Source organism: Odocoileus virginianus, chromosome 3 (assembly GCF_023699985.2).
Source record: "Odocoileus virginianus isolate 20LAN1187 ecotype Illinois chromosome 3, Ovbor_1.2, whole genome shotgun sequence".
Classification (NCBI taxonomy): Eukaryota; Metazoa; Chordata; class Mammalia; order Artiodactyla; family Cervidae; genus Odocoileus; species Odocoileus virginianus.
The window spans coordinates 82,358,841-82,503,019 of record NC_069676.1 but is presented as its reverse complement, the minus strand read 5'-3'; the positions used below and the strand labels follow the sequence as shown (position 1 = coordinate 82,503,019).

At 37.2% G+C, this 144,179-nt stretch overlaps 1 protein-coding gene and 1 pseudogene across 7 annotated transcripts; both read left to right on the top strand.

Moving 5' to 3' along the window:
- Window positions 1-51,123: 51,123 nt before the first annotated feature.
- Window positions 51,124-122,959, top strand: TMEM161B (transmembrane protein 161B). 7 transcript variants are annotated; one of them, XM_070465783.1, is made up of 12 exons: window positions 51,125-51,268; window positions 74,847-74,950; window positions 88,270-88,353; window positions 90,473-90,570; window positions 93,998-94,127; window positions 111,652-111,803; window positions 112,230-112,290; window positions 112,795-112,935; window positions 115,611-115,724; window positions 119,010-119,184; window positions 120,417-120,513; window positions 121,674-122,959. In XM_070465783.1, the coding sequence occupies exons 1-12, from the start codon at window positions 51,266-51,268 to the stop codon at window positions 121,949-121,951; spliced, it is 1,437 nt and encodes a 478-aa protein (XP_070321884.1). In that variant the 5' UTR covers window positions 51,125-51,265; the 3' UTR covers window positions 121,952-122,959. The 7 variants fall into 7 exon arrangements, with proteins under 7 accessions (XP_070321889.1, XP_070321887.1, XP_070321884.1 ...); XM_070465782.1 differs by having other exon boundaries at window positions 93,998-94,154; XM_070465784.1 differs by lacking the exon at window positions 51,125-51,268 and adding an exon at window positions 62,823-62,986 and having other exon boundaries at window positions 93,998-94,154.
- Window positions 122,960-123,044: 85 nt separating this feature from the next.
- On the top strand, window positions 123,045-132,813 carry LOC139034462 (something about silencing protein 10-like; annotated as a pseudogene).
- The last annotated feature ends 11,366 nt before the right edge of the window (window positions 132,814-144,179 follow it).

The window sequence follows — 144,179 nt, the reverse complement described above, 5'->3', positions numbered from 1 at the left end:
AGGAGCCTGAATTCCTGCATTGCTGCTGCAAAAAGAACTGCCTAAGCAGAAATATCCATCTTGGACTCTTGCTTGGGTGAGAAATAATTTTTTATTGTTTTAAGCCATTTAAATTTGTCATTGTTTCTTGTTAGGCAATCTTGAGTAAATATAAGATGCTGAAAGTGAAAAGTGAAAAAGTCGTTCAGTCATGTCTGACTCTTTGTGACCCCATGGTCTATACAGTCCGTGGAATGCTCCAGGCCAGAATACTGGAGTGGGTAGCCTTTCCCTTCTCCAAGGGGATCTTCCCAACCCAGGCATCGAACTCAGGTCTCCCGCATTGCAGGTAGATTCTTTACCAGCTGAGTCACAAGGGAAACCCAATATAAGATGTTATTAGTAGTATTACCACCTGAGTTCTCTTCTGTCTTTAGCTCATTTTTTTCCCTCTTGTATCAAACCAAACCCTTCAGTCAGTTCAGTCTTGTCTGACTCTTTGTGACCCCATGGACTGCAGCACTCCAGGTTCCCTGCCCATCACCAACTCCTGGAGCTAGCTCAAACTCATATCCATCGAGTCGGTGGTGCCATCCAACCATCTCATCCTCTGTCATCCCCTTCTCCTCCTGCCTTCAATCTTTCCCAGCAGGGTCTTTTCCAGTGAGTCAGTTCTTCGCATCTGGTGGCCAAAGTATTAGAGTTTCAGCTTCAGCATCATTCCTTCCAATGAATATTCAAGATTGATTTCCTTTAGGATTGACTGGTTTGATCTCTTTGCAGTCCAAGGGACTCTCAAGAGTCTTCTCCAACACCACAGTTCAAAAGTATCAATGCTTCTGGGCTCAGCTTTCTTTGTCGACCAACTCTCACATCCATACATGACTACTGGAAAAACCATAGCTTTGAATAGACAGACCTTTGTCGGCAAAGTAATGTCTCTGCTTTTTAATATGCTGTCTAGGTTGGTCATAGCTTTTCTTCCAAGGAGCAACCAAACCCTTATTTCCCCCAAATTCTGTTCTCAGCCTTCTTGACTTTAGCCTCCATTTCCTCAGTCACGTGCCCAGCGATTTTGTGCTTCAATGGTTAGTTCCACATGAGTCCCAAGTGTCTCTCTTCTCCCATTCCTCTCTCCTAGAGGGTATCTTTTGGTCCATCTATCTAGACGTCCTCCTTCTAGCCCTTCACAATTGTGATGCCTAAAACCTACCTTGTCTCCTTCACTAATTTGGATATTACCATAACTGAGCAGGACCCTATGGGGCCTTCCCAGAACAAGTCCTCCCCACCGTATCCTCCACCTGCCTCTTGGCTGTAGAACAACTTTAGCCTCAGTAGGCCTTCCCCAAGTTCCAAAACTCAGATTTAATCAGAGAAGTAAGAAAATGCAGAAAAAAGAAAAACAGTCAAGCAAGACAAAAAATAAGAGTTTAGACAGTAAACAAAGTCAAGGACATTTAGTTACTCCTCAAGGGCTAATGATAATATTCTGAGTCATATCTTGCAATTACCGAAACCCCCGGCAGGTGGAAAGAGTTAATTATATGCTGCCTACAAGCACTAGACCCCAGACCAGTGAGTCGATGATGTTAATTCCCGATACCTCACCAGCAACCATTCAGAGGGATACGTGTATAAGCTGATCACACATCCCACAACACCCCTCTACCATCTGTCTTTAAAGACCTTTCTCTGAAAGCCTTTGGGGAGTCTGAGCCCTTTAAATACTAACTGCCTGGACTCCTTGCTTGGTGCCCTGCAATAAACACTGACTATCCTTCACCACATCCCACTTGTCTTGGCTTTACTGTATGCAGGCAAACAGACCCAAGTGTGGTTTGGTAAGACTACCAATCTGACTTCTGTGCACCCAGACTGGAAACAAAATCTTAAATTTATCTTTGACTTTCTCTGTCCTCTAGCTCTCTCATCACAATTCAATCAACTGTCCTAATAGTGTCCCTCTATAGTTCTTCTCTTTTGGACTTTCTATTCCAGGTCTTCTGTCACTATTCTTTTCTGGATTGCATAACCTCTCCTGAACTTTGTAATATCCTTCTAAACTGGAATTTGGATTCAAATCTGCTTCACTCCAGTCTCTTTATTTCCCTCATAGTCAAAACTTTTAATCAAATCATGGTGAAGTCACCAATGGTTATTAACTGCGATAATAATTTTAAATGTCACAATTTAATATTCAAAGTCATTAAGACAATAATAAAAATAATTCTCAGCTTTATATCATTCTTCCATACCCCAGTATACACCGTATGCTTTAGCTAAGCAGTATAACATGAATTTAATCAGCCCAGGGTTTTTCCAACTACATGTCAGGATTTTGCTATTTCTACCCACACTTCTTGGTTTATGGAATAGTGCCCTTTTGTCAAAGTCTATCTCAAATACCACATTATTCATGAAGCCTTTTTAAGAATAATTTCTTATTCTGAAAAAGATAAATGGACGAAATAATGTAATGAAGCCCCATGTGCCCATTAGATAGCTCAATAATTGTCAATTCATGCCTAGTCTTTTTTCACCTAAACCCTTTACCCAAATTCTTATCAGGTCCCAAGCTGAACAAAATCATTCCATCCTCTCTGAATCTGTCTTGCAGCACTCACATTGCATGTGAGCACTTAATGACTATTGGCATACTGTTTATACTCTCTGCTAGATTTAAAGTCCCTTGAAGGTAAAGTCTGCATGTTGCTACCCTTTAGCACCAGCACAACACAGTACCCTGAGTCTGAAAGGAGAAACAATAAAAATTTTAATTTGAATTGGAATACCTAATGCTATTTAAAGGAAACTATTTTCCCCATAGTTAATAACTGTATCTTTTGACAAAATTATCTCCAGACAAAGCCAACATGAGCACCAATCCTATTTTTAAAATTTTCTGAGGAGGAGATCCTTGTGCTTCTTTAGTAATCCAATGCCCTGTTTGGATTATCTCAGTAATCACTCAATTCTATGCTGAGCCTCAGCTCAGGGTGACATTGGATAAATCATGTGGAATTAGCATAGCGAATATATTCTCTTCACCTATTTCCTTATTAGCAAATTGCATCTTCTCATTCCAGCTCACAAGAGAATTATGAGATTAAACAGGGTAGTCACCTATTGATTATACAAGTTATGAACCATTCAGAATTTCTTTTTTGCCCTTCTTAGATTTGTCATCCAATCTTGTGTTTTTATTATTCACTAGCTCTCCCCTCCAAGAATGATGCAAAGGGATAAAGGGCATATTAAGCTTAAATTATTTAGCAGTGGGGTCAGTAAAAAATTTGGTAGGGTGGAAAATTACAGCCATTAACTAAAATGAAGATCATCTGCCCTTCATTAACATGAATGATATATAAGAATCGTCTGTGAAGCACTTTGAATTCCTTAGAGAAGTCTTTATGTTTGTTTTTTGCCTCTGAGTATATGTGTTTTTTTTTTTATCATGGACAACCTTAATTTCTTCAATTTTGATACTTCATTCATTCAAAAATTTCATCATACCTTAAAAGTACATGTCGAATTGAAACATGGACTTCACAAAATCATTCACTATGTCTCCATGATTTTTAATGTTGAGAATGAAATCGTGGGAGGTATTTAGCATCTGTTATGCTTGTGCACACTGTGAAGTAAAACACGAGACCCGTCATTAAATCAAAACTTGGATTATAGGAAAAATTATGCAAAAAACTTCCTGTACAGTTACATGATGCTAAGTTGACATGAGGGAACAAGTCACGTAGGTAACAAGGAGCCTAGGGAATTATCCAGCGCTGTCCTTTCAGGATGTTTCTGTAGTTTTCTGCTTATTTTATGTGCAGTTATTCTGATAAAATCATGCCCTACGGGGTGAGGGGGGCGTGTGATCAGGCCGCCCAAGATGGGTGCTCTCAAGCTGCCTCTGTACATCCTGTGTTCTATCAGTGCTTGCTTCACCTCAACCCTACTCCCGTGACCGACCTTCCCAGCTGGTGATTTTTCTCATCTTTAGATCAGAACATCTCCACCCTGAGAGCTTATCAAAGGGATAGAGAGCGTTGTTTCCTTCCACTGGTTTCCCTTTGAACCAACGAGCCAAACTGATATCATATGCCCCTGGAACTGGTAACCTCCCGCTCCCACTGGGGAGTAAAGGTGTTGCTCCAGGACCTTGTTTCAGATGTGTAAGATCCCCTCCCATCCATTCAACCACTGATGGATTTATTGCTGAGTCCAGGCTTTTCCTTTTGTCTGCAATGGGCAAGTACAGGGCTTGAATGTCTGTTTTGAGTGCAGCCCAAAAGGGAGTTAGAATAATTATGCATTTCAGTGGTACTGGTTAATTTGGAGATTGGCAAAAATCTAAGGACACATTTTTATAAAGGCCAGGGTGCTTTATCTTTGATGAGGACGTAGAGAGGATGTTGGAGAAGTCATCTAGTCTTCTTTACTTGTGTTGGGCACTGCCCTAAAATTGTTCAGGGAAGCTTGGGGGCCACACTGAGACCTGTTGGGTGGCCCATCCCCATCCCCGTGTCAACCAAAGCGGTTCTTTCATTGGTCTCCATGAAATATTGTGTATGGTTGCTTCTTTTTTATTTTTAAATTTATTAAAAAGAATTCATTTGAATCAGTTCTAATGAGATGGATGAAACTGGAGCCCATTATACAGAGTGAAGTAAGCCAGAAAGAGAAAGACCATTACAGTATACTAACACATATATATGCAATTTAAAAAGATGGTAATGATAACCCTATATGCAAAACAGAAAAAGAGACACAGATGTACAGAACAGACTTTAGGATCTGTGGGAGAAGGCGAGGGTGGGATGTTTCGAGAGAACAGCATCAAAACATGTATATTATCTAGGGTGAAACAGATCACCAGCCCGGGTTGGATGCATGAGACAAGTGCTCGGGCCTGATGCACTGGGAAGACCCAGAGGGATCGGGTAGAGAGGGAGGTGGGAGGGGGGATCAGGATGGGGAATACATGTAGATCCATGGCTGATTCATGTCAATGTATGACAAAAACCACTACAATATTGTAAAGTAATTAGCCTCCAACTAATAAAAATAAATGAAAAAAAAAATTTAAGTGCTCACTACTAAAATTTTCTGAAAACTACTTACTAGTTTTACCCACCACTCCCACTCACTGTTAAGTAAGATATCACTTGAACTTAAAGGCTCTCTGATCTATCAATTAAAATCCTATTTTGAAGTCCAATTATGGATTATATGATTATTCGTATCAATTACTGGTTCATGCCTGAGTTAGATACTGTCTCTCCAAATCTTCATTCCAAACACTTTCATTTACCAGTTCTTCACACTAGGTAAATTATTGAGTTCCTTTCCTTAGAATTTATTTTTTTAAATATATCCCTTCCCATCCTTTCCTCTTAATCTTCAGTTGTTCTCTACTCTTGACCAATTATGGGCAATCTCTGTATTCTGACATTTAAAGTCCTCCATCACATGGCCCTTGAGCTATCACCACCATGCACTTTGGAATACAGTGAGTTAAAGGGCCAGGGCAAGGTCTCATATATGCTGGGTTGAATGAACTCTCGTAGCAATAATATCAGGCAACTATATCTCAGCTGTTGTCCCTGTTTTGCTTCCCATTATTAGCCCCATGTAACTAATCTTTTTTAAAAAAACTGTAATTGAAGTAGAGAAAAATGTTTTTATTTTTCTTCCAAAAAAAAAAATACTTCTTAAGTTTATTATGGTAAATGAACATGCCTATTTCCTAGTTCTATATTTCTTCTGTCTTTTAAGAAACAGCCTATCTCCTCCCCATTTAAAAGTATTTTTCAGAATACATAGCAATATATTTAACATTAAATCTGATGTATAGTTATAAGGTTAATAATTGCTTAATAAAACAACCAGTGTGTTTACTTTCTGAAATCACATAAGAAAATTAAGATACAATTACTTTTTTATGCTTGTAAATTTAGTACTTCTGAAAGATGCCAAATGAAGGATTGAAATCTTTCATTTATGACCTAGATAAATAAAATAAAGGAATAAAACACAGAACTCTATCACAGTTATCTAAGCTATTAAGTATTTATGCTGTTAAGTTTTATTTTAGGAATAAGTTAGAGGAGGCATTTTTCACATTTACAACCCAGGAGATTTTAAATCAAAAGTTTAAAAGGCATGTGGTACTTTTAATATCAAGTACAATCATGCAAACATTAGACTTCCTTGTTTTCTTTTTACTTCTATTCCTAGAATACTTCTAATATAGTCTTAGTGACCAATCTTCTAGACATAGCTTGCAGTTTATCTGTTTGCTTTTATTCAGTAATCATTAGAGCATTCAAATACATTAAATAGAAATATGATAAATGACAGATTTTGATAATATAATTTACCTTCAATATATGTGATGATTGCCTAGTGACTATATTTATGCATAGTATATCTGTATTTATATGTATTATATATAAATACAAATACATGCTTAATATATGCTTAATCTATTTTAGAAGCTATAGTATAGAATGAGCGAATGTTATGTGTCTTCTATTATAGTATAAGTTTTTCTTTTTCCTTGAATGATTCTTTTCAGTTTATTGTATGAATCAGCTGCTAATCACAGGTGAAAGCTGGCATTGCTTTCACATTGCTGGTGAATGGGTGAAGTGGGAGAAGGGAGGGAGTTTGCAGAGGTTCTGGAAGCACAGAGACTGGTGAGGAATCTCAGTGCTTGGGTCCAGTTTCTTTAAAACTATAATCCAATCCAATTGTTCTAGGCCTTGTATTTACAATGATTGGAGATCAGTAAATGCTGTCATTTGTTTAACATAGTAACTTGTTTTTCCCATGTTCATGTCCTCCTCTGAATGTATCATCATAAAAAGAAATAAATAATTTGCTATTGCTGCTTTCTCTGGAGCACATACCCAAAGTTGCCCTTGTTGGAAGCAGTCGATTGCAAATCATCTAGCACTTGGAATCCCTGTCTCTTAGAAACCTTTGCTTACTTACTCCCTTCTGTCTGCATCTTGCTGCCTGTGGCTTGTTTCTACCAGTGAGTGAGTAACCCCCAGGGCCCCCTTATCATGCATCAGTTTCAGCTTTCCTGAGGGATGTTCATATTTTCAAATCTTTAGTTTTAGTCAAATCTTGCCAAACATAATCACAAATCTGGTGAAAATCAGTTCTTAAATGCTGTGTTATTTGTCACAAAATGAACATGATTTGTTTACGTTACATCATTTTATTCACCTTACATTATTTATTCCTTAGTATAACCCTATCAAGAAGGTATTCATATTATTCCCATTTTCATATGAAGAAACTGAACCATAGAGAGGTTAATAATTTGCTGATAAAGTGAAGTCGCTCAGTCGTGTCCAACTCTTTGTGACCTCATGGACTGTACCCTACCAGGCTTCTCCATCCATGGGATTTTCCAGGCAAGGGTACTGGAATGAGTTGCCATTTCCTTCTCGAGGGGATCTTCCCAACCCAGGGATCAAACTCATGTCTACCCAAATTGCAGGCAGATGCTTTACCACTTGAGCCACTAAGGAAGCCAGCTTGCTAAAGGCCACACAAATAAGAGAAGCTTAGGAACCGCACCTGCTCTATCAACCTTCAGTAGGCCAAGCCTTTAAGCAATGCATGATATTTATCCAGCCCTGGAGGTACTGAAAATCTAATTAAGACAGAAAGGAAAAATGAGAGAACATGGAACAATAAGTAAACAGTTATGCCCCATTGCATAAAACTGTCACGTGGTAAGAGCACTAGCTTTTCTAGTTCATAGTTTGGATTATGAATTTAAAAAATTATATATGCTGAGGAACATGTACACATGTAAGTGAATAAAAATAACTGTAACTTCTAAATGCGAGTTTCCTTTGTAAATGAATAGCTGAAATTTACCTAAGTGTCAATTAATTAATAATTAAGTGCTTTCATGAGTTTGTTCTCTTATATCCACAGATCCTTATTCTCTGTCTTCTCAAGGAATTCCTTTCTCCTCCTAGCCTCACCACTTTAGGTACCATCTATCACTCAGACTTTAGCCCTGGACCTTCTTTTGTTCTTCAGAGATCCGATCCATTCAATTCTAATTACTATGCAGATCATCTGCTGTTAGAATCATTGTGACTGTCTTTAAGAGAGAACAAGAGTTGAAGTTACTACCCCTTCTTTGGTTGTTTTTTTTTTTTTTCTTCTTCCTTCTCATTCTTTTTATCTTAAGATGAGCCCTGGTAAACTCTATCTCATAGACCTTTGAAAGAATCCACCTGCCAGTGCAGGAGACATGGATTTGCTCCCTGGGTGGGGAAGATCCCCTGGAGTAGGAAGGGGCAACCCACTCCAGTATTCTTGCCTGGAAAATTCCATAGCCAGAGGAGCCTGGGCAGGCTACTGTTCATGGGGGCTGCAAAGAGTCGGACACAGCTGAGCGACTGAGCACACACACACATTCTACACCCTAGAGAAGGCTTTTCTGGAGAGAAAATCTAGGCTCAATATAAGAGCCCATACCCTTATGTCTTCGGATATCATCTGGCAACTGTGTAGCCACTTTCCTAACTTCCTTTCTGCCAGTTCCTAAACTTGACTTGGAGTGCCTTTTCCTCGACCGTTACTTGCAGGTTCTCACTTCAGACTGCTGTTAGGCCATAATATCCTCTGTGATCTGTTTTTCCCATCTCTCAGTTCAGTTTTCCTGTGCACTCCTGTACTCTTGGCCTAGTTACCTTTAAAGTCAATTGAAAAAGAACCTTGTCCCACTTCTGTTCACATGCTGCATTGGGTTTCAAATGGTTGAACATGGATTCTAGCTAATGAGACTCTCTGGGGGAATCAAGGCTTTAAAGAAAAGTGCTTCTTAATTTTGGTATTAGTTTCATAGTTTTGCATAGGTTTAACCACTGGAGGAAAATGAGATATTTTGAACCAATGATCCCATTTTTACAAGAGAATTTATTTTAAAATTTCCTAGGTAGACAAAATTACTTAAATAAAGTTAAGAATGAAGACTATACACTGAGCATCCTACTTCTCTTCTACTTTAAGTCAACTATCCCAATTGCTGGATTCATCTTGATATCACATCTGTAGAATAAGTGCTGCACACACTGAACATGAAGTAGTGCGTATGCTTCAAACAGGCTTTTATACCTCAGATTGTAAAATTTGCAGCAAAAATAATGATAAAGAAAACAGTGACAGGCATTAGTATCAAGCTTTGCTATTTTAAACGTGTATCTACTTAAATTTACTATCCTAAGGAAGACCAATTAAAGTAAGATACGATCAAAAGTGAAAAGATAGTGGCACCTCTCCTTAAATTGGAAAAAAAAAAATTCCCTTGGTCCAACTAGGAAGTGCTGACTTGGAAAAACTGGTAGTTTGACACTGTAAAAGAAATAAAATTGTCATGAACAAAGGTGAAAAGGGATTGTATTTGTCAAGAAGAGGCTCCTACTGGATGAACTGTCTGAGGGCCGTGGCATGTCACATCTTGTCTTGGAGAGTTAATGACTGGTAATGTTGAAGGAATAGGTCTTTTGTCAGATCATTACAGCAGTTCTAGTTACAACTGCCTCAAGATGTAATGACTGGTTCAGATAAGGGGCCAAAATGCCTCATGTGAAACATGACTCAATCCAGTCACCTCCTCTCGATTAGGAGAGGGAATCCAAGGCAGTTTTACCTAGAAAGCACAGAGGGCAGGCCCTCGGGCAAGAACACAGAAGCTGCTCCTGGTCCTCAGGAAATGAGTGCTGAAGTTTGCTTGGCCTCTGACTCTGTGCATGTAGTAGACCATGCACTGCTCAACCTTGCTCTGTTATCACTGTTCTCTTCTTACTTAAGCACTCTGAAACAGTGAGAAGAAAAAATTAAACTGGTAAACTGAATGAGATTGGATGAAAGGTGTTGTTGAAACATTTTATTGCTGTTTAGAAGAAAAGACAAGATCCCCACACAGTTTAGGTAACTGAAGAATATCAGGAAGACACAAGGAAATTATGCATTTCCAAGATTACCAGAAGTTAAATTTAATGCCTCAGTATATTGAAGGAGCATTGATTTTTTTTCACCCACACTGCATACCAGATATATGAGTATCTAGAATTCATTTACTAATGTTAACCTAGGGAGGACACAGAAAGCTCTAATTGGGGGGGGGGGTACACAAGAGGCATCATTATGAAAAAAAAGAAAAAAACGTACTTTTAAACTACACTTTAACAGTTAATTTAAAAAGTATTTTCTTCCAGTTTAAAAAATAAAAAAAATTTTTAAAAGAGACAGTACCTAGTGCACTACTCAGCTCGTGGTGGGTGCTCAGCAGCTTTTAGTGTTCTTTCATTCTTTTTTGTCAAAAATAAATGATATCTTCATTTCAATTACAAAGCAGTTCAATCACAGAAATTTGGAAAACTCGAAAAAACTTCAGAAAACAAACCATCTTATAATTCTACTATTTAAAAGTAAACACTTAAAATATTGGTTATTCATTTTCTTACTAATATTCATAATACTTCACAGATACAAAATATACCTAGCACGCTTTTCTTTATGATTCCAACAATAACAGAGCCAGCAGTGATCCATTCATATGCCTCTACTAGTTCATTATTGCAGAAAGCCATTGCTATAAACTGGTGGGTGTCACTTGAACATCTAGATTCATCAGAAACTGTAAAAGTGAGGGGCATTGTGACACTGATGTTATAAGCTTTAAAGATTACACTCCATCTCTGGCAAAGGGAGAGCAGCTCCTATTGAGCAACTGTTCCACGGGTAACGGAGATGAAATGTGGACAAAATATCAGAACAACTATCCAAGACATGGGAATATGACCAAAAGTAATAAAAAAATGGGAGGGAATCGGAAAAACTAATTGATAAAGTTAATAAGTGAACGTCCCATTTTTATGGGGTTTTTTTGCCATCTAGTTCCATGATAGATGACTAAGAACTAGATAAAAACTTGCAGTCTTATAGGCCTAAAGAACTAATGTTCAATTAGCTTAAAAACTATGGATAAATAGACCAAGATAAACAAAAAGCTAATGGGCAAACAGAAAGCAAATAGTAAAGTGGTAAGAATAAATACAGAATAATAGTTCATTAAATATAAATTTATTAAAACTCTAGCTATAAGGTAGAAAATTTCAGAATGGATAATAAAAAAAGCAAGACCCAATTATATATTCTGTAAAAAAAAAAAAATTACTTTAAATACATGGCTAGGTTAAAAGTAAAAAGATGGAACATTATATAAACCATGCAAACAATCAAAGAAGTCTGAAATGTATATGTTAATATCACATGAAACAGACTTCAAGACAAAGGAAATTAACAAAGATAGGGATAATTCATAATAATAAAAAGATCAATTAATTAGGAAGCCATAGTAGATATTCAAAGCACATGAAGTAAAGGTTGAGAATTAAATGAAGAAATAGACAAATCTACAATCATGGAATATTTAAAACCCCTCTCCCAACAATTTACAGAACAGCCAGAAAAAATCAGTGAAGATGTAGATCTGAGCACCACCAGTTTCCTTGACCTGACATTTATAGAATACCCAACAACTGCTGGAATACTTATTCTTTTCATGCACACAAGGTATACTGAAATAGATTATATGCTGAGCTGTAAAACAAATCTTAATAAATTTTAAAAGACTGAAGTCTTGAAAAGTATCTTCTCTGATCACAATCAACAATAATAAGATATATTTACAAAAATGCAAATATTTGAAATTCACATTTCGTGTTTAATAAGTCCAGTGGGTTAAAAAAGGAAACCACAACAGAAATTAGAAAATATTTCAAGTATTTCCTGGGTGGTCCAGTAAATCTGCCTATCAATACAGGGGACATGAGTTCAACATCTGGTCCCGGAAGATTCCACATGCCACGGGCAACTAAGCCTTCATGCTCTAAAGCACACATGCTGCAGCTTCTTGAACCAGCACTCTCCCTAAAGCCTGTGCTTTGCGGGAAGAGAAGCCACCACAATGAGAATCCCAGGACCACAACGAGAGAACAGCCCCCGCTCGCCCCCGCTCGCCCCAACTAGAGAAAACCTGCATCCAACAAAGGAGACCAAGTGCAGCCAAACATAATTAAATAAAAAACAAAGTATTTCAAACTGAATGATAATGGATATACAACATATCAAAATGTATGCGATGCAGCTAAAACAGTGCTTGAAGAAAAAGTTACAGTTCTAAATTCACGTTAGAAAAGAAATTATAAAAATAGTAACTTAAGTTTCCAATTTAAAAAGTTAAAAGAAAAGCAAAGTAAACTCAGAATAAGTGGGAAAGAGAAATAATAATAATAATAGGAAACAATGAAATAGGAAACAACAGAAAAAAATAACAAAGCCCAAAACACAGCTCTTTGGAAAGCTTAACAAAAGTGATAAATTCCTAGCTAGACTGATAAAAACAAAGAGAAAGAGAGAGAACAGAAGTTATCAGTGTGAAGAATAAAAAAGGTGTACAAGCTGGGTTTTGAAGAGGCAGAGGAACCAGAGTCAAATTGCCAACATTCATTGGATCATGGAGAAAGCAAGGGCGTTCCAGAAAAACTTCTGCTTCATTGACTATGCTAAAGCCTTTGATTGTATGGATCACAACAAACTGTGGAACATTCTTAAGGAGATGGGAGTACCAGATCACCTTACCTGTCTCCTGAGAAACCTGTGTGCAGGTCAAGAAGCAACAGTTAGAACCAGACATGGAAAAACTGACTAGTTCAAAATTGTAAAAAGAATACAACAAGGCTTATAATGTCATCCTGCTTATTTAGCTCCTATGCAGAGTACATCATGTGAAATGCCAGGCTGGATACATCACAAGCTGGAATCAAGATTGCTGGGAGAAATATCAACAACCTCAGATATGCAGGTGATACTACTCTAATGACAGAAAGTGAAGAGGAACTGAAGAGCCTTTTGATGAAGGTGAAAGATGAGAGTAAAAAATCTGCCTTGAAACTCACCATTCAAAAACTAAGATCATGGCATCTGGTCTCATCACTTCATGGCAAATAGATGGGGGAAATAGTGGAAGTGGTGACAGATTTTATTTTCTTGGGCTCCAAAATCACTGCAGATAGGTCTGCAACCATGAAATTAAAAGATGCTTGCTCCTTGGAAGAAAGGCTATGACAAACCTAGGCAGCATATTGTGTGTGTTAATGGCACAGGGGTGTCTGACTCTTTACGACCCCATAGAGTAGTCTGCAAGACTCCTCTGTCCATGTAATTGTCCAGGCAAGAATACTGGAGTGGGTTGCCATTCCCTTCTCTGGGGGATCTTCCCGACCCAGGGACTGAACCCTGATCTTCTGCATGGCAGGCAGATTCTTTCTGAGCTACCAGGGAAGGGACAGTGTATTAAAAAGCAGAAGCATCACTTTGCCAACAAGGTCTGTATAGTCAAAACTATGGTTTTTCCAGTAGTCATGTATGAAGGTGAGATGTGGACCATAAAGAAGGCTGAGCACTGAAGAACTGATGCTCTTGAATTTTGGTGCTGGAGAAGACTCTTGAGAGTTCCTTGGACTGCAAGATCAAATAAGTCAATCCTAAAAGAAATCAACCCTGAATACTCATTGGAAGGACTGATGCTGAAGCTAAAGCTCCAATACTTTCACCACCTGCTACAAAGAACTGACTCATTGGAAAAGACCCTCATGCTGGGAAAGATTAAAGGCAAAAGGAGAAGGGAGTGGCAGGGGATGAGAAGGTTAGCGTCATTGACTCAATGGACATGAATTTGAGTAAACTCTGGGAGATAGTGGAAGACCGAAGAGCCTGATGTGCTACAGTCCATGGGGTTGCAAAGAGTTGGACTTAGCAACTGAACAACAACATTCAGTGTAGATCTTAAATAATTAAATGGATAGATAATTAGGAAATATTATGAGTATCTTTATACCAATAAATTCATCAATGTATATGACAGACAAATTCTTTGAAAAATATAACTTATTCTACTGATAAAAAAATGAAACAGAAAATCTGAATAACTCTTTACTTGAAGAAATTGAATTTTTTTAATGAAAAACCTCCCAGCAGAGAAAGCTCTAGGCCCAGATGATTTAGGGTGAATCATCATCATTTTTTGGTGAATCCTATCAAACATTTAAAGAAATAATCCTTGTCAGATACAAACTCTTTTAGGAAATGTGGCAGGAGGGAACACTTCCTAAAAAATAAAATAAGTGGTAGCCATTTTTAAAGTAGATCAATGTAATTCTAAACTAAGAAAGCATTAAACATTTGAGCCTAAAACAAAGAAAATCTCTCTCTTGGTCAATTTGAGCTGCTGCAACAAAATATCACAGGTGGGAAGCTTATAAACAACACAAATTTATTTCTCACACTTCTGGGGGCTGGGAAATCCAAGATCAAGGTGCCATGATGGTCACATTCTGGTGAAGGCCTTTTTTAGCCTGTAGCTGGTGACATCTCTCTGTGTTCTTACAGAAGAGGGTAAGCAGACCTGTGGGGTCTTTTTTATGAAAACATTCATCCTTTTCATGAGGATTCCACCCTCATAACCTAAGCAACCTACCCAAAGCCCCATCTCCTGATGCCATAATCTCTCAAGTCTAGAATTTCAAACATTCAAACCACAGCAGTATCTTTTTCAATTTAGAGGTAAAGGGCAGGAAAATGTGCAAGGAGCATTAGCTGCATGGCTTAGTGTTTAATGCTCTATCTCCATCCATGTTGTTGTAAATGACAAGATTTCATTTTTCATATGGCTGAGTAATGTTCCATTATATAAATGTACCACATCTTCTTCATCCATTCATCTAGTGATGGGCACTTAGGTTCCTACAATATCTTGGCTGTTGTAAATAATGCTGCAAAGAACATTGGGGTGCATGTATATTTTCTAACTAATGTTTTTTGTTTGTTTTCAGAAAAATACCTATAATTGGAATTGCTAGATTATATGAATCCCATGGACAGAGGAGCCTGGTGGGCTACAGTCCATTGGGTTGCAAAGAATCAGACACAAATAAGCATGTTGAGCACGATGGTAGTTCTATTTTTAATTTTTTGAGGGATCTCCATAATATATTCTATAGTGGCTGTACCAATTTGGACATTCCAAATGTGAGGGTTTCCTTTTACCCACATCCTTGCCAGCACTTATAATTTGCTGTCTTTTTGATGATAGTTATTCTCACAAGTATGATGTGATAATTCATTGTGGTTTTGATTTGCAGTTCCCTGATAACTAGGATGTTGAGCATCTTTTCATGTGTCTCTAGTGCCAGGAGCTGGAGCAGCAGCTGTGCAGCACTGGAGCGACTTTGAGGAGATACCCCACATCCAAGGGCAAAGGAGAAGCCCCAGCAAGATGGTAGGAAGGGCAAAATCAAGTTTAGGATCAAACCTCTTACACGCCAGAGACGCTCTAACCCTAACCCTAACCAAACCTTGTGTGCACCAGGACCCAGAGACCCCACAGAGACTAAGACAGAACTGTGTTTGAGTCTCCTGTGGAGGTACGGGCCAGCAGTGGACTCTCCAGGGGTAGGGGCTCTGGGTGCAGTAGACCTGGGTATGGCATAAACCCTCTTGGAGGAGGTCACCATTAACCCCACCATAGAGCCACTAGAACTTACATAGGACTGGAGAAACAGACTCTTGGAGGGCACAAAAAATCTTGTGCACACCAGGACCCAAGAGAAAGGAGCAGTGACCCCACAAGAGACTGACCCAGACTTGCCTGTGAGTGTCTAGGAGTCTCTGGTGGAAGCGTGGGTTGGTGGTGACCTGCTGCGGGATTGGGGGCATTGAGTACAGCAGTGCATGCATGGGCCCTTTTGAAGGAGGTTGCCATTATCTTCATTACCTCCAACATAGTTTGGCCTCAAGTCAAATAAGAGGGAGAGAACACAGCCCCGCCCATCAACAGAAAATTGGATTAAAGATTTACTGAGCATGGCCCTGCCCATCAGAATAAGACCCAACTTCCCCCTCAGTCAGTCTCTCCTATCAGGAAGCTTCCATAAGCCTCTTATCCTTCTCCATCAGAGGGCAGACAGACTGAAAACCACAATCACAGAAAACTAACCAAACTGATCACATGAACCACAGCCTTGTCTAACTCAATGATACTATGAGCCTATGAAACCTATGAAACTCATAGGCTCATAGGCCAATGAAACTATGCTGTGTAGGGCCACCCAAGATGGATGGGTCATAGTGGAGAGTTCTGACAAAACGTGGGCCGCTGGAGAAAGGAATGGCAAACCACTTCAGTATCCTTGCCTTGAGAACCCCATGAACGTACAAAAGGCAGAAAGATATGACACTGAAAGATGAACTCCCCAGGTCAGTAGGTGCCCAATATGCTACTGGAGAAGAGTAGAGAAATAACTCCAGAAAGAATGAAAAGACAGAACCAAAGCAAAAACAAAACCCGGTTGTGGATGTGACTGGTGATGGAAGTAAAGTCCAATGCTGTAAGAGCAATATTGCATAGGAACCTGGAATGTTAGGTCCATGAATCAAGGCAAACTGGAAGTGGTCAAACAAGAGATGACAAGAGTGAACATTGACATTTTAGGAATCAGTGAACTAAAATGAACTGGAATGGGCAAATTTAACTCAGATGACCTTTATATCTACTACTGTGGGTAAGAATCCCTTAGAAGAAATGGAGTAGCCATCAGAGTCAACAGGAGAGTCCGAAATGCAGTCATTAGATGCAATCTCAAAAACGACGGGATGATCTTGGTTCATTTCCAAGGCAAACCATTCAATATCATAGTAATCCAAGTCTATGCCCTGACCAGTAATGCTGAAGAGGTTGAGGTTGAATGATTCTATGAAGATCTACAAGACCTTCTAGAATTAACACCCCAAAAAGATGTCCTTTTCATTATAGGGGGCTGGAATGCAAAATTAGGAAGTCAAGAGATATCTGAAGTAACAGGCAGATTTGGCCTTGGAGTACAAAAGGAAGTAGGGCAAAGGCTAATAGAGTTTTGCCAAGAGAACGCACTGGTCATAGCAAACACCCTCTTCCAACAACACAAGAAAAGACTCTAAACATGGACATCACCAGATGGTCAATACCGAAATCAGATTGATATATTCTTTGCAGCCAAAGATGGAGAAGCTCTATACAGCCAACAAAGGTCCATCTAGTCAAGGCTATGGTTTTTCCAGTAGTCATGTATGGGTGTAAGAGTTGGACTATAAAGAAAGCTGAGCACCGAAGAATTGATGCTTTTGAACTGTCGTGTTGGAGAAGACTTTTGAGGGCCCCTTGGACTGCAAGGAGATCCAACCAGTCCATCCTAAAGGAAATTAGTCCTGAATATTCATTGGAAGGACTGATGTTGAAGCTGAAACTCCAATACTTTGGCCACCTGATGTGAAGAACTGACTCATTTGAAAAGACCCGGATGCTGGGAAAGACTGAAGGTGGGAGGAAAAAGGGACGACAGAGGATGAGATGGTTGGATGGCATCACCAACTCAGTGGACGTGAATTTGAGTAAGCTCTGGGAGTTTGTGATGGGCAAGGAAGCCTGGCCTGCTGCAGTCCATGGGGTCTCAGAGAGTATGACACGACTGAGTGACTGAACTGCATGTCTTTCTTTGGAAAAAATGTCTACTCAGGTCCTTTGCCCATTTTTGAATTGGATTGTTTGGATTTTGATGTTGAGCTACATAAGCTCTTTGTACATTTTGGATATCAACCCCTTATCATATATATTTCTTGCAAATATCTTCTCCCATTCAGTAGGGTTCCTTTTTGTTTTGTTGATAGTTTCTTTCTCTGTGCAAAAGTCTTTTAGTCTGTTGTAGTTCCATTTGTCTATATTTGCTTATATTTCTCTTGAGAAAGAAATATTCCAAAGCCTGATGTCAAAGAGCACTCTGCTGATGTTTTTTTTTCTTTTAGAATTTTTATGGTTTCAGGTCTTACATTTAAGCCTTTAATCCATTTGAGTTTATTTTTGTATATGGTGTGAGAAACTAGTCTTGTTTGATTATTCTGCATGCAGCTGTCCAATTTTCCCAACACCATTTATTAAAGAGCTGTCTTTTCCTGTTGTATGTTTGTGCCTTCTTTGTCATAGATTAGCTGACTATAAAAGCATGGGTTTTTTTCTAGGCTCTCTAATTTATTCCATTGATCTATATGTCTGTTTTATGCTAGTACTATACTGCTTTGGTTACTGTAGCTTTTCAGTATAGCTTGAAATTAGGAAGGATGATCTCTCTAACTTTCTTCTCCTTTCTCAGGATTGTTTGGCTATTCCCGTCTTTTGTGTGTTTCCATACAAATTTTAGAATTACTTGTTCTAGTTCTATGAAAAATGCCTTTGGTATTTTGATAGAGATTGTATTGAATCTGTAGATTTCTGGGGAGTATGTTCATTTTAACAATATTAATTCTTCCAATCTATGATACATATTTCCATTTGTTTGTATCATTTTCAGTTTCTTTCATCTATGTCTTGCAGTTTCCAAGTACATGTCTTTTATATCCTTGGTTAGATTTAGCCTAGGTATTTTGTTCTTTTTGATGCAGTTGTAAGTTAGATTGTTTTCTTAATCTCTCTTTCTAAACATTGTTATTGTATAGACATGCAACAGGTTTTTTGTATATTAGTTTTGTATCCTGCAACTTTACTGAATTCATTAATCAGTTCTAATAGTTTTTTGGTGTTGTCTTTAGGATTTTCCACAAATAACATCTTGTCATCTTCAAGCAATGACAGTTTTACTTCCTCTTCTCCTATTTGGATTCCTTTTGTTTCTTGTCTGTGACTAGGACTTCCAACGTTATACTGGATAATATGATGAGAATGGGTATCCTTGTCTTCTTCCTGATCTTAAAGGAAATACTTTCAGCTTTTCACTTTTGAGTATGATGTTAGTCATGGGCTTATCACATATTACTATAAACTTTATCATGTTTAAGTATGCTCCCTCTATATGCACTTTGTTGAGAATTTTTATCATATATTGATGTTGCTGCTGCTGCTGCTACATAGCTTCAGTCGTGTCCGACTCTGTGCGACCCCATAGATGGCAGCCCACCAGGCTCCTCCATCCCTGGGATTCTCTAGGCAAGAACACTGGAGTGGGCTGCCATTTCCTTCTCCAATGCATGAAAGTGAAAAGTGAAAGTGAAGTCGCTCAGTCGTGTCTGACTCTTAGCGACCCCATGGACTGCAGCCCACCAGGCTCCTCTGCCCATGGGATTTTCCAGGCAAGAGCACTGGAGTGGCCTCCACTCCAGTGGCAAAGAAGGCCATTGCCATGTCCAGTATCGATGTTAGACTTTGTCAAAAGCTTTTTATGCATCTATTGAGATGATCATATGATTTATATGCCTATCCTTTCTTTAAAAAGTCCTTAAAATGTAAAATAGTTGAAAATATTAAATTATATTTATTTGCTAAAATAATCACTTGATCATTTCTTGTTTCTTCTCTGAATTCCTCTCTGCTACACTTCTTAAAACAGATGGTATTGCATAGCTATGGATGTTTTGGGAATTGGACTGAGAAAATAATTTAATTTAAATTTATGGGAATATATTGAGGTGGTCATGGTCAACTTATGAATAGTTAACTTTTTTCCATAGTGCCCTCAATGTAGAAAAGGTCTAAGGAACCCTGCTTCCAACTCTGCTGACTCACCTGCTGAAGCTATAGAACTGAGGCATGTATTGTGATGTAAGTATATCACACAGTACCCAGAAGTTCTGTAGATAGCTGGGGGGACAGAGGGACCAAGCATGAAATGTACACAGCTAGAAGACAATTTGTGGCTTAACTTAATAATCAGAAATGCACAACTGTGAGAGAAAATGTAGGGGGAAAGCACTATAGAGGTGCCCTAGGCAGTTAATAGAAATATTATGTTGTTTTCTGGATTCTGTTATGTTTTTGAAACTATCATTCTTTAAAGATTTGTGCTTCTGTATACTTAATTGCTCAGTCGTGTCTGACTCTTTGTGACCCTTTGACTGTATCCTGACAGGCTCCTCTGTCCAAAGGATTTTTCAGGCCAGAGTACTGGAGTGGGTTGCTTTTCCTTCTCCAAGGGATCTTCCCAATGCAGGGATCAAAACTCCATCTCCTGTGTCTCCTGCATTGCAGGTGGATTCTTTACCCACTAAGCCACCAGAGAAGCCCATAATTTTGTAAATTTGTAAAATCCAAAAATTTATATTTTGTTCTGATTTCTTTTCTCATTCTAAATACACATTCACTTTCTGACTCAATTTTTAAATTTAGAATTTAAAATTATTTTAAAGAGGATCCCCAGATTGCATAAGCTTCTGGCTCTACAAAAAAACTGGATCTTTCCCTATGTGAGTTGTAGGAGAAAGTGCGAGAGAAGAGCAGGATCAAGGGCAGGATACAGATGCTGCTTAATTTTACAGTTTAAGACCAAATATACATTAAATGAAAGTTGAAAATATCTAGGAGCAGACTAAAAAATAAGATGTATACTATCTAAACTACTAAAATAAGAAAAAAGCAAGCTTCATTAATTCCACAAAAGGCAAAAAAGAAAAAAAAGTACCATAAATAAAATGGCAGGAATAAATACAATCAGTAAATATAAATAAGTTGAACACCTACAATAAAATAAAGTGTTTATCTAATTGGGCTTTATAAAATCTAGTCATATACTTTTTAAGAGTAAAGGGAAGTAGAATTTTAAATTATGTTGGAACAAACTTGTATCAGAACTACCTAGAAACGATATCAGAATCACCTAGAGATGCCATTTCGTTAGAATTAGGGAGGTAGACTTTGGGATAAAGGGGTTTCTCTATTTAGGACCCTAGAAAGTTACGCAGTATTGTTTGCATATCTGAGCACTGACACTTGTCATTGCTTCTAGAGAAATAAATAGAGTATGGAGGAACAGGATGGACGGTACATTTTCTTCTGCTCTTCACCATTTGCATCTTTGTACCCTTTTGAATTTAGCTTCTTCATTAATTTGTTTAGATTTTCTTATCAATTGAATGTATTGTTTACTCAAATAATACATTTAGTAGAATATTTAGGTTAAATCATCACGCATTAAGAATTGTGTGATTTATGACAAAGGTGCAAGTCAGTGGAGTAAAGGATAATCTTTTGAATAAATGGTTCTGGATCAACTGGACACTTATATGTAAAACTTTTAACCCTGACCCTTCTTCACATTATACACAATATTAACTCAAAATGGACCAAAGATCTAAAGTGAAGGCTAAAGCAATGAAAGTTCTAGAAGGAAACATAGGGAACTATCTTCATGACTTTAAGATAGGCAATGCTTTCTTAAATACAAAAGCACAAACCATGAAAAAAAAAGAGACTGATAAAATAAACTTCATTAAATGAATAACTTTCATTTATCAAAATACATTTTTAAGAGAATGAAAAACTAATACACAGAATAAGAAAAGAAAAATATGAAACAACTATTGACAAAGATCCTACATCCAAAATATATAAGGCACCACTATATATCAATAAGAGAAAAATAACTCAATTTTTTGAAAAGAGGCAGAAGATTTGAATATACATTTCATAAATCTAGATATATAAATGATCAATAAGCATATGACAAAGATTCAATGTCATTATTTATGGGGGAAATGTAAATTAAAACCATAATCAGATACCACTACACCCTAAAATTTTTGAAAATATACTACTCTTGTACAGTGCTGGTGTAAATCAGGACAACTCCTTTGCTGCCATTTCCATTTTTCCTACACCCACCAGCAAATGTTCATCCTGCCACAAACTCTTTGCTCATCACAAGGAGACAGATTTTCTCACACATAGTTTTTCCTTTCTAGTTCAACTGGCAAATATCAAGCACATAATAATAGTTAAGTGCATAAGTCTGTACCAGCTTCCTTCCTTGTCTATTCATCTTACCTTTACTTTTTGTATATTCCTTGGTTCCTGTTACAAGACAAAGGGACCTGTGTTTCCTCACTTATTAGTGGACAGGGTCTCAGTCTAACATACACAGCTTAACAGGGAACAGTTTATGCACTGGTGATGAATTAGTGGAGAGAGGACACATGGACAGCTTCTTAGAGAAAACTTAAGAAAACTTCTTTAAGAAAACTCAAGGTGCTTTATATTTACTAATCACTCTATAAGTGAGGGATGAATTTAGCATGATTATGGTCAGAAAAAAGCTAAAGACCAGGACATTTTAAAAATGTATTTATTTTTTAATTGACGGATAATTGCTTTACAGAATTTTGTTTTCTGTCAAACCTAACACGAACCAGCCATAGGTATACATATATCCCATCCCTTTTGAACCTCCCTGCCATCTCCCTTTCCACCCCACCCCTCTAGGTTGACACAGAGCCCCTGTTTGAGTTTCCTGTGCCAGACAGCAAATTCCCATTTGCTATCTATTTTACATGTAGTAAAGACCAGGGTACTTAAGAAAGTGGAGTTGTCATCACATTCTAGGCATGACAGGACTCTCCTATGTTGTCTGTGTCATTTTCATTGTATCTCATCATACCGTGATGGATTTTCTTTCTTCTATTATAGATGCTCAGAGCAACAAATGAAAAAATGTACCCTTCCAACCTTTTCTCTCCATACCAGTCCTACAGTCAAATCAGAGCTTTTAGGAGCTAGTGTTACCTCTCTGCGTGCTTTCAAAATTCACTTTCAGGAAAAAGAATTGATAAGGAATTCACTTTTCTTCCACAGTTAACTGCTTGAAGGAATTACTGTTTAAAGTGCAAACAAATGAATTTCTAATGGTGGAATTTTAAGTTCTGAGAAGGTGGTAGAGGAATGGAGGTTGGTTTTTTAGGCTAGCAACCCCTCTAACCTTTCCTCTGCTCCTTGTAACTCTAACACATAACAATCTCTTTTCCAGTCAAGCTAGCTCTGTTTCCAACAGACTACAAAGCATAGCTATCTGATCCGCCCTTAGCCCCGCGCGACTTTGATCTATTTTCTTTCCGAGGTATCGCCTTCTCAAAAAGCCAGGAGGAACTGGCAAGGAGTTGAAAAGAATTCTTTTCTTTTCCCTCCCAAGCTAAAATGACCTAAGTTGCAAGGACTGGGTGATCTCAGTTTCTCTAGAAAGTACAGTGATGTTTTTCATGGTTGTTAGTAAACAAAGAACAGAACACATCATTTGCAACACTTACCTAAAACAACCCTTCAATTTATGACCTGTTCTCCAAATGAATGGCAGCTTACAAAGACGGATCTGTAGGTGGGGAGCCTGAATATAATAAAATGCAAGCATTCACAACTTCTGTGAGAAGTATTTGCTAAACAAGATCCAACCATTGCTGCCTTTGCACTGAGTGTCAATATTTCCACTGTCAAGTAAGTGGACACCATTTCAACTGTTTATAACATACAGTGGTGAAAACTTACAAACCTGCAGCTTTAACATTTTAAAGTCAGTGCTTCAAAGTATGGAAGGTTTATAATCCAAAGAGATTGGTAGTATCTTTATACATATTATGCTAATATCTTGCCATTATTTGAAGTATAAGGAGGTAATCAATGCAAAAAACTCAAAGAGATTGTAGGCTCAATTTTTTTGATGTGTTAACTATGCCCTAGTAAAAGATAGCTATAGAACTCTTTGAAATTCTCATAATCCAAATACTGCTTTGTCTTTTTGTATAAATAGTATACTACCAAAGAAACACCGTGATATGAGGATTAATATTAGTGTCCTTATACCTCAGTCAAAACAGGACAGCTCAAAAAGATTTAGAAACTCTGCCCTCACTTTGTGTCTTTGATGTAGCTTCTTGTGTTTACATAGACACTTGGAATTTGTTACCTATAAAAAAAGAATGAATTTATCCAAGGAACTAGTAGCCATGGCTTAAAGGAACTAGCATGACAAAATGACTAAGCATGTTAATAACAATAGTAATAAAGATTGCACTTGCTATATGGTACTCATTTATTCCTTGCAATACCCTGCAAGGTAATTAGTGTTCCCAGTTTAGAGAGGACAACACGGTGATGTAATTTTAACCTTACACAGTCAGGAACTGCCTTATCTAAACCTAGGCAGTCTGGCTCTGAAGCAACATTTACACCCACCTGAGTTCATTCAATTAGTTAATCAGTTATTCGTTTTTTAATCAAATATTTACCAAATATGCACCGTGTTCTTGGGCTCCACGGCATAAATAAATGAGTTAAATTAGATATGGTATGTGCTCTTACAGAATGGACAGCAGCAAACACAAACATTAGTCAACTCGTAACACAAGCAAATGTAAAACCGCAGTGTGACAGGTACACAAACGAGGGAATGTGTGAGGCTGAGCGAATCAGGGAGGTGGGGGAAGGTTTTGCTGAAGAACTGACTTATGCACCAGATACAAAGGATAGGCAGACATGAACTATACAAAGAGCAAAAGGAAGAGATTTCAAGGCAGAGGAAACACCACAAGCAAATTTCCTGCTGTGAGTGGGAATGGGAAAAGAATAATTGAAGGAAGGCCAGTGGTGGGCAATCAAAGAAAGCTAGAGAGAGAAGCATTCAAGACAACACTCAAATGGTCAATAGGACTGGATCAGCCAGGAGTTTGGTAGGGCTATGTTAGGCTGTATCTCTGCCCTGTGATCTTTTCTGAGTCCTAAAAGATTTTAAATAGGGGAAGAGGTGGTGGTGGAATTACTTGAAAAGATGTATGTTTTAAAAGGGCCACTCTAAGGCTCATATTGATAATGGGATAGAAGAGGATGTGTGGGTATTACTAGATGAGTGAGAAGCTGGTTGTAGTGGTCCAGAGAGAGGTGAAGGTAGTCTGGACTGGGTCGTTGGTGGCAATAAAGAGAAATGGATAGAGCCAAGCTGTAGTAGGCAGAAAAATCAATAGGCCTGTCTTCCAAAATTATCTAAGTCAATTTGGTCACATACGTTATTCCGTTCTTTTTGACAGTTAGAAGTAGTCACCAATTTTTGATGCAAGTGAAGAGGGTGGTTACTCTGACATAGCTCTGCTACTCAATTACAGTGAAAGCAACTATTTGACCAAGTTCTAGCATATAAACAGACCTTTTAAGATAACTAGTTATTATCAAGGAGGCTTACGTACAACAGTTCATCCAGTCTCTTCTATAAATTCAATTAGGTTCCACCTCCCTTTTATGTCCTTTTATGTATTAATAGTATGATGTATTGTATCTATTGCTGCGTAACAAATTACCTCAAAACTTCATGACCTAAAGTAACAATAAATATTTATTAACTCATAGTTTCTATAGATCAGGAATAAATCAAGTTGGCCGGGTAGTTTTGGTTTGGGGTCTCTCATGAGTCCAGGTGCTGGCTGGGGCCATTGTTACCTGAAGGCTTGACTAGGCCTGAAGGATCTGCTTCCACGACGGCTCACTCTACAACTGGCAACATAGTGTTGACCACCAGCCCGGGACCAGGTTCCTCTGCACGCGGGTGACTCTGTAAGTTTCATGGTGTCTGTCTTCCTCAAGAATAGATAACGCAAGAGAGAAAAAGGCAGAATCTGCAATATCTTTTAAGACTTAGCCTTGGAAGGCACTATCTTCATTTCCAGAATATCCTAATCACACAGGTCATCTCTCTCCAGTGTAAGGGTGGAGAGAACCACGCAAAGGGATAAATACTAACAATCACTAATATTAAGGGCATTAAGGATCAATTTGAAGACTGGCTACCACAAATGAGGGCTTCCCCAGTGGCTCAGCAGTAAAGAATCTTCCTATCAATGCAGGAGATGCAGGAGACCTGGGTTCAATCCCTGGATCAGGAAGATCCCCTGGAAAAGGAAATGACAACCCACTCCAGTATTCTTGCTGGGAAAGTCCTATGGACAGAGGAGGTGGGCTACAGTCCGTGGGGTCACAAAGAGTCAGACACAACTGCATGCATGTACCACATATGACTACAACATGCATGAAAAGTTCGCTTAAGGTAGATGCAGTAATATTTAGAGGCAGGATTCAGACAACCAGAATCCAATGAATCAATAGCTAGATACAGGTTGGTTTGGTACCTTTCCTAGAGATACAGATTATGGTGCTTGCTAGATTGTTATACCCTATTCAGCAAAAGTGGGATGTCTAAAATATATGAGCCAAACCATATACCTTGAACAACACTAATTTCACCAATGAAAACTGGTTGTTAATATTTAATTATGCTAATTAGCAAGATTCTGGGCTTGGTCAAGATAAGGATGACGAAAGCACTTGTAGTAGCTTCCTCTGGAGTGTGGCTTTGTGGATAAATATCAGCTGCCCATACCTGGGAGTGTGAATTCCTAATTAGGGCAAGCAATAGCGCTTATGACATAGCCTAAATCAACACACATATATATTCACACATAGTGTCACATTATCCATGCTCAATTACTTTTAAGTAAATTACAAACATCATGATACCATCCATGATTGAGAAGGTGCAGCCCATGAAAAGAGTAACTATCCTGGCCCATGACATTTCCTGAATGAGACTGCTCATCCTGGATACAGTAACTTAAAATGGAAATGACTGGTCATTAGTGATGCATTTCTGGGATTAGGGTATGTTGCAGAAAGCACCTATATTGACTTTTAATTTTGAAGACAAAGCATTTAAGATTATATTGTAGGGTTATTTGGGGAATTACATGAGTTATTACAGGGTTATTTGGGGAATTATGTGAGTTAACAGTTTCAAAGCCCTTAAGACATGTACCTGGGCACGTAGTAAAATTGTTAGTAATAAGACAGTGATGATGGTGGTGGTGATTGTCCAACAATGTCAGATAGATAAATGCCTCCTCATGATTGTGAGGTATCCTGTACACTGGGATAGATTCCACTGACACCATATTACTCTTCAGGACTAAGGGAGTTGTTTGTCCAGCTGCTGGGAATGCTGTGGCTCACAGCTCTCAAGATGTCAGCTCCATCGAGAAACTGCCTTATTCAAGGTCACACCCACTTCCAGGGGCAGATCGTTGGAGGGTATACCAGGGCCGAGCATGCTTGCCTTAACTTGGAACACTGCTGAGGGCCCCCCTAGCTTCAGAGCCACCCATAGCTTTGGGTTAGGAATTGTTAAAACCTTTCACAGCCCATCTTCTCCCTCTATCCAATTCTGCATATCACCAGAAGTGTTAATGCCAAGAGAATCTCCTAATAAATCTTCCTGCATGCAAATCTGTCTCAGGGACTGCTTCCCAGGGAACATGACTAAAAGCATTGATGGTTATTTAATGAATTAAAATACTGCATAAGCAAATGTATCCTTTTTTATTGGTTGATAATCATTAGCACAAGGTGTAAGTTTGAGATATGTGCTATGCTTAGTAGCATGGTTGTGTCTGACTCTTTGTGACCCCATGGACTGTAGCCCACCAGGCTCCTCTATCCATGGGGATTCTCCAGGCAAGAATACTGGAGTGGGTTGCTATGTCCTCCTCCAGGGGATCTTCCCAACCCCGAGATTGAACCCAGGTCTCCTGCATTGCGGGCAGTTTCTTTACCATCTGAGCTACCAGGGAAGCCCAAGAATATTGGATGGGTAGCCTACCCCTTCTCCAGAGGAACTTCCCGACCCAGGAATCTAACTGGGGTCTCCTGCATTGCAGGCGGATTCTTTACCAGCTGAGTAGGTATATATAATTAAAAACATTGTTCATTTAGATTTGAAATTTGCAATCTTAGGTTGGTAGTGTCAGTCACTCAGTCATGTCCTCCTCTTTGCAACCCCATGAACTGTAGCCCACCAGGCTCCTCTGTCTGTGGAATTCTCCAGGCAGGAATACTGGAGTGGGTTGCCATTCCCTTCTCCAGGGGATCTTCCCAAGCCAGGGGTTGAACCCAGTTCTTCTACATTGCAGGCAAATTCTTTACCATCTGAGCCACTAAGTTGGTGGTAGAGACTAATTGAATACGTTTTTAATTAAAAGCCTAATTGTATTAAATATTATTAGCAAAGCTGTAACTTATAACTATTATCTGATGTATGGAAAACAGAAAAGGCCATGACAACCTTTAATATAGGCAAAGTTAGTATACAGATTCTATTTTTTAGTTTAGGCTAGGGAATGCTGCAGTAGCAAACGATGTCAGAATCTCAGAGGCATTTCACAGAAACGTTTCTTACTTGGGCATATCTGCTAAGAGTCCAGGAGTTTCTCTAGGGCAGTGCTTTATGCAGTGGCTCAGCATTCCAGATTGCTTCCTTTCTCTGCTAACTCCTTGCTAATGATGCCTCAGGGTTCTTTGTGCCAGGAAAGACAGCATGCTGAATCCTGTGCTGACTTGTAAATGCTTTGGTTTAGAAGTTACATACCACCTCCGGTCACTGTTCATTGATACAACTAGTCACATAGTCCTGCCTCATTTGTAGAACTAAGAAATAGAACCTTTTACATATCCAGAAAAAAAATGTGTTTAATATTAAACACTGGTGATTTTAGCCACAAGAACACATTTATACTGAGAGACACTAATATTTTAGTATCCATAAGGATCGTCGTATGAGAGAAATTTAGTCTTTTTTTAAATTGTTTTTATGTTATATTAAAATGCATTTGTATGTAAACAGATAATTATACATGTAGATGCTGTCACAGCATACATAATTTTTAGGTCCTTTAAAAATTTTTTTTGTACTTTTTGTTCATTTATTTTTTTTTATTGGAGTATAATTGCTTCACAATGTTGTGTTATATCTTCCGTACAACGAAGTGAACCAGCTATTTGTGTACATATATATCCCCTCTCTCGTGGTCTCCCTGCCTCTCACTCCCCTGTTCCACCCCTCTAGGTCATCACAAAGCTATGAGCTGAGTTCCCTGTGGCAGCAGCTTCCCACTAGCTACCTCTTTTCCACGGTAGTGTATATGTGTCAACGCTACTCTCCTGGTTTGTCCCACCCTCCCCTTCCCCACTGTGTCCACAAATCCATTCTCTATGTCTGGTCTCTATACCTGCCCTGCAAATAGGTTCATTTGTACCATTTTCCCACATATGTGCATTAATATACAAGATATATTTTTCTCTTTCTGACTTACTTCATTCTGTTTGACAGACAGCCACAAGAAATTCACTCTTGGGACAAACTCTCTGTGTAGATCTCATCCTAGAAGAGGAATTAATTTTAAGCTTCTGTGTTTATTTGATTGGAATTCTGTGTACAATTTGATTGGAAGTACATTTAGTTCAGTATAAACAGAGAGAATTAGCAGCTAAAGTAGAACCTGGCAAGGTGTAAAGAGTGTCTCAAATCATAAGATAAATAGTTTAAATATAGATCACATTTGAGTGAGCTGTGAAAATTTATGTAAAAATATTTTTTCAGAGGCTTCGTTAAAAAAGAGATAGTAAAATTTTAAAATAAGAATGAAATATAAATAAAAGTGAGCTTTACCTGAATTTACTTTCATGTTTCATATTCTTTTAAATAAAAAGAATAAAAGTACTATTAAGAAAATAAATAATTAATTTACTTAATACCACAAAAAGTCAGACATGACTGAGCAACTGAATGAACAGAAATACACCTCACACCTTTATTTCTATGGCAGTTCATTTCAGTCGCTCAGTTGTGTCTGACTCTTTGCGACCTCATGGACTGCAGCACGCCAGGCCTCCCTGTCCATCACCAACTCCCGGAGTTTACCCAAACCCATGTCCATCGAGTCGGTGATGCCATCCAGCCATCTCATCCTCTGTCGTCCCCTTCTCCTCCTGCCCCCAATCCTTCCCAGCATTAGGGTCTTTTCCAGTGAGTCAACTCTTCACATGAGGTGGCCAAAGTATTAGAGTTTCAGCTTTAACATCAGTCCTTCCAGTGAACACCCAGGACTGATCTCCTTTAGGATGGACTGGTTGGATCTCCTTGCAGTCTAAGGGACTCTCAAGAGTCTTCTCCAACACCACAGTTCAAAAGCATCAATTTTTTGGCATTCAGCTTTCTGTATAGTCCAGCTCTCACATCCATACATGACCACTGGGAAAACCATATCCTTGACTAGTCGGACCTTTGTTGGCAAAGTAATGTCTCTGTTTTTTAATATGCTATCTAGGTTGGTCATAACTTTCCTTCCAAGAAGTAAGCATCTTCTAATTTCATGGCTGCAATCACCATCTGCAGTGATTTTGGAGGCCCCCAAAATAAAGTATGACACTGTTTCTACTGTGTCCCCATCTATTTCTCATGAAGTGACGGGACCAGATGCCATGATCTTAGTTTTCTGAATGTTGAGCTGTGAGCCAACTTTTTCACTCTCCTCCTTTACTTTCATCAAGAGGCTTTTTAGTTCCTTTTCACTTTCTGCCATAAGGGTGGTGTCATCTGCATACCTGAGGTTACTGATATTTCTCCCAGCAATCTTGATTCCAGCTTGTGCTTCCTCTAGCCCTGTGTTTCTCATGATGTACTCTGCATATAAGTTAAATAAGCACGGTGACAATATACAGCTTTGACGTACTCCTTTTCCTATTTGGAACCAGTATGTTGGTCCATGTCCACTTCTAACTGTTGCTTCCTGACCTGCATGTAGGTTTCTCAAGAGGTAGGTCAGGTGGTCTGGTATTCCCATCTCTTTCAGAATTTTCCACAGTTTATTGTGATCCACACAGTCAAAGGCTTTGGCATAGTCGATAAAGCAGAAATAGATGTTTTTCTGGAACTCTCTTGCTTTTTCTATGATCCAGCAGATGTTGGCAATTTGATCTCTGGTTCCTCTGCCTTTTCTAAAACCAGCTTGAACAACTGGAAGTTCATGGTTCACATGTCAGTAAAAAAGAAAGTTTCACATGAAAGCCATTTTATATTATTGGTTATAAGACAATCCAAAGCTAAACATAAAAAATCAGTTTAAACAAAAACTGGAAAATGAAACAAATTTTCTTGCTTTCTAGAACTGCAAAGATAAACATAATTCTCTTTTTGGTGTATAGTTGTATAAAACTTTATCATGTGTAATAGATTAACATAGTGACCACAACAATTAGGATATTAAATTCTTAAAATTATTCTGCTACCCCAAAGTAACTTCTTCATACTACCCCTTTATAGTCATACCCTCCCCCACTCCTACATTCTGGCACCACTCATTTGTTCCCTGTCACTGTACTTTTGCCATCTTGAGAATGTTATATAAATGGAGTCATACCATATGTAACTTTTTGAGACTGATTTCTCATCAGCACAATGGCCTTAAGATCCCTGCAAATTGTTGTATGTACCAAATTGGTTCTTTTAATGATACATGGATGATACTATGTATCATGGATATACTATATCCATATCATGATACTATGATATGGATGTATCATAGTTTATTAATTCACCCATTGGAGAGTATTGGGTGGTTTCCAGTTTTTAGCTATCACAAATAAGGCGAATTTGAACATTTATGTACAGATTCTTGAGTGAATGTTAAGTTTTCATTTCTCTAGAGTAAACATCCAGTAGTTGGATTACTGGGTTTTATGATAAGTATATATTTAACTTTGTAAAAAACTACCAACTGTTTCTAGAGTGGTTGTCCCATTTTACATCCCCCTCAGCAAAGTATGAGAGACATAGCTAGTCCATGTCTTGTCAGCACTTGGTATAATCAATATATTTTATTTTAGCCACTCTAATAGGTGTGTAGTATTATTTCATTGTGATGTTAATATGCATTTTCCTACTGGCCAATGAAGTTGAACTACAATAATGTCTTACATAAAGTTTTGCATTTTTATAAATTGTTTTAAACACGTAAATTAATTCTCACAGGAACAGTGTGATGTATTTCAAGTGATAAGAGGCTGATATAAAGTAAATCTGGAAAAATCAGTCAAATGTAATTACCCCAATGCAGAATCAAAGCAATTTGAAACTCAAAAGGAACATGGAGATAATTTAGTCAAACTTCCCCATTTAACAGGGAACTGTCCCAGAAAGGTTAAATGACTTCTCACACGGTTGTAATTTTACCAAAAGCCACACTTCTAATACTTGAATCTCTTCCGTAATGTCCAGTCACGTAGGTGACAATTTATGCTTGAATCCTTCAAGTGACTGGAAATTCACTCATTTTTTGCCCCATTCCATTAGAAAGTGTTTCCTGACATTGAGCTGAAATGGCCTATAAACAAATAAACAAGTTTGTTACTGTTTTGACATTGACCTGAAATGGCTTACTATAGCTCTTGTCAATGGGTCTAGTTTCATCCTCTGAGACTTTCCTAAGGAAGCATGGACCCTTTTCCTTACTTCAGATACCTGAAGACAGCCATCATGCTCTCACACATAAACTCCAGGCCAAACATTCACATTTTCCTCCAGTCATTTTTAGATGAGCTTGTTTACCTACCTTGCTTGTGTGTAAACTGGTCCTAGATTTCTTAGAGTGAAAAATACTGAACAAAATGTTTCTAGTCACACAGCCAGAATTATATAGGCATTTTCCAATTATATGAATTCACTACAGGACTTAATAAATTTTTCTTGTTTTTCACAGTGTATTTCCTTCCATCATTAGAAATATTTTAAGTGTAGTTTTAAAATTTTAGGCTAAATACTTTTATTTTTAAATTGTTTCTTTTTTGGATGTGTTACATATGGCACAAAATTAAAAATATTTAAGAAGGTTTATGGGCTTCTCAGGTGGTGCTAGTGGTAAAGAACTCATTTGCCAATGCAGGAGACTTAAAAGATGCAGATTCAATCCCTGGGTCTGGAAGATCCCCTGGAGGAGGGCATGGCAATGTACTCCAGTATTCTTGCCTGGAGAATCCCATGGACAGAGGAGCCTGGTGGGCTACGGTCCGTAGGGTCACAAAGAGTTGGACACAACTGGAGTGACTTAGCACACAAGAAAGTTTACAGTGAAAAGTCATGATCCCTAGCCTCCTCGTTGAATATAATGTAATATTGATATTATATAAAACAATATAATATTGATATATAAAACAACATAATATCAATATTACATTCTCATAAGACATGATTCTAATGATGACATTCCATTTTATTACTATACATTAAAATTTTTTATCTTAATTTTTTATTAATATTATTGTGGGCTTCCTTATGTAGATTTTACATATATATTTCAGATTATTTCTAAAATTAGACTCCTAGAAGAAAATAGCTGCATTGCATAGTATGACTTGTCTTACTATAACTTTCCACAAAGTTGCCATTTTATATACTGAAAATGTTTATAAATTCACCAGCAGATTATGTGTCCATTTCACCACACCTTTACAAGCATGGAATACTATCATTTCTTGATTTTTCTCAAATTTGTTGTCCTGATTTGCTTTTAATTTAGAATGAATTTTTTTAATGTTTTTATATCTCTATTGACTTCCCAATGGTAAACATTTCCTAGTGCTATAGAACCTGCCTGCCAATGCAGGAAACATAAGAGATGCAGGTTCGATGATTGGGTTGGGAAGATCCCTAGGAGTAAGAAATGACAACCCACTCCAGTATTCTTGCCTGGAGAATCCCATGGACAGAGAAACCTGGTGGGCTATAGTCCATAAGGTCACAAAAAGTCACACATGATGGAAGTGACTTAGCATGCATGTGCACACCTCTATTGGCTATTTGTATTTCCTCCTTAGGTGTTTACGTCATCACTAATTTTTAGAAGATAAACTTGTATGAGCTAGAATGAGTATCAGCCCATTGATACCTAAATATTGTTTCATCCATCTTATTAAACTATTAGATGTGTTTTATAGGTGCTAATGCCAGTCCAACCCAAACAATTAAATGTAGTTAACTTAAAAACATTTTTTCCTAAACATCAGGCCTTACAATGAACATTTATATTGTAATTTATCTTATCTCTTTACAAGTCTGTTTCGCCTACCAGATTTCAAACTAGTGTAATCCGAGGGCAACACCTTAATCAGCTTTCTAAAGCCTGACGGAGACATACACAGAGAACAGATGTTCCCTAAATGTATTTTCTTGGCTGCACTGGGTCTTAGTTGTGGCAGGAAGGATCTTTAGTTGCAGCCGTGTGGGATCTTTCAGTTGTAGCATGTGAACCCTCAGTTGTGGCATGTGGGACCTAGTTCCTTGACCGGGGATTGAACCTGGGCCCCCTGTATGGGAGCACTGACTCTTAGCTACTGGACAGCTTAGCCACTGAGTCTCAGCCACTTCACACACTAGAAGTCCCAGAATGTTCCCTAGTTTTATGATATCTAAATGAGTAAATAAACTTAAAAACTTTCTATTAGTTTGCTGGGTCTGGGTTTGTTACGGATTCCCCCAATTTTAAAAATTCTAATTATGACTATCTAGAATTTAGCCCAGAGTCAACATCAAGCTGTTCTAAAGTTTGTTAAAAGCCCCTACCCTTCCCAACTTTGAATCGGATAAAATTTGATAAGTGTGGGTTTTCTCAAGTCAGTGAAATACAGTGTTGAGCCAAACAGGGACAGTAGTTCTACTGTCCCTAAAAACCTCTGGAGGGGCTGAGTAACTCCAGGAGTCAGTACCCTTTGGGTATTAAGCCACTGCCTGAAGGTTCGATCATGTAGCCCTGTTCCCTCCCTAATTTACTTGTGAGTTTATGATGAAAAATGTCAATAATGCTTGTTGGGTACAGATAAATACCGTGTACTGCATTTTATTGTTCATGGGTCTAGAAACCCGGTCAGGAAGAAAATAAAATTAGAGAAAGTCTGGTTGATAAACCCATATTGTATTTGATTGACTGCAGCCTTCTCTTATGGGCTTTGCTGATGGCTCAGTTGGTAAAGAATCCACCTGCAATGTAGGAGACCCCGGTTCAATTCCTGGGTCGGAAAGATCCACTGGAGAAGGGATAGGCTACCCACTCCAGTATTCTTGGGTTTCCCCTTTGGCTCAGCTAGTAAAGAATCCACCTGCAATGCGGGAGACCTGGGTTCGATCCCTGGGTAGGGAAGATCCCCTGGAGAAGGGGAAGGCTACCCACTCCAGTGTTCTGGCCTGGAGAATTCCATGGACTATATTAGTGCGTGGGATCACAAAGAGTCGTACATGACTGAGCAACTTTCACTTTCACTTTTTTCTCTTATAGATGCTCCTGGAGCATCCTGTTAATTCCTTTTAGATTCTTGCCTAAGATCAGAGTACTCCTGGTGGAGGGTTAAAGGTGTTAGGGACTCTCAATTGAATGAATAAAGTCCCAATCAAGTAAAGATTGAAGGCAGGGTTTCCAAATGATGTGGATTTCCATTCTATATCACTGGAACTCCTTTAGTTGTCCATGATCTTTTCTCTATTTCTGAGGGTTTGAGACTGCCAGCGACTATTAAAAAGTACCTTTTCCTATGAATAGTTTGTACACGATTGCAAAAAGTATTGGCATACAGACAGCTGTAACTCCTGCTACAGATCAAGAGTGTGGGGAGGGAGAAGCATTTGTCAATCCAACAAACTGTCTGAGGACATGAAATACTCTTTGAATATTAGAATATTCTGCCACATGGTTTGCTGGTTCTATTAAAGCATGGGAACTCTGTCAGGTCTCTTCCAAACTCTGACACACACTGTCAAAGCAGACTGTGGGATCTGTAATTTGCTAACTCCATCCTGCTTCATATATTTCCTCCAAGGAGTCCCTTAGACCTTCTTCAGCCTCCAGTATCTGTTTCACAACCCCCCATTCCCTCCAATCCAGGTAAGACTAATATTGAGATTCCCTTTAAACTCTCGGTATTTACTTTATGCTGCTGCTGCTGCTGCTAAGTCACTTCAGTTGTGTCCGTCTCTGTGCGACCCCATAGACGGCAGCCCACCAGGCTCCCCCGTCCCTGGGATTCTCCAGGCAAGAACACTGGAGTTGGTTGCCATTTCCTTCTCCAATGCATGAAAGTGAAAAGGGAAAGTGAAGTCGCTTAGTTGTGTCTGACTCTTAGCGACCCCATGGACTGCAGCCCACCAGGCTCCTCCGTCCATGGGATTTTCCAGGCAAGAGTACAGGAGTGGGGTGCCATTGCCTTCTCCGATTAACTTCATAGGGTTACTGTGACAAATTACCACACACCGATGACTTAAAACCATAGAAACGTATTCTCTTACCATTCTGAGGCCAGAAATCTGAAATTAAAGTGTCAGCAGGGATGCACTTTTGGAGGACTTAGGAGAGAATCTGATTTCTGCCTCTTCCAGTGCTTGGTAGATGTCAGCATTTTCTCACTTGTGGCTGTATTACTCCAGTCTTAGCCTCACTGTCACACTGCCTCCCCTTCCCTGCGTCTTCTCTTCAGTCTGTCACATAAAGATACTTGTCACTGAACTTACAGCCGATCAGACAGTGCAGGGTGATTGATCTCGTCATCTCCAGATCCTTAACTTAATTACATCTGCAAAGATCCTTTTTCTAAATAAGGTAGCATTCACACCATTCCAGGGCTTGAGATGTGGGCATTATCTTTTTGGGTTCTACTATTCAACCCACTACATCTTGCTTTAAGGATACAATTTTTTTCCTTCTTATTTTACCTCTTGAAGTTTTGAGGAAATTCAAGAAATCTGTTCTTTCTTCATCACCTGAGCTTTGAAGACTGTGCCTTCACATTGTGCACTTCTTTGGAAAATTCAGCCTACTCCTTTGCTTCAGTTTGTCTTTTTTTTAAATTCCCCCTTCCCTGGGCAAATGAATATTACACTAATGGGAAAAAACACCCCCCAAAAATCCCAGGTTTTAGATTTCCACATTTCACCCTGAAAGCAGTCATTTGCCCATGTCATTCTAGCAATATTCTCTTTTCCATAATTCCTCAAAGATGGGAAAAATTCTCAGGTCTCATTTGCACCCCTTGCCCTTCATTCCCCAAATCTGCAATACAAGCAATATATATTAGATGATGGATTCTAAATTGGAACTGTTACGTACTTTATTACAATTCCTTCTTCTATTTGGGAAGCGTATTGTTTCCTGTCACTATTTATACTACTCTTTTGAGTAATATTAGTAAGTTCCTATTTACTTGAGTCACTACTATAAGCCTGGCTCAGTGTTTTGAATGCGTTACTTCCATTACTCAGAACAATCTTATGAGAAAGATATACTTATCTTCATTTTACAGATTGGGACAGGGAGACCCAGGTTAATATAACTGAGTATTGAAACAGAAAATTATATCCAAGTTTGCTCGACCTCACAAATACACAGAGTTTTTTCTACTATGTCAACCTGCGTCTCAAGTTTCCTTTGTAAAGAGAATGAAGAAAACAATATTTGGGGAGTCTGCTTTCTCTCTCAGCTCTAACCTTACAACAGAAGCTGGAAGTGGGCTTTCCCTTTCTTGATCTTCTGCCTTTGAATAGAATTTTTAAAGGCCCCTTCTTTGCCTTCTCTTAGCAATTTTTTTTTTTTTTTGCAAGTCTCACTTCATTTGGGAGCTTCAGGTTTCTTGACACTATATTTTAAGGCCCGTGTTACCTTCTTATAATTATCCTTGGTATGTGGTTGTTTACTCCCAAGGTTTCTGTCACTTCCAATTAGCCAAGCAATTCTTCCTTGTTGGTCAGAATTAGGTTCCCCAGTTGTTCTGCTGGGACATCAAATCATGAGAAAGGCAAATCAAAAAGTTGTCAGATGTTTTGCTTTTAGGCAATGAAACTTTCAGGTATCCAGCTATTTGAATTTTCTTTTTTGATTGTTGCATTGCTGCTGGTATTGACAAATAGTATATTGTAGGGTATTGTGGTATCAATAATGAATTCTTTTATGAATAACTGCATGTGGCAGTACATGTTTGGAATCAGTTTTGAACCTCTTAAATAAAACACTCGAAAGCAGTTCTGAGCTCCCATTGTCTAGTCCCGTGTATACCTAGTCATTCTAACATATTCCTGTTTCTCATTCCCCACTCAAGTTCATCACATAGAGAAATATTTTTTTATTTCTAGTAAACTAGTTTTTGTATCTCGTTTTGAGTGTAATCCCAAACCAGAAAGTGGGAGGCTAAGGAATATGACCTCTCTGAAGTAAAACAGATGTCAGGAAGTCTACAAATTAAGGTCTACAAATTAAGGTGCTGTGAATTTTGATGACAAAAATATTATAACTTAATTTTTGCGAACCTCTAAGTGAAATTTAGCATTTCTTTCAATTGTGAACATAGGCAACAAACCAGTGTTATCAGAAGTACCAATGATTTTTTTAACCAATAAAAATCACAAATATTTCCCCATTGCATTACTATAGCTGTAGACATCTCAAGATGTAATTAATGTTCACTACTTTAAAATTGGGTATTAATAACCGGCTCTGTGGCACAATGGATAGCGCATTGGACTTCTAAAATTGGGTATTATTTAACCCTCTACTAGATTTTGTTATGTGTTAATAAAGAAGCACATGTACAGTACATTTTTGTTGAGTAACTTGATTACTATATTTTAGTATGATTGGTTTCGTTCATGATCCTATACATATATTATGCACTCAAAAACATGATTTGAAAAAGGGCTTAACAGACTTCACCAGACTGCCAAAATGATCCATGGCACAAAAAATGATTAAGAATGTCTATTATGGATTGGTTGTGGTTTAGAGCATGAAGTCTGATGTCACATTGGTTAGGTTCAAATTCTGCTGTCATGGCTAAGTTTGAAACTTTGGCTAAGTTACACATACATTCTGTGTCTCAGATTCTTCATGTGTAAAATGGAGGTAATAATACCTACCTAAAGATCTTGATATGAAGATGAAGTAATATCTGTTAAGGGCTTAACATAATGCGAAGCATATAGTATGTTACTTAATTTCCATATCTACTCAGATGATAAGGGTTTTCATTCATATCCTAATTACATTTACTTTACATACAGATTTTCTTTTTTTACTATGTTGTCACTGTCTAAAATTTTAAATTATATGATAAAATACTGGCTAGTTTCAAATGGATATTTGTAAAATACATGTATGATATAAGGAAGAATTATACAATACCCTCCATCTAGGTTAGAGAGAAAAAAGATACTTTAAAAATGATGAACATATATTTTATTATCCAGACTAGCACACTTTTGAGAGTGAAAGAGTGCTATTAGTTATTACACCAGGAAAAGAGGCAAACAGGACCGTTATGAGTAAAACAACATGTATAATCACACTACCTTTATATTCCTTGCATTCCCCTGCCTTAGTCCATTCTTTCTGTGGCTAGAGAAGATCACTACCTTGATCTTGTGGTTATCATTCTGTTGCTTTATAGATTTACTTCTTATGCTAGTACTCAAAATATTGTTTACTTTTATTGATTCTTTGATTTATAGAAGGGAAATCCTACTGTGCTATTCTTTTGTGAATTGCTTTTTTATTCAGCAGTTAGACAGTCATCCATGTCCATGGATGTGTGATACATTTTCCCCACTGTTGTATTCCACTGTATCTGTAAGACATTTGACCACTCCACTATTGATGGACAGTTGGGTCATTTCCATTTTTTACTATTATAATACTGTTAGGAATTTTCTTGCTCATATATCCTGACACATTTCTCCTGAGTTATAAAAAACATGTGTTTTTTTTATGTTTACTAGATAATGCCAAATTGTTTTCCAAATGGATATACCAATTTGTTCTCCAACCAGTAATGTATAAGTGTTCTGGTAATATTGTCAGACTTAAAAATTTTTATGTGGTGGGTGTGAAATAATAACGAGCATGTGACTGAGCATGTCTTCAGGTTTCCTCCTTTATGAGTTAGGTTTATAGTGTGGTAGTTAAGAGCATTATCTATTTTTAAAAAATTTAAATTGTAGTAGTCCTTTACACAATTTGAGTTTTAAAGCCAGTAATATGGGTTGTAAAGATCACAAAGTTTGTGTCTTGTCTTCTACTCTACTTAGGATGTCTTTTAAAATTTTTCTATTATGGAAAACTTTAAGCATATATAATAGTATAAAAGTATGTAGAATGATGAGCTTCGATTTACCTACCACCCAGCATCAACAGTTATCAACTGATAACCAATTCAGGTTCATTTATACTACTACTCACTTTCTCTATCTCTTAATATTTAAAGTATATCCCAGATATTATATCATTACATCTCTAAATATTTCCATATATATCTCTAAAAAATAGGGATCTTTAAAAATTACTATTAACACAAAAATTTACAATACTTCCCTAATATCATTGAGTATTCACTAAGCCTCCAGATTTCCAATTATCTTAAGTGTGTGTGTGTGTTTTAAACTTTGTTTGAATCATGATCCAGATAAAGTCCTGTGGTAGCAGGCTTCAAAAATGGTATCCAATGATTCCTTCAATGTAGAAGGCATGGTGGCTTCCGTCTTTCTTTTGGATTTCTTGCTTAAGGGGGAGCCAGGCTGTTCTGTGGAGAGGTATATGGTGAGAAACTGAGGCATTCTGCTAAATAACTAATAAAGAACTGAAGCATCCTACCAATGAGAGTAAGCCATCCTGGACATTTAGCACTATTTAAGCCATTAAATGATTGTTGCCCCAGCTGACAGCTGGACTGTTACATCATAAGAGACCATGAGCCAGAACCACTCAGCTAAGCTACTCCTGGATTTCTGACCCTCAGACACTGCATGAGATAGAAATGTTTGTTGCTTTAAAAGTTATGTTTTGTGGATAGTTTGTTATAAAGTGATGTAAAACTAACAAAGATTTGGATACCTGAAAGTGGGGTTCTGACATAACAAAAACCTAAGATATAATAGTGGCTGGGACTTCTGTGGTTCAGTGGTTAAGACAGTGCTTCCACTGTAAGGGACACAGGTTCGATCCCTGGTTGCAGAAATATGATCCTGCATGCCGTTGATGGAGATGAAAAAAAAAGGGGGGGGGGAGTGGCTTTAAAGTACAGTGGGCAAAAGGACTTGGAAAGCATTAGTGAAAGTTTGAAGAGGTCTGAAGAAATTATTTATAAATGCATAATAACTTTGAGGAGGCTGCAGATGAGGTCTTAACAAATTTAAAAAATCTTATTGGAAATTAGAGCAAAGTGGCAGAAAGTTTAGCAGCTTTGTCATCTGCAGTTATGTGCAAAGTGGAAAATATGCCTAATGAACAGCGTGACCTGTTTAAGGCAATTTCCAGCCAGAGTAGTGTTGAAGATGTCACTTGGTTTTTCATTGTTGCTTATAGTAAAATGTGAGAGGGGAGAGATAAGTTAAAGGAAGACCCGTTAAACAAAAAGGAGCCAGAACTTTGGGGATTTGAAGATTCCCAGTCTCTGTAGGTGACAAATGATGTTAAAATTAGTAAATGGCTCAGAACAAGAACAAATGCAGAGCACTAACAGGAAAATATGAACTTGGGGATGTAGTTTTAAAGCCCTTTAAGAGCTCAGAAAGATCTAGTGTGGGGCTTCAGTGTTTTATTTAACATAAAGAGTGTGTCTGACAAAACCTCTCAAATTATAGGGCTTCTAAGAATTTTAAGGGTGTGGTGCATCAAAAGCCTAAAGTAGAGAAGGGTTTATATGGAAGATATTTATGGGCATTGTTTTGTCTAATGGCGAGAATTCAAATAAAATTCACAGGAGATCCACAACGTTTATAAAAGGATTATATCAGCAGAATATAATGTTTTAAAAGAGACTTTTAAAAGAGAATTATATAAGTCGGCTGTTTGCCAGCCTGAACTGAAAAGGATAGAGCACCAAATTAAGAGACTTTCAGACATACAAGCTCCTACAGGCACACAAGTATATAGCTGTAAATATGGAAAAGGAAGGATAATTCAGTGGGTGGATCTGAGGACCAGAAAGTAGTTAAGAGCCCTGAAGATTTACTCTGACATCTTGAATCTTAATCAAGAAACTGCCAACCTGTTCCTCGGTGGATTTCAGAATTTCTGTGAATCTGTGGCCCTAACTTCTGCACCTAACTTCCCTCCTTTTAAACACATCTGTAGGGGTTATCCTGTTTTACGTTAAGTTGTGGAGGCAGATACTGTGTGTCTTTATTCCCTGTGGCTCAGATGGTAAAGAATCTGCCCGCAATGCAAGAGACCTGGGTTTGATCCCTGGGTCAGGAAAATCCCCTAGAGAAGGGAATGGCAATCCACTCCAGTATTCTTGCCTGGAGAATCCCATGGACAGAGGAGCCTTGGCAGGCTAGTCCCTGCGGTTGCAAAGAGTTGGATATGACTAAGGAACTAACACTTTCACTTTCGGATCAAGAGGAACTCTACTTAAAGATCGGTGTTTAAGGGGCAGACCCGACCTAGGGGCACAGTGGGCCTCTTTCTCTCCCTGGTGCGCTGAGGCTGCTGGGCGAGCAAGGCCGTGAACATCTGTCCAGTTGCTCCTCCCTTCCCTCTGACCTCGCGGCTCTAGGCCTTGGCAGTGTGGAGACACCCGTCCGCACCTCCTCTCCAAGGAGGCCTGGAGCCTAGTCTGAGTGGAAAGGCACCAGCGGAGCTGACCCCAGGAAGGCGCCTGGGCATGTCTGACACACTCCCGCAGCCTGCCCCTTCAGGCGGCAGTACCACTTGAAGCCCGGAATGTCTTTGCAAGGCTGGCCACTGCAGGGGCCGTGCTGGGCTCTGACTCTGGCATTTCGGGCCTCTGAGCAGAACTGGCCTTCTCCCTCTGGAAGACCTCCCCGGTTGCTTCCAAACGCCGGTTTGCAAGCACTCGCCTGTTGGCTGCCGCTTCTTCCCTGAAGGAGGCCTGCTTTCCCTGCATCCCGCGCACTCTGCTTCCAGGCCCGGGAGAAAAGCGCTTCGGGGTGGTCCTCTCTCAGGGCCCTTGCCCCTGAGCCTGGGGGCGAGCTAGGGGGCCCACACTCCCAGGCAAAGGCAGAACCACATGCACACGTCTGTTCCAGCCCCCTGCACCTTCAGAGAGCTCTGGTGAGCCAGAGTCTGTCAGGAACCTCCTTGGCTCCCCCAGCAGCACAGCCTGTGTGTGAAGGGGCATCACTCTCTCTATGGTTTACTTGCTCTGGGGAAGACCGGGTGCCATGCTGTGAGAACACCCAGGTAGCCTTGTCAATGAACCATCCTGGAGGTGAATCCTCTGAACAGTCAGGTCTGCAGAAGACTGCAGCCCAGTCAACAGCTTGCCTGCAAACTCATGAGACCCTGGGCCTTGAGACCAAGCTAAACCACTCCTGGATTCCTGACCCTCAGACTCTGTAAGCGATACATCTTTCTAGTTTTAAGCTGTTAAATCTTGGGGTAGCTTGTTACACCACAATAGTTAACACAAGTTCACACATTGCTTCATATGTCATTAGGTGTCTCTTTTAATCTACATTTTACCCCATCTTCTCTCCCTCTGGCAACATATTTGTTGAAGTTAATTTGTCCCATGACTTCTATAGATGAAATTTTTCTGATTGCACAGTCACTGTGTTTAACACATTCTCTGTATTTCCTAGCTATCAGGTTTGACTTTTTTTGGCAAAAATTCTTAATAGGTGATGGTGTGTTTTTCCATTAAGAGGCATATAGTTTCCTTATTTGTCACGTTAGTAGCTGTTGATATATTGATACAATGAATAAACCTGTTTATTCATTAGGAATCTTGAAACGTTCTAATTTTATCATTCACTCTTCACTTATTAATACACTTATATAGAAAAACTTCCCTTCATTTACTATTTGGTTACCTGTGGTACAGTTCATATAGGAAAGACAGGACAAACAATTGACTTTTTAAAAATTAGTTTTCAAAATAATAAATGATTCTATAACATCCTTCAATGTTGACCAATTAGATGCTTTTTGTTAAGTTTTATTATTAAGAACTCATGAATTTGAGGACATATGATAATTACAGATATTCAAATCCACTGAATTTGGTATGTTCCTGTGTATGCTCAAGGGGATTTCAGAATTTCTATAAACCTGTGTGTCCTTAGTGATACTCAAAGTCATTCCATCTCTGGCCAAAGGGATGTTTTCAGTTGGCTCTTGAATCATTTGATGTGATCCTGGTAGCCTATGACAGCTTCCTTCTTAAATAGAACAACAAAATGTTCCAGGCTCATTGTGTACATTTCCTATACCTAACTGGAATTAACTACTACTACAAGGGCTTAGGAGGTCTCCTGAACAGAGGTTTTAAAATGTATCTGAAAGTAATTTTTTAAAATAGATTTTGCATTTTCCTAGTATAAAGGCATGGCTTTTGAACTGTGGTGTTGGAGAACTCTTGAGAGTCCCTTGGACTGCAAGATCAAACCAGACTATCCTAAAGGAAATCAGTCCTGAATATTCATTGGAATGACTGATGCTGATGCTGAAACTCCAAAACTTTGGCCACCTGATGCGAAGAACTGAGTCATTGGAAAAGACCCTGATGCTGGGAAAGATTGAAGGCAGGAGCAGAAGGGGACAACAGATGATGACAGGGTTGGATGGCATCACCGACTTAATGGACATGAGTTTGAGTAAGCTCTGGGAGTTGGTGATGGACAGGGAGGCCTGGTGTGCTGCAGTCCATGTTGCAAAGAGTCGGACACGACTGAGTGACTGAGCAAAGGGTATGGTGCTTCCCTGGTGGCTCAGTGGTAAAGAACCCACATGCCAGTGCAGCAGATGCAGGTTTGATCTCTGGGTTGGGAAGATCCCTTGAAGAAGGAAATGGAAAGCCACTCCAGATTCTTGCCTGGGAAATCCCATGGATAGAGGAGCCTGGCAGGCTACAGTCCCTGGAGTCAGCCATGACTTAGTGACCGAGCGCACACACACACACTATAAGGGCATAAAGATATCTCACCATCTTGTCTTCTGAAGATTTAATAGGTTTTCCTTTCACATTTAAATCTTTAACTCACCTGGAACTGATTTTTTCTGTATGGTATTAAGTGTGTGTGCGTGTGCTCAGTCATGTCTGACTCTCTGCAACCCCATAGACTGTGGCCCGTCAGGATCCTCTGTCTAGGATTATCCAGGCAAGAAAAATAGTTAACTAATACAAGTTCCACTGATTCTTTATGGTGCTTCACAGATGATGTTTTTCTTTTTCAACAAATGGAAGGTTTGTGTCAATGTTGCATTGAGCAAGTCTCTTGGTACCATTATTCTAAAAGCATTTGCTCACTTCATGTCTGTGTGTCAAATTTTGGAATTCTCAAAATATTTCAAACCCTCCACCAACTAAAAGATTACAACTCTTTGAAGGCTCAGATGAAGATTAGCATTTTTTAGCAAATAGAGTATTTTTAAAGGAATATTACTGTCCATTTAAATATTAATATTTATTAATATTCATAAATATTATTACTAAATATAAATAACAATAATCCAAGGACTGTAGACTATTTTTTATTTTTTAAGACATAATGCTATTTCACACTTAATAGAATACAGTGTAAACATAACTTTTAAGCCACTGAGAAACAAATACTGTGATTCATTTTATTGTGGTATTTGCTTTATTGCAGTCTGGAACTGAACCCACAATATCTTCAAGGTATACCTATAGTCCTTCTTCTGAGAACTAGAAAACCTGGACAAAATATAATATGCATATCTAAAGGCATCAGAGAGAGCTAATGAGGTAGTAGATCCAGAGAAAGAAAACCCCATAGTTGTTGAATCTAGCATTTATAACAGCTTATCTGGGGTACCCGCTGATTCTTGAGAAGATGGTTGAGAAGCTGAACAGAGCTTCTGACTAACTCAGTGAGTTAAACAGACAAAAACTGGATTTAAGAGCCTGCCCTAATTAACTCTCCAGGCTTCAAGTTGAGATCTCAAAGGTCTACACTGAGGCAAAAGTGTGAACTACAAGCAGACCTTCCAATCATCTAACCACACTAAGGTGATTCTGGATTACTAGTGGCCAGAGTTGCTGCCAGGAGACGTAAATCCTTCCTATCAACATCCTGGACCTCAAAGTGTAGTTTCATTTGCTAGTTCTGATATTTAATAAAAAACAACGTAGCATAAATTAACAAAACTTTATATAAACAAAAATACATAAAAGTAAATTAGATATGATAAACAAGACACACAACAAAGAAACAAAGAAGCTTCAGATAACAGCAGATCCCAATGTTACACAACATGAGTTTTAAAGTAGCTATGCTTAATATGTTTGAGAAAATAAAGATCAGAATGAGATAGATTACTGGATAGCTAACAGGAAACTATAAAGCAAAATCAAAGAAATGCTTGAACTGATAACAACCAAAAACATAATAACTGAAGTCAATGTTTCAACAAATAAGTGTAACAGGAGTTTAGAGACTATTAGAGAAGAGTGAAATGACATATAAGAATTATCCAGAATGAACCACAGAGACAAATAAATGGAACACAAGGGATAAACTGAAATGACCAAATATGTTAAAGTATACATTTGAGTGGAGGATCAGGAGAGGAGATGGCAGAGAGTAGGGCAGAAACAGTAACTGATAAGGGCTGAGAACTTTCCAAACAGAAAAGACATGAGACCCCACTTTCAAGAAGCATTACAAACTCAAAAAGAAAACAAATTATATTAAAAAAAAGAGACAAAAACATTCAGTTACATCAAAATAAAACTGCTTCAATTTTAAGATGGACATCTTATAAACAGCCAAAGGAAAAAACAGATAGATTACTGGATAGCTAACAGGAAACTATAAAACAGAATCAAAGAAATGCTTGAACTGATAACAACCAAAAACATAATAACTGAAGTCAATGTTTCAGTTTAGGGGCAAAAATAAAACCAACATTATTTCTCAAAAATTTTTTTTTGGAAGCCAAAAGCAATGGAATATATCTTCAAAATGATACAACAGCTGCTAATTCAGCAAAAATGTTATTTGAAAATGAGGTGAAACAAATAGTTTCAGGATACAAAAATTGAATTTGTCCCCAGCACTCATGTACAAAGGAAGTACTAAAGCCTGTTCTTCAGGAAGAAGAAATAAGATGCCAGACAGAAGCTTAGAAACTCAAGGAGTCATAAAGTACAACGTAAATATTCAAGTAAATATGAATATATATTAATCATATAATGTCTTAAGTAATTTAGGAAATATATATTAAGTAAACACAATGTATATAACATGCAGTGGGGCAATAAATTATGTGTTCTTGGGTCCTTATGTTGTCCAGGAAGACGTGTAATATAAATTACTAAATAATACATAACTGTCAAGCTTATGGGGTGGAAGAAATGGAATAATAAAAAATAATCTAAAAGGCAAAAAAAGGAGAAACTCAACAAAAGAAAGATGGGACAAAAGCAAATAATATGACACATTTAATTCCATGTATATTAGTAATTGTGTTACATATAAGTCAACTAAACCCTTTAATTACAAAAATATGATCAAATTACACAATAAGTTTGTGCATATAACTCAAGTAAAAATGTAAAAACACTTAGAATAAAATATAAATTATGGTTGCTTTCAATTTTACTCTTTCCTACCTGCAAACTTACTCTTGTAGTCACTATGCTCCAACCAGGCAGGACTTTTGGCTCCTAAGATATTCTAAGATGGTTCATGCCTCTGGGTTTTGCATTTTTGTCCCTTCTGCAAGGATTTGTTTCTCCAATTTCTGCAAAGCTGGATTCTCAAGTAGCAGTTTAAGTGACACTCTTTTAGAGGTTTTCCTTAGTCACCTATTCTAAAATATTCATCTACTTTAACTCCCTACCTAGCACTATCTTATATTCTGTTTCTTTATTTATGGTCTGTTATCACTAAAATGTAGCAGGGACCATGTCTGCTCTATTTACCAGTTTCCCGAAGTCTAGAACAGTGACTGGGACATAGTAGATTCTCAATAAATACTTAAAGAATAAATAAAGCTAGTTTAGGTTTTAAACCTTTCTTAGTTTTATTGCTCTTGGTGGTGGCTGTTTAAAGCATCAAAGTGTCACTCGCTGTCGTGTGAGACTCTCTGCGGCCCCATGAACCTGTCAAGACTCCTCTGTCCATGGAATTCTCCAGGCAAGACTACTGGAGTGGGTTGCCATTTCCTTCTCCAGGGGATCTTGCTGACCCAGGAATCAAAACTCAGTCTTCTGCATTACAGGTGGATTCTTCACCGTCTAGGCCACCAGGGAAGCCCCCGGCTGTTTAAAGACTTTCCTGATCCCAAAAGGTATCAGATGATATCAAGATCCCATTTATGTATATTAGTGACCCCTGAAAGTATGCACTATGTAAAGTGTAAAATTTGCAGCAGTTTTTCCACCAGTAAGTCAGATATGTAGTATAGTCTTAGATATAACTATAATAACAAGTAAATAAAGAAAAGGTTCAAAGGAAGGCTACTGAACTATTAAAAAGTTGCAATACACTTCTGAAGAACATGTTTGTTTGTATGTTTTTCTCACATTAGAAAGGTGAGAGTATTATAGGTGGATGTTACAAAACATAATTTTTTTATGGAGGGGGGAGAAGCCCCTTTCATCTACTCCCAAGTAAAAAAATTGAATTAAAAAAAAATTACCCTCTTACAGAAAGATTGTTTTAGAGTGGTAATTCCAGTTATGATGGTTTATTTATTTTGGTTACTTCCTTTTTTACTCTTTTATATTCAGTTCTTCACATCAAAGCAATCACACTGGTCACATTTTCCATTAGCAAGATAAGCTTAATGGCTTTTAAAAAAATGGCTAGATAATATACCACTAAATGTATATGACAGAATTTGACCAATCTCTAATTTTTAAAGATTGTTCCAATTTTTTTTTTAAATCATGATTAGTATTCCTACAACTAACATTTTTGTCCATAAATCATTTCAAGGGCAGTTTAACTGAAGTGATTTTGGTCTACAACGTTCATTTAAATGGTACTTCTCAAGGGGAAGAGGGTGGGCAAAACAAAAAGCTCCCAGGCATTTATCTCTAATTAGGAAAACAGTATACATTGCGGGGAGGTGTGGGGATTACAAAGGCACTGACAGCGTAAGCATAAATCATTATATTTATTAAAGAAAAAGCAGTGGAAATTTCTTAGAGGAGCTAACCTGGAAAACATTTTGCAAAGAATACAGAGCTGGACTTTGAAAAAGTGATAGGTCTTAATGTTTGAAAATGTTCCAGACAGGTGGAGGTGTTGAAGGAGGCGATAACTATCTGTTGGTGTTCTTAATTACTGGAGAACAGTTCTTACTCAGGACAACTCATCACAAAGCCTGAATAGTGAGCAACATGGGTTTTTTTTTTTTTTTTTAATCAAAGATTGGACTCCTAACTTCCTTGCCAAAAACAACCAAATTTCTCCTTAATCTTCATCATTCTTATCTTTTTTCCTCTTTCATCATTCTTCCCTTTTTTGTTCCTGTCAAAGACTCATCTATTTTAAGTAATGGAAATAGGTAAATTCCTCTTCTTCAAGGCTTGCAACATTACACAACATTACAACTGTTGCATTAAAACATGTGTGCATTTTAATCTTATAAAAACACTGCTTGTTACAGATTTTTCACACTAAGGGAATTAGGAACATTCAAGGATATTAAATAAGTTATTTATCAACTTGCCCTACAACAAATAAGGAACACAGTCACATGATCTATTAAAAATGATTAGCAGATAATGAATAATGACTGTGATTTTCTTTCGTGGTTTTATTCTGGCAGCAATAAATTCCACCCTAATAATTTCAGTCTTATTGCCACATAGGAGGTGATGTTTTGTGAACCTCAACGAGGCTGCCAGGTCTAGCACAGTAAGACTCACGGTGTCAGAAAAGAGAGTAAGACTTCATGGGATGTGTTGTCAGTGATAGACTTATAGTTACTTCCCTTCTCCACCTTTTCTTCCCTAGGGATAGCAGCTGCTTTCCACAGACACCCCAGCCGACAGACTCCAATTCCTCTTTCCCACAGGTACCATCTGCAGATGCCCAGGGGTGTGTCTGTTTACAACCTTGTCCCAACGAGCAGAAGCGGAACCCTTCGAGAAGTTCTGGATTCGTCCTCAATAGGACCTGTTTCACAAATTATTTCCCAGCCCCTCTCCACCTGTTTCCAATGTTAGTACTTACGATTTTTGTATCTTCTCCGTCACACTATGCATTCCCCAATAAACAGAATTTAAAGTGAAAACTAATATAAAGCAACTGCTCTGTGTTTCTTTTAGATGGCTCTGAACTCTGATGATTCCCAGGATCTTTTGACCATGTTTAGGTTGGATATCACGCTCTTCAGGGACTTTGGTAAGGAAGTTGAGACTTAACGTCTCTAACCACCCTTGCCAGCCCAACTATAACTTCTGAAGCCTCCTAGATTCCTGTCCCAATTCCAGCTTTTCCGACAAAACTACACCCTAAGGCAAAAAGACATCCCACAGATGAAACTGCAGAAACAGTCAGGATTTAAGCAAGGACCCCTAAGTGGTGAGATAAATTTCTCGGTTAAAAGTACTCTGTCACTAATACTATGTATAACCAAACAAAAAGAGAGAGTTGACAGGTACACTTAACAACACAACATTTGGAAGGTATATGGAAGTTGTTTTGGGGGAGGGCAATATTACAAGGAATACGAAAGTTTGACTTTTCTTCCCATCTGATGATAGATATGTTTTAATCTAAAAGGAAACCGTCCGTATTTGAATGTATTAAATAGGAAGAATTCTCTTGCCAGTTTCTCTGCTTTTGGTAGATGCAGTTCTGACTTCAGCTGGTATCTGAACAGTGCAGCAAAGTCTCACGACCAAATTCCACTGCCCTGAGGAAGGCTAGAAATGGAGGACCCGCAAAACAGAGAGCAGAGACGACGCAGGGACGGGTCTGTAAGGATTCGGAGTCTCCCAGAAGGGACGGCCAGAAAATGAGAAGGTAGAAAGAGAAAGAAAGGGCGTGGCTGAGCTAAGGTACTTTCCACGTCGTCTCCGCAAGAGCGCGGCTTAACCACGGTTTTCTCCCGCGCGAAATCCGCTGGGTCTGGAGTCGACTCTCTCCGTGTCCACGAACCTGTATCTCCATCACCTAGTAGGGCCCACACCACCCAATCTACCTCCGGATCCTCGCAGGCGCCGCACCAACGCGCCGCGCGCCCACCTACCTGCGCTGCGCCTGCGCCTGCCCCCCGCGCGCTCTCAAGGTCAGTACCGCCCCCGGCCTCTAACCTAGCACCCACGGAAGTGGCAATAGAGGACGTCCTGCGTCGCCTCACCTCTGCGTGGCGTGGGGTCGCCGGCGTTCGGCAGAGGGGAGGGACTTCCTGTCCCGCCGAGCAGAACTTCCGGCCGAGCCGGAAGATCCTCTCCCTCGCGGTGTCGAGTGGCTCCCGGCTGCGGGGTTGGGAGGGGAGGTCCGGGACGACCCCGGTGTACTCCTGGGTGTCGGGCCCACGACCTTTCCTTGGCGCCATGGTGAGTCCTCCTATGAGGGTTGGAGTGTGGGGGGAAGACGGGGCCAGGAGGTCAGTCCTGTGCAGGGAAGCCGGCTGGGTGGCCAGCTGAGGATGGAGCGGGCGGGAGCAATGAGATGAGCGGTAGGGCAAGACCTTACCACCTGCCCCGGGGCGCTGGGGCCCCCGAGGAAGCGAGGTCTGTCCAGCCCAGCTGCTGGATATGTCCAGGAGTTCGAAATAGGTGGTCGGAATATTCATGGCCCCTTCATTGTGGACGGCCGTGGGGCCAGGTGGTCCCAGAGTTGACCTTGCCTGGTTGCTCACCTTCTCCCTTCTCTCAGCTGTAGAGCAGTGGCCAAGAGCTTCAGATCTCAGAAATGCCCCTGGCCTTTCCCAGTACCTCCCCTTCTTATAAAGGATCAACACGTGTCACCGAAAGAAACTGCCAAGTCAATTTATCTTTCAGACTTGGCCCTTGGGAAATTGGAAAAGGTCTCAAAGATAAAAGTCTGGACTGAATAAGGAGGGTCTTGATTCGAAAGGAATGTTTCAGGGGCGTGCGCGAGGGAACTGTTGGAGAAGGGGGAGTACCCCGATGGTAAGATCTGTAAGAGCCTCAAATATTAGGCAAAAGGAGTTTTCTTTTATGAGGAAGAGAAAGCAAGGCTAAAAAGAACTGAGTGTGGGAAAGTGAGATGAAAGGGCAGTATGATTGGACTGTAGATCAGAGAAACTTTTACCCCCTAGACCAGACTTCTGAGGAAAAACTGTTGGAGGTGTATCCTGTTTCAGAGTGAGGGTGGGCCAAAGTTCAGGAACCTGGGGGAAGAGATCTTAGAATTTGGGTAATGTATTGCTCCAGTTGCTCTATGGGGACAAGCAGTTCAGCTAGTCATTTTTGAAGCAAAGAATGGTAATTTGCAGGCACTACGTCTGGCCTTGTTACAGGGCTTCCCAGGTGGCTCAGTGGTAGAAGAATCTGCTTGCCAGTGCAGGGAATGCAGGTTGGATCCCTGGGTCAGGAAGATCCCCTGGAGGAGGAAATGGCAACCCACTCCAGTATTGCCTGGAAAATAACATGGATGGAGGAGCCCTGTGAGCTCCAGTCCATGGAACCACAAAGAGTCAAGTGCTCCGAAGCACACAGGCAGCCAGTTCCCTGCATCTTGCTTCACTAAGTCTTATGGAGACTGTTGGTTCTTTGCAGTAAGCTGTTTCCAGAAAGGTGGCGGTGGAAGGATTTTTTAACCTTTGCTGTTTTCCAGTATCACAGGGGTCTGGTTCAAAATTGTCAAGTTACTTCAAATCCTGTCAGTGTCCTCTGGAGGACATTCTGCCTTGGAATTTGGAATTTGCCGTATTTTTTCGGGATCAGATGTTGACATTGTTCAGTTGTGTATGATGATTCACTTTTGAATGACTTTTAGAAATGTAACGGACTGTGAAACAAAGGAACTTCAAAATAATGTGGTTCCTAATCCTCTCTTATCAGCTAACCTTTTGACTCTTGAGGCAGTAGTGAGTGTGTATTCTTTAAACCTCAGTGAATAGTACAATTTGTAATTAAGAGTTTTTTCTTTTTTCTTCCTGTTGTACAATGAAATTAGACAAAGATAAGGAACAGAAGGACTAGAATGAACCAAAAATAATGACTAGTCTAACCACCTTCCTCTCTCCCCCCAACCCCCAGTTTTACAGAGGGAAAAATCTGAGGTTTAGAAAGAGGCAGATAAATTTAGGTAAATCACCTAAAGTAGCAATTTACCTAAAGTAACAAGAGTTTAGCAGTTTTTCATTTTTTAACGTATCAAGTAGGTAACACTTAGAATCTTTGTCAATATGTTTGGTCAAGTATTTTACTACTGTCTTAAATACAACCACAGAACAGAAAGCAGAGCCTTTTTTATTTTACATCTTGATTTTTTGTTTTAATCAATATAAACTCATGATCCAGATCAAAAACACTGAGTGTTGACTTGTAATTTTTTTTATGTTGTGAAAATGAATTGTTGTTCAGTCGCCTCGTCATGTCCAACTCTTTGTGACCCCGTGGACTGCAGCACACCAGGCCTCTCTATCCCTCACCATCTCTCAAAGTTTGCCCAAGTTCATGTTGATTGCATCGGTGATGCCATCCAGCCGTCTCATCCTCTGATGCCCTCTTCTCCTGCCCTAAATCTTTCTCAGTTTTAGGGCCTTTTTCAGTGAGTCAGCTGTTCACATCAAATGACCAAAACACTGGAGTTTCAACTTCGGTATCAGTCCTTCCAATGAATATTCTGTGTTGATCTCTCTTAAGATTGACTGGTTTGATCTTGCTGTCCAAGGGACTCTCAGGAGTCTTTTCCAGCACCATAGTTTGAAGGCATCAGTTCTTCAGTGCTCCACTTTCTTTACAGTCCAGCTCTCACAACCGTACATGACCATTAGGAAGACCATAACCTTGGCTCTATGGACCTTTGTTGGCAGAGTAATGCCTCTGCTTTTTAACACAGTCTAGGCATGTAGGCCTGTTACAGCTTTCTTGCCAAGAAGCAAACGTCTTCCGATTGCGTGGCTGCAGTTAGCACCTGCAGTGATTTTAGAGCCCAAGAAGAGTGAACCTGTCACTAGTAGGTGTGTAGTGTAGTAGTAAGTAGTGTTAGTCTCTCAGCCGTGTCCCTCTTTGTGACCCCATGGACTATAGCCTGCCAGGGTTCTCTGTCTAAGGGATTCTCCAGGCAAGAATACTGGAGTGGGTTGCCATTCCCTTCTCTAGAGGATCTTCTTGGCCCAGGGATCGAACCCGGGTCTACTGCATTCAGGGCAGATTCTTTATCATCTGAGCTACAGAGAAGTCCTGTAATCTGTCATTGCTTCCACCTTTTCCCCTTGTATGTGCCATGAAGTCATGGAGCCTGATGCCATGATCTTAGTTTATTTTTTAATATTAACTTTTAAGCTGGCTCTTTCACTGTCCTCCTTCACCCTCATCAAGAGGCTCTCTAGTTACTGTTCACTTTCTGCCGTTAGGGCGGTATCATCCACACGTCTGAGGTTGTTGATGTTTCTCCCGCCTGTCTTAATTCTGGCTTGTAACCCATTTCTCATGACGTGCTCAGCATATAGATTAAACAAGCAGGGTGACAGCAGACAGCCCTGTTGTACTCCTTTCTCTATCTTGAAGCAGTCAGTTGTTCTCTACAGCGTTCTGACTGTTGCTTCTTCATCCGCATACAGGTTTCTTAGGAGACAGGTAAGATGGTCTGGTATTCCCATCTCTTTAACAGCTTTCCACAGTTTTTTATGATCCACACAGTCAAAGGCTTTGGCATGGTCGGTAGAACAGAGGTATATGTTTTTCTGAAATTCCCTAGCTTTCTCTGTGATCCAGTGAATGTTGGAATTTCATCTCTGGTTCCTCTTCCTTTTCTAAACCCAGCTTGGGTATCTGAAAGTTCTTGGTTCGCATAATGATGAAGAGTCCATAGAAAATTTACTGAAGGAATGAAGCTATGTTTTTATTATACTTTTTGAATATTATAGACCAACTTTAATCAAATAGACTTTTACACCATTTAGGTTGATTTGTGGGTGAAAGGTAGATCAAACGCCTAGAATTGTAGGAATCTCATGGCTTATGTTGTCTGTGTAGCATCCTGTAGTAACTTTACTGCTGGGATTGTGCTCAGTATGTTGGTTGTTTAAAAAAAAAAGTTGTGAATCTCTGTCTTAATTGGAGTTATTGAGAGAGGTTTCTTTTTGGGAAGTGGGGAAGGCTGTTGGGAAGAGATAATATGGTAAAAGTTAGAAATACATGACTAACACAGGGGATAGAAATTCTGATGGGGTGATGGAGACACATAATAGGTGGCTTCAACTGAGTTTTGAAAAGTTAAATTAGGACACTCAGTTCAGTTCAGTCGCTCAGTCGTGTCCGACTCTTTGCGACCCCGTGAACTACAGCACGCCAGCCCCCCCGTCCATCACTAACTCCCGGAGTTTACCCAAACCCTTGTCCATTGAGTCAGTGATGCCATCCAACCATCTCATCCTCTGTCATCCCCTTCTCCTCCTGCCCTCAATCTTTCCCAGCATCGGGGTCTTTTCAGATGAGTCAGCTCTTTGCATCAGGTGACCAAAGTATTGGGAGTTTCAGCTTCAGTATCAGTCCTTCCAATGAACACCCAGGACTGATCTTTAGTATGGACTGGTTGGATCTCCTTGCAGTCCAAGGGACTCTCAAGAGTCTTCTCCAACACCACATTTCAAAAGCATCAATTCTTCCACGCTCAGCTTTCTTTATAGAACAACTCTCACATCCATACATGACCATTGGAAAAACCATAGCCTTGACTGGATGGACCTTTGTTGACAAAGTAATGTCTCTGCTTTTTAATATGCTGTCTAGGTTGGTCATAACTTTCCTTCCAAGGAGTAAGGACACTAATTCTTAATAATTAGGACACTAATTCTCAATTTAAGTTCACATAGGATCCACCTGTGATGCTTGATAAAAATGCTTATCTGGGCTGGCTTATTGAGGGAGTGGAGTCTCATAATTTAATTTTTAATGAGTTTTACAATTAAGTCTGAAACTTGTGGTCCTGAAAGCACTTTGAAGGAACTGTAATGCAGCCATTAGAAACTTTGATAGGGATATTGAGGTTTTTGTGCTGAGTGATAGTCATACATGTGGTTTGTTGATGTGTTGCGTTACTTTAATGGATTTTGGATTGTTGACCTAGCCTCAGATACTATTCCTCAAAAGTGGAATAAATTCCACTTTGTTGCTGTGTATAATTCTTCTCATACATTGTTGAATTTGATTTGTTGGTATTTTGTTTAGGATTTTTGCATCTGTGTTCATGAGAGATATTGGTCTGTAGTTTTTTGTTTGTTTTTCCTTATAATGCCTTTGCTTGGTTTTGGCATTGGGGCAATCCTCATAGAATGAGTTAGAAAGTGTTCTTTGTTTCTGTCCTCTGATGAAGGAGATTGTAGAGACTTGGTATAATTTTTTCCTTAAATGTCTGATAGAAGCACTAGTGCACCCTAATGGGCCTGATGCTTTTTGTTTAGGAAGGTTATTATTGATTCAATTTCTTAGTAGATATAGGCCTGTTCAGATTGTCTATTTCTTGTGTAAGTTTGGGCAAATTGTACCTTTCAGAAATTGGTTCATTTCATCTAGGTTATAAAATTTGTGAGCATAAACTTGTTCATAGTGCTTCTTTATTATCCTTTTTAATGTCCATGGATCCATAGTACTATTACCCTGTCATTTCTGATATTAGTTATTTGTGTCCTCTCTTCTTTCCTTACTTGATAGGGCTAGAAACTTACTGATTTTATAGTTCTTTTCAAAGAACCAACTTTTGGTTTCATTGATTTTTCCCTGTTGATTTTTTCTTTTCAATTCCATTGAAAATAATTCATACTATTTCTTTTCTTTTGCTTACTTTGGATTTAGTTTGCCCTTTTTCTTGCTTCATAAGGTGATGCCTGAGGTGATTTAAAATCTCTTCAAATACATGTATTCAGTGCTATAAATTTTCCTTTAAGCACAGCTTTTGCTGCATCCCATAAAATTTGATAAGTTGTATTTTCATTTTCATTTAGTTCACATATTTTCTCTTGATTTCTTCTTTGATCATGTGTTACCTAGAAATGTGTTGTTTGGGCTCTATGTGTTTTGAGATTTTCCAGTTATTTTCTCTTATTGCCTTCTAGTTTAATACCATTTTGCTCTGAGGGCAGACATTGTATGATTTCTATCCTTTTAAAATTGTTAAATGTTTTATGGCTCAGAATGTGCCGTTTGAAGGGTGGATTCTGGTCAGGTTTCATCAGTTTGCCACATAGTGGCAGAGATTTGGGTCTCTTCTCAATTCTCTGACTTTTCTCCACTTTACTAATTTCCAAAAGAGGCTTAGTTCAAATAATCGTAGATACTGTTCTCTTGGTTAACATTTAGCTGGTTGAAGGTTGATTCTTGAGACTGATTCACGCTTTGGTCTCTGTCCATTTTTTAGATAATTAATTTGTTTGCTCTGGGATAAAAACTTAAAGCAAATATAGTTGATTTCAGAAAGTCAGAACATATATGAAAAAAATGTTCATTTTTTTAACAGAGACTTTATTATTTTCTGTTATGATTTTTGAACTCCAGCTTGCCCTATTGTTGTTCAGTCGCTCAGTTGTGTCTGATTCTTCTCAACCTCGTGGACTGCAGCATCCCAGGCTTCCCTGTCCTTCGTCATCTCCCAGAGCTTGCTCAAACTCATATCCTTCAAGTCGAGGGTGCCACTCAACCATCTCATCCTCCGTTGTCCCCTTCTTCTCCTGCCTTCAATCTTTCCCAGTGTCAAAGTCTCTTCTAATGAGTTGGCTCTGTGCTTTAGGTGGCCAAAGTATTGGTATTTCAGTTTCAGCATCAGTCCTTCCAATGAATATTCAGGACTGATTTCCTTTAGGATTGACTGGTTTGATCTCTTTGCAGTCCAAGGAACTCTCAAAAGTCTTCTCCAGCACTACAGTTCAAAAGCATCAATTCTTTAGTGCTCAGCCTTCTTTGTGGTCCAATTCTCCCATCCATACATGACTACTGGAAAAACTATAGCTAGAGGAACTTTGAAGACATAAACCTGATTTGTAAATTGCACTCCTACTCTTTGTATACTACCTACTCTTGAGTTACAGGAAAAGAAAATCTCTATAAAAGTCCCAGTAAAATGAACATTCTCTTGGTTTTAACTGAAATGATTGTGCCTTTTGTTTCACCAAACACTTAAAATTCATGCTCTTTTTTCAAAAGTATTTGTTTAATCATTCATTGTCGGTTAAGCAGTATCTGTATGTCACATACTGATCTTGGCAACAGAGACATAACTTTATAAAACAGAGACAAGAAAGTCTTTGTGGATCTCAGGTTTTATTGAGAGTCTGATGATAATCAGTTGAGATATAATGTTTGTTAGTCGTGGTAAATACAATAAGGAAAGGTAGAACAGAGTTAAAGAAGTGATTGAGGTGGTGATTTTAGATAGGGCATTCAGGGAAGGCCACAATGAGAAGATGACATTGGTACACTGAGTTATATATACCTGCTATTTTTGAAAATCTGTTTATGATTGCACCCCAAAGAAGTGTTGTAGTATCAGGTACAAAGTTCATAGAGTCTTTAACTATAGTATGAATCTTTCAGTAAAAAGTCATATTTATGATTACCTTTCCATATAGTGAACAGAAAAACGATAGAAATGTTTTTTTATAATCTTATATTAGTAGGTGATATTACATTTTACTTAATAGATTACGTTTTTTATGCCACATATTTTTAGTCTTTTAAGTTATTACAGATCTTGAGAGAATACAGCTTATTTACTCTTTTTTTTTTTCAATCGTCTCTGACTCCATGGGTACTAATTTTTTTTTCCATTTATTTTTATTAGTTGGAGACTAATTACTTTACAATATTGTAGTGGTTTTTGTCATACATTGACATGAATCAGCCATGGATTTACATATATTCCCCATCCCAATCCCCCCTCCCACCTCCCAGCTTATTTACTCTTAAGTATTCCGACCTTACAGAGTATCTTTTTTTTTTTTTTAATTTGTTTTTATTTTTATTGGGCTCTAGGGGATGGGATGGGGAATACCTCTGTAAGTTATGTCCCACTAGGAAGATGTCCATTCTAACTTTACAGAGTATCTTCAACAGACTTAGTAATTCTGTTGTTAAAGTAGATTAAATATATTTTGTGTTTTGACCATAAACAAAAGACTTAGGCAAACCTGAAATAATGTCAGCTTTTGATACTTCAGTATTGAAGTTCAGAATCTTGATAGCTGATTATAGTGTTTTATTTATTTTTTAAAAGGTGTGTTACAAACCAACTGCTCAAACATTCATATCTTTAAAAATGACTTTGGGAAGAGTACAATAAGTATATGGCCTTGAAAGTCTACTTGCACCAGAACTAAATGACCTCTATAGCTTGTTTCAAGGTCTGTGACTCTCGATATGTGGATTTGTGGATGTTATTGATGTACTTTTAGTTGCATGTACACTGTGGGACCAAGGAGGAAATGCTCAGTCTGTATGGAGTTAAAGGGTTAACAAAGGATTGACTAGTCTGGGTCTTTAAGTGTAAGTAGGAGTATATTGGGGGGATAAGAAGCTGAATTTTAAGTACTTTTCCTCGATAGCAGTAGTAGCTACGTTTATTTAGAGTTAATATTTATCTGCTTTCCTTAACACTTATGAACTAATCACTCTTGGGCTTTTTTTCCCCCTAACCTCCTACTATTTTTTTTAATCTCCATATTTTACCTACTTTTTTTTTTTAACCTCTGCTTTACGGATACAGAAATGGAGGCACAGTGAGATTAGAGGAACTCACCCAAAATCGTATATCCAATGGTGGTGAAATTTGACTTCTAAATCAGGCTATTTGACCATTGTACTGTTGTGCCAATCTTACTGTTTATCTTTGATAAAATTTAACTTAATGAAAGGATTTATTTTCAAAAACATTCTCCTATAGAAGTAATACTATAATTAGTGATTATATTTCTAGAAAATCCTTCTAACCTATTTACTACCCAGTATCACATCTCATGGTATTAGAGAAATTAATTATTACTGTCATAAAAGCTGTAATGATTGGCATTTCTAACTCAGATGCTAAATACATCTGATTCTGCTGTAGTAAGTCACAATAAGGATTCCTTCATATTTCTTTTACCTTAACTGGCACTCCTTCACATCAGAGCATGAATTTCCCTTAGGCCTGGGGATGAACTTCCAGTAACACTGGTAAAGTGAGGAGCAATGAGAGGACTGGGGATAAGGACCTTTGGTGAATGGGAATTTCTTCAGTGTAAGCCTGCAGTGCATTCAGTTTCTTCCACGTGTGTCTCGTGTGTAGTTGAGTGTACACTGAGGGACCAAGGAGGAGCCCACTTTTCCTGAGGGCTCTCAGGACTGGCTTGCTCCTTTTCTTTTCACTTGGATTACCTACTGCTTGCACCTAGAACTTTGTTTCCCCCCTGGGGTTGCAGAGAAGAACGATCTTGTAGAGCATCTTGCTTTCCTTCCCAGATGTTCAGCATACTCTTCAGTTCAGTTCAGTTGCTCAGTCGTGTCCAACTCGTTGTGACCCCATGAATCGCAGCACGCCAGGCCTCCCTGTCCACCACCAACTCCCAGAGTCTACTCAAACTCATGTCCATCGAGTCGGTGATGCCATCCAGCCATCTCATCCTCTGTCGTCCCCTTCTCCTCCTTCCCCCAATCCCTCCCAGCATCAGGATCTTTTCCAGTGAGTCAACTCTTCGCATGAGGTGGCCAAAGTATTGGAGTTTCAGCTTCAGCATCAGTCCTTCCAATGAATATTCAGGACTGGTCCCCTTTAGGATGGACTGGTTGGATCTCCTTGCAGTCCAAGGGACTCTCAAGAGACTTCTCCAACACCACAGTTCAAAAGCATCAATTTTTTGGCGCTCAGCTTTCTTCATAGTCCAACTCTCACATCCATACATGACCACTGGAAAAACCATAGCCTTGACCAGATGGACCTTTGTTGGCAAATAATGTTTCTGCTTTTTAATATGCTGTCTAGATTGGTCATAACTTTCCTTCCAAGGAGTAAGTGCCTTTTAATTTCATGGCTGCAATCACCATCTGTAGTGAGCACACTCTAGTAAACATTTTTATTGCTAGTAGAATTTGCAGAAGTCACCTCCCCATGTAACTTTGGACTAACCATAAACTAGTTAGCTAGCTAGCTAGCTATTACAAAGATTCTTTAGGGGAAAAAATGGAAGTCCTTGATGATAGTGATCAATCTTTGCAATAAGTTCTTGGGAGTAGGGAGGTTTGGATTGTGAAGGGATGACATGGAAATACTTAGGGGCCTTGGGAGACTTTACTCCAACAATAGAATTTACTTATGAAGAAGAAAGTTCAATAAGCTCCATAGTATAAATATATGATTATACACTGCCATCAATGTCACAGATAAGGCACTTCAAAGGCTATGGCTGTTTTTTCCTTTTTAAATAACCTTAATACTTTTAATCTTTTTGATAAGTAATAGAACCCTTTGAAATAGCAATCTTGACTTGCTTATTTTTATATATAGTTTTTAATGTCTGCCCTTTACACAGTAGTTCGCTGATTTTTGTTATCTTTCACCTGTTGATTGCCACTGTTTGCCTTCATGCAGTGATCCGCTTAGAAAAAGCAGTGCTGTAGTTTCCTGCTTTCTTTTCCTGAAAGGAAAAGTCATAGTGGAGGATTCTGCTCGACCAAAACTTCATTAACTTGAGTGTTTATTAAGTATTTTTCTCATTTCTGAAGATTTTGGCTATTTTTATGGTGAGTATAAATGACTGACTAGAAAATAGTTCCAGTTCTTTATGGTTTATGGGCATATATATTTAAGTTTAAGTGTTCTGTGATTACAATCATTTGTTTCTGGCCACAGGCTTGTTTAAAAGAGAAGCCATGCCTTTTTTTCCTCAAAAGCTTAGCTTTTATTAATAGCTAATTCATTAGTAGAATTTTACTTCCATTTAAGTTTGTGCCTTCTGCCTTCCTGCTCTGTTCCCTATTTTCTTAATTAACATTAGGACAGTGAAGCCTCACTGTATCATTTATCCCTAGACAGTTTTGTTGTTTGGATAGGTCAGTTGTTTCATGTTGAATAGACTAATCTTTTCCTAATCCAATTTTTAAGACAGAAAGGAAGTTGAAAGGAATCTAAAATAACTGCAATTAGAATTAAATGTCAAAGAAATAAATTTACCAGTCAGGAGGGACAGAAAAGAAAGCTTTGGTTAAAATTTGTTGTAGTATATGTAGTAAGTTTAACTGTGATATTAGTTCTTTAAAACTTTTTTTAATTTGATTTAAACTAACACTGATTTTTGATTTTGATAGTTTCTAGGTCATTCCCATCAGAAGTTGTTAAGATCATCATAGTTCCTAAAAATTTTTTCAGGTCATAAAGAAAATGAAACATTGAATAAAAGAGAATTGAACACATAGCTGAGATAAATTAAAAAAAGAGAGAGAGACTAGAACTTTTGGCATTCAGAAGTCTCCTAAGAGAAATACTGCAAACTACTTGTTGAGATAAGAATGTTGGGCAGTGGGCTAGGTGTACTTCTTTACATTAACTTAGACGGAACTCTGATTTCCTTTCAGTTCTCCTGCAAATAGTAACTCATTTAATTCTTCATGAGGAAAGAATAGTTATTCTTTCCCATTGGGAATGACTGCCTATCACAGGATTTGATGGTGACTTAATGGTAAATATGTAAATGCTAACAAGCTACTGTTTATTTAATTAAAGTAATTGCAGTCATCGTCAGTAAGCTCTTTCAAGGTTTCGGAGATCATTTGCCAACTCTTGTCTTTTTGTAGACAAGGAATGAGTCCCAGAGAAGGCTTGTCTGGTTGCTGTGCCATCCCCGGTTAGTGACGGAACTATCTGGATTGTGATGTTTAATTACTCAACATATTAGAATATTCACAATGAAAGCATTTTCTAACAGTTAGCATTAAGGATGCACATTAAGTTTTCTTGACTTTTTTTTTGCTTAAAATTTAGAGATAAGCTGAAATTTTTATTTTAAATTTAATAAAGCTTTATTAGTGTATTTACAAAAGTTTGAAAGGAAGTATTTGCAACACATATTGCATTAAACTGAGAGGATTATCTTTTGCTACGACTCTTACTACAAGGTATGCAGAAAACATGATCTTTCAATCTTAAATAATTTTCTTCTTTATTGAAACTAAAGTTCAGTATTTGGCACATTATAGGAACATGAATGTAGTGAACTGTGGGCAAATTATGCTTTATCCTTTTATTTCATCTAAAAAGTAAATATTCTACTTTCTCTCCTAGGACTGGAGTTTGGGGCTGAAGAAATGAAAATGAGATGAATGTAGTTCTAGAAGGGGAGAGACCCTTAAATTACAGCTGAGCATGATAAAGGCTGTTTTGGAATTACGTGTATTGTATTTTTGTAGCAAGGACGGTTTTATGGAGGAAATGAATATTGAGGAATGAGAAAGAATTGGTTTCAATAAGCAAGGTGATTTGTAAATGTCAAATGTAAATTTACTAGTATTGACTAATAGGTCTCTTGAATATAGATCTGTAGGGATATTGTTTATATTGTCAGAAAGTATTCTTATGGTTATGGAAGAATAGCAGAATTTAGGGATGTCTTCCATTGAACCTTTTGTTTGTTACTTATTAGTATTATAATAAAACATTTATGCCTCCTTTGGCTAGAGATAAAGTTTCTAACTTCTTTAAAAATGCTTCATTTTTCATCACCATTTTAATGACTGTATGGTATTGCTTTATATGAAATATTGCATAATTTATTCAACCTACTGTAACTGGAAAATGATCTTTTAAGATAAACAGCTATTAATTTCAACTCTAATACATTAAGATGTTTTATAAATTATGTTTAATTAGAGTGTCCTCTGTTCTTGTGAAAAAGTGTTTTTATCCTTGCCTCTATTTGTTGTTGGTCTTCCACTTGCCGTATCAGTTTGTATCTTGGGAAAATATCTGAAGTTTTTTTCTAAGTTTAATCAAATTCTGAAAAATGGTTTTATATCATCACCTTTAGCAGAAAGTCTGGAGCTACTGTTTTTGAATATAGTTATGTGAAATTCATGCATTCTACTCAGTTGTGGTTCTCACTAAGATATTTAGGGTGATATTTACCTAGACATTTTATTGGTTTGTGGGTTTTGACATTAGTTTTGAAGTACATTAGACTTATTCTGAATTGGGAGACAAAAATTTCTGCTGCTACTTTTTTACTGTAAAGAAATTTAAAAAATATTTTGTGGCGCAAAACATTGATATTTTGCAAACTGAACTTATTCTGTAAACGTTTAAATTTGAAAACCTGTGTTGTTTGAGTTCAAATCACAGTTGTTGATAATTGTGTTTTTTAACTCCCTTTCTGTCATTTTACCTTTACCTATATATTATGTATATATAATTCTGTTTGTAGTAACAGTTCGAACTATATGAAATTGCTGTTTTGTAGGTCAAAACAGTTAAGTATCTGATTTCATATGATTCAATCAGTAAATCTGTATTAAATATCAATAGGTGACTTTATTCGGATTCTTTAGCCACTTTTTAAAGTCTCTGAAACTTCCCACAGTCACATTGCCAAGATCCTAACCTTGGTGTGGTCATTTTTCAAGATCTCTCAAACTTTGTCCACTTTGGTGATTTTCTTTGGCTCTTTTGACCAGCTACTTAATTATCCTGCAGATTTAACCTTGAACTCCAGACCTTTTATTTCTCTGATGTTGTACCTAAAGCTTTGTCTTTAAGACGATGTTGCTTGGCAATTATTCATTCAATTCTTCTGTTACATTTCTGTCAAAATTCTCATGACTTTCAAATTTCTCACAAAATTCCCTCCCCTCTTTTGTTTTATAGATCAGCTCTCCATCCCTCGTGGTTTTTAGGGAATGATATGAGGACTTTGAAATGATAAATAATGAGTTTTCCAAAATGACTATATCCATTGGAAAGCAGGGCATCAAAAATCTTGACCTGGTTTCCACTCCCCCACTCCCCCGCACCCCCCCCCCCAAGTTATGTAAACTCTGAAGAGTTTAAATATAATACATCTCTTTATCTTTTTGTATGCTTCTATTAGGTAGAACAAGGTCTCATGAAGTTTTACTTTCAGCTTAGGCCTTTGGTCTCATCTATTTCTGATTCTTAAGCAATACTCACAGTTAACTCTTGATTAGACTATTTAGCAGCCCCCTTATATTGGTTCCTTCCCTCTTGCCTTATGCATGTGTATTTCCCCCATGACAAATACATATATATATTTTTTATATGTGAGCCATTCTAGTAACTGTCAGATTCTCCTCTTATTGCTTAATTTCTCCAAAGAATAATTATGCTCATTATTTGCATTTTATCTTTACATCATCACTTAAGTGTAATTTTTACCTACTTGCAGAGATAACTATTAATCTCATGCCTATTTCCTTTTTTTTCACCCTCTAAAAATGTTAATTTTGCTCTTGTTTTTGAAGTTGTTTTAGTTTAGGCTTTAATGATGTTTGTTGTACTATTTCAGTGGATTTTTAATTTAGCTCTTTGCCTCCAGTTACTTTTACTCACCTCTTCTTTACTTTTCCATGGTAGTGGCAGAGTTATTCTTACAAAATATATTTGATTTAGTTGCTTCCAGGCTTAGGATCCTGGACTTCTAAGTACCTACAGAAGAATCCATTGTGTGCAGCCCATACCAAAATCTAGCCATGTGTAACTCAGCTCATGCCATTTACATTCTTGGTACAAAGTTGTTCTTGTTTAGTCACTCAGTCATGTCCAGCTCTCTGAGACCCTATGGACTGCAGCACGCCAGGCTTCCCCTGTCCATCATCTCTCGGAGCTTGCTTAAACTCATGTCCAATGAGTTGGTGATGCTGTCCAAACATCTCATCCTTTGTCATCCCCTTCTCCTCCTGCTTTCAGTCTTTCTCAGCATCAGGGTCTTTTCCAGTGAGTTGGCTCTTCACATCAGGTGGCCAGAATATTGGAACTTCAGCTTCAGCGTCAGTCCTTCCAATGAATATTCAGGATTGATTTCCTATAAGATTGACTGGTTTGGTCTCCTTGCAGTCCAAGGGACTCACAAAAGTCTTCTCCAACACCACAGTTTAAAAGCATCAGTTCTTCAGTGCTCAGCCTTCTTTATGATCCAACTCTCACACCCATACATGACTACTGGAAAAATCATAGCTTTGACTAGATGGACCTTTGTCAGCAAGTGATGTCTCTACTTTTTAATACACTGTCTAGGTTTGTCATTGCTTTTCTTCCAAGAGCAAGCGTCTTTTAATTTCATGGCTGTGGTCACCATCTGCAGTGATTTTGGAACCCCCCAAAATAAAGTCTGTCACTGTTTCCATTGTTTCCCTACCTGTTTACCATTGTGTGATGGGACCGGATGCCATGATCTTCATTTTTTGAATGTTGAGTTTTAAGCTAACTTTTTCACTTTCCTCTCTCACTTTCATCAAGAGGCTCTTTAGTTCCTCTTCTCTTTCTGCCATAAGGGTGGTATCACCTACATATCTGAGGTTATTGATAATTCTTCCGGCAATCTTGATTCCACTTTGTGCTTCATCCAGCCTGGCATTTTGCATCGTGTAGTCTGCATATAAGTTAAATAAGCAGGGTGACAATATACAACCTTGACGTACTCCTTTCCCAATTTGGGACCTGTCTGTTGTTCCATATCCATTTTTAACTGTTGTTTCTCGACCTGCATACAGGTTTCTCAGGAGGCAGGTAAGATAGTCTTGTATTCCATCTTTGGAAGAATCTCCCACAGTTTGTTGTGATCCACACAATCGTAGGCTTTAACGTAGTCAATGAAGCAGAAGTAAGTGTTCTTCTGGGATTTTCTTGCTTTTTCTATGATCCAGCAGATGTTGGCAATTTGATCTCTGGTTTCTCTGCCTTTTCTAAATCCAGCTGGAACATCTGGAAGTTTTTGGTTCTCGTACTGTTCAAGTCTAGCTTAGAGGATTTTGAGTATTACTTTGCTTGCATGTGAAATGAGTGCAATTGTGTGGTAGTTTGAACATTCTTTGGCATTGCCCTTCTTTGAGATTGGGATGAAAAGTGACCTTTTCCAGTCCTGTGGCTACTGCTAATTTTTCCAAATTTGCTGACATATTGAGTGCAACACTTTAACAGCATCATGTTTTAGGATTTGAAATAACTCAGCTGGAATTCCATCACCTCCACTAGCCTTGGTACAAATAGATGTATCTGAACTTGTATTTCTTTCCTTTCTGACAATGGGATACTGCTCTAACCTTGTAACATTAGTTTAGATGTCACCTCTGTGAACAAGTCTTTCCTACCTCTCCCATGTAGATTTAGTCACCCCCTTTGTTGGAATGCACCCGTAATACTGGGCACTGACCTCTACCATATCACTTATCACATATTATTTGCAGGTGGCAGTGAAGGGTGGTTAACATTTTAAGAGCTTGATAAGATCAACATGTGATGGAAGAAGTTGTCCTCTTACCTTGAACTTAAATATGGATTGTTTGCAAGACTTAAGCTAGACTAGATTGTGGCCAAATCAGTCATATTCACATGTCAAAAGATAGACAAAATTTTAGATAGGGTTTTGTCTAAAGAAGTAGGATTGGGAAGTAGTTTTATCATTTGAAAGTCTAGAAAAATATGTTTTAAGAATCAGAATTGGACATAACTTATCCAGCACTGTTTAGGGTTGAGAGAATTTTATGCTGTAGCTGACTGTTACGTGTATTTCTTCAGACTTTATCACTGCCTGAATGAGATATCTCCCAGTGCTGCCTTTTGCTCTAAATCACTTCTTACCAAGCAGCCTGCTTATTATTTGACTTCCAGTGTATCATTAAGACAGTAATGGAATGACGCAGTTAGTGAACTTGAACATCTGATCCACTTGGTAACTTATGTTCCACTGTATGTTAATTGTTAGAACTCTTAAAACCTGATTGCCAGTCTGTCTGTTGTAGATCGATTGTGCCAGAAAAACATGTTTTGTGTGTGTTCTGAATGGCTGAGGGCACAGCCTAAGTGGGAGGCCTGTGGGAAGCTTGTCAGTCCACTTCCTTGAGTTTTCCTTGAGTCTGCAACTTTCCTGTCAGTGACTCCAGGATTTTACCAGCCACCAAAACTAAAATATTTTCTTAAATAACCTTTGAGACATTCCTGTTTTATTCTGTAGTTGTTTTCTTTCTTTATGTTCAGTCATACTCAAAGTTGATTGTTTCCTACTGACATACTTTTTAGTTTTGTTCTTTGCTTCCTGGTTTCAGCTGTTTCTACCTTATTAAGTCTTAGGTTTTGTCTTTGATTGCTCAATATATTGTTATGTCTAATTTTCCTTCTATGTTACTTGAAATATTTTATTCTCTTACCCTTGATTGTTTAAAAGCCTTCCACTGTGATATTTGCAAATACCTCAGATCAATGCATCCTCTTGATTTTAAAGATTTTTAGCAATCTAAAATTCTGTCTTCATCTGATTTCTCACAGTTCTTTGTAACATATTGATGTCTGCTTTGGTTGAACTAAGTTCTTAGGTGTCCCATGGTTACTTTGTTCCCATTTATCATTTAACCTGGAATTACCTTCCTTGGTTTCATTTTAATCATCTACTCTGAAACTTTTCTGTTCAATTTTTTGAATTTATATAACCCTGAACCCTTGTTTATAGTACTATGCAATTTTGTGCTCCAAAATTGTCTTAATGTATTTGTTGTTACCTAATATGATAATCTTGGGTTTTAAGTTCTGTCAAGACAGTTTGTTTTATAGTAGTGTCATTCATTCATTCAACCATACTATGTGCCTTAGAATTATTCTAAATGTCATTGCTCTGAGTATTTGAGATACAGTAGTCAGAGAGACACAGAAGTCCTCTGGCAAGTTTCTCATACTAGCCAGCAAGATATTGGATGTATATTAGGCAGACAGCCTGTATTTGTTAATTAAAGTGTTGTTTGCTTTTCCTGTTTATAGATACAAATAATTTCTATAGTGATGTAGTTTGAATTTATAGATTTTTAGCATTGTTTGATCGAGACTCTAACTCATTTGTCACATGATGAATAGTGATTCTAGATAGTTCTTAGCACAAAAATAAGAGAGTCTGCGCCCCTCCTTCCTGCAGTGCTGCTGCTGCCCTTAGCACACGTCCTCCTTTGACACCTGAGCAGCTGTCCTCGTGCCGATGGGCTAGCCCTCACTAGTGTTTACAGGGTATCCAGAGTGACTTTTCTTAAGTTCTGATCTGGTTCTATTACCTTTCATGGATTTCTTTATTGTTTTCAGGTTGAATTCTTAAGTCTGTAGGTTTTTGCCCTTCAGTATCTGGTTTTGGCCTCCTGGCCTCCTGTGTAAAGCAGATATCACTGGTGGTTCGCCAAGCTGAGCCCATGGAGTCTTGACCGAGCCTTTGCCTTCGAAGATACCATCTCACAGCTCTTGTACCTTAATACGTGTGCTCGCTGTCTCACGCTGCATTCTGGTAGAATGCTCTGCCTATCCTCTCATCACTTTGTATTAAAAGTTTGAGCAAACTCCGGTAGATAGTGAAGGATAGGGAAGCTTGGCGTGCTGCAGTCCATGGGATTGCAGAGTCAGATAAGACTGAGCCACTGACCAAGAACAGTTGGCTCTACTATTGGCCTGACTTCTCAGTGATGACAGGGACTGTGCGGTTTCTCCCTATTATGTGCAAGTGGTTCAATACATGTAGTTTGCTGCTCAGTAAATGTTCATTGAGTGCACTGAAACAGCTTAGAGGAAAAACCATTAGGTTGGATTAGGAATCTGGGTTCTGGATAAGTTTGTGACTGGGTAGTTCTATGGTCTTTGCTGTTTGGAACCTGATAACCTCATTTGTAAATTGTTGGGAGATCGTTTGCTTAAATGCTCAATGTGTGATTCTAAGTTTTATGTAAATCTAGATTGAAGTAACGAAGTTCACACCTTCTTTTGTAGTATAAGTTATTTGAACCTCTCTAAGAAATCTGTCTCAACATGTCTAGCTATTACTAAAATATGTACAGAGTTAAAAAACTAAAAATGGGAAGGTCATTGAATATCTTCTTTTTTTTTCCCTTCTCATTTACTGGAGGGTGAGTGATCATTAAAACCATTTGGGGTGGTTTGAGTTCAAGTATGTTGCTGATATGCCTTCTGATCGTAAACTGTATACTTTGCTTTCAGTCTGTTTGTCAACAGGAGAGTTAGTTTAGTGAAATGAAACAAAATGTCAACTCCACTGAGGTTGACATAATATTGTTCCAAGTTTGAATTTTAAAATTACAACATGTTTTTCTTTAAGTTTGGGGAGTTTTATTATAAGTATTGTCAAGCAAGATAAAATACTGCTATTTGATATATTTTATTTCTTGGAGAATTGCTTAATTTTCCTTGGTAAGAATATTTTTAACCTACCCAGAAATGATTACTAACAAAAACTGAAATGATCATTCTTCTATAAACTAAAGGCAAATAACTTTTTCTTGCTCTTCATGGCCTCAGGTTAATAGATGTGGAAAGGTTGAAACCTAAGTTGCTCCAATGTTTCACCCTTCTTGGGAGCTTACGAGCTATTTCATAAATGACTTTTCCCAGTTCCAGTTATCAAGAGAATTGGAGCCTAGGGGCAACCAATCTGGACAGAAGCCATCTCTTTGGTCAAGTTATTGTTTTGAGGCCCTAATGAAACCATTAAGGCCACTTGGCCAATGACCCATAAGGTTGTGTGCTTGAAACTTCAGCCATGATGGACTTTATTGTATCGGTGCGTTATCTACTCAGTTTAATAGTTTTTTTCTGTGAAGTTTATGTTTGTTTATGATTAAATTTACTTAAGCATTAGCTTTTAATTAAAAATAATGAAAGATATTCAGGGAATTTGGTTTTTAAACTAAACATTTCAAAAATTCTGTTTTGTACAAACTTAGATATACATGGACACTTAAGTTGGTCAGTGAAGGCAGATTATCAAAATTTGTTTTTAAATTTCACATAATTGTGTCTCTTAATTAATGAGTTGAATATATCTTAATATGTTAATCCCTGGCATGTGCACTGTGATTGTCAGTTGTATGGTGATGTCTCAAAAGTAGATCTAAGTTTAGTACTAACAACATATTAAGTTGATATTATATAATTCTGTAAAATGGTAGTCATTTTGAAAATATATTCCAAGGACTCTTTTCCAAATAAATATGAAAAGGATTAAGTTTGGGGACATATTTTCTACATAATTTAAAAACTATTTCTCAAAAAAATTAGGTGGATTCTTCTGTTGGGGAAAAAACAACATTTTCTTTCAGTCCACAAATACAGTTAGTTACCTAACAGCTGATTCATTCTCGGAAAGGTTTATTGACTTCTGTTAGAAAGTTGAAAGAAAACTTATATATTTAACAGTAAACAGATGAGGTTTTGAGAAAGTACTTTCAACTTTATTTTAAAAATATGGAAATGGCATAGTAAGATAAGTGAATAGAGTGAAGTTACATTTTTGAATGTTTTTTGAGGTTGATCTCTTTAGTTTCTCATTTGCTTCAATATACTATCATTCTCTGAATTCTTCAACAATATCTTTAGAATACATTTTTCTTCTTACAACCAGAGATACCATTGTAATTTAAATCGTTTTCTTTTTTGGTATGGATCATTTCCCATTGCCAAAGCCTAGTTGCTTTTATGCTAGTCAATCCGGTTTGCTGATTTTTATTTGTTTTTGCCTTCACATGGTTTACATTCTTTAGTCCTACGTTTATCAGCAGTGTCTCATTATGCTTAGTGATTTGGAATAAGAGGAGAGAGTTTGGTAAGATGCCTTTTATCCCCAGTTCATCACAGTCCATCGTTCAGTTCAGTTCAGTCACTCAGTCGTGTCCGACTCTTTGCGACCCCATGAATCTCAGCACACCAGGCCTCCCTGTCCATTACCACCTCCCAGAGTCTACTCAAATTCATGTCCATCAAGTCGGTGATGCCATCTAGCGATCTCATTCTCTGTTGTCCCCTTCTCCTGCCCCCAATCCCTCCCAGCATCAGGGTCTTTTCCAATGAGTCAGTCCATTGTGTGTGTATATATATATATACACACACACACACACATATATCTTCTAGATCAATCTTTCTGAAATGCCATTTAATACCTGTAACATTTATTAGATATGACTAAGATACATTTTCTGCTATTACGGAGCTTACACTCTAATAAATTGTTATATATGTTTGTGAGATGACCTTGAAGATTCCATGATACTATCAGATTTCTTTGAAGACTAGATGGAGGTTCACTTTGTCCATGAAACTTTTCCTGATTCCCTGACTAAAAAAATTATCTTTTGCTTTTACGTCTGTAATCTCAAATAGACTAACCTTCTGACATACTTGCTAATATATTTCTTGGCCTTGTTCTGCCTGTAAGTGTTCTTTGTAATGGCATTCACTGTATGGAGATTGCAGAACTTCTATCACAAACTATATAGAAAATAAGATAGTAAAAGCATGTGATAGGAAATGTGAAAGAAAAAAGACAAAAATGTCTTCAGAAATTTTTGACATTAGGAGAATATAAAAGTGGTGAACCTTAACCCAATTGGTAGAATTTAAGGCATTAAAATATCCACAGTGAAACCAGAATTGAGACAGGTTTCAAAGGCATTTTAAAACAGTCCTGTTTAAGAGCCATTTTGCTCCCTTTTTTAAAGAACCTCGGTACATATATGTTCTTTTTAAATTAGGCATTTGTTTTTTTACTAATTGACTTGTAAGAATGCCATATAATACCTAACAAATAAATAATATCTTTGGGCTTCCCTAGTTGCTCAGCGGTCAAGAATCCACCTGCCAGTGCAGGAAACGCGGGTTTGACCCTGGGTTAGGGAAATCCCCTGGGGAGGAAATGGCAACCCGCTCTGATATTCCTGCTTGGGAAATCCCATGGACAGAGGAGCCTGGTGGGCTGCAGTCCAGGGAGTTGCAAAAGAGTCTAAACAACAACAAATTATCCCTTTATGATATGAGTTACAAATGTCTTTTCCAATTATTTTGACATTACTTACACTCTTTCTCTGTGAGTAAATTTGATTTGATTTTTCTTAAAATCTCATGTTTTTAGAGCACTTTTAGGTTTGCAGCAAAATGGATCAGAGTGTGGAGAGTTGGATACCCCCGTCTGGCCACGTGCACAACCTCCCACACTTTGAGCATCCCACATCATGATAGTACATTTGTTACAGTGATGTACAGTTGATTGAACAGTTTGTTAAAATCAGTGAAATATGATTTTTTCAAAAAAATTTTTTAGTGTTCTTTTATCACTTAGGAGACTGATGTTATTTTTTATGGCATGATTCCATTTATTTTGTTTTCTAAATTTATTTCTTATAGAAGTAACGGTTATTTTTTGAAAAGCCTTCTCTTCCTGAAATTTAAAAAAAAAAAAAAACTTGTCCCTTAATAGGAATGATAATTATGACAATAAAAAGTATTGGCTGCGTTCTCTGAAACAGGCACAGTTATTAACCACAGCTTGATTAGTAGGTCAGCTGAATTATTAGCTTCATTTTATAGAAGAGAAAATAAAGAATAAGGGGAAATTATTGTTATTTTTTTTATAAAGGTGAAAGGTATTAAAATACTAGTAGGAAGGTTTTAAGTAGAGGAGATCTGATGCGAAGAGCCTCCTCATTGGAAAGGACCCTGATGCCGGGGAAGATTGAAGACAAAAGGAGAAGGGGGGCAGAGGATGTGATGGTTAGATAGCATCCCTGACTCTGTGGACGTGAGTGAGCAAGCTCCGGGAGATAGTGAAGGACAGAGGAGCCTTGTGTGCTGCAGTCTGTGGGGTCACAAAGAGCTGGACACGACTTAGCAACTGAGCAGCACCAGGAGGGAAGCTGCTCAGTGGGTGAGGGGCCTGAAAATCCGTGAGAGGATGGGCTCTGAAGCACTGAGGTTGCTTTACGCTGGAGGTACTCTGTTATATTTCTAGAGGGTGTGGAGGAAGACGGGTGCAGATACCAGTGATTGTGAGCTTGTTGGTGTCAAATGAGAGTTCTCATGTGATGCGATTGTTTTATTCTCCGAACTGGAAGCTGTCCTCTACTGAGTTGAGAGAATTTTGGAGGGAGTGGATAAATTAGGAGTTTGGGATTAGCAGATGCAAATTGCTATATGTAAAATAGCTAAAAACAAGGTCCTATGGTATAGCAGAGGGAACTATATTCAATATCTTGCAATAACCTGTAATGGGAAAGAATATGTGTGTAAAGTACATGTATATGTATGTGTGTGAAACTGAATCACTTTGCTGTGTTTGTAAATCAACTATACTTCAATAATTTTTTTTTTTTAAAGAAGGAAGAAGTTTGAGGGAGGTTGGAGGTGTGGGGAGATGGGAGAAGGTTTGAATTAGGTATTGCAGAGAACAAGAGAGGAATTGATGAGAACAAACTGGGCATTTTGGGACCTTGTTAAAAGCCCATCCATTGAAAGTTCGTGATGATAGGGTGAAGTAAAATTTTTTTTCTTGTGACTTTCCGCCATCCACATTTAGTATAGTTAATGCTCTTGAGTCATTCACTGCCACCCTAGAATTAAAAAATAGGCATACTGCTTTTAGAGCTAGCCAGGCTGGTGTTGTAAATGCGTTGAATAGAGTAAATTTAGAGAAGGATGGGGGAAAAAATCACTATTTTCCACTTCATTTTGGTACACTCAGGTAATGGAGAAGATTTCTTGGAAATAGATTTTGAATGTGTATGCTCTGTAATTTAACTTTGGTTAATATGGATGTGACCCTTGGATAACTTGTAGAGGATTATGAGGTGAGACCCTGTATGGCAGAATAATAGGTGTTTTGATAGTAAACCCATTTTTCTTATAAAGTATAATTTTCAAAACATATAGAAAGCTTTTCAGTGGTTTCCTCAAATCTAAATGCATTCATTGTTGAACTCATGTGTTTGTTTCTTTACACAGGGTGTGATCGGTATTCAGCTGGTCGTTACCATGGTGATGGCCAGTGCCATGCAGAAGATTCTGCCTCACTATTCTCTTGCTCGATGGCTGCTGTGTAATGGCAGGTAAGGCAAGGGTAGGCTGATTCTGACTGGCACTCTCCTCTCCGTTTAGTTTACCAGCCTGATCAACCTAGACGTTAAGTGCTAATTCCAGTTTTCTAAAAACATGAAAAAGGAAAATTACAAGAAAAATCCGTCTTCCTTATTTAAACTCTTACTTGAGATCGTAGTAGTTTAGCTGTTGAGTACAAAGATAATAGGATGATCATTGTCAAGAATTTAGTCTCTTCCTTCTCGATTGCTTTTTGAACATGGCCACTGGAACTATCACATGACTTTTCTAGTTACCTTTAAAAAAAAGTTGGTCAACAAGAGGAAGAGACTGTAAATTCAAGTGCTTAAATTTTCACCATTGTTGGAAAAAATGACCCAAAGCACCTGCCCTATTATTGGTGGCTTAGTTGAGAGTAGTATAAGAGTTAGGAGTTCTTTGTGTTACTGTTAATAAATAATTTTAAATTTTAATTTAGCAAAGAGGCAGTGAAGTTATTTCGTAGGCTTTTAGTTTTGTTTAGTGCACTATAAGCTTACTACTACTGTTCCCCTAAGTTACCTTGCTGAAAGTTAAAGAATAAAATAAAGAGTACAGAAGTTAAACACAGTTAAATAGAGATATCATGAGGCAGAAGCAGTAAAACTCTGCACACAGAAATACATGCCACAATCTTGGTAATTATGAAAGGTAGATTATAGGTTTGGTACCATGACTGTAGTTTTACTCTAGTTATTTGTCTCTAATAAATAAATAGATTCTGTTATTGATGGGTATATCAGTTTTCTATTGTTTAGACCTTTTAAGTTAGAACTCTGGAGAAGGGAAAGGCTACCCACTCCAGTATTCTGGCCTGGAGAATTCCACGGACTGTATAGTTCATGGGGTCGCAAAGAGTTGGACCCGACTGAGCGACTTTCCCTTCACTTTTAAGTTAGAAAGCAATGGATAGCTATTACCCGCCTAATGATTTCATATACTGCAAGACCAATAATAGGCCATTCTATCCACAAAGCTTAATTTATTTTTAAGTTTTAAGTATATTCTTTCATGCTTTATGCTTTTTCTGTATCAGTGTTTAAATATAGGAAAATACTATTTAGATTGTCCAAAAAGGCTTTTTGAACACTGATATGCACACACATGCGTGTGTATGGAAAGTGTGAGAGAACAGTGGTTTAAAAATATCTATTTTTATTAGCAAAGTAAACAATGATGAAAGTTTTAGTAAAGTTAAAACTTCATCAAAGATATTTATAAGTAAAAAAAGTAAATCATCAGTGACTAGTTTTTAATTCTGTAGGTTTATGCCCTGTGTAGTCTTGCTTACTTGTTTTGCTTAGCAAAAACCCTTTTTTGTAGATCATGAAAGGGTGAATATCTGCTGGGCAAATATTATTAATTCTAAATAAATAGAATCTGAATGAATAAATTAGATAAAATACATATTAAGGTAGCTTATTTTCTATTGAGAATTGCACATTTCTGGTTTTGTTTCCAGTGAGTCTCCAGGGAGCCTTCCTATCCCTTTTGGCTTTAAAGATCTTGGCAGTCTTATCCCTTTCTAGTCATTAGGCAGTTTCTATTTTCTAATAGGTAATCTGCAGCCCATTTGTTTCTATAAAACGAAAACTTCCAGAGATTGAAAACTGATTCTCTTTGTTAATTTTGAAACAATATATTTAAAATTGCTGCTCTTCTGACAATTTATCTGTCATGTAAGTATACATGTTGCTAATTTGAAGAGGAGCTCAACCTTCAAAAATAAACATGAAGTTGATAAATTTTGTGATTTTGATTTGTTTTTGTAAATAGATTAACTTTTAGTGTTAATTAATGCTGTCTCTAATTCCAAATCAGTTTCCAAGGAATACCAATCAGGATTTTCTAGTGATTCTTTTTTGCTATAGTTTCATTTCCTCTTTCTTTGTTTTGCTCTTTATTCTTAAGATCATCTATTGATATTTTTCTTTAATATTAAATCTGAAATTTTGTCATGAAACTATATTCTGACTGTTGTTGCCTAATTCTGTTAAATAAGAATATTGATTTTATCATTTTGGAATAATTACTGTTTTAACAAACCTTTTGTGACATGAAATGACACTTTTAATATTAAGAAAATCTAAATTCTCTTCTAAATTGCTCATGTAAAAATATTGATCAGAAATGACAGTTTGCATTTTAAACCATGTGTTGTTGCTGAGTTGAAGGAAGAGAAAGGGGAGAAAATCTGAGGGCATTCTTTGTCGATTGTAAAGTGCTTGAAGAAATTCAAAGGGAGAAGCTTATGAGAGAACTTTCAAAATTATAAATAGCGTAGGGGATGGTTTGGGAGTGGCTCTAGTGAAGAGATTTAAGTGAATAGATGGTATAGATATCACGATAGTTTAATCACAAGTATGACAGAAGAAACTTTAGTTTTGGTATCTATTGACTTAATATTTTATCATATATTTAGATTGTAAGTATTCATGTTTTTCTTAAAAGTTATGGCTTCTCTTTAGCATGTTAATTAGTTTCTGTCCATCTCTCTCATCAACTTCTGTCTCTTTTAGAATGGAAGGTGTGAAGTGGCACCTGTTTCTATTATGTTGACTTAACAAGTAAGCCTGCTAATTTCCTGAAGTCTGTACCTTGAAGAAATTTGCAGTTTTTGCTTATATATTAGCCTGTTGATTTTTTATATTAAAAAATTGACTAGTTTTCTGGCTCTTGGTTAAATAACACTTTTATTTTGTAATTAATATTGTGGATATCTAGGCTTTTTTTTTTAAAGTGCATAATCTTTAGCCTGGTTTATTTCCATTAATATTACCTTTACAATGTTAAAAAACTTTGTATTGGTAAAATTTTTATTTCTGTTACTCCATTTTCATCTCTACACTCAGAACTTGGAAGAAGACATGTATTGGGGTATTTTATGACCTCTGAAATCTTAGTGTCTGAACTTAATAAAAGTTTGTCAGTCACAGACAGGACAGGAATCAAGGTCAAATTAGGGTACGTGAGAGGGGTAGGGCAACTCTCCGTGTAGCTCCTTCACAAAATGATGATTCAAGTGTTACTTAGGGATTCTGGGCTGTTTCTTCTGTCTTGTGGCTCCCCTGTTCCTTCTGCTACTTTGGAGTCCTTTTTATTAGATGCTGTGCCAGTTGAAAAGACCCTGATGCTGGGAAAGATTGAAGGCGAGAGGAGAAGGGGACGACAGAGGATGAGATGGTTGCGTGGCATCACCGACTCAATGGACATGAGTTTGAGTAAACTCTGGGAGTTGGTGATGGACAGGGAGGCCTGGCGTGCTGCAGTCCATGGGGTTGCAAAGAGTCAGACACGACTGAATGACTGAACTGAACTGAACTGTGCCAGTTGGCAAGAGAGAATGGGCTGTGGTCTTTTCAGGAGATTCTAGGGCCAGGCTTAGAAGTAGATCATGTCATTTCTGCCCACATTGTATAGTCTGGAGCCCTGTGACTGGTTCAGACCAAAAGTGCATGGCAGGCTGCGAAATATACTTTTCCTTGTGCTTGGGAAATAAGAGCAGGATTGGTGAGTGCCTAGTCCTTCTTGATTGTAGGTAATATTGTCTCCATTTTTAGATGAGAAATTGTAGCTTTACTCATGTTCACATATTGAAAAGTGAAACAGATCCAGCCTCTTACCCTGGAAGTCTGACTCATAGTCTAGTAATTATTTGGTGTATGGTTATTCATCAAACTCCAGACCCTTGTCCTGGAATGTACTTACACCAAATTTTGAATTTGGTGGAGGTAAACTTTTCTACAACCTCTGTGACTTCTGCTGGCGGTTTACAGAGTAATTTATTTCAGGTTTTCTTTCTTCTACCTTTTTTTCTAGTGTGCTTAGCCTTCTAGAGGATATCCTCAGGTTACAGGAAATATATGGTTTGTCTTTACTTACTCTTCTGGCTTCTCTAGGACTATAGTCAACTTTTATTCTAAATTTAAAGACACATCAGCATTTTTCTCATTACCAAAAGCATGCTAAGTGTGAAGTTGAGTTTAAGAAATATCATCTGTTAAAATTATACCTCTCCTCACCATTTGAGATTAAATGTGTTCCACATTACTAAGTCATAATTATTTTGTATTCCATCCTTCTACTTTTTTATAATAGAAAAATGTTTTTCTCCTAGAAAATGTTATTCTGTTTTTACATGCCTTTTTATTAGACTGTTGAGGCATTACTGCTTTAATAAGAATTTATGAAACAAAATCTTTCTTACTGTTACCTGTGAGCAAATTACTGACCTTGAAGAACTCAGATGTGGAGTCTGGTGCTCAGGTCGCTCTTCCCATCCCTTCCTCTTCAAAGGAAAGAAGGATTGTGGGGAGTTGGTTTCTCTGTACCTTTACTCTGAACATTTGTTCTAACCATTGCTCAGGTCACCTACAGATGTTAGTTCTTTATCGTGTCCAGCATACCACTGCTTTGTAGACAGTATTCTCTACTTTCTGTTGTAATTAAAGTTCCTTTTTGTTTTGAAGTTTGCTTGGCCCCTCTTTTCATGGAGAGGTAAGTGGTAGGTTACATTCTTTGTACATTTGAATAGTGGGTTTTGCATGAGAAGCAAGATTTGGCTTTTTGTCCTTTATAGCTTCCTTGCTGAACCTGCTTTCTGTTCTGATTGTTCAGCTCAAACCTGATGCATTTTTCTCTACCCCTTCATCCCCTAGGCTCTCACTTTGGTCTGATACTTCCCTTCATATGTCCCTGACCCAAAATATATTATGGTTGGATTTATTCTGATTTTGTCTCATCCTTTATTGGGTAAAGAGGATGTGACAACACCCTGTTCAATTGCTGTTAATTCTTTTTGCCTGTTCTCTTTTGCATGTTGCCTGATCCAAGAATTTCCAAATTCCCTTTGGTGAGAGAAACCTACTATTCAAATGCACAGTAGGTGGGACCTATGACCTAAGGGAAAGGTTCAAACCTTCAGCTACTACCCTTACGGAATGCCTGAGTCCTTGCTCTCCTGCCTCAGCTGTCTTAATCCGTTCCAGAATGTCGTGATGTTCTAGTAAAGTTTCCAATAAGTAACAGGAGAATGTATTTATATGTAATAAACAATATTTTAGTTACTTGTACTGAAAGATTTTCTAGGTTTTAGGTGGTGTTTGTTTTAAGTTTTTTTTTCATGTCTAAATTATTATTTTGAGATTTAGAATAGAGACCAAAACTGTTATGACCTATCTTGTCAAAGAGTTTTGTATGATTATTTATGTATTAAAGCTGTTTTTAGCTTTCTCTCAGTACCCAGCTTTTCCATATTTGTTCATGTTTAGATTTTCATTTTAAATTTCTGAAATTTTTACTTCTAAAAAAATTTTTAGGTAGTTCACTTTAAATAGCATTACTGTTTAATTTTTTTTTCTAATGAATCTAGGTCAGTACAGTCTGTATTTTCTAGTATTTTTTTTTAGTGGTCTTGAAACTGCCTTAGTAAAAAGTTTGTAGCCTGATATTATTTTATGTAAGAGGTTTATGTAAGAAAATTACTGAAAAATTATTTCAGTGATTTAGTGGAATTTAACACAGTTGGCTTTGTTATCTGAGACAGTGTTGACTGTTTGAACTAAGGTGAAAGTAGCCAAAGTAAATGTCAGAAGATACAGGTTAACTTAAATGCAGGAGGTTCAGTTTTATTGTAAATTCTATTAATACTTACTCTGTTTTTTTTTTAAATTAGCACAATACATGCTTGTGATATAGAAAAAGACAATAAATTAATAAGAAGGAAAAAATAAGAGAGAACAAACTATTCCTTTCAGCTAAAGACAGTCTCTATGTAAATTTTGTTGTATTCCCTTCTAATCTTTTCATATTTCTCCCTCATGGATATGATTATTTTATGCATAATTTTACATCATGCTTCTTTTGTTTAACATGAAGCATTTGTCTTTAATTGTATTTTTGTAACCATTATTCTTAACATCAAATGTAAGACGAATAAACTTTTGTATCTCTTTTCTAAGCCCATATTTGAAAGGCCTAGTGCATCAGGCCAATTATTGCAAAATTCAGGCTCAGATTGAAGAAAGTAGGGAAAACCACTAGGTCATTCAGGTATGACCTAAATCAAATCCCTTATGATTATATTTTTATTTTCTAGTGTTCCTCTTACAAATTGTTGATGTGGAGATGATCTGTGATGTATACATAATATTTACATCTTGAATAATGTTGATAATGCCATTTATCATGTTTTAAAAATAGTCCACAAAAATGTTGCTGCCTATGACATTTAACCTCTCATACAGAGAGTGACCATATAAAGCTTTTTTTGGTTAGATGCCACATCCAAAGACTCATGGCAGTATGTTACATGACAGGTTAAAGCAAAATCAAACAAACAAGCAAAAAAACCTGTGAATTTAATTTGAAACTAAATATGGTGTTATATATTTGCTAGGAATTTGATATTTGGAGAGAAGGAAGTACAGTCAGCCCTTTGTATCTGCATATCCATGAATTCAACCAAGGATGGAAAATAATTGAAAAAAAAAAATTCCATGAAGTTCCAGAAAACAAACTTGAATTTTCCATTCTTCAGCTATTTACATAGCGCTTACATTATACTTTGGCTTGCCTGGTGGCTCAGATGGTAAAGAATCTGATTACAATGCACAAGACACGCGTTTGATCCCTGGGTTAGATCCCTGGGTCAGGAAGATCCCCTGGAGAAGGAAATGGCCACCCATTCCAATATTCTCACCTGGAGAATCCCATGTCATAGGGGCCTGGTGGGCTGCAGTCCATGGGATGGCAAAAAGTTGAACACGACTGAGTGACTAACACTGTGATTATACAGTGGAGGTGAGAATAGACTCAAGGGATTAGATCTGGTAGACAGTGCCTGCAGAACTCTGGATGGAGGTTCATAACATTGTACAGGAGGTGGTATCCAAAACCATCCCAAGGAAAAAGAAATGCAAGAAGGCAAAGTGGTTGTCTGAGGAGGGCTTACAAATAGCTGAGAAAAGAAACGAAAGGCAAAGGAAAAAAGGAAATATGCACTCATCTCAATGTGAGTTTTAGAGAATAGCAAGAAGAGATCAGAAAGTCTTCTTAAGTGAATAATGCAAATGAATAGAGGTAAACAATAGAATGGGGAAGACTCTAGAGATCTCTAAGAAAATTGGAGGTACCAAGGGAAAACATTTCATGCAAAGATAGGCACAGTAAAGGACAAAAACTGGCAAGGACCTGACAGAAGCAGAGGAGATTAAGAGGTGGCAAAAATACACAGAAGAACTGTACAAAAAAGATCTTCATGACCCAGATAACCACGATGGTCCTAGAGCCAGACATCCTGGAGTGTGAAGTCAGTTGGGCCTTAGGAAGTATTACTACGAACGAAGCTAGTAGAGGTGATGGAATTCCAGCTGAGCTATTCCAAATCTTAAAAAATAATGTTGTAAAACACTGCACTCAGTATGCCAGCAAATTTGGAAAACTCAGCAGTGGCCACAGAACTGGAAAAGGTTCGTTTTCATTCCAATCCTAAAGAAAGGTCATGCCAAAGAATGTTCAAATTACCATACAGTTGCAATCATTTCACGTACTAGCAAGATTATGCTCAAAATCCTTCAAGCTAGGCTTCAGCAGTACATGAACTGAGAACTTCCGATGTACAATCTGGATTTAGAAAAGGCAAAGGAATCAGAGCTCAAAACACCAATATATGCTGTATCGTAGAAAAATCAAGGGAATTCCAAAAAACCATATGCTTCTCCTCCTTTGACTGTGTGGATGACCACAAAGTGTGGAATATTCTTAATGAGGTGGGGATGCCAGGCCACCTTACCTGCCTCCTGAGAAATCTATATGTAGGACAGGAAGTAACAAAAAACTGTACATGAAACAACAGACTGGTTCAAAATTGGGAAAGGAGTACATCAAGGCTGTATATTGTCACCCTGCCTATTTAAGTTATATGCAGAATTCAGTCGCTCAGGCGTGTCCAACTCTTTGTGACTCCATGGACTGCAGCATGCCAAGCCACGCTGTCCCCCCCAACTCCTAAAGTTTACTCAGACGCATGTCTGTTGAGTCGGTGATGCATGAAATGCTGGGGTGTATGACTCACAAGCTGGAATCAAGATTCCTGAGAGAAATATCAACAACCTCAGATATGCAGATGATACCTCTCTAACGGCAGAAAGTGAAGAGGAACTAAAGAGACTTGATGAAAGTGAGAGTGAAAAAGCTGGCTTAAAAGTCAACATTCAAAAAACTAAGATCATGGCATCTGGTCTCATCACTTCATGGCAAATAAAAGGGGAAATAGTGGAAGCAGTGACAGATTTTATTTTCTTGGGTTCCAAAATCACTGCGGACAGTAGTGACTGCAGCCATGAAATTTAAAGATGATTGCTCCTTGGAAGAAAAACTATGAGAAAACTAGATAGCATATTAAAAAGGAAAAACATTACTTTGCTGAGAAGGTCCGTGTAGCCAAAGCTATGGTTTTTCCAGTAATCGTGTATGGATGTGAGTTGTACCATAAAGAAAGCTGAGCACTGAAGAATTGATGCTTTTGAACCATGGTGTTGGAGAAGACTCCTGCGAGTCCCTTAGATTGCAAAGAGATCAAACCAGTCAATCCTAAAGGAAATCAACCCTGAATATTCATTTTAAGGTCTGGTGTTGAAGCTGAAGCTCCACTACTTTGGCCACCTGATGCAAAGAGGAAAAGACCCTAATGCTGGAAAAGACTGGGGGCGAGAGGAGAAGGGGGCAACAGGATGAGATGGTTGGATGGAGTCACTGACTCAGTAGACATGATTTTGAGTCAACTCAGGGAGATGGTGAGGGACAGGGAAGCCTGGCATGCTGCTGTTCATGGGGTCACAAAGAGTCTGACATGACTTCACAAATGATGAACAACAAAGTGCATCATAGGAAGCAGATTCCAAGTCATTTTGCAAAGGAAAAGACCAAAAATTGAGACAAAAACTTAAAGTATGGTAGATGGGAATCATATAATATGAAATCAAATTCATATCTTTGTGTGTTGTACTTCTCAGCCAGCTTTTTCAGCCCCAAACCTCCCCTCATTTGTGCGTTCCTGCCTTAGCCTCACTCTGAACTCTTAAAGCCCAAACCTCTCTCTCTGTCTCTCTCTCATATCTTCATGCCATCAAACCCCCAGCCCTAGTTGCATGTGCAGCCTCTCTTTGTTTTGTATTTTTGTTCTCCCTCTCATCTTCATGCCACTTATGTTTTTTGTTTTTTAGTGTTTATATATTTTAATTTTGGCCTATGGAGGAAATCTCTTGCTATCAAGACCCAATTCCTGCATTTGTGGGCTGTACCCCATCCCCTCTAACCTTCACCCAGACTTTGCTTCTTTGGCCATTTCCTGTCTTCTGTGCCATTAATTGCTTTATTTCTGTAGGATTATTCCTATTATTACACACACACATTTTTTAAATGTTTCCCATTAAAAATAATAACAAATAAATGAGCCACAACTCTGCCTCCCTTCCTTTTTAAATAACAAAGCCCCTGCCATATCCATTCCTTAGGTTTGGCTTATTTCCCTGCTTTTTTCCTTCAATGCTGAATTTGTTACATACTTGTTCTCATAAACTCAGTTTTCCCACTTCATTATTAACTGTTTACCCTTCTACCATGTTTTATTTTCCTGTTAGGTGATCATATTAATGCATATTGGTTTAAATACCAAAATTAGAGGTATTTAGAAAAATGGGTTCACACAATTAAATCTGAGAATATTTTAGAAGAATATAGATCCTAAAAAATGTAGGGGTCTTAAGATATTTCAGTATTGTAGGACTCTAAATGTAACTTAAGTTTTCCTGTAGTACTAAGATTCTTTCACTGGGAATTATTTTCTCAAAGAAATAAACAGCTAATTTTAGTCTTTATAAATGAGTTATTGCTTATGTGTTCTCCTGAATGTTATATGTTCAGTCCTCATTATTTGTTGATTCTGTACTTGCGATGTGCCTAATTGCTAAAATTTATTTGTAATCCCAAAAGTCGTACTTGTGGTGCTTTTGAAGTCATTTATAGAAATATATGCAGAGTGGTAAAAAATTTGAGTGACTTGTTCCCAGCTGAGGCCTAGGTTCCCAGCTGAAGCTTTCTTGTTGTATGTTTCATATTGTAATCAGGTGTCCTTTTTGTGGTCTGACTAGTTCATGTTTTCACATTTTTGCTTTTTTGGTGACTTTGCTATTTAAAATGGCCCCCAAGTATAGTGCTGCAGTGCTTGATGTCGAGTGTTCCTAAGCTCAAGAAGATTATGATGTGCCTTATGGAGAAAATTCACTAGAAATATTCACAGATACCAGGAAAATACTATACTTAAGATTACAGTTATTAGATAAGTTTTGTTCACACCTGGGTTTTATTACTGTTGACCATGAATTTAATATTAATGAATCAACAGTATATATTAAGGTATCTTTAAACAGAAACACACATAAAACAAGTGTTTATACTGATTGATTGAAGATGTTGTGACTGGAGGCTTGTGGGAACCTAACCGTGTATTTCCCCTAGGAGCAATGGTTCAGTGTTCGCGGCGACTTTATAAAGCATAACTACCGCGAACAACGAGAATCGACTGTAAGTTAAAATTCTGGACTTGGACTGAAATTACAGGAAGTGCCTCCTTACCCATGTTAAGCATAGTTTAGGGCATTTCGGTTTGGGATATATATTTTATTTTAAAACCCTTAAGAGAAGAACATTCATTCATTGATCCTTTTTGAGCACTTACTATATGCCAGTAACTGTACTAGTTTTGAAGTATACAGGAACAAGTAAGTTACAAAATCTTTACTCCAAAGATCTGTCAGCTAGAGGAATATTCCATTTTACCCCGGTCAGTCTGATACCAACTGCAGTTCAATTTTGACACTGGCTACCTGGAGTTAGTCGAGATTCCATCGGTTAAAGGCAAAATCCTTCATAAAAATGCATAGGCTTTGGATGCCAACTGCAAGTTCTTGGGATCCCTGCGCCATACTTTTGACAACCAGAATTTCCATGACCCCCTCAGGTTCAGTAATTCTGTATAACAACTAGGAGCAAAGAAACTGCAGTGATTACAGTTTTATTAATATAAAGATTACACATTGGATGAGGTTTGGGAAGGAGCACAGCGTTTCCATGTCCTCTCCCTGCAGAATCAGCATGTCACTCTCCAGGTACTTCAGTATGTTTAACAGCTAGGAAGCTCCTCGGAGCTTTGGTGTCTAGAGATTTTATGGAGTTTCATTACATAGGCATGATTTTAATCATTGGCTGCATGATTGAAACTTAATCTTCAACAGCCTTCCCATTCCTGGAGGTCAGCTGGCTGAAAGTTCCAGTTCTAATTGGGTGGTATTTCTGGTGACCCGCCTCCATCCTGAAGCTATAAGTGGGGCAGTAACCAGGTATAGTCTTTATTATACCACAGAGAGATTGCCTTATAGAGCATCAAAGGTAAATTAAAAGTTTGCCAGTAGTGGCACAGGTATTTCAAGCAGAGGGAAGGATATATGCAAAAATGCCAAGGGATGAAAGAATTTGTGGAATAAATGTCACTTAGTGTAGGTGGAAGGTCATGTGTGAAAGGGTGGTTCTTTTTTTAATTGGAGGATAATTGCTCTACAGTATCATGTTAGTTTCTGCCTACATCAACATGAATCAGCCGTAGGTGCACATGTGTCCCCTCCCTCTTGGACCTCCCACCCATCTCCCGCCCCCAAAAACGGAATTCTTGAGTCTGATGAAGTAGACAGTAGATTGTGAAAGGCTATTAAAATAAGAGGTCACAAACTCTATATTTGGCATTGTAATGTGTATTTTAACTTTAATGCAAATGTTTAAACATATACAAAGAACAGACAGAATGATATCATGAACATATAACAAATATAATGAGCTCCCATGTATTCATTACAATAACTGGTGGCCAGTTTGTTTCATCGGTACTCCCTTCCCCTCTTCCCACCAAAATTATTTTGTAGCAAATATTATTATTATTATTTCATTCATAGATATTTTGGTGTATATCTCTAAAATATATGAACTTTTAAAAAGTTACTCTAATCCCATTATCACAGCTAAAAATTTTAACTATTTCTTTATATCACTAAATATTCGGTCGTTACTCACATTGCCAGTTCAGCAATATTTTTAAAACAGCAAATCAGCAGTAGCATTTTTTAAAAATTGAGGTATTTCACTTTAAAAATCTAGATTTTTGTGGTTGAAAAATTGGAATATCTTTCAATACGAGGTGTCTGTTTCTTTTTCACAACAGGACATTGGTTGGTGTCTTTGCTTAGCTGCCTTACTCACTGCTTTACTCTGTGAGGAGTCTTGGAAAGGATTTATGCAGGCATATATGCCTTGATAGGATTTGCATTATGGAAAAAAATAAATGTAGGATTAGAATGCGTTTAGGAGAGAGCCTAGGGGAAAAGAAGAGGAGTTTTGCCATAGTCATCTAGAGAGGAAGATACACTGAACTGAGGTCCTTTCAGGAAGTAGGCAAGTTTGGAACTTGAGGTAAAGAACAGAGGTAAAGAACATAATTAATGCTAATATATGGAAAGGGTGTTTTGAAGGTGAAACCCAAATGTCAAACTTAGGTGGCTGACAGATAGGAAGTTCAGGTGAGACAGGAGATTGCAAATAGCAGATGGGTGCTTGGGAAGGAATAAATGACTTGTCTGGATATTTTGACTGGGTAGTAGAGGTAAATACAATCAGATGTTTTTGAAGCCCTAACCAAAGAGGGTTTGATATGGTTAAGAGTAAAGGGTTTTGTTAATATAGCAATTCACTCTAATTCTTAGATCAAGTTTGAGAATTCTCTAGCTAAATTAAAGGAAGGAAAGAAAGCCTAGACTACTTGTAGTTTGGGGGGCATTCAGAGGACTCTTAAAGACAAATAACAGTTCCTTCTGTGTAAATGAAGGATGGGTAGAGAATTTGAATGTGTTTCTGCAAGCTTGCCTGCAGAGTTCACACTCCATTTATTGTTAAAGTAAGACAATAGGATCTTCCTATATTTTAATAGTGTATCAGTTGTAAGAGAAACACCTACAAACAACATTGTAGAGTCTGGCATCTAGTAAGTGCTTGGTGGGTGTTTGCTGAATTTGAATCTAAACCTTTTAAGGCTGAAGCTGTTGTATCTGTTCACGTTAGAGTTTTTCACCTGATATTTCCCTACAGTGTCTTCCCAATTAGGAAACTCAATAAATGTATGTAGAGTAAGTGAATAATTCTGGTGGTTTTAATTCTTTATTTAAGAAGAATTAAATTTTTTTCTTAGTTTGAGATGGTATCAACACCCTACAGAAGAAGAACTAAGAATTCTTGCAGGAAAGCAGCAAAAAGGGAAAAGCAGAAAAGACAGGTAAGTTATATGGTTGAGTTTGTAAAGTGTTAAAATATTTTACATAATTTATGGAAATATATTTTGGTACTTTGGTTAAAGTAACATATACGGATTATGCTATAAATGGAAAATCTGAAATCAAAATCCATGGTCTAAAATAATATTGACTTGCCATTTAAGAGCACCCAATATGTAGTAATCTAATATGTAACCACAAAGATGAAAATTTTACTTGAAATTGTTAGTGGGGAGTTGAGAGACCCATAACCTGTGTCTTTGCAACTCATTTAAAGATAGCAGTTGGTTTGGGTTCTTTGCCAGATTTTGTTACCACTCAGAAATTGGGCAAATTCATTTGCTTTTTACCTCTGTTTTCTCTTTTTTGTTGTTGTTGTTTTTTTTTTTTAATAAAAAGGATGAACAGTATAACTTCTTAGATCCTGTACAGGCTCTTAAATATTATATTTAAAGTTTATGAAGAAAATTGCCTGTAAATAAACCTCACTTAATAGACTCCAGCAGCCTCATCTGTGAAGGAGAAGGACCAAACAGTAATTTTGAAAGATTCTTCCAGCTTTAAAATTTTATGTCCTTATTTATATTGAATCTTCATAGAAAGTACATGTCAGTTAGCCTCTCTAAATGGGCCTTAGTTTCCTTAACTGGGGAGAACTTCTAGGATATGAATCTGTGATTCTGATATATTGTAAAATGTCAGTGACAGCATATTATTACCAATTCCTCATGTATATCATAAAAATTATATTAATGTGGGTGAATGGATTTATAGGAACTGAAAAGTTTTTTTGAACATAATGATTATTTGACATGAAATTGGAAGTTTAAAAAGTCTTGTCTTTTCTGATTTGGCCACCATTTTCTTTTTCACTTATCATTACAAGTACACCTTGTAGGTCATTGGAATATTAAGTTTAAATCCTCCTTCTTTGTATTCCAGTGGTTATATTCTTTAATAAAATATTTCTGTCAAATATTAAAATTTTCAAAGCACTTTTATACAGCTTTAATTCATGCAATAACCCTAAATATTCATTATTAATTTAATTTATATTTTGCTAATAAGAAAGGTGTTGCTTAGAAGTGTTAAATGAGTTGCTCAAGTTCATGTAACTTATTAGGCGTCAGGATTTTAATCCAGGTCAATTTTTAGTTTCTACATTTCTTTTTAACTACTCTGCATTTGCCTTTCACAACTACCATGGTCAACATTTGTGAGCTTAGGTAGTATAGTACTTATTTTGTAAGCATCTGAATTCTTATTATATGCCTTGTAGCCAATAATTTTATTATTTTTATAATAATTTTTATATGTTGAAAATGCTTTACATTTACAAAAAGATACATTAACAATACTATCTTGTTTTAGTAGCAGTAATTATTTGATTTACTGACATGAACTAGAATTTTTATTGGGGTTTTCCCAGTATATACTTACTTAAGAATAAATACAAAGTCATTTCTTGGTATTATAATTATTGTTACTGAAACTTAGTTTATTGCTTTTGATTTATGTTTGATTGTGTTTAAAAATTAAATTTGGAAATAATACACATGCACCTGAAGAATTCTGTTGTTTTCCTCCACCCATGATTCTTTGTAAAAGCAGCTCTGAGCTGGCCTTGCACATTTCTGAATTTCTCATGCACATAAATCTTCATACATTTTTTCAGTTCTGATTTGTTTATAGCTACAGGTCTGTTTATATGTATGTATGTGTGTACGTGTATAATTTCAAAGTGAAATGCATTTTGTCTTCATTTCCTTTTACTTGTGTGCCTCAGGAAAGAGATGTTAGGGCTGTCTTTAAATCTCCAGAAGAGAGCAGGAAAAATGGGGTGAAATGGTAAGCTAGCAGTCAAGGTTTTGTTTCTGTCACTAGTATAGGTAACTCTTTTCCTGGTAATCTGTATGTTCTCTTAATAATTTACATCCATATTTTGTAGTTCCCCTTTTGAAAACTGCTTTTTAGTGCCTTACCTCTTTTTGATAAAATATTAGAACTTCTGCGTCTTTTTCGCTGTGAAATTTATAACCTTATTTGTAGTTAGTTTGATACAAACACTTGAATAACAGTGAGGGTAACTTGTTTTTTGTGTCACTTGTCTGATTTTTATAGGAAATATAATGGTCACATTGAAAGTAAGCCACTAACCATTCCAAAGGATATTGATCTCCATCTAGAAACAAAGTCAGTTACAGAAGTGGATACTTTAGGTAAGGGAAATCTGGGTAAAGTGTTCTGTAAATCTCAGTTTTATATTATGCTAGTGAAAGTACTTGAATTTATCTTTTGTTGTTAGATTCTTTTGTTTTCCTGATCATTAAGTCCATTATACAGACTATGAAATCTTTCTCAAAGCTAAGAAGCTCAAAATTACTTCATCTGAATTGAATTTGTTTTTCTATCCACCTCACTTATAGTAAGCCTTATTTTTCCCCATTTTTCAGAAGAGGCTGTCTTATGCAAATTTGTTACACAGTTTTTGTATATGCTGAGATTACAGTTTTTACTATCTCAAATTCTAAGTTGCCATCTGTATCAGTTTACATGTTTTATAATGTTGCTTGTAGAAATGCATCTATATGTTTGTATTAAACTACCTATATTTAAAGCAGTTCAACTTTATGTTATATTTAGTAAAAAGGAAAATGGTTTTAGAGTGATGAATTGGATTAGAAATAGAAAATTTTACTTATTCAAGATTTTATTGGATATCTCTGAATAAGTCAATTTTCCCCCTGTATATTAGTGTTTAAAATTATATAATAACTATAATGATTTTAAATTTAAAGTGAAATTTATATGAAATTATTCAAATCCTAGAAGAGAAAAGCATTTAAGGTGATATTGTTTAGAACACTAGTTTTCAGACCTGGCTGTATATCAGAACCACTTAAGCAGCTCTTTAAAGATAAAGATTCTCTTATACCTACCCTTGATGAGTCAGTAAATCTAGAGTGGTTTCTGAGAATTTGTATTTTTTAAAATGTTCTGCATGGTTCTGATATTTTGACTAGGTTTAAGAACTACAGTTTTACATGATAAGTAAGAAATTAAAATGACATTTAAAAAGTAATTTTGATAATGCTGTGTAATGTATCATTATGTAATTTGGTCCTTCTTGGATTGAATCACACCACTACACAAAAATGTTAATAGAGTCACTTCACATCTCATAAAGAATTACTTTGTGAAACAAGGTGGCTTCAATACATTTGAAAGTTGATGCTACATTTACAAGATTGTATGTATGTGTGTGTATATATATATATATGGAAAGGGAATTCCTACAAAGTGTCAGTGATGAACAATATACATTAGTTGTCTAGTGTTATTCAGACTATTGAGACTGGTTACCTCATCCACCCTTTTTTTCTTTTTAACTATTTTTCATGCAAAATTTAAAACGTGTAAAAGCAGTTGAATTTTTTGATTAGTTATCCCATTCGTTTTGTTAATCTGATAGGTGTGGGTACTTGTACAAGAATACTTAATACACGTTTCCTGATTTCTAAAACAAAATTTTGCTCTTCTTACTAATAACTGATGTTTAATGGATAATTTCAGCTAATCAACCTTAATAATAGTTTAAATTGACTACTTATCAGACATTGTTTTAAGTGCTTTATTTGTATTATGTTGCCCTCACAGTTCTATGAGGTATGTAACTATTACTGACTTTTTTTCAACTTGTTAGATAGAGAAGTTAAATAACTCTGAATGTGGTAGAGACATTTAGCGAGAGTTAGGCTACTTAATGAACATGAAAAATTGAAGTTAGGGGTAATGTGGCTTCAGCTTATTCAGTATTTTGTTTTACAATTTTGAGCAATAATTTGCAAATTGTGCTTGTTAAATAACTGATAATGTAACAACAAGATTATTCTAGTTAATCAGAATAACAGAGAGATGTTATTTATGTTTATATTTATGTAATCATTTGTGAATGCATGCTCTGTGTCTGTTTAGGTAAAAGTAGAGGGTTTTCTACCTGACCTTTAGGTGCTCTCAGGAGGCTAATACAAATCACTGGTATTGATGAATTCTCAGTTTTTAGTGCAATATTCTATTGAGAGGCGTGTATATAATTACATTATTGAATACAGAAAGAAGAATGTAATACTTGAGTTATATATAGAACCAAGAATATATATAATTTATTCTTTTATTGAATGTATGTATTATTGATAGACCAATAACTTTCTTAAAAGTCTTTCAGTTTGTATTAGCTATCTGTTAGACAAGTCTCTTGAAGAACATAAGAACATTTGAATGTCTCCTGTCTGTTTGCTGTGAATGAGTTCCCTGGGGGAAGCCTGTGTGAATGTGGGCAGGCATGGAGAATTAGAGCATTTACTTTAACTTTTGTTAGTATAAACTGAAATAACTTTAGATAAACAGGTATTTGTCTATCTGTTTCAACCATTTCTCTGCTGTCCTTCCAGAAAGTTATTTAAAAAGTTCAACTGAATGACTCTACAAGGGAGGAGAGGGTTCTGCAGAGTAGGATTTCTTCAACTCCTTTAGGGTAAATCTTTCAGACTGATGTTGAAAAGTTATTAGGTCTATTATAACAAAAAACCTAAAGCAGTTAAAATAGCTTGAAGGCAAAATAAGTGTGTTACATTGACATGAATAAAGAATATACCTTATTATGAAAGGAATTGGAAGTTTTGCTGTCACCTTGTAAAGATTTAAGTTTGGTTAGTTTATTTTCATATTTTAAATAAGTCTTATTTTGAGTGGTATTTTATTTTTAAAAGCCATTTTTTAAAAAAAAATTCTGATTTTAAAATATCCTCAGGTGTTACATTTTACAACTAAAATTTTCCCAGAGTAATATAGATCATTTTATTATGTGCCAGTGAGAACATAGGAAATGGTGTTCTGGTACATGATATATTTCCGCATTTCTAGAAGGTCTTTTGCAAATTGATGTTGATCTTTGAGACTATTCTCTGGCAGAAATAAACCAGAATATCCAAGAAAAGGGAATGGAATTAACATTTGAGACAATGTTAATTTTAATGTCAACCCTTAAGGATGGAAGTTTGTTGAAGGAGTATGGTTTTATGGAGAATTGACAGGCATTTCTTGAACTTTTCTTCTAGAGAATAAAAAGTATATTTTCTTAATTTACTATTTTAGCCTGCAGTAACTCACAAAATTACTAATCCTCCGTTAGTAAGGTTAGTAATCTGTGACTTGAAGTCCACCTCTCTTGTTTCACAGAAATGAATATAAGTAAATCTGTATAGTACTCTATCAAGTTATATTCTAAAGCTAAAATATTATTGCTCAGATTCTTTATTTTTTTAAGTAATGATTTACAATTTCTGTGAAAGCTAATCATTTAAAAAAATACCAACTCATTTTGCAGTCAAATTTTTAACAACCATTTAAATAACTTTTGTTAATCATTTCAGTTTTATTATTTAATTTACAATGTATTGACGTTTTGTTTTGGATGCCAATATTCTCAGTCTGTTTCTCACATTTTTAGATTCTCATATTCACACACCTTACATGGCAAATCATCAAACAATAAAATCTCACATTTGAAGTTAATTATAGATAAATCTTCCTAAAGCTGTTTTTCAGTTTTAGTAAAACTTTCTCTTTTAAACCTTTGTTTTTCAGCATTGCATTACTTCCCAGAATACCAGTGGCTGGTGGATTTCACAGTGGCTGCTACAGTTGTCTATCTAGTAACTGAAGTCTACTACAGTTTTATGAAGCCCACACAGGAAATGAATATCAGCTTAGTCTGGTGCCTGCTTGTTTTGTCTTTTGCAATGTATCCTTCAAAACATCATTAATATTAATTTATGAATTTGTTTTCCTTTTACAGCTAACGCTATTAGATCTCGTCTCTGATTTAGAAAGGATTTTAGATTATTAGAGAATGTTTCTTTGTTGAAATCCTCTTTATACACTTGAAAAAAATTTTTTTAATGGAGGTAGATAGTTTAGAAGGTGAAATACAAGGAAAGAAAGCAATTCCCTGCCTTTCCTTTCCCGTCTGACTCATGTCACAGAGGGAGCCCCTTCTACCTTTTTTGCAGATTTTTTTTTTTACCCTTTTTTTTCTTACCCTTCTTTGCAGATTTCCTTCCTCATGTTTAAATAATACATGATAAAATGGTGTTTTTTAAATTTTAAATATTATTGCACCTTTCTCCTTTGCTTTCCTCCTTCCTTTGTTTCTTTCTAAATATGGAGACAATTTTTTTTTTTAAGAAATCAGAAAATATACTTTATTTGGACTTAAAAATTTTGCCCAATAGTTATTTTAAATGCATGAGCTTTTGCGCGTGTGCACACACGTACACACACACACACACACGAGAAGTTATCATTCTGATAGTGGTGCTTGGGAAATTTGTTGCTTGTGCTTGGGACATTGATATAGAAGAAGAAATTAGGAAGTCAAATGAACAAAATAGAGGAAAAGTATGGTCATTTCTTGACTCTGGGATTGTTGAAGTTAGTGTCTGAGGATATTTGGCATGATTGGACCTGCTAAAAACTTTTAATAAATTTTTTAGTTTTCAATAAAACCTAGGTTTACTGATAACACTGAGGACTTCACAATACTTGGATTCCTAACATGTTCTAAGAATAAGAAGTTGGGCAGATTGATAATGTCATGTAGCTTGGTTTCTTGGTCATATTAATATGACTCCTCTCAGACCAAGATATGCATCAGAGTTAACATAATACATTTTTCTTTTTTTTTTTTTATTAGAGGATAATCAGTTTACAATGTTGTGTTGCTTTCTGCCATATAGGAATATGAATCAGCCATAAGTATGCATATGTCCCCTTCCTCTTGAACTTCCCTCCCACTCCCCGTCCCTCTAGATTATCACAGAGTACTGGGTGGAGCTCCCTGTGTTATCCAGCAACTTCCCATTAGCTGTCTGTTTTACATGTGGTAATGTACCTGCTTCTGTGCTGCCCTGTCAATCCGTCCCACCCTGGGAGACAACTTTTTACTTAAATCAGTAGTTGCTTTCAGTTACACTGATGAAAATATTATTTATAGTTAAACATTGTAGTATCTTATTATCCTCCTCGAACAACTTTCTATTCTTATTGTATAGAATTTAAACTCTGTAGAATTCTAAGCCTTAGTGGTTCAGATACATCTCTTCTTTTTTTTTTTAAATTGAAGTATAGCTGATCTGCAGTATTATATTAGTTTCATATTTATAGCATAGTGTTTCAGTATTTTTACAGATTATACTCCATTAAAAGTTATTATAAGGTGATGGCTCTGATTCCCTGTGCCATGTGATATATCCTTAGGTTAGTTAGATTAGCGTTAGTCACTCAGTTGTGTCCAACTGTTTGCGAATCCCTGGATTGTAGCCTATCGGGCTCCTCTGTTGATGAAATTCTCCAGGCAAGAATACTGGAGTGGGTTGCCATTCCCCTCTCCAGTGGATCTTCCCAACCCAGGGATTGCCTGCACTGCAGGCAGATTCTTTACTGCCTCAGCCACCAGGGAAGCCCAGAGGGTGAAAGGCGCCCCTGAGCGGGCTTGAACTGTGTTTGCTTAACAGTTGTATCCTCCTTATCTATCTTATTCGTAATAGTTCCTTGTAACTCTTAATCCCATGCCTCTAATTTTCTCCCCCTCTTCTCTCCCCTTTCATAACCACTAGTTTGTCTTCTGTATGTGTTTTTTGGGGTTTTTTTTTGGCCATGCTGCATGGCATGCAGGGTCTTAGTTCCCTGACCAGGACTCCCTACAGTGTTGAAAAGAAACTCTGGTTAGTGAGATGTTAGATTTCTTTGAATGATTCTTTGACTTTTATCTCTCCCTTTCCATTTATTTTATACAGTTTTCTTGATTTCTCTCTTACTTTTCTCTTTACCCTTTTGTTAAATTTTTATGTCAACTTAAAAAAAAGTTAAGACTTCTTTGAAAGCTCCATTTTCATAGCAGTTGTGTCTCATGGTTGTGTAATATCTTTTAAAGAACATTAATAGCTTTTATGCTTAAATTTGCACGTTGCATTCTTTATTTTCTGAGTCTCCCTCTTCCTCCCTTTTTGTTTTAATCACTGTCATGTTCAAGATTGTTCTGGAATGTCTTATGGTCTTTGAGTATCCATTTATATTCGGAAGGAGGGGTTAAAAATTGGAAGTTTCTTGCAGGTAGCTGGAGCTTGTTGACTGGTAGGCTTTTTAGTGGCTAATTGAGCGAAGGTCTGGCACTGTCCCATGTGTGGGATCTAAGCCTGACAACTAGTGTTATGAGAGCTGATTGGGGAAGGCTCAGAGACTCAACATTCAGTGTGCAGGCATTGATTTAAATGCATGTCTGGGTCCTCCCCCTGCTCCTGTTCTCAGCTCTTCATTGTCACCTGAAGTTTCACCTAATACCCCCAAGCCCAGTCTTTTCTGGTTTAATATCTTTCAAATTTAATTCTTCTGGGTTCTGCCAAAACTGGGGGAAAGCCATCACTTAATCTCTGTAAGTCGGCAAAACAGAAGATCTGGAAAGTCTAATTATACTAATGCAGTCATTCAACCAACTGTCTTGTTTTCCTATGTTTTGCAACCGTGCGTTTGGAGGCCCGCACTGGCTCTAGTTCCTGACTTTTGCACCATGTTTTATAAACGAATTGCCTTTTTTCTCACTGGGTTCCAGGCCTTGTACATCCCACATAGTGAGAAAATTGAAGCCTGAATTAGTTACTACTTGTGTGTTTACTTAATGTCTTTCAAAATTTGTTGTGATTTTTTTCTACTGTCATTTATTTTCCTATTCTTTGTTTTGGGGAGTTCTCGTTTCTTCCTTGTGTGGTTTATTTAGTCAGAGTTGGGGAGTAAGAGAATTAATAGATGTTTTCCATCTTTTATTTCAGCCAGTGGCCACTGAACTGTCTTTTAAACTTGTTATGGGATACCATTTAAAATACATGATGCGATTTGATATTCAGCACCACTGTGTTATCCTTCTGTTGACTCTTTTGGATTGATTTAGGTATAATTTAGAATAGAATAGCCAGAACAAAGCCTTAAGAGTTGATATCTTCACAAGATTTATATTGTACTGGGTATAAATACTGATCATGTGTATTAGTTGAATAAGACCCCCAGATATTCAGTAGTATACTTATTGAAGAGCAGATTAAATTCAAGGGTTTACAATATTACTATTTAGCTCTATAGTATTAAATAAGTGAAAAATCATTTAGTCAGAATGAACAGCATCCTTAGACATCGTCATATTAAACATAGTGAAAATATTATAACTTGATAATTAGCACTAGCTGAATATGTCATTACTTTTTGCATACTGTGAGTTTTTATGTTCTCTGAAACATTGTTTATTATGAAATATTCTTGGTTTTGTTTCATTCTTTGTTTTGTAGCTATGACAGATTTATGTAAAAATGCATATCGTGATACCCAGTTTTATTTAATGTGATAGAGCCTTTAATGTCTACTTACCAGAAAAATTAGAAAAATGTACTTCTTAATAGCTATTCAAAGTATTGTTTATGTGAATAAATTTTTTACCTTTCATTTCACTCAGTAATGCCTGATAATGTGAGAGCAAAGGTCCTAAGCAGTCTTCAGCACTGAACTGGCTCTACTCAGTTTGAAGTAGTGCACTTGTAGAAGGCACCAAACAATAGCATCCCTGCAGGGATCTAGTCGCTGGCTGTCTCTCCATCCCAGGGAGGACAGAAAGTGGTGAAGGGCTTTGTAATCCAGGCTATTTTCTGCCAACTTTGACCCTCCTCAAAGCGAGTAGGGAAGAAGAAGGAAAGTAGAATTGTGTATATGCTTGGGTACATGATTTTCTTTCGAACGTGTAGCATGTGAGAAAATGACCTTCAGTGGCATGCAGGAAACCAGAATTAAATGCCTGATATCCAGATTAACTCCAAAGACGAGTCTGTTAATAGCCTTTTATCTTAGTTATAACATATCTGGTATGCCTTTCACACCCTATGAACAGTCTAGCTGCAGTGACCTCTGTCTGGCTTCTCTTTATTTTCTTATTGTATGTGCCTACTTATTAGTCAAACACATGTCTCCATTGATTACATAGGACAATGGCTCCACTTAATTCCAGAGTCACACATACATCAGTCGATTCAGAAATTCTCTGCAGTTGTTACTGATGAAATAGCCTTTGTTAAAATGGTCCGCAAATTAGACACATATAACTTAAATAATTGGTTCACTTCAAAGTGAGGAAGAAAACTGTCTTACTTTTGTGCTCATATCCCTTCTCATCAGTTTTTATTTGACATTCTTGTGTTAGACAACAATTATAATATTTACAGAATCTTGAAAGTTTTGAAAAACACAAGAATGATTTTTTAAAACATGTGACACTCAAATCTTGAACCCTGGAACTTAAAACTGGTTCATCTCTTGTTGTCAGCTCTGCTTTCTTCTTCAACTGAGGTGTACATGTATCTAAGCTATCACACCTGCTTCCAGTCTTACTCTAAAACCCATATTAATTCTCAGCTCTACTCTCTTGCCAATTTGTAATTCTAATCACAATTTGTCCAAGTCTGTATGTTCTACTTCCATTTATGCCAAGTTTTTGTTAACATAGATGATAAGGGGTAAAGAAAGCCTTATAATGAGGATGGAGCAGTTTTAGTAACTGTCTTTCCTATATGATGACCCATGAAGTTTTGGTCACTGGAGAAATGTCCACTGATTTCATAACATGAAGCATATATTTTCATTTAAGAATAAGAGAAAAATATAAAGGTAAAAATGGTGCTTGCAAAATTCAGAGATCGTTTGGTAGAAATAAAACTTTTAAAAATTAAAATATTGTACAATTCATGGATTTTTTTAAAGAACCTTTTCTTATGAATAAGCTGTATTGCAGAATAATACTGAGTCAATTACGTGAATTTAAGTGAGAAGAAAGCTGTTCTACAAAAAATGGTAAAGCTTCTCAGTGGTTCTATTATATTTGGTTAAAGAACTGGATCGTTAGTCACATTTCCACAGTGCTTGTGTTTTACAGTGTGGATGGTTTAAGGTGCAAAACCCCATTATATATATTTTTAAGACTATGTTTTAAAATTTAATTTGCCTTGGTTGCCAGACATGCAGATTTTATACAAATCAAAAAGTTGTGAATGGTTTAAATTGAAATAAATTCTTAGGTTTTCTGTGTTAAATATCCAGCTCTGTATGTAGATTTGTAAATTAAAGGTCTGCAAATTAAATGCTGTACTTGTTTGCTATAGGAAATAGACAACTACAGCAAAGTAGCATGACTTAGTCACCTCTTTTGAATTCCTTAAACGATTCTAAATTATTCTTTACAAAAATGTTCTGCTTTAGATTAATAGGAAAAATGAAACACTAAACCTTGAAGTGAACTGTGTAAGATATCATGTTTCCCAGTGAAAAAGGAACATGTTGAATCTGAGCCAAGGTACTTGTTTTGTCTTGAAAATTTGGACAATACATAGTATGTCAAAACCTGATTCTTTAACAAACTTCTGGAGATCTTCTATGACAGTAATACTGTCAGATTACTCACCTTTCAGGTCAGAAACGTAGCATTATATAGGGAACTTAAGTGAGAGATAGGACTGTTTTTTTGTTTATTAATTTATAGTCAAGTATGACTTTTTTTCTTTCAGCTAGGAAATGGTAATTTTTCTTATGAATCTAAAAATATAATGCTAATTTTCCTTGTTTTGCTTTATTTGAATCAGAAGATCAGTTAATAGTTTTTTGTTGTTTGCTTTTTTTTTTTTTTTAATAAAGCCAATATCTCTATGCTTTCAAAAATCTGGTCATTTTTCCACAGTCTGGTTAAGTTGAGGCCAAGTGTAGACTATTTTATAGGATGGGTTTAAAGTTACATAATAGTTTTTGGCTTTTATTTATCTGAGAGAAGTTTAGGTTCATTTCTTTTCTCTTTAAAATAAAGTAATTGAAGCTTTGTCTCTAAGAAAATATAAAAAAAATGTTTTAGTTAAAAATTTATCCAAATTTTGTTTGTTTTTTTTTAAACATTTGAAGATAGGATCAGATTATTTTAAGAGGATTTTATTTGGTAGCTCTTAAGGATTATTAATTTAGTTTTTAATAGCTGTTCTATAGCAGAACTTTAGTATAGTTTCTAGATTTCTCTGCAGCAAGAATGCAAAGTATGATGTGATTTTTGAGTATTTTGTTTGCCTTTTCTTATGGAAAACTAGATGTGATAAGTTTAATCATTTGAATACGAAAAAACATTAGGTTATTGTTAGTGTTCCACCAAACAATATAATCTATCACAGATTAGAAAAACTTTCCATTTACATGCAAATTGCTTAGAGTGGAAATGTGATCTATATTTAAAAGGTAATCGTAGATTTTGTGAAAAACTTTTGAGAAACATCTGTGAAAACCTCTGTTTATTCCTTAGGATACTATGCAATAGATTTGTGTATTGGCAAAAAAACTGGCAACATTTTGTATCAGAATATGTTTCTATGTATTTCTTTCCTTCTCAAAAGAGCATCTGAACATATTGTTGAATAATTTTATGAGGTTAGTCTGTAGAATACATTTTCTTAATCTGAGAATAGGGTCTTGAAGTTAAAACATGATAGTACTTCAGCACATCTATGTTATTAAAGTTGTTATCCTAGATGAGAGAAATTTGTCATTTTTAGAACAAAAAATTAAGCCTGTTGGCTATTTGAAAGCTCTTATCTCCAGCTCAAAAATATGTATATTTAAAATACTTCCTACTGAATAAATCTTCCAACCTGTCATTGATTTTTCTTTTCTGTTCTGATTTTTGTATCTGCATCTATAAATTATGGCCTAATTCTAGTATGAAAAATGTTGACATTAAATTAGAAGTTTAAAAATATCAAGTACATGATAGAAAAAATTTATTCCATCCCTAACTAGACATGGAACAACAGACTGGTTCCAAATAGGAAAAGGAGCATGTCAAGGCTGTATATTGTCACCCTGCTTATTTAACTTATATGCAGAGTACATCATGAGAAACACTGGGCTGGAAAAAGCACAAGCTGGAATCAAGATTGCCGGGAGAAATATCAATAACCTCAGATATGCAGATGACACCACCCTTATGGCAGAAAGTGAAGGAAAACTAAGGAGCATCTTGATGAAAGTGAAAGAGGAGAGTGAAAAAGTTGGCTTAAAGCTCAACATTCAGAAAACTAAAATGGCATCCAGTCCCATCACTTCATGGCAAATAAATGTGGAAACAGTGGCTGACTTTATTTTTTTGAGCTCCAAAATCACTGCTGATGCTGACTGCAGCCATGAAATTAAAAGACGCTTACTCCTTGGAAGGAAAGTTATGACCAGCCTAGACAGCATATTAAAAAAGCAGAGACATTACTTTGCCAACAAAGGTCCATCTAGTCCAGTGGTCATGTATGGATGTGAGAGTTGGACTGTGAAGAAAGCTGAGCGCCAAAAAATTGATGCTTTTGAACTGTGGTGTTGGAGAAGTCTCTTGAGAGTCCCTTGGACTGCAAGGAGATCCCAACCAGCCCATCCTAAAGGAGTTCCGTCCTGGGTGTTCATTGGAGGGACTGATGCTGAAGCTGAAACTCCAATATTTTGGCCATCTCATGCGAAGAGCTGACTCATTTGAAAAGACCCTGATGGGAAAGATTGAGGGCAGGAAGAGAAGGGGACGACAGAGAATGAGATGGTTGGATGGCATCACTGCCTCGATGGACATGGGTTTGGGTGAACTCCAGGAGTTGGTGATGGACAGAGAGGCCTGGCATGCTGCAGTTTATGGGGTCGCAAAAAATCGGACACAACTGAGCAATTGAACTGAACATTCTGTATTTCAGAAATGGAGATCTTATAAAGCAAAATAAGTTAGCATTTAAAGGATGTGTTCTATTGTAATTAGCCCCCAACTAATAAAAATAAATGGAAAAAAAAGGAAATAAATAAATAAAGGAGGTGTTCCATACAGGTAGAACTGAGGGGTTAATTAAGAGGCTCTTTAGTTCTTTTTCACTTTCTGCCATTAGTGGTATCATCTGCTTATTTGATGTTATTGATATCTCTCAGCAATCTTGATTCCAGCTTGTGCTGCTTCCAGCCTGATATTTCCCATGATGTGCTCTGCATAGAAGTTAAATAAGCAGAGTGACCATACACAGCCTTGCCATACTCCTTTCCCAGTTTTAAACTAGTCCGCTGTTCTATGTCCAGTTCTACGTGTTGCTTCTTTTATTTATTTATTATTATTATTATTTTTTTACATATTGCTTGTTGACCTGTATACAGGTTTCTTAGGAAACAGGTAATTTGGATGGGTATTCCCATCTCTAATAATTTTCCACAATTTATTGTGATCACACAGTTGAAGGCTTTACACTTAGGAGATTGTAAATACACTGTTCTGATTTAAGTGGAGGCTTGTGAACTATTGAATGGATACTTTAACAATTGGCCCTATCCAGAGCGTGGTATTTTACATCAGAATATTGTTTGTTTGTTTATATTATGGGTTATGGAAAGGTTTTGTTCCAGTATGGAGCTCAATAAGTAATTGATTTTAAGATGTGTCTAGTATGTGAGATTTATCTAGTATGAGTTCTGAATGTAGGCATTATAACATTTTAGGTGTTTGTGATATAGGGTTATATTAACATATTAATGATATATGATTATACTTCACACTTGAATTTGATTGCATCTAATTTTGTTTTTTATTCCTTTAGTGTTGACATACTTTGTAAGTTATTTAATAATTCTGTGGTATCAGAATTTGGCAGTAGGTGTAATCTTTGAGAAATTTCTTTTTGGTCATTTGATATCAGTTCTGGCTGAAGATGTTATTTTGCTTTTTAGTGTAAGTGAAGGAGTTTGAAATTGTCTCTTTAGAGACTCTAGTATCCATTTTCAGTAAAAATGAAGCAATGTTTTTCCAACCTGGACTTGGGGCCCCCCAGGCAATGAGAGAAATCATAGCTAAGTCTCAGAAGCATTTCTTTTGTGGTGTTTGGAGTTTTTATGTTGTGTTTTTAAATATTGCTCCTTTTTTCTTATTATCTCCTAATATGTAAGCCCTTCTTTAGAATGCCAAGACAGAGGTTGACCTGTAGTGTTTGATTCTAGTAAAATGAACCAGTAGCTTTGTTTGTTTTATTTTTAAGTTGTGGCGAAGAGATAGATAAGGAGCGTGGGATTCAGAATATCCTGGAGAGAAAAGTTTGAGCATCTGTTTTCTAGGATGTCTTTACCACTTTTTTATTTTTATTTTTTTAAATTAGTTATTTGGCTGTGTTAGGCCTTCGTTGCAGCACACAGGATCTTAGTTTCATGGTGCAGGGTCCTTCATTGCGGTGTGGGCTCCAGGATGTTTAGGCTCAGTGGTTGTGGCAGGCAGGCTCTGCTGTTGGCATGAGGGATCTTACTTCCCCAACCAGGCATAGCAAGGTGGATTCTTAACCCCTGGACCACGAGGGATGTCCCATGTCACCACTTTTAAACGATGTTTCATGTTTCATAGAATTCCATCTTGAATGTTAAAAGTTGCATGAAGTTTAAGAATTTTGAAATTGTTCTTAAATTGCTATCTTAGAAAACTTGGTGATTTACTTCGTTATAAGAAAAGCTACAGTTTGCATGAGGAAAAGATCCAGTAGTCCTCTGTTAAAAAACCAGATATTTTCCCTTTGTTATTTGCTTTCATATTTTTTACACTTAACCTGGCTTCAACTCTTACTGAAGTGATTTATATCACTTCTTAATCATAAATAAAATTAAGTTGTGCTTTAAAATTACATAATTTAAAAAATAATTGTGTATAGACTCTTATAATGCTGTTCTCTCCTCTAAGGAGTTCAGAATATTAACCAGGGAAGTCTTAACTTTGTAGTTTTTCTTTATTAATTGAATTACTAAAAAGTCAATCATAATGTAAATTTAAACTGCAGTGTTTATTACTTTAGTTAATTAGAAAATTTGGGATAGGAAACAATTCTAAGAGCTTAGATTATGCAAGAGGGCTTAGAGTTATGCTTTGTAACCTTTTTTTCTACCTGCACTCACAGCTAACTCCTCTCAGAAGTATCTTTCATTACAAACAATATATCTTCACCCAGGTTAATGGGATGGGTTTGCATTGAGGGTGGGGCAGGTCCTGCCTTTATCTCCTCTAACTGGAACTGGTGTTCCAGTTAGTTTCTTCCTGGATACCTAGTCTTCCTAAATTTTTTTCCCCCTCTAGAGTCTTTCCACTTTAAGCAACTGTAGACTCTCAGTGTCTTTCATGGACAAGCATAACTGCAAGAACTCTGAAATGAATGATATTCTTATTGAAAAGGAGAAAAAATAGTAATAGGATGTGTATGCAATGATTAAGTTATAGAGAAGTTTTAAAAGTTCACTTGCATCTTTAAATGACATGGAAACTAAATGTGCTTTGTTAAATACCCATTAATCATTTTAATTGAAATTAACATCCTATCAATTTGACAACCTTGCTTAGGCTTAATGTAACAAAATCATGCCAACTTCTACAGTGATGCAGTATACTCTTAGTGCTTATAAATGATTTAGTAGCTGTTAGCCAAAATAGGAAGAGGATTGACAACTATGTTTAGGGAAAACTTGTACAATAATGTTAGATGATTTAAGAAAGCATTTTGAAGGAATAGCACATGGAAGTACCACAGAATTATTCTACATTACAAAGTAAGAACTAGAGTGTAAATATCACTCTTTAAATTCTTAATGTAATTTGCAAAGATTGTTAGTTTTGCAGATATATAAGACTTGCAAATGTATTTCCCTTATTAGAAAATAATTTGGCTTCCCTTTTCTCCTAATGTTCAGTATCATAGAAAAACTGACATCTGTTATTATGTGGTTTAAGCTCTTCAGTAGAGTTTGAGATATCTGTGTATTGGTTTATAACCAGAGTATTGCAGAGTTAAATTGAGCAAGACTGTGTCAAGGTGCTGAGTGTTTGGTTAGGGAACTAATGTAAACCAATGGCATTTGCCTGTTTATTAGTTTTAATTTTTACTTTAAAGAAGTAATTGGCTCAAATACTTGACCATTATACATGTATATAACCTGAGTTATGGTGAACATAAGACATTTAGAATGAAAGTAATGTGCCTGGTAAATGTCTTCACAAGGTGTATGCCGAAGCTCTACAGTTTATGTGTTTCTGATTATATGTGTCCTAAAATATGTATTTGATATGACAAAGTTGAGATATTTTTAATCAAAAAGTTCAGAGGTTGTCATCTAGCTTCTCATGCTTGGTTTTCTCTTGTCTTAAAAGGAAATCAGGTACTTCATAGAATGTATCACTATAACTAATATCTTTATAATAGTCTGTAAGGAAATATATTAAAAAGTTGAAATAAGGACTTCTTTGTTGCCCAGTGGCTTAGACTCTGCACTTCCACTGCAGAGGGTGTGAGTTCAATTCCTGGTCCAGAAAGTTCCACATGCCATGTGGTACGGCCAAAAAAGAGTTCAGATAAATTGCTAAGACAGCAGTTTTTAGATGGTATCTCCAACTTGCATGTAGATTGTATTCTGAAATGCTTGGAAATAAAACAATCTTTTAAGAAAAATAATGCTAAAAAGGCATTTCCTCCCAGATTAGCCCATGAAAGTCCATTTCATCTGTAACTAGCACATATGACCACATTATTTCTCAAAGGAAATAATGCTTTTGCTAATAAGTAGTTAGGAAAATAAATATGAGCAAGTGTTTATCTTAAATCATGGTATCTGAGAAAAAGTAAGAGAGGTTCATGTGAAAGGAAGATTAGCTAGAGTGGAATTAACCAAGGTGTGAACAGTGAAAGTTGGGAGGGGGGATAATACTGCCTGAAAAGTGACTAGGGTGGTATTAGAGGTACTTCCCATCACATAGTTCTGAAGGGCTGACTGCCTCAGGAATAGATGGATAAAACTGAGCTATGCTTTACTTCTTTTTTTTTGGACATTTAGAAGGGGGAACTGTCCTCTAAATAAGCCTTAAGAATACAAAGCCTAAGCCTTTTAATTTGAACATCCTTTAAATTTATAACCCTGAGTGGTAAATAATTTATATTTTTGTTATTACCACTGATGAAAACAGATCTTAAAGTAAAACTTTTTCTTTACTGTTTTTCACTTTGAGTATATTATCCCAGAGAATTGTTGGTCTTTATTGTTGTTCTTGTTCAATCTCTAAGTCGTGTCTGACTCTTTGCGACCCATGGACTATACAGCACACCAGACCCTTCTGTCCTTCAATTTCTCCCAGGATTTGCTCAAACTCATGTCCATTGACTCAGTGATGCCACCCAACAGTCTCATCCTCTGTCGCCCCCTTCTCTTGTCCTCAATCTTTCCCAGCATAGGGTCTTTTCCAGTGAGTCGGCTCTTCACATCAGGTGGCCAGAGTAGCGGAGCTTCAGCACCAGTCCTTCCAGTGAATGTTCAGGGCTGATTTCCTTTGGGATTGACTGGTTTTGATCTTCTTGCAATGCGAGGACCTCTCGAGTCTTCTACAGTACCACAGTTCACAAGCATCAGTTCTTTCACATTGAGCCAACTCTCACATCTGCACATGACTATTAGAAAAACCATAAATTGCACTGTACAGACCTTTGTAGGCAAAGTGATGTTTCTGCTTCGTGACTGCAGTCACAATATGCAGTGATTTTGGAGCCCAGGAAAATAAAATCTGTCACTGTTTTCACTTTCTTTCCATCGGTTTGCCATTAAGTGTTGGGACTGGATTGGTAGCATCTGTAATGAGCACAATTGTGTGGTAGTTTGAGCATTCTTTGACATTGCCCTTCTTTGGGATTGGGATGAAAACTGACCTTTTCCAGTCCTGTGGCCACTGCTGGGTTTTCCAAATATGCTGACATACTGAGTGCAGCACGTTAACATTATCATCTTTTAGGATTTTGAATAGCTCAGTTGGAATTCTGTCACCTCCACTAGCTTTTTTCGTAGTAATGCCCTAAAGCCCACTTTGACTTCACACTCCAGAATGTCCTAGATGAGTGGCCACATGGTGGTTATCTGGGTCATGAAGACCTTTTTAGTATAGTTCTTTGTATTATTGCCACCTCTTCTTAATCTCCTTTGCTTCTGTTAGTTCCTTACCTTTTCTGTCCTTTAGCATGTCCATCCTTGGATGAAATGTTCCCTGTGCTGTGTGCTTCGTTGCTCAGTTGTATCCGACTCTTCGTGACCCTGTGGACTGTAGCCCTCCTGGTGCCTCTATCCATGGGGATTCTCCAGGCAAGAATATTGGAGTGGGTTACCATCCCTTCCTCCAGGGGGTCTTACCAACCCAGGGATTGAACCCAGGTCTCCTGCATTGCAGGTGGATTCTTTACAGTGTGAGCCACCAGGGAAGCCCTCTAAGAGCTGTAATAATGGTAATTATTGCTCTTAGGTTCTTATGTTCACCGTAACTCAGGTTATATATATGTATAATGGTCAAGTGTTTGAACCCTGCATATCTCCAATTTAAAGGTCTGTTTACCAGTAAAGCATAGAATTAATACTGTTTCAGCTTACCTAGATTACCATGTAAAACATTATTTCTATGGCAAAATTTGTTATTGTTTAGGTACCTACTTTATCTTGGCGGGCTCCAAAATCACTGCAGATGGTGACTGCAGCCATGAAATTAAAAGATGCTTACTCCTTGGAAGAAAAGTTATGGCCAACCTAGACAGCCTATTAAAAAGCAGAGACATTACTTTGGCAACAAAGGTCTGTCTAGTCAAGGCTATGGTTTTTCCAGTAGTCATGTATGGAAGTGAGAGTTGGTCTGTAAAGAAAGCTGAGCCAAGAAGAATTGATGCTTTTGAACTGTGGTGTTGGAGAAGACTCTTAAGAGTCCCTTGGACTGCAAGGAGATCCAACCAGTCCATCCTAAAGGAAATCAGTCCTGACTCTTCATTGGAAGGACTGATGTTGAAGCTGAAACTCCAATACTTTGGCCATCTGATGTGAAAAGCTGACTCATTGGAAAAGACCCTGATGCTGGGAAAGATTGAAGGTGGGAGAGAATGGGATGACAGAAGATGAGATGGTTGGATGGCATTATCGACTCAATGGACATGAGTTGGAATAAACTTTGGAAGTTGGTGGTGGACAGGGAGGCCCTGCGTGCTGCGATTCATGGGTTCACAAAGAGTCGGACATGACTGAGCAACTGAACTGAACTGAAGTAACTGATGTACCTACTATGTGCCAGTCACTTTTTGGTGCTCCATCTGAGCAGTGAACAAGAGACAAGAATTATTGATAGAAGTTTACATTCTAGCAGAGATTTATTTCAACTTGCATTTGGAAGATCAAAAACGTCACCTGTCTTTATTACCTTCAAGTTGGCTTACTTAGGGTAGATGCCCATAGCTAGAGCAGCTGGGACTCTATTTACATTTATATCCGGTATCCTAGGTAGGATCCTAATAGAGAATGGGTAGTAACTATATTAGCATATTTTGAATAGGAATCAAAGGACAGCTTCCTTTTAAAGTGCAAGGGCAAGGATCCTTATCTTTGCTTATCTGTTCCTGAATAAGAATTCTTCTGACTATGAGAATGTTTGAACAAACCATTTACTGCTGCCAAGGCGGCTCTGTTTTTAAAATGATTTCATGTGTTATTGCTAAACTATCCTGTACCTTAGGTGCTGTAAGCATTTCCATAGACACGGTATACAAAATTGTTAGTTGAATGTACTCTGGATCCAGACAACCACAACCTGCCTTTAATCTAGCTGTATGATCTTGGTCAAGTGTGTGCGTGCGTGCTTGCATGCAGTTACATCAGTCATGTCTGACTCTTTGTGACCCCACGGACTGTAGCCCACCAGGTACCTCTGTCCATGAGATTCTCTAGGCAAGAATACTGGAGTGGATATATATACCACATCTTCTTTATCCGTTCCTCTGTCCATTGGACCACAAAGAGTAGGACCTGACTGATGTGACTTTGCATGCATGCACGCACTTGCCCAAGATCTCGAAGCTAATCCCTTATCAGTCACATCATTTGCAAATATTTTCTGCCAGTCTGTGTGTTGTCTTTTTGTTTTGTTTATTGTTTCCTTTGCTGTGCAAAAGCTTTTCAGTTTAAGTAGGTCCTATTTATTTATTTTGCTTTTATTTCCATTATTCTGGAAGATGGATTAAAAAAGATTTTGCTGTAATTTATTTCGGAGAGTCTTCTGCTTATGTTTTCCTCTAATAGTTTTATAGTGCCCAACTAACGTTTAGGTCTTTAATCTATTTTGAGCTTATTTTTGTGTATGGAGTTAGGAATGTTTTAATTTCATTCTCTTACATGTGGCTGTCCCGTTTTCTTAGCACCATTTGTTGAAGAGACTGTCTTTCCCACATTTGTGTAGTCTTGCCTCCTTTGTCATAGATTAGTTGGTTGTTTTGGTGCATGGGCTTATTTCTGGGTGTTCTGTCCTGTTCCATTGACGCATATTTCTGTTTTTGTGCCAGTACCATACTGTTTTGATGGTTGTAGCTTTGTAGTGTAGTCTGAAGTCAGGGAGCCTGATTGCTCCAGCTCTGTTTTCCTTTTCAAGATTGCTTTGACTATTCAGGGTCTTCTTTGTCTCCATACAGATTTTGAGATTTTTTGTTGTAGTTCTGAAGAAGATGTTGTGTGTGTACACACACACACACACACACACACACAGGAATATTACTCAGCTCTTAAAAAGAATGAAATAAGGCCATTTGCAGCAACACGGATGGACCTAGAGTGTCATACTGAGTGAAGTAAGACAGAGAAGAGGAAATATCATATGACATCCTTTATATGTGGAATCTAAAAAGAAATTATACAAATGAACTTACTTACAAAACAGACTCATGGACTTAGAAAACAAACTCATGGTTGCTGGGGGGAGGACATAATTAAGGACTTTGGAAAGGTAACATACACACTGCTATATTTAAAATGGATAACCAGCAAAAACCTATGGCATAACACATGGAACTCTGCTCAATGTTATATGCCAGCCTGGATAGGAGGGAGAATGGATACATGTGTATGTATGGCTGAGTCCCTTCACTGTTCATCTTCAACAGTCACAACATTGTTTATTTGTAATAATGCTATAATTAATTGGGGTTAACTGCTATACACCAATACAAAATGTTTTTGGTGTTAAAAAAAAACAAAAATAAAACAAAACTAGAATGGATTCCCACACCCTCTTCCAGGGAATCTTCCCCACCCAGAGATCAAACCCTTGTCTCTTATGTCTCCTGCATTGGCAGGCGGGTTCTTTACCACTAGCACCACCTGAGATGTCTGAACCTGTCTGTGCCACAATTTTTTTAAATCTGGAAAGTAGTGATAATAGTTCGCTGATGTAAGGATGAAATGAAATAATTGCTAATGCTTAGCACTTGGCAAGTACTAAATGACAGCTGTTATTATTTTCCATGCTTGACATGTAATTTACATAAAAGTTGCCTTTCTGGATTTTTTGGCCAAACCACTTATTTTGTTGGGTGGGTTTATACTTTCCAGGAGAACAATTTGATATAACAGAAATCTGGATTCTAGCTATGGATCATCCACTGATTGATTTTGATTTGATTAATTATTAATGGGGGTTCAGATAAAATATTTAGTATTTTCATATAAAATTTAAATATTTTAAAAGAGGTGAACATGTTGAGTCTTTCGTTGATTTTGAGTACTCAACAAAGACCTGTTTTTTGTTTCATCATAGTGTGAAATGGTGATCCCAGATGTTCAGTTTTTGTACCAAAGCTTACCAATGACTGTTACAAAAACTTTTTGTAATTTTCAAAGTTTAAATTAGTGGATGATTTACAGATGATTCCCGTGATGAGTGTTTAATTCTAAATATAAACTACTTGACAATCACACCCAATAAAAAGTTCAGTGCTTTTCATATCACCAAAACCCTATTTCATAAAATTATTGTAATAACCTCCTAATGAATTTGAGTTAGAGAAACTGGAAATACATTCTTTTCCTAATTACAATGTAGTATGTATTTGTGCATTTTTTATTAATTTTAAAATGTTATAAACTTCGCTTAGATTTGCTTTGTTTTTATGTCCTATTTTCTGAAAGACTTCAGATTTTCATTAGTTTTTCACTTCCTTCCAAAAGGGACCTTGTAGAGAAATATTGTAGAATCAAAATGAATCTTGTAGTCAAATTTTATTGGAGTTCAGGTCCTGTAAAGATGGTTGTGTTTAAATTCCACAAAGTTATTTGTTGTTTTTCCTGAACTTTTCCTTTTGCAGCAAAGTTCTGTTTTCATTAACTACACACTATTTTAAAGTAGAAGATGGTGGTGAAAGATCAGTCTGTGTTACCTTTGGATTTTTTTTCTTTGTGAAAGCAATGGCTGTCTTGATTGTAACAGAAAACTATCTGGAATTCGGACTTGAAACAGGTAATAATTTAATATCTTATAGGTTCTTAAAATTAGGTTTATATTTTGAAATGTTCTAAATAATTAACATTTATTATTCTTAAGATCTTTTTTTTAAGCTAAGTTTTTCCTATCTTTTTCCAAAAATGCTCTCCCTTCCTCATTTTTTCCTTAAACTTAAATAAGTATTTCTAATGCTAATGTTTACTCACATAGATAAAGATGCAGATTTTAATGCAAATTATATGGAATGTACAGATATCAAAGGGATGTTTTCAAAGGCTATTTCTCCTAATAACTAAATTTTATTGCATTATGACATACTAATTAGCACATGAAAGAGCTAGTCTTGTCACTTCAGAATTTAAGATACTCTAGCATTTTATTTCCAAAGAAAGATTCTGTATTTTACTCCTATGATAAGAGTAAATTTTTTTCCCCCTACAGGGTTTACAAATTTTTCAGACAGTGCGATGCAGTTTCTTGAAAAGCAAGGTTTAGAATCTCAGTAAGTTTTTTTTTTAATTAAGTATTATTCAAGTTAAATTTTTCCATTTTTAGTAAAATACCACTTACTATAAGTAGTTCTTTGTTTTTAATCAGTGAAAAGAGTTATTTTTTAAGTAGGACTGTCTCTTTTAGCAATATCCTTACCCATATTTTCTTACATTTGTATAAACTTAGTATCTTTTATAGAATTCTGATTTGAATTTGCTGTTATTTAACTTAATTCCTCTTCCCTCAGACAGTAAATGAAATTCATGAGTCACGTTATTTTTTGTTGAATATGTAGTTAAAATTGTTAAAACTGTTGCTTAAGAGATAGCTGATTAAGTTCATAATTCACCAAATCCCTTATAGATAGTGGTAGAATAAGAGCTGTCTTTCTGTAAGAGTTTACTTTGTATTACTTGTATTATTGTGATTTATAAAGTAATTAATTAGAAGAAAAGAAACTTCTAGAAGGTTCACTTCAAAAACTTACCAGCTTTTTAAAAAATTTTAATTTTAGGGGTCCTGTTTCAAAACTTACTTTCAAATTTTTCCTGGCTATTTTCTGTTCACTCATTGGGGCTTTTTTGACATTTCCTGGATTACGGCTGGCTCAAATGCATCTGGATGCTCTGAATTTGGCAACAGAAAAAATTACACAGTAAGCGGAAAATGTACATAAGCACATGCAGATAAATATATGTTTTCCATCTTAATGAAGGTATATTATTGTAATGAAATCATAAATTATTGTATTGAAAATTAATAACCATTTGATGTCACACTGCTTCCTCTTTCTACTATAAGCAAGTTTCTTCTATTCTTTTCTAAACTTTAAGTCCTGTATAAGAAAAAACACTAATTATTAAATTTCTTTTTTTCCTGTTAAAATGGAAATATCAATATTTATGTTCTTTTGAACTCAGAGTTCAATGTTTATGATATCATAATCTCTACCACTAATCTGAGGATCTATGGGAATTTCTTTAAATTAGAATTTTCGAGCTATAAATACTTATTTAAATTTTATATAAATGATTTGATTTAATTTAATTTTTTATTTAAAGCATTTTATTATTAAATGTTTTGAAATTTGTGTACATAAGAAATGTTTGTTTTCCTTATATTACTGACTTGTATGTAAGCTTATTTTACTTTGGGATTGCTAATACTGTATAGTGTTAAATTATAGTTTACTATTTTAGTTTTCAAATAGAGAAATTGTATTTGAATCTCTACATATAAGTCAGAGCCCACTTACTATATTCTTTGTGATTGTCAGAGATTCTTTTCTTGGTGTAGACACCTTGGCAGAGGAACAGATTTTTATCTTCTTCATTTCTTATCCAGATCCAAGTTTCCAAGTCCTCTTTTTGTTTTGCAGTAGAAGCACAAGTTGAGAATATTCCATTTTGATATATGTATTTATAGTCATTAAGTTTCTCTGAATAGTCGTATTTCCTAACATTTCTGCTCTTTAAAAACCTACATTTAATGATGCTGATTCTCTGTCTTTTCACGTTCTTCTCCTACCTCTGTCATTTTCCTTTATTTTACTTTTGAAAATATTTCTGTGTGTTTCCTCTCCTCCCTTTTTTCCTGCATATGCTTTGTGTGTGTTTGCTTATTCTCACCTCCTTCATTCCTCTCTTTTCCGCTCCTTTTGCTCAGCATGCTCTTGGCTACATCCTGCTTTTCTCCCTCCATCCGTCTCTCTAATGGCTTCTTTTAAAACAAAACCTGGTTCTCCCTCTCCTCTCTACACACGCACACTTCAGTCCACTAACCCCAGTGTTATGATTTAAATAAGCTGAAAGGGTGGGTGGAGGGGAGCCCTTCACCAGCTACTGAAACCGCTGTGGGCTGCTCCTTGATACTAGAGTGTTCCCTAGCAACACTGCATACCTAGTACTGCTGCTTTCTTCCCCCGCACCCGATGGTTTACCCAGGCTGTGGGATGAAAGAATCACTTTATGAAAACATTTAAAGCATTTAGTGGTAGTTTGGGATTGGAGACACTGAGGGTTGGTTGCGGGGGGTGGGGGGGGGGGTACATTTTCTTTTCCTTCTCAGAAAAATGTAGCTTCTTACGATTTTTCCCTTTGGGAATCTGGAGTTTTATTTTCCATGTGTTACAAACGGCCCCCTCACACATACACACACACGTTGTGTTGTAGCACTCTGCCCAGATCCAGGGTGTGGCAAGCTAGTTTTGTAGCGAGAGCCGCAGAGTGGCACAAAGAGCTGCCTTCTCCTCACCCCCATGGCCAGGCAGTGGTACTTGCTTTAGGGCCAGAGCTTAGACCCAGAGTTCCACCTCTCCCTGGTCAGGTAGGTCTTCATGGTTTCCTGATCCAGCCGTTTGCTCACAGAAATCACTGTCACGTGCATTGTAGTGGTATTTTAAAGTGTGTGTGTATTTTAAACCCTCCAGTTTAGTCTCTCTTCCTTGCATGGTTTGTAATGAATACAGTACATGGTAATAAAATAGTCTGAAGAACGTCTTTCTGAAACAAGGACAGTCTTTATTAGTCATCTGTCTCCATAGGGTACAGACTTGGGGCAACAGTTAGCAATGACATTACATCTCACACCTGAAACCATTTGCTGTATTGGGTATATTATAGCCTTGTAGGAGTAATGTGAATTTCTCCTGGTTTGTATAGGATAGGGAAATTCATTTCAGATACGTTCATAATTCTTCAAGAAGAAATAAAAATGTGAATCATTTATGATTTTAACAATCAATTAAAACATTTTACATGATCATTACATGTTGAAAGGTTCCTCGTTTATAAGTTGGTGCAGTGGCTTCCACCTGCCCTATCCCGTCTGGTATTTTGGACCTTGTAATAGGTCTCTTACTTGTAAGTAATCAGAAGCCACTTTATGTCTGCTGGACTGAAAAAGATCAAAAGATGACTCCTATCCTGAAAATTCATTGGATTCATTGATTGTTTAGAGAATCTTTTAAGTACCAATATATTAAATCAGGGATACAGTAGGAGATTGTTAAACAACACTAGAATGGGAGTGAACAGATTTAGATTTTAGTGCTTGATCTCTTTCTTACCTGTAATATTACCATGTGCAAATCATTTAACTTTCCTCAATCTAAACATTCTCATCTGAAACATTAAAATAATGAGGTGTTTTTATAAGGGCTCAAATCAGTGTTGAGTGATAATGATTAATATAAAATAATGGTGGCAACAATACCTTAATATAGAATACTGAAAATAAGTTCCTACCTTCATTTTTTAAATCCCAAGTTTCTGTAGTTTATTAGTGTATTTTGCTTCTGGATTTTTATGTTTATTTCTTACATACTTTCAGAACATTACTTCATATCAACTTCTTGGCACCTCTGTTTATGGTTCTGCTCTGGGTAAAACCCATCACCAAAGACTACATTATGAACCCACCATTGGGTAAAGAAAGTGTTCCTTTGTAAGTATGGGTATTTGGGGGCTAATTTTTATTTTATTATGTAATCAAAACTTTTCTAAAATGTTTTTTACTATGTTCATGTTTTTAATTATAATATTAAGACTGTATTTTTAAAACATTAATAGAAATATTTTAAAATGTATCATAAAATGGAAATTACAGGTCATCATTTAAACTTTTGGTGATCTTCAATAATGGTTGTGAATTCTTATTACTCTGCACTTATACTATCTTGTACAGTTGTAAGTTTTTGTGCTTTTTCACTTGATGTCCAGTTGATATCTGAGAGTTTTTTTTGATAGCGCTTGTTTTTGAGACACTTTGTACATTTCTGTTATTTTTCCTTAATTGTGAAAATTATAGAGGAAAAATTTTATAAATGGAAGTTCATATATTCAGCCCCTTAAGAGTTATTAATATTTTCCACATTCACTGTTTTTTATTTTTTTATAACGTATCTTTTCAAGTAAATCAGAAGCATAACATTTTTACCCCTAAGAACTTCAGTATGCCACTCTAAAAAATAAAGATATTCTTCTACATGACAGTGTTGTCATACCTACCAAAATTAAAAATAAAGCCTTAACGTTGTTATCTAATAGTAGGTCCTATTCCCCAATTAGACAACTGTACTTTAACAGAAGAAGGAAACTAACAGTTTGTTAAAAGGCGTTACTAACTGTACTTGATATGTTAACCCATTAGCCTTATGGAACTATATTAGAGTAATAAAAAGATTCAGGCAGAACTGGTTCAAACCCTGGTTCTGATCCTCACTAAAACTGTCACTTGAGGGAGATTATTTAACTTCACTGACCCTCTGTTTCCCCATCTGGAAAATGAAGATAATAGTATCTACCTCACAAGGTTATCATTGGAATTAAATGAAAGAATACATGTAATGCAACTGGCTAGAAGTAAGTGCTTAATAAATGTTCCTTTCACTGCTTTGCCTTATCAAAATTAAAATAGAAAAACTTGACTAGTCATTGATTCCACAGTATGCATTTTACATTATGTATTTCTTTTAGATCCTGGTACAGATTTGTGTTGGAGTAAGTGTAGAATCGGTGATGACCATGATTTTTTTTTTTAACACTTAACCTTATTGAACTAAGAAAGTATACTTTGAAGTCATAACATTTTTTTCCCCACATAAGTAAGCTTTAATGGTAATTTCAACTTGACAGGTTCACTCTGAGTATTTAAAAGTTAATCCTAAGGATTGTAGGGTTCTAGACTAAGGTAGAGAATCTGCTTGCAGTGCAATGCGGATGACCCAGGTTTGATCCCTTGGTCAGGAAAATCCCTTGGAGAAGGGAATGGCAACCCACTCCAGTATTCTGCTTGGTAAATGATGGAAACAAAATCATAGTCTTATCTGTGCTCCATTTTATTCCTTTTTTATTTGTTAGATCATTATATTAAGTGATTAGACAGCAGTGGTTTTTAATTTTTGTTTAAAACCCAAAGCCCATGTGGTAGATTGAGAAAGAATGGCTGCCCTTTAACCCAGGTCCTTTTGTCTTTCACATGGAGTAAATGGTTGGTCAAAGGCCTTTATTTGTAGTGAGAAGCAAAAATGGTTAGAATGTAGTTTCAACCCAGAAATGTATTTAAACTCATCCATCCATGTGTTCTGCTTGGGCATCAAAAAGTGAAATGCAGGCAGAATCCATGTGTGCACCAAGAGAGAACATGTACAGTGAAACTTAGAATGGCTTCAGGAATTTAGAGAAATTTCTTCTGCCTTTTCTTTACCTGTATATTTTGCCCCAGCTCATACTCTTTCCTGAGATACACCATCATATCAATTTACCAAATCCTTATGAAGTTAAGTAAGCAGTCCGAATTAGAGGTACTAATTAGATAGCTATTAGTAGGACTGTTACCTAAATCCTGAACTCCTCGTAAACAGGGCAGGTATTTTTTGATTCACTGCCTCGTACCGTTCCCTTCATTTCTATTACCTGTCATCCTCAAAGTGTATATACCAGCTGTCTTCAGAACTCTGCCGGCCAAGCCCCCTGGTTGCCCCACACCAGGGAGCACATTGTTGTCTGCAGGCCCTGGAAGGGTTCAAGGCTGCAGCTGGTCCTAAATCTCTGTGTACTCCCATTCTCACATGACTGATGCTTTAATCTTACTGTTCATTATAATGCAAGTGTATTGATAAAAGTTTGCCTCTATGCTTGCTAACCAACCTGCATTTCTCATGACCTTGTAAAAAGGAAACCAAAAAACAGCATGCATAATAGAGCCTTTGTTCCATCCCTCTATCACCTCCACTTTATAAATAGTTCAACCAGAACTGTGACCGCTCCCATCTTCTCCTTTCCTGTTTCTGTGCTGGCTTTCAGCTTTACTTCCACAGGCAGCTAGTTCTGTATTGTAGTTTTAGGCCCTTTCCTCGGTGCTTACCCTGGACAGAAGGGGGTGATAATAGAGCCTATTTTGGAACAAAGTGTTGGTTTTACATCTTTCCCACTCATTCTTATTTATAGCCATCCAGTCTACCCTCATAGTCTTTAAGAATTTGGGGGAGACCCTTGTAAGTTCCACATCCTGTCTGGCAGATCACTAGACACATTTCAACAGTCATATATTTAACTACGTGTTATGTACTAGAAATTTGAATAGAGTCAGGCACATGTAAGCATTATCTTCAAATTACAATGTTATCTTTTATCAAAGCAGAAACCATGGTCTTTTATAAATGTTAAACCCCTAAAGGACATCAGAATTTACCTCTTCTTTCCAAAGTCCTTTAAAGAACATTTTATTTTATTTTATTATATCAGAATTCTTGATCCCAGTCAGGAATTGAGCAGAGTTGAAAGATCCTATTCAGGTGTTTATGTGATCAAACAAAACTGTAGCTAGAAACAGATAGGCTGTTCACTTGATAGTTCATGGGCAAGCTCCTGGGGTTTCCTTCCTTCTTTCTTGTAGTCTCCCGTTTAAGAACTCCCACTTCCCTTTTTGCTTAGTCATTCCCCTACCCCCGCTCCGGGAGGATGGATAGAGAAAGGAATCCCAAGTATTGCTCTCCTTTTTTTCTTTTAGACTTATCTGGTACTTCTTTGTTTCTTATTCTGGTACTTCATGCATTTGTTATGCAAGTGAAAGTATCCTGTAAGTCTCTGATAGAATGGGACACTTAGCATGTCTCCAGTCTAGATTTCCTTGTATTAAATATCTTATCCAATGAACATTAACACATAAAACTAGCATGCTAGCATTTTTTGGTCTTTGAGAGCACCATATCAACTTTTTGATCTGTAGAATGACAGAAGCTACCTTCGATACTCTGCGACTCTGGTTAATAATCCTGCTATGTGCTTTGCGGTTGGCCATGATGCGTAGTCACCTGCAAGCTTACTTAAACTTAGCCCAGAAATGTGTGGATCAAATGAAGAAAGAAGCTGGGCGAATAAGCACAGTTGAGCTTCAGAAAATGGTAAGTTTTACACTGTTGTCAAAATGAAAAATAGCAAATACTGATGGCGCTAGCGGTAAAGAACCCACCTGCCAATGCAGGAGATCCGGGTTCAAACCTGAGTCGGGACGATCCCCTAGAGGAGGGCATGGCAACCCACTCCAGTGTTCTTTCCTGGAGAACCCCATGGACAGAGGAGCCTGGCAGGCTGCAGTTATGGGGTTGCAAAGGATCCGACATGACTGAAGCAACTAGTACCACATGCACAAAATTAAGTGTTTGATTTCTTTCGGTAGTAGTTTCATTCCATGATATTCTTATTATGAACAGATAGAATAATCTTAAACTGAATGTCAGAGACATTAATCTGATTTTGGTGTTAGGTGAAGAAAGGGTCTCAGCTCCCCTTCCTGCCTTAAGTAAGTATCATACAGTTTGGATTACAAAGCTGTGGTATATCTCTGTTTGCTAAATGGGACTCCCCTAACTGATCTGAAATCACTGATCACAGTATATTGTATAGCTTTTGTGACTTAAAGAATAGGGAATACTAGTTTTAGTGACTAAATGTATTCCTTTTAAATCCAAGTACTTGAACGTGGAACATAAATTTTAACTTAATGGAGATTCCAGAGAAGGAAGGTGCTAGGAATCCATCCACTATTGTAATGGACTAGACCCACAACCCGATCAAGTCTTTTTAAAGAAACGTGGTGTCAGATCCTCTTGTTTTTTACTCTTGAATTTCATCTTGAATCTATCAAGGTTCAAATAACTTTTTATGTTTTACCTTTCATGTATTTTCATACTTTGAATTTTACTTCAGTCTAATGTAAATAGGGATTAATAATTTTATTTATGGGGGTTTATTTATGACTTATTGTTATTTACTTTGATATTTTAGGTGACTTGTCTTCAGAGATTTTAGCATTTTGTTTTATATTTGAAATAAGTGAATATATGCCATTTGAATTTCAGTGATTTTGTTTCTCCAATTTGTATTAATCACTTAACTATTTTTAAGGGATTTAATGCTTTTTTCATATTTTAAAGAACCTTCAAACTGAGCTTTTCTGAAGTCAGTCTGGGGGCATTTATAATGAAGTACAAATTTATTTCCAGTTAGCTTTCTTCCCATGGAAGGATTATTTATCTTTTAAGCGATTCAGTGTGATGATTCAGTTTGATATGAAAGTTTAACTCGTTCATAACACGTCAACTGTGTTAGAAACTTAGGAATGCTGTCGTTTCAGGTCGCTCGAGTCTTTTATTACCTCTGCGTCATCGCGCTGCAGTATGTGGCTCCCCTGGTCATGCTGCTTCACACAACCCTGCTTTTGAAAACTCTAGGTAGGCATATCCTGGCAACTGGGAAGCTCACTGCTCTACTTTCTACCTGTAATTAATCATGTTTTCTGTTACCTACAAAGAAATATGCCTCTTAAAATTGATTCTCTCTTTAGAAGTTTTATGAGGCAACTTGGGAGCCTTTCAGCTCTAGAAGTTGATTCATTGATTTATCTTCTTGATTTTGAAAACTCAGACCCATATGGTTTTATAAAGTTAAAAGAATTGTTTGCTAAAGGTTAATTCCAAGTAACTTGAGTGAGCACTTTTTAATCTTATTATTTTGTATTTTAAGATTGTGTTATTGCATAACATTTAAATTATTATGAGGTACTTTTAAATTTATGAATTGTAGGATCTTTTGGTGAGTTCTACTTCAGATAACTTAACGTGGATAGAATAAAGATTTCTCCATGGCAGAACAAAGTTCCTCTATAAGTCTGTTCACTAAGCAGTCAAGCCCCTTTGTGGTATTACTCAAGAATTATCTATTACCAAGTTGATTATTTCTTTGCTTAGATCTGGCAGTCTGCCATTGTGGGGGTTTTAGAAGCCCAGAAAAATTAAAAGCATTGTTGGGTGGACTTATAGATACTATAGAGCTGATGATAGATGTAAATAATCTTTCAGGAATCTCTGGAACATAAGAGTAGCTCAGTGGTAAATTAATGACTCATAACCTATCAGCATAGGAAAATATATGATGAAAAAATTTCTGGAAGCTATTAATAGTCTCTCACATTGGCATCATAGATAGTTTCTGAGAAAGAAATTATTCTGATATTCTAGAGGTGGAAAAGATTCTAAGAAGTTACAGAATCTGTTCTGTCACTCCAATAGAGGTAGTTGATTCATGGATTATACAGGGAAGAGAATATTTTTGTTGTTTTACCAGATTTTGATGCAGTTAATTAAAAGTAAATTAGTTTTTGGCTTTTATGTGTAATTCTACTGATAAGGTTAGATTATAGTCTGGTCAAGTTAAGTGAATTTTCCCTAAGTGTGTAGAAAGCTTATTATTTTATTTTTAACATAAAATAATTTGTTGTGCCACTAAATTTCTTGTTCTTACTTTGAAATATAAGTTAAGGAATTTTTTTTTTTAACAAGAAGCTTTGGGATTACTTACTCTTCAAATTTTATTTGTATCTTTAATTTTCTAGGTAATCATTCCTGGGGGATTTATCCAGAATATATGTCTGCCTTGCCAGTGGATAATAGTCTACCCTCCAATTCTGTTTACTCTGAATTACCATCTGCTGATGGGAAGATGAAGGTAACTGTTACACAGATAACAGTGGCACTGAGCAGCTTAAAAAACATTTTCACTCCTCTCCTTTTTCGAGGACTTCTGTCTTTTCTGACCTGGTGGATTGCTGCTTGTCTCTTTTCTACAAGCCTTTTTGGGCTTTTCTATCACCAGTATCTCACTGTGGCATGAGTCTCAGTTAACAAAAACGGATATCAAAGTCACACTTTGAATTCAAGTATTGTACCCTTGAAGGGCCAACGAAAACCAGAAGAAAGCAAATACAAAGGAAAGAAACCATATCAGAATATCTTGTTTTAAATACTTCCTCTGTATTCTCAGGGTGGTTTAATGGTATTAATATTTTAAATTATAGAATAGATTGTTAACTGCTATACTATGGTATTGAAATTTTAACTCCTTGCATTAAGGGATGTGAGAGGCTATCTGCAGGTATAATAACTTCCGATGACCTTGGTTTACAGAAACCTCCATCAGTCTTTGAAACTTCTCATATGACTCCAGTTATTGATTGGTTCTGTTAATGGTATTAAGGTACTGTCAATATTCGTAGTAGCTGCCTATAGAACAATCTTCAAACTGAGCCATGCTTTAGGGGAGGGAAAGGAGTTAAAGTCACTTCTGTTGGTAATATACCAGTCAAACAGCAACAACGGCAAAATCCAACAGAAAGGAAGAAATAGCTACTGTATATTACAGTAAAGAAAGCTGCATAGAAATTTTAAATTTAATGGAGATGTACATGCTTGATATTTACAAGTACTGCTGCTTGACAGTAGCAAGAGTATTGCTTTAAAATGCATTTTATCCAACTTGAGGGATCTTTTAAATGATTGGCTACATGAACATTTGCAGTCTTGCCATTAGGTTTGGACCTCCCATATTTTATTTTATTCTATGATCCTAAGTATACTTTTTAATAGTCTAAAAGTATTTATCAATGTTGATCAGACTTTTAAAAAATTACTTTGTAATCCTGCTGACTACCTGTATGTATTGTACATATATATATTATATATTAAATATATAATATATTGAGATTATAAAAGATGAAAATATTGGATTCTTATAATATTTTAAGTTGCTGAATGTATGTTAAAATGTGATTGAATGAGATGTGTTTATATCTAGAAATTTTCTTCTTCCTGGAATGAGATTAAAATACATTTTGAAAATTCATCCGAGTAAGCAGTTTATTTGTGTTGCCTGTGTGTAAGAGTCTAGAGAAGGAAATGGTCTTACCTGGAGAATGTCCATAGAGTCACAAAGAGTTGGACACAACTGAAGCAACTTAGGACACACACATGTGTGAGAGTACTTCTGATTTTATAAATACTTAGGTAATTGCTCCCCAACTAAAATTCTTTTCCTGTCATTAAAAAAAAATTAGAACCTTTTCCACTCTAGACAAAACTGTTATCATTTAAACCTATGTTATATAGGACTTGTTTTAATTTTGTAGAGATTTTATTTGTAATGTTTTTACTTTAAAGGACAGAAGTTGAAGTAATTTGAGAAATTTTTAAAGATGGGGAAAAAAGTAAATTTTTTGAATGCTTTTTTACATAGGGAATGAATATAAGAGATAAACAGGTTCCTCCCCCCCCCCACCACCACCAAATGTATAGAATTTATTGATAAATATTCTTGCATTTAACTGCCTTGTGAGGCTGTGTATTATGTTTCAGTGCTATTGTCACTACTGAAAGCAGTTTTGAGACTCTTCCTTCTTTTGGCATTATTTTCAAGCCTTGTGGTTCATATTCATTTGAATAATCTCAGTATAGCAAATTCCTATCTTTTGGTGTAGATTAAATATTTTGAAAATAGCTGATATTTTGAATAAGACTGAGTAATAAAATAAGTGCTTAAGTTGGATAAAGGTCTTTGAAGAATTGTGAATATAGCCTAATGATAGTTCCTGTGTGTTTCCAAAAGAAGCATACCAAATATATCTTGAGATATCACCATTACTAAAATAAGTATCTTATAACAAGATTACAGTGAAGTATGACAAATATTTTGTATATGAAAGTTCTCACATGTTGGACTTGGGGGAAAAAATCTCTCTTATTGTTTATAACCATTCTTATTTAAAAAGATATATTATGAAAGTTACAATTAAAGTTATTTTGATTTTCAAAGATTGTATAGTGGAGTTATGTGGAGGGAAAGGAATAGAATTCATTATTAGATGGACTAGCATCTGTTTCTGAAATACTATTGATTTCACTCTTTTTAAACTGGAATTCTCCCTAAGTATACTATGAATTTATAGAAGCCACGGGTTAATTAAAGTGGTGGACTTCGTTTTTTTAGCCTTTTAAAGCAAATTTTGAGAGAAAGATGATTATAACTACTAACTGGTCAACTTAAGCATGTTGTCTTTGTTTCAAGGATTATATTAAATGCTGAAGGGTTTATACTTTATGTAAACTGAGTATTATTTTTAAGTCAAGATATAATTCATATAAAGTTGTAGTATAACAATGGTTTTTTGATACATTTATATGTTGCAAAGTGACTGCAAGTAATATTTTTGAATATCCCAAATTAGGTCAATAGAAGTGTTTTTTACATTGGACTCCAATCAGTATAAATGCTTCAGAAATCAGTTATTTTTACTTTATATTTTTTCCAGATTAACTGGGAACCCATAAAATATTGCTTCCTATGATCTGTACAATGTTACTTGACAATTTGTTGGTTCCTGCTCCCCAGCCCCTGCCCACTGCACTGTGAAAATTAGAACTCTGTTCTACTCCCATTGATTTGTCCAAAATGAAAAGCATATAATTCTATCTTAGTATTATGTTTATTTTGATTATCTTTGGTATTTTCCCCAGAATTTCAGTTGTTACGCATAAATGACCAATGTATCCTTGCAGTGTGGGCTCATTGTCTTATTGTTTCTGATATAAATATCGTTGGTAAAATAGTGACATTTCTTCTTAAGTTATGATTCAGAAGAGATATTCATCTGTTAGTAGAATTGATAGGTCCAGGAAGCAATAAGTAGAATTCATTATGAAGTCTGTAATGGGAACTTAACTGGGTAGATTTTATTCTTTCAAATGAAAGATTAAATTCTCAGTATTGCAAAGCTTGGGGTCTCAACATTCTCTGAATTCATACACACTTTCTGAGCTATCTTATAATTGAAAATGCTCTATCATGGTATATTGCTATTCAGCAAAATAAAACTAAGTGACTTTTGAATGTCGATCATCCTGTGTCTTCACAGAGCTTTAGGTGGCTTAAAGAAGCAGATTTAAACACACTGTCCTAGAGCTTGAACCCAGTGTCTCAAATAGTCCTACATGATCATCATCTAATTCCCATTTGTCTCATTATGTCTGTACTCTGAGTTTATAGCTGAGCTGATTATATGCCATGAAAACTCCAACATGGACATTAAGCATTAAGGATGATCAAAGAGCTGATGTCAACCTTTCCCTTCTTTTTTTTTTTAAATCTTTAATGATTCAGAGAGTTTGTATTTTTTCTATTCTGTTGTTCTGTTTTTTCTTTCTTTTAAAACTCCCTGTATGTAGTTATTCCTCTCCTTTCTCCCATTTGGCGGAAGGCTACCCATTTTATTAAATGAAGTAGCACGATTTTGTAGCAAGAATGTTGATCTTAGAATCAGGAAGCATTTCTTCATATCCCATTTTTACCTGTGATTAGTGTTTTGTTTTGTTTTTTTCACTTATTAGGCATTCAATCCATACTAATGAAATAAAACTGGATAATCATCATTGTTGACCTCAGAGGGGTGTGTGTGTGTTAGTCTCTCAGTCTTGTCCTGCTTTTTCCGACCCTGTGGACTGTAGCCTGCCAGGCTTCTCGGTCCATGGAATTCTCCAGGCAAGAAAGCCATGTCCTTCTCCAGGGGATCGAACTCGGGTCTCCTCCATTGCAGACAGATTCTTTGTTGTCTGAGCCACCGGGGAGAACCTCAGGTTAATCATGTTAAATAAAGTAAATAGTTTACATTAAATATATAACTGTGTATTTCCAAATCTGATATTGACTTCTGTTTATGTTAGCATGAGAAAAATGAATTAACTACTTTTGGCTTCAGGAATGGTTACACATCATATTAGTTAGAAGATATTCATTTACTATTATTTGAGAATGACTTTACAAAGAATATTTTCTCCAGGAGTATTTTGGTTTGTACTCATTTAATTCTTTGTTCCATAAATATATATTCAGTTCAGTTCAGTTGCTCAGTTGTGTCCAACTTTTTGCGACCCCATGAACTGCAGCACATCAGGCCCCCCTGTCTCACCAACTCCTGCAGTCTACCCAAACTCATGTCCATTGAGTTGGTGATGCCATCCAACCATCTCATCCTCTGTTGTCCCCTTCTCCTCCTGCCTTCAATCTTTCCCAACATCAGGGTCTTTTCCAGTGAGTCAGCTCTTCGCATCAGGTGGTCAAAGTATTGGAGTTTCAGCTTCAGCATCAGTCCTTCCAATGAACACCCAGGACTAATCTCCTTTAGGATGGACTGGTTGGATCTCCTTGCAGTCCAAGGGAGTCTCAAGAGTCTTCTCCAACACCACAATTCAAAAGCATCAATTTTTAGGTGCTCAGCTTTCTTGACAGTCCAACTCACATCCATACATGACCACTGGAAAAACCATAGCCTTGACTAGACGGACCTTTGTTGGCAAAGTAATGTCTCTGCTTTTTAATATGCTGTCTAGATTGGTCATAACTTTCCTTCCAAGGAGTAAGCATCTTTTAATTTCATGGCTGCAATCACCATCTGCAGTGATTTTGGAGCCCAGAAAAATAAAGTCTGACACTGTTTCCCCATCTTTTTGCCATGAAGTGATAGGACCGGATGCCGAGATCTTAGTTTTCTGAATGCTGAGCTTTAAGCCAACTTTTTCAGTCTCCTCTTTCACTTTCATCAAGAGGCTCTTTAGTTGTTCTTCACTTTCTGCCATAAGGGTGGTGTCATCTGCATACCTGAGGTTATTGATAATTCTGGCAATGTTGATTCCAGCTTGTATTTCATCCAGCCCAGCATTTCTCATAATGTACTCTGCATATAAGTTAAATAAGCAGGGTGACCGTATACAGCCTTGACATACTCCTTTTCCTATTTGGAACCAGTCTGTTGTTCCATGTCCAGTTCAAACTGTTGCTTCCTGACCTGCGTACAGGTTTCTCAAGAGGCAGGTCAAATGGTCTAGTCGTTCCCATCTCTTTCAGAATTTTCCACAGTTTATTGTGATCCACACAGTCAAAGGCTTGAGTGGGTAGTATTCCAGAAACTGCCCTAAGTATATCGGTAAACAGCACATCAAAATTCTTGCCCTCTTGGAGATTTTCTATAAACAAAGATGAATATGAATCACATGTGGGATAGGTTAGACAGTGATAGCTCATTGAGCTACTGAGCAGGAGTTTGGTGGGGGGTGGGGGTTAGGGCATCAGGGAAAGGAGAATATGAAGTTGGAGGGTTGGGGTTAAATTTTAAAGAGTCTTGAGGGAAAGCCTCACTTGAGAAGAAAATTTCTAAATAATGCTTTGAAGGAAATGAGCACCATCATAGTGTTTTTCTTATATCGCTGTGGTTCGTTGGTCAACAAACTATCCTGATTACTTGGATTTTGCTAAGTGTGAGGTCACTCAAGAAATACTTTAAGAAATGAAGAGATTCTGGGGACCGGAAGGAGATGAAACTGCCGCATCCGACTGTAGCGCCCGCAAGACGAGCGTGGTGAGAGATCGCGTCGCTGTTACAGCTGCGTGTAGCTGGAATGCGTGGCTCGTGCGCAGAGGTCGGAGGTGGCTGAAAGCCTGAAGTCGGTGTAGAAGCTGAGACCGCCAACTATGGTGGGAAGATCTGGGCGGTGCGCGCGGAGCGGCCAAGTGGGCAGCTGTCCGAGCTTAGGCCCAGCAGACGAAAATGGAGAGGACTTAGAATCTCCACCCTCACCGGGGGACTCGAGCTACTACCAAGATAAGGTAGATGATTTCCATGAGGCCCGATCTTGGGCCGCTTTGGCTAAGGGCTGGAGCGGAATAGAGAGTGGGGACGAGGAGGATGGCAATGAGAAGGAGGAGGTGCTTGCCCTAGATGTTGGTGATGAGGACGATGAAGATGGAGAAAGTGAGGAGGGTGACGATGATGATGGTGGGAGCTCCGTGCAGAGTGAGACTGAGGCTTCTGTGGATCCCAGTTTGTCGTGGGGTCAGAGAAAAAACTTTACCATGACACGGAGTATGTCTCCAAGTCCCGAGGCCGGCAGAGTCAACAAGGGTGGAGAAAGGGGAAAGAGAGGAGGACGCACAGCTCATTCAGCGGCGCTTAGCCCAAGCCCTGCAAGAGGATGATTTTGGAGTTACCTGGGTGGAGGCTTTTGCAAAACCAGTACCTCAGGTAAATGAGGCTGAGACACGTGTCGTGAAGGATTTGGCGAAAGTTTCCGTGAAAGAGAAGCTGAAAATGCTGCGAAAGGAATCTCCAGAGCTCTTGGAGCTGATAGGCGACTTGAAAGTTAAGTTGACAGAGATGAAGGATGAGCTGGAACCATTGATACAGTTAGTGGAGCAAAAGATCATCCCCCGGAAAAGGAAGCCAATACCTGAGGACCAAATACAATCTCTATTTGAACTATTGCTCCAACATTAGTTTTTATCTGATCCTGAAAGCTAGGAGAGTCCCAGCACATGGACATCCTGTCACTGAAAGGCTTGTTACCTACCGAAATTTGATCAACAAGTTGCCGGTTGTGGATCAGAAGCTGTCCTCTGAAGTTCGTCATCTGCTCACACTTAAAGGTGGTGCTGGAAAGAAAGAACTGAATTTAAAAGCAATATCCATGGAGGCCAAGCCAAAATCAGTTTCAGAGACTTCTGCTTGCTGCCTTGGCTGTTACAGACCTTTCTGATGATTCTGATTTTGATGAAGAAGCTGCACTGAAATACTATGAAGAAATGGAAGAGAGACAAAAATTAAAGAGGAAGAAAGAGGAAAATAGTACCGAAGAACAGGCTCTTGAACATCAAAATGCAAAGAGAGCCATTACTTATCAGATTGCTAAAAATAGGGGACTTGCACCTAGGAGAAAGAAGATTGGTCGAAATCCCAGAGGGAAACACCGGGAGAAGTTCAGAAAAGCCAAAATTCGCAGAAGAGGCCAGGTTCGTGAAATGCGTAGGGAAGAGCAACATTATACTGGTGAACTTTCTGGCATTCATGCAGGAGTTAAAAAGAGCATTAAGCTTAAGTAAAGTTTTTGCTTAGCTTAAGTCTTTTGGCAATAATTTTGGATCAATAAATTTATTTTTAACTGGTTAAAAAAAAATTAACAATAATATATATTCCCCTTTTCAGTTGGTGCATGGTACAGGAAGGATTATAACCATTTAATCGAATGCCTCTTGTTTACTAATGAACTAAAATATGCAATAAGTATAATCTTCTGAGTCTACTTTTTCTAGTTTTTCTGTCAAATGCTTTTTAACTTAATTTGGACATGTAACATTTTATTTCAGTACAACTTTTTAAAAGACTCAAAGGGTTTCTAAGGAGTTGAAGATGTGTCCATTTGGTAGACAATATGATGTGTGTATGACAGATTTTGCCCATAGTTCATAGTGTCAGATACTCTGTTACACAAAGGTAACATAGTTGATGATGAATTTGGATTAATAATATAAAAATTTTAAATATACAGCACAGTTTGAATATATTAAGTACCCATTACTAAAGAATTAAATATGAGGGAGATATATTTTTTAACATCTATTTGATTTATTTGAAATGCATTCTCATTCTGAACTTCTACAGTGAAACAATTTGTACTTAATGGAAATTCCAAAAGACTAAACAAATGAAACCGTGTTAGTTGGCTTACTTTAATTAAGTGGCAATGTAAGATTAGGAATTACTGTAATTGTGTTTTGTTTATATGTGTATACTTGCTTCTTTTCTATTTTTAACAGTTCCTTAAAACATGAAATGCAATTTTTTTCCCACATGGTTAAATTTCTGTCATTCCAGTACATGGTCTGTGTACCTGTTTTGGGTAAGTGACTGACGTCTAAAGTTGATAACCTGTCAACTTAATAGTCTGTTGAAACTGAGTATCCTATTAGAGAAAGAACTGAATTATAGAAATAAACAAAAAATTTATTTAAAAAATTTAATAACAATTTTTAATTTAATAGTAAAATTTTCAAAGAGCAACAATGGAACTTTAACTGTTGTCACTAGAGTAACTGGGTATCCACATTAAGAAAATGAATAAAATGTCTTATTCATTTTTTAAATGAATCCCTATCTCATGCTACACATAAAAATTAATTTAAGAGGGACCATAGTTTTCACCGTAAAAGATATAACCATAAAGTTTTTAAAGGAAATAAGAGAATATTAGATTATTTTAGAAGTAGAGGTTTCTTAGGACACAGTTTTAATCAGAAAGTTTAATGGTAAAATTTCATAGAGATTAAATTTCTGCTCATTAAAAAAATGTGTTAAGAAAATAGACATGTCATAGTTTGGTAAAATATTTGCAAAACGTTAGACAAAGGACTCATGTTCAAGATAAATGAACTACTAACAAAAAAAGAATGGGCAAGAAATATAGATAACTTCACAGTTAAATAAAAAGCACATGAAAAAGTACTTAATCTGTAGAAATGTTTATATGATCCCTTGTTATAGTTTCTTAGATTTATTGCACTGAGTTCAATTGAGCTTCTTAGATCACTAGGTTTTCATCTCAGGCCAAGTTAAAAATTGGCTTAATTTTTCCATCCTGAGGAAAGAAGTAGGAATGCAGTTGCATTGCATTGTTGGATTTTACAATAATTTTTTTGATAGCTCTTTCTGCAGAAAAAAAGTGTTGAAAGAACAATATGGTAGATCTTTAAAAGTTACCTGGCTCAACCACAAAAGGCTTTTCAGTTACATGGTCAAATATATGCAGTAAATTTTATAAGTTTTCTTTGCCTTTTAAAGTATTGATTCTGCTTGAGAATATTAAAGTTCTTGGCAGAAGTAGTAGATTTCAGTTTTAGCATTTTAATGGAAGATGACTCTGGTCTTGTCACTTTATTTGAGAATTTGGAAGTATCATTTTTGTACTTAACTGGCTTGCAAAACAAAAAATTTTTAATCTGTTATTTAAATCATTGAATTTATCACAACTCATTGCTTACCTGTTCATTTTTTTTCTAGTTTTGTTTTTCCTCCTCTGTTTCATTTTGGATAGTTTTTATTGCTATGTCTTGAAGTTCACTCCCCCCCCGCCCCCGCAGTGTCTAATCTGGTATTTAACTCACCCAGTGTATTTTTTATCTCAGGTTCAGACTTTTTTTAATCTCTACAGATTCAATTTGAATCTTTATTTTCTCCATGTCTCCCTTTAACATGTTCATATTTACTTTCTTGAACATATAAAATATATTTATAACAGTTGATTCAGTGTCTTTGTCTACTAATGTTATCTTCTGTGTCACTCTGGAACTTGTATCTATTGATTGGTTTTTCTTGTCATTGGGGTTCATATATTCTTGCTTGTTTGCATCCTGAAAATCTTGGACTGGAAGCCAGACACTGAATTTTGTCTTGTTGGGTGCTGAATATTTTTATATTCCTTTAAATATTTCTGAGCTTTGCTCTGGAATGTAGCCAAGATCTTGGAAACCTAGGAGATCGTTTGATTCTTTTGAGACTTACTTTTAAAATGAGAGCACCCTTTAAGTTAGTGATAATTTTTACCCGTTACTGAGGAAGTACTCTGCCGAGTGCTGTACCAATGCCCCATGTGTTACAAAGCTTTTTCATTTTGGTCTAATGGAAATAGGAACTACTTCTACCTCTCTTAGAGTCCTAAGGATTTTTCTGCCTGTTCCTTTCTGGTGATTATTCTGCCAGCATTGAGTGATTTCCTCAGATGAATCTATTGATCAGCACTCAGATGAAGACGAGAAAGAACTCTGCCAGGCTCTAGAGCTTGCTCTCTTTGCAGCTCTCCTCTCTGATATTCTGATACTCTTCTACAATTTCTAGCTGCCTCCTCACCGTTGCGGTCTTCCTCTCTAAAATCTCTAATACTAGTCTAATCATGAGAATAACACCATAGAAATCCCGAGTTCTACAAAATACCTAGTTGGTATGTCTCAGAACTGGCAAGAATATCAAAACCAGGGAAATTATGAGAAACTTAGAACCAAGCAAAAACTAAAGAGACATAACAAATGAAATGTGGTATCCTAGTTGGGGTCCTGCTGCTGCTACTGCTGCTAAGTCACTTCGGTCGTGTCCGACTCCGTGCGACCCCATAGACGGCAGCCCACCAGGCTCCCCCATCCCTGGGGTTCTCCAGGCAAGAACACTGGAGTGGGTTGCCGTTTCCTTCTCCTATGCGTGAAAGTGAAAAGGGAAAGTGAAGTCGCTCAGTCATGTCTGATTCTTAGCGACCCCATGGACTGCAGCCTACCAGGCTCCTCCGTCCATGTGATTTTCCAGGGAAGAGTACTGGAGTGGGGTGTCATTGCCTTCTCCGGGTTGGGATCCTGGAAAAGAAAAATGGCAGTTGGTAAAAACTAATAAAATCTGAACAAAGTCTAGACTTTACTAGGTAATTACAGTGTACAGTATTGGTTCATTAGTTGTGATAAATCTACCATACTAATGTAAGATGTTAATAGTAGGAGCAACTGGGTTTAGTGTATATAGAGCTCTGTGTATCATCTTTGAAATTTTTCTGTAATCTAAAATTGCTCTAAAATGTAAATGTTTGTTTAAAAATAACATAAATATTAGACTCCAGAAATGCCAGGTAAGATCAGAGCTCCCAGTTAGGTTTTAGAATGTAACTGATGATGCAGTATGTTTTTCATGAAGCAGAATTGGTAAAATTTAAAGAACTTTTATTTATTTTAAGATTGTTTCTTGAGTTTGTGATGTTAAAATATCTTTTGCTTTGAAATGATGCTGATAGTGGATTTGGTCTACTTACTATACTATCACAATAAAAAGTTTATTAGTCCCCAAGTCTGAGAGTCATAAACTTCATCAATTCATTTCCTGAAAACTGTTCCAGAAGTTTGCTCCTCCTCCTGTATAGAGCCAAAATACTCTCATTTTATGGTGTTTCTCTTAAACATCTATCTCTATATACTTCTAAGAGTCTAGATAGGTTTCTGACATTTTCTAGCACTCTTGAGCAAAGGAGATATTTAAAAGCAGAAGAACCAAATAAAAACCGAGTGCCCACAATCTCAGCTGTTCTCTAGCTGTAAAAGGAAATACTGGAATCTTCCAAAGTTCAGAATCCAAGAAAACATCATTCTCAACTCCCTCTCAGTGAGGTAGGAAATGAAGACTCTGGAGAGTACGTCATCTGGAGGCAATGGATTCAGAAGGTGAGTGGTAGAAATCTCCCCATAATGAAACCCCAGAAGCGTTCATCATAGGTTTTTAATCTGGGTTTTAGGGTGGAATGACCTGGTTTGTTTTTTTCTTCCTAGATTTCATGAGCTGAAAGTTCCACTGACTAATCTTTTGAGTTTATCTGAAAATAATTTAAACCTCCTTATGTGGCAGTAGGGAGTTAAGGGAAGGTTTCAGGTGTTCTCATTAATAGTCACACCTCTATAAACTGAGTGTATGTTGTTTGTGATGTGTATCTCTAATTCAGTTGTATATTAGTTTACACACCAGACATATAGTGGTTACTGTTTTCCACTGGAATGTGCGATGTGCATTTAAATGAACAATACAGTCTCTGCCTTGAAGTGGCTCCTAATCTAGTTGGAAGACATGATTGCCACACAGGATGGTAAGTGCTTTGTTAAGGATTGGTGTAAGTTTGATTTTTAGGGAAAACTTCATGAAGGACAAAAATCTGCCTTGAAAGAGTTTGTGTGGCTAAATTGCTGAATGTTAAGCAAATCAAGATGTTAAGAGTTATCAATTCTCTTAATGTTAAGAGCAATCAAGGCTGAAACCTCAAACTTAGCAGTTGGCATAATATTGAAAGGAAAAGATATATTCTAGAATCAGAGATAGGGATAGCAATATGAAATACTATTTAAACCACTCTTAGAGAAGTCTGGGAATCTGAATTAATTCCTGCTTTGAGCAGGAGTGCTTATAAGATGAAGGGGGGAAAAAGTAGATGATATATCTCAGAATCCCTCTCCCGAAAATTTTTTTTCCCCTAATTTATCAGTTTTGTTTATTTTGTTTTAATTTATTTTCAATTGAGGTAGAGTTGGTTTATAACATTATGTAAGTTTCATGTGTGATGACATTTTATTTCAACTTCTATTTATCTAGTGCAGCATGTTCACCCCTGAAAGCTTAGTTTCCATCTGTCACCGTACACTGGACCCCCTTTAACCACTTCACCCTCCTCCAGCACCCTTTCCCCACTAGTAATCACTTTGTTCTCTGTATCTATGTGTTTGTTTGGTTTTTTAAATTTTGTTGATGTTATTAGTCCACATGAGTGAATTTGTAATGTTTGTCTTATTCTGTCTGACTTGTTATATGTAGTGTAAAATAATACCTTCATGTTTCATACACGTTGTCACAGATGGGAAGTTTTCATCTTTTCTTATAGCTGAGTAGTGTCGCATTGCATGCTTATATGCCACATCTATTTTATTCACCCTTCAGTGGGCACTTACGCTGTTGTGTATCTTCGCTGTTGTAAATAATGCTGTGTTGAGCATAAGGGTGCATAGGTCTGTGTTTTTACACCCTCTGTGTAAAAAGCCAGAGGTGGGACACCTGGATCACACGGTGGGTCTGTCCTTAATGTTCTGAGGACTCCGTGTTTTCCGTAATGGCTACACCAGTTTACATTCTCACCAACAGTGTGTGTTGGTCTCGTTTTCTCACATCCTCTCCAATGCTTGTTATTTCTTCCCTTTTTGACGATAGTCATTCTAAAAGGCATGAGGTGGTATCTCATTGTGGTTTTGGTTTTCAGTTCTCTGATGATATTAACATCTTTTCATGTGTGTGTTTGGGCACCTGTGTATCTCCTCTGGGAAAATGCCTCTTCAGGTCCTATGCCCATCTCTTAATCAGGTTGTTTGGCTTTTTTGTTGTTGAGCTATATCAGGTCTTTATATATTTTGGATATTAAGTTCTTATAAGATATATGATTTGCAAGTATCTTTTCTCTTTCAGTACGTTGGTTTTTGCTTTGTTCATGATTTCCTTTGCTCTGCAGAACCTTTTTAATCTGATATATCCCACTTATTTTTGCTTTTGTTTCCCTTGCCCGAGACCAGTGTCAGTGAGAGTACTGCCTATGTTTTCTTCTAATAGTTTTATGATTTCAGGTCTCAGACCACTTCACATTAATTTCTGTTTATGAATATAAGTAGTGGTGTAGTTTCATTCTTTAGCACATAGCTGTCCAGTTTTCCTCTTACCGTTTATGAAGAAATGATCATTTCTCTGTTGTATCTTCTTTGTTCCTTTGTCCCAAATTAACTGATTGTATATGTGTAGGTTTATTTCTGGGCTCCTGAGTCTGTTCCGTTATCTCCGTGTCCACCCTGCTGCCGGTACCAGTATCAATACTGTATTGGGTACTGTTCTTGTTGTTTAGATGCTCAGTCGTGTCCAACTTTGCAGCCCCATGGACTGTGGCCTGCCAGGCTCCTGCGTCGTCCATGGGATTTTCTGGGCAAGATTACTGGAGTGGGTTGCCGGATTTTCCTGCTCCAGGGATTGAAACTGTGTCTCCAGGTGTCCTGCCTTGCAGATGGATTCTTTACTGCTGAGCCACCAGGGAAGCCAGTTTTGAGTACTACAGCCTGGTAATAGAATTTGAAATCAATGAGGATGATACCTCCAGCTTTTTTTTTTTCTTCTCAGAAAAGGGGTCTTTCGGGGACGTCTGTGGCAGTGCAGTGGCTGAGGCTCCAAGTTTCCACGGCAGGGGGTGCAAGTTCCATCCCTGCCTGGGGAACTAAGATTCCCACCTTCTGTGGCATGGCAAAAAGAAAGAAAGAAAAGGAGTCTATTGTGGTCCCATATGAATTTAGATTTTTTTCTATTTCCATGAAAAAGAGTCAATAAATCACTCTATAGTTGCTAAGGAAACAGAGCAAAAAACACTAAATGTACTGGGCATACATTTGTCCAGAGACGAAGCTAATAGAGCCTAGAGATGGGCTCTAGGCAGAGCCCTGAAGAGGAGAGGAGCAATCTAACTGTAGAGCCTCTTTCTGCATTCATTGCCAAGGCAAAAATCATGTGATAGCCTGAGATGAAGACAATTATTTGCTAATAGACAAATAGAAGAAAGTTGTAGCAGTTTGTTTTCCTGTATCTCTTTAATGTTAACATTCTCTGCAAAATGTGCAGTTGTTTAAGATGGCTGGCTCAGACTCAGACTTCCCTTGGTTGTACTGTACCTGAGGTTGAATGGTGTCAGGGTGGCTAGGACATCCAGTTAAGGGGAAGCTGAATTATAGATATACACCCTTCAGCTTTGGTTGGGGGTGTTTACATGGTTTTCTGTCTGTTCCATGCACAGCTATTGCTGGCCATCTATAGGCCTGGCTTCTAGAATATTCTTAACTCCTACTATGCTAACTCATCCAACATGAGATGTCAACCAGAGGGATGTCACCTGATGGAAATATGATTTTTCTGGATTTGGGGGGCATTTGTATTATTTTCAAGGTTGTAATAGTGATTTGATGTGATTTTTCATTCTCAATAACTTCACTTTTTAACCTAATTTTCTATACATAGTTTTATATGTTTCTTAAAGAGAGTTCCCCAAATTGCTTATGCTTCAGAATCCACAAAACTTGAACCTACCCATGTTAAATTTATCTATGGGACTGCAAGCCATTTACTCTTCTGCTCCAGTAGTCAACCAATCAAACAACAGTCATTTGTCCATCTGCCTGCTAACGCATAGTAACAAGGTAAAAATTGTTACATAACAAGGTAAAAATTTTTATTTCACATTTAGACATACAAATCTTTAAAAAGGAAAGGCCTGGTAGAATTAGTGTTTTCACCTGATTGACTTTCAGTTACGTGTAGCCAGTTACTCCAAAATTCTACTATAGTTCCTTCTTTGTTTAATACTGAGAGAGGATGAAAGGTGCAGGAATGGTTCTAGAGATGGGGGTGCTTTGTCACCCAGGAGGTTAACAGGGCAGGAGGAGGCTGAGTGCTGAGAAAGCCAAGCCCAACACTTCCCTAGTTATCATCAGTGTGGTAGTTATGAATGGGAACTGTGGACAAAGAAACCTTTCCTCACTGGGAACTTTTAAAAATAGCTTCCCAGAAACCTAGAAGCTGGACTGGTTTTTAGGAAGCTGCCGCAAGAGACCACATAGCACGAGGATAACTTAGAATAATAATTCCATAAGCCTCCCGTGAGGTCTAGCAGCTTTCCTCAACTTGATTTTTCTCAGGTGAGTGAGAAAATGGTTAAATGGTTTGGCATGCTGACACTGATTGGATGGATGAAGGCTGAATGTAAGCCTTTAGATTCAGTCGAGTGAGTTTTGAAGCCTATTTTTGTAGGTTAGAATATGTAGATGAAAGGACCTAGGGAAAGAAAGACACATTGATTCCTGTCCCAGCAATACCAGGTCATATGGCCCAGTTTCCTCATCTGTTTTATGAAGAAAATAATACCTTCGATGCAGTGTTGTTAAGAAAATAACCATGAAATTATCAGTGATTGACACGTAGGAGATCAGGGCTTGTAGTGAGGTACGTGAATGACCTTGAGAAGGGAGAGTGCTCAGCAAACTCCTTAAAATTTCATGCAAATGTTTCTGGGTGTGAACATTTTGAGGAGAAAGTAGTTTGTAACTTTTTATCAAATTCTCAGATCTGTGGCTAAAAATAGGTTAAGAATCATTGAAGTAGGAGCTCATTTCTGTTTGAGAATGAGGTGCAAAGGGAAAAGTGTGAAATTCTCTAGAATAGTCATCAAAAAGAACTGGGACAGAAGAGAGTGAGGCTTACAGTGGGGGAAAAAAAATCAGGTGGACACTGATTAAAGTACTTCTATATTTGTACTGAGTATTTAATACTGTTCTTAATTTGTAAATATATTTGGTTCTATGATGAAAAGAGTAGAAAATAATTTCCTCTTTTTCCTGTCATGATAATATGGCTGATATATTTTCAACACAAATAATTTTAAAAAGCATTGGAGTGGGAGGTTAAAAATTTAGGACATAGTCTTGGCCCTGCAACTGAAAAATGATGTGAATACTGAGCAAGTCATTTGCCTCAGTGTTCCCAAGTGTAAAATAGTAGACATAAACCACTCTTTAACAATAATGCTTAAAATTTGACTAATTCATGAAAATATGTTGAATTCCTTTGACAGCAGGAGCTACGTAAGATCAAGATGTCATAACGTTTTTCTTTTAAAATTTAATCTACTCTTTACACACGTGTTATATCCCTGGTGGCTCAGATGGTGAGGAGACTGTCTGCAACGTGGGAGACCCTGGTTCGATCCCTGGGTCAGGAAGATCCCCTGGAGAAGAAATGGCAACCCACTCCAGTATTCTTGCCTGGAAAATCCCATGGACAGAGAGCCTGGTAGGCTACAGTCCATGGGGTTGCAAAGTCGGACACGACTGAGTCGCTTCACTTCTTCACTTCACTTACATTATTCTTAAACAGTAATAATATCTCAAATTCATTTTAATCATTTATTGAAAAGCTTAAATTATTGGTGTCTACACTTTAAAGTCCTGTGGTGTTAGTGGTGGATATCATTAAAAAATCAGTTTTACTGCATGTCTGGTGATTTTTACACAGGTTTATCATATCAGTGGTATCCTGTTGCCAAAGTCTGAAATCTCCAGGCCCCACAGCACACACACACACACTCAATCACCCATCACCCAGCTAATCCTGCCCATCATTACATCCTTAACATAAAGATCCCTTTCTTAGGGGGACCTTCCTTCAACCTCTGCAGTTGAACAGCTTCCTCTCTTGCACTTATAATTACTCGTTCAACTCTTATTTTCCCTGCCAGCCTAGAAACATTAAATGGCAGGAAACTGAGGTTTTTTTCCTGCTACTGCATCCCTAGCACTTAGCAAATAGCCTGGTTTATAACAAACCCTTAATAAAAAAAAAAGATTATTATTACTGCTAGGTTTTTTTTCCCACCTGTGCTGGCTGTTTGTTGCTGCATGGGCTTCTCATTGCAGTGGCTTCTCTCGTTGCAGAGACCCAGCTTGCAGGCGTGTGGGCTTCAGCAGTTGTGGCCCCCAGCCTCTAGAGCACATGTTCAACAGTTGTGGCTCGTGGACTTAGTTGCCCCCCAGCATATGGGATCTTCCTGGTTTCTTTTAGTGGAGAATGGTATTTGGAAACCATTAGCTTTTGGATTGTCATTGTTCTCAAGCTCTCTCAGTGGACAAGGGATAGAGCTATGAATATAGGAGTATGAGGACATTAACACTTGAAAACATACATACATACATAATATGCAATCATATTTATTTTCATATCCATCAATATATATCAATATATACTGACAATGGCAGGGCTCCCCCTCTTACCAGCCTGGATGCCTACCTTGCTCTGCCCACCTAATGCCTTCGTTCAATAAGACTGCATTTGAGAAGAGGAAGGGATCAAAGATTACTTTTTAAATGTCTGAATTAAAAACTAACGTAACTGGAGAAGGAAATGGCAACCCACTTCAGTATTCTTGCCTGGAGAATCCCATGGATGGAGTTGCCTGGTAGGCTACAGTCCATGGGGTTGCAAAGAGTCGGACATGACTAAGCGATAAAATAAAATAAAATAAAAACTAACGTAAGATGTTATTAACTTTTGTTTCAAGTTTCCCCAGTCTCTTGATGTGTTTTATCTCTTTCCAGACTCATCTGCATTTCTCCGGATATGTGATACGAAGAGTTCTGCTTCATTGGAAGAAGAATATAATAGAGTCCTTGCTTGATTTTTTTTATCCTAAGTTGTTGCACGTGTTTAGTTCAGTATTTTTGGCAGGAAATGCTTTACTGTAGAACTGTCCCACACACTGCAAGATATTTGATATCCCTGACTCCCTACTCACTATTGCCACTGAAGGTCCCCTGCTAAAAAACTTGAGATAATTAAAGAGCAGAAACAAAGAACTCTTACACATTTCCAGCTGCTTCCTAGGAAGGCACCCTTCTCACAACCCCTGGAGCTCTCTGCAACTTGTATAATAGCTGTTTTCTGCTATATTCTTAGGTTCACACTAACTTACATGGAAACTCACATGGAATAGTTCCACTACATCAATCGGTTCTACATTGAGTGTGTTAGCCTTGTCAAATCAGTGTTCTTTTTTGATCAAGAAAAATCACATGCTTTTGGGTTGGTAAATGTCCCCTGTTGATTTTTTGAGGGGGCTTCAGAGGCCCAAATCCAAAGAGGTTTTCTTCTGTTATTGAAATGTCTCTTAAGAAGTATGCCAAGCCATAAACACAAACCTGCCTGAAACACCTGGGTTATCAGTGTTTAAATTAAGGCCGCAATACCATATATAGGGGGCTTCCCAGGTGTTGCAGTGCCCGAGGATCCACCTGCGAATGCAGGAGAGGCAAGAGACACGGGTTCAGTTCCCAAGTTGGGAAGGTCCCCTGGAGGAGGGCATGGCCACCCACTCCAGTATCCGTGCCTGGAGAGTCCCGTGGACAGAGGAGCCTGGCGGACTACAGTCCATGGCGTTGCAAAGAGTCGGACACGACTGAGTGACTTTCACATCTTTAACACTAGCGCCACCTGAGATGCCCACAGCACAGCACCATATATAAAACGTGCGTCATTGGCTTGTTAGCTAGTTTCAGAGCAGTGGTAGATTACTTGGGTTTGGGCAAGTCAAATTCTGGTTAAGAGCCAGAGCTACACTTAGCAGGCTTATCCGTAGAGAAAGTTCTTTCCTGGGTGGCCCAAGACTGTCATACCTACTGAGGTGCTACAGGCAGTTCTCCGTCCCTGACTGGACTCGGAAGGGTCACATTTTCCCCAGCCTCCACAGGCTGTGGAACAAGTTCATCCCCATTCCTCACCACTGGTGTGAACAGTAGCCAATCTGCAGAAGAAAGAAGCTAGGCCCTTCAGCTGGCCCTCTGTTTCTTTCCTGCTGTGTCTCAGTTTGTTTAGGCTGCTATACGGAATGCCACAGAGTGGGTGGCTATGTATAAACAACAGATTTATTTCTCATGGTTCTGGAGGTTGGTAGTTTGAGATCAGATGCCTACATTATCGGGTTCTGATGAGGGCCCGCCCACTGAGTTGCAAACAGCCATCTAGAGCTGTGTCCTAGCACAGGCTTTCGGGTAAAGGGGCGAGAGAGCTCTCGGGGATCTTTTTTATAAGGGCATTAATCCTGTTTGTGAGGGTTCCACTCTCAGGACCTAATTACCACCTCCCAAAGTTCCCACTTCCTATCACATTGGTGGTTAGGATTTCTGCATAAATTGGAGGACATATTTAGTCCATTGCACATTGGGATTCAAAAGAGTAAAAGCTTGCTTGTGTCTTGCCCTTATGAATTTGAGCTCTTGTTTAGATGGGAAAAAAATTCTCCTAGTTCCACCAACTATATAAGCAAAGGAAGGAAGAATAAGGTTTAACACATGTTATGTTTGAAAAAAATCCTATTAGACTCGAGAGTAAGTTCTATATGAACACTTGGTGTGATTTAGAAAATTAGTGATGGGGACTTCCCTGGCAGTCCAGTGGTTAAGATTCCATGCTCCCATCACAGGGGGCATGGGTTCAATCCCTGGTCAGGGAACTAAGATAATTTCCAGCTGTCCCAGGACATGGAAGACAGTATTACACTAGTCTGGTGCAACACCCTCACTTAGAAAGTAATGTGCAGATTTATTTGGTTTGGAGGTGGACAACTTTGAACTGGGGCTGATATCAGTTATTTTAAAGGACGTAATCTGAATGGGATCCATTCCAGAATTTAAAGACAAAAGTAAACTAGAAAATTGTGTTGACGTGACACTTTTAATGCTCTTCAGTTAGTGGTTTAAGCCACAGGAAATTAATTTTAACTCAAAAAGAAACTCATACCCTGTAAAGTGCATAACCCATTTCCTTTGCTATCTCGCCTCTTACTTTCCCTAACACACAGCATGTTATTGCAGGGTCATGCCCCAAAACTTGCATCAACAGTCTTCTTTGTACCTGTGAATGGTCTCTTTCTGTTCGTTAAGGTTCCTGGACAGATGTAACACACACACACTCTCTCTCTCTCTCCCCTTAGGGGAATCTTACCTAAAATCAAGTCTTTCTTAATCTGAGAACATCTTAGAATTTTGATTACTTGGTGCTGTTGAAAAACTGAGAATTTTTTTACATCGTGTCCTTATGACCTCTTTCTTTTCCCCCCACTTGGTGAACAACAAAAACAAGGAGAAAAAAAACACAGAATAGTTTCACACCTAAAATTGAAGGAGTTGATTACTGTCATTTTGATGATGTGCCTTTTATAAGTTTGCAATGGTTAAGAAAGACTTTATGGTTTTGGAGCATGAGCACTTTAAAGTGATTCAAAATTATTGAAGAGCGACAAATTTTATAAAGTGCTTCAATTTGTTACTGACTACAGCTGCAGTGGAACGATTCGGCAGAGCTTTTAGTACTATGCAGAGCCTCCAAATGCGCCCATAATCTTCCCAGGTGGAGCTCCTTTACACGCAGGGGCGCTGAGCGTTCCGCTCAGAGATACTGTATTGCTAACAGCTTCTGTTCTGGAGACGCACTGACACATGGGTGTCCTTTTGGCGATGCTGCAAACCCCAGAGCGGCCTTCTGTTGTTTGGCTTTGCCAGAATTATAAAATAGTGGTGTAAAAAACTATTGGAGTGCTGGTATCGGAATGAGTGTAGGTTTATGAGGAGTGGAAAAACAAGTGGGATAAGAGTGGACACGGTGGCTGAGACACTGAAAATAGAGAAGATAACCTTTTAGTCCTTTGAGACACAGAGACTCATTTTTAAACAGCTAATACTTTTAAGAGAGTCAGTAACTTTGTAATAGCGGGTTTTAATGATATTTTTCCGCTTTGCCATTAGCTTGCACTATTTTGCTGGACTTCAATTTGCATGTTTAGAGTGTCAGTAAGCCTTGTTTATGTGAAAATAGGGAAGATAAGGCATCATCTTTGAAGTTTAAAATGACCAGGTGGTTTGGATATTGACTTGTAATGTGGGGTTCCAGTAAAGCACACAGATTATTCTGCCCTTTAACATGCTAGGCTGCTGAGATGTCCTGCTTAGTACATAACTTCTCCATGTGATGGCTATAAACATTTAATTTCTTTAGAACTAGAGTTGTAGAATTCAACTAGTTCATTAAGAGCGTAATCTTACATCAGGACAAAGCTAAACGCAGAGAAGTCAGTTTAAAAGTATACCCAATTCAACAGTGGGGTGGGGGGAGGGTGACCTTTAATAGCTCTTTAGTATGCAAATATTTGGCAAAACTAAGTGTTTGAAAAAGCCTTTTCCACGTGGTAACTTCACACAGGTGATTCTTAACCAAAGCTAAGGGTAGAGGCCACATTTTCAAGACTCTTTTCTCACCAGTCTGCTTTTTACCACCATGCCATTGATCCTTCATTCTATTTAAAAGCATGAGGTAGCTCTTTCAGAAAAGAATTTAACATGTTAGAATATAGCTTATAAATAGATTTTTTTTAAGCTGCATGCTATTCTAGTTTTTAATGTGTAAGAAACAGAATTTGCATTGGGACTTATTCATATAATTGAGTGCCCATGACCCCAAAATTTAAAGGCACTTAGTATTTCTTCGCATCCGTCTTGGTGGAATTTCCAGTGAATATCTCTGCCTCTTTTACCCTGTAACATATGAAGCAGGACTGATTTCTGACAAGCTCCAAGACTTCAGAACGACAGTACAGGTAAGGCAGGGCCCAGTTCCTCACACTGCCTTATGAACACGAGTGGGAAGACTTATGTTGTTTAAAGATCAGAGCTTTCTAGGAAAATAAGTTTATTTTCCACCTCTTTCTGCTTGCCTTCTTAAATGAATTTATACATGTAAAGAACTTAGAATGCTTGACTATTGTTACCATTCTATTATTTGTTTTCTTATTTCCTCCTCTTCTTTCCTTATTTACCTTTTTTTTTCCCCTCAAACAGCCATGTGTATGCCTGTCTTTTTGACATGTGACTTTCTCTTAACATAAAAATTGAAATTGATGGTGACTCTCAACTATACTCTGTGTATAATAAATACTGTGGCAAGTGTGTGTACCACCTGCTCTGAATGTCACAGTTTGTTGCAGGCAGTGCTTTACTGGGATTTTCATCCTGTTTCATTTAGCTCTGTCTGATCCCCGTTGGTGTTTTATTTGATTAA

Bases quoted from the DNA above. Each gene is read 5' to 3' on its own strand.
- TMEM161B (XM_070465782.1), top strand. The intron at 88,354-90,472 runs GTAAGTTATATG...TGATTTTTATAG, and splicing joins GGGAAAAGCAGAAAAGACAG to GAAATATAATGGTCACATTG. The intron at 111,804-112,229 runs GTAATAATTTAA...TTCCCCCTACAG, and splicing joins GGAATTCGGACTTGAAACAG to GGTTTACAAATTTTTCAGAC.